Source organism: Lepidochelys olivacea (assembly GCF_965140295.1).
Source record: "Lepidochelys olivacea isolate rLepOli2 genome assembly, chromosome: 7".
Classification (NCBI taxonomy): domain Eukaryota; kingdom Metazoa; phylum Chordata; order Testudines; family Cheloniidae; genus Lepidochelys; species Lepidochelys olivacea.
This window is the reverse complement of record NC_140417.1, coordinates 42100707-42208623: the sequence shown is the minus strand read 5'-3', so window position 1 is coordinate 42208623 and position 107917 is coordinate 42100707. Positions and strand designations below refer to the sequence as shown.

At 42.6% G+C, this 107917-nt stretch overlaps 2 protein-coding genes across 3 annotated transcripts; one reads left to right on the top strand and one right to left on the bottom strand.

Moving 5' to 3' along the window:
• Positions 1–7835: 7835 nt before the first annotated feature.
• LOC311523644 (uncharacterized protein) lies at positions 7836–48606 on the bottom strand. The gene is made up of 7 exons (XM_084633840.1): positions 48531–48606; positions 24886–25069; positions 22614–22656; positions 21537–21687; positions 20590–20972; positions 10062–10164; positions 7836–8018 (listed from the first exon to the last, which is right to left on the bottom strand). Coding segments are annotated over exons 1-7 (909 nt in total). The 5' UTR covers positions 48532–48606; the 3' UTR covers positions 7836–7974.
• Positions 48607–53479: 4873 nt separating this feature from the next.
• Positions 53480–98517, top strand: SHISA5 (shisa family member 5). 2 transcript variants are annotated; one of them, XM_084634053.1, is made up of 6 exons: positions 53480–53883; positions 60383–60551; positions 64078–64152; positions 90711–90826; positions 91686–91904; positions 95145–98517. In XM_084634053.1, exons 1-6 carry the CDS (start codon positions 53823–53825, stop codon positions 95222–95224), a joined length of 720 nt encoding a protein of 239 aa, XP_084490179.1. In that variant the 5' UTR covers positions 53480–53822; the 3' UTR covers positions 95225–98517. The 2 variants fall into 2 exon arrangements, with proteins under 2 accessions (XP_084490179.1, XP_084490180.1); XM_084634054.1 differs by lacking the exons at positions 53480–53883; positions 60383–60551; positions 64078–64152 and adding an exon at positions 71352–71486.
• Positions 98518–107917: the final 9400 nt, after the last annotated feature.

The following is a 107917-nucleotide window of genomic DNA, read 5'->3' as shown; positions in this document are numbered from 1 at the left end:
CTAATCATCTAGACCATTCCTGACAGGTGTTTATCTAACCTTCTCTTAAAAATCTCCAATGATGGAGATTCTCTCTCTCTCTCTCTCTCTCTATATATATATATATATACACACACACACAGAGAGAGAGAGAAAACAGTATGTTCTTAAAGCTTTATAGTTAAAGGCAGGTTCCACCATATAGGAGGGCCATTGTGTCTTACAGTGGAAGTTTATATGCACTGATTTGATTAGCAACAATGTTAATGAGATTGTGGGGAGCTCAGGAAAAGAAATTAACTGGAAGAGGTGAAGAGCAGAAGAGGGAATCCTATGTACAGGTGAAGAACAAAGGACTGGTCTAAAATAGCTAAGGGTGTAGAAAGACACTCTGCATCCTGTGAAGACAAACTGCCAGCAGGCTTGGTCTCATGAAAGGAGGGTTCCAGCCTAAGTTCTCTCTAGGCTGAGTGGCCGCCCTGCCACGCAGCAGGCTATAAAGGGCTGCACAGGCATGCAGCCACAGGGGCTTGGAGAGGAGAAAGGTAGGGGATGGGAGCAAGTTGGGGCATGCAGGGCTGCTGGCGGGGAGAGGCGCCTCTCCCCCAGAGCTGCTGCCAGTGGGGAGAGGCGCCTCTTCCTGTGGCCCCAGCCCCAGGCTGCTGCAGTGAGAGAGGGCTGGGAGGAGTCCTCCTCTCTGGAGCCCTGGGGCAGCCTGCACCCCAAACCCCTCATCCCTGGCCCCACCCCAGAGCCCTTACCCCCAGGCAAAACCCTCACCCCCCCACACCAACCCTCTACCCCAGTCCTGAGCCCCCTCTTGTACCCCTCATCTCCAGCCCCACCCCAGAGCCCTCACCCCCAGCCAGACCCCTCATCTCCGCACCCCAGCCCTGAGCCCTCTCCCACACTCCAAACCCCTCAGCCCCACCCCCATATTGGTGCATATAACAAAATTAATTCTGCACCTGGATGTAAAAAATTAGAGGGAACATTGGTCTCATCCATTCTGGTTGAAAAATGCTGTGAGAAGGACTTTGAGTAAGCTACTAGTACCTTATTTAACAAGAGGGCATCATGTTAGTTACCTTTACGATATTGAGTGTGTTTTATTTGTAACCATTTGTTTCCATTAATCCTACTTGCGTCTTCACAAATTTCCATTCTTTGTTAAATAAACTGAAGAACATAAGAATGGCCATATTGGGTGAGACCAGCGGTCCATCTAGACCAGTATCTTGTTTTCGGATAGTGGCCAGTGTCAGATATTTCAGAGGAAATGAACAGAACAGAGCAATTTTGAGCTATCTATCCCTTGTAGTTCACTCCCAGGTTCTGGCAGCTAGAAGTCTGGGGACACCCAGGGCATGAGGTTGAATCTCTGACCATCTTGGCTAAGTGCCATTGATGGACCTATCCTCCATGAACTTATCTAATTTTTTTTTTAAACCCAGTTATGCTTTTGACATTCACAACTTCTAGCAACAAGGTCCTTCCTAATGTTTGTTTTAAACCTGTTGCCTATTAAATTCAATGGGTGATTACTTATTCTTGTGTATGTGAAGGAAGTAAATTATATTTCCCTATTCACTTTCTCCACACCATTCATTATTTTATAGACCTCTATCACATCTTCCTTTAGATGTTTCTTTTCTTAGCTGAAAGTATATAAATGAGACTTTCCAGCACATAGTAGAGTGGTGCCATCCCCAGTTTGGCTGCCTCTGTGCTGTTGAGGAGAATGAAAGTCTCAGGGAAGAACAACAAATTGGAGCAGAGGGAAAAGATCCCATAGTTGGGATCTTCTTCTAGATGATGTCACAGTATCCTCTTGCACTGAGGATACCTCTCCAGCGGAGGGAACCCCAGTTATTAGGAAGAGACAGGAAATAGTAATGGGGGATTCAGTTATTAGCAATAGAGAAAGCGGAGTTTGTGATGACCAGGAGAACTGCATAGTGAATTACCTATCAGGTGCAAACGTTACAGATCTCTCAAGACAGGCTTATGTGCAGTGCTGGGGAACAGTCACTGGTTGTGGTACACATAGGTACCAATGACATAGAGAAAGGCAGGAGACAGGCACTGGAGGCCAAATTTAGGCTGTTAAGTAAAAGACTGAAGTCCAGGTAGCATTCTCTGAAATACTTCCAATTCCACATTCAGGGCCACTTAGACAGGCAGAGCTTCGGAGTCTCAATGCATGGAGCAGGCAATGGTGTAGGGAGGAGGAGTTTAGGATTATTAGGAAGTAGGGAACCTTTTAGGAAAAGAAGAGGCTATACAGGAAAGATGGGCTCCACCTAAACCAAAGTGGAACTGGATTGCTGGAATGTAAAATTTAAAAAGTTGTAGGGGAGTTTTTAAACTAACAGCTGGGGGAAAGCCAACAGGTGCAGAAGAGGACACAGTTCAGACAGACATCCCTTAGGAGAGGATCTATTAACAGGGATTCCCTTTATCCTAGGGCTTGTCTATACTTACAGCATTTCAGCTGCTTTGCTGTAGTGATTAGTGAAGATACTACCTACGCTGCTGGAGAGCTTGCAGCCTTGAGACGCAGTAGCTATGTTGATGGGAGAAGTTGATTTTCCATACTCCTGAAGACTGTAGATATACCATCATAAGTTTGTAGCATAGACCAGGACCAAGTAAAGAGGAGAGGACAGAAGCTGATAAAGTAAAGGTAAGAACTGAAGAGAAAAAGTCATCTGAAGACTCGCATTCAATTACATCATATAATGGCAGACATTTAAAAAGTGACAAATTTTATAAGTGTTTGTGTACAAAGGCTAGAAGTCTAAATACTAAGATGGGTAAACTTGAGTGCCTGGTATTAAATGTGGCTATTGCCATAATAGGCATCACAGAAACTTGGTGGAATGATAATCAATGGGACACAATACAAGGTACAAAATATACAGGAATGACAGAGTAGGTCACGGTGGTGGGAGAGTGGCACTATATATGAAAGCAAGCATAGAGTCAAATATAGTCAAAATCTTAAAATCGTAAAAATCACTGTACCACAGAATCTCTATAGATAGAAATTCCAAGTGTGAATAATAATAATAATATAGTAGTAGGAATATACTACCAACCAGCTGACAAGGATGGTGATTGTGAAACGCTTCAGGAAATTGAAGGGGCTATAAAAATAGAAAACTCAAAACTAAGGGAGATTTCAACTATCACCTCAGGATGGGCTGCAGAAATAGTGTTTATAGACACCATAAATGACTGCTTCTTGGAGCAGTTAGTCCTGGAACCGGGGAGAGGCAATTCTTGATTTAGTCTTAAGTGGAGCATAAGGTGTGCTCCAAACGGTGAATATAGCTGAACATCTCAGTAATAGTGACCATAATAAAATTAAATTTAACATCCCTGGGGGCAGGGAGAAATACCAAAGAAGCCCACCACAGTAGTAATTAATTTCAGAAAAAGGAAGTACACAAAAATGAAGAAGCTACTTAAATGGAAATTAAAAAGGTACAGTGACAAAAGGGAAATGCCTACAAACTTCATGGAAGCTTTTAAAAAACACCATAACAGAGGCTCAAATTAGATGTATACCCCATATTAAAAAAAACGATAGTAAGTGGACCAAAAAATAGCCACTACAGCTAAACAAAGTCAAAAGAAGCAATTAGAGGCAAAAAGGCATCCTTTAAAAATTGGAAGTTAAATCCTACTGAAGAAAATAGAAAGGAGCATAATCTCTGGCAAATCAGGTGTAAAAGTATAATTAGGCAGGCCAAAAAAGAATTTGAAGAGCAACTCGCAAAAGAGTGAATTTTTTTTTTTTTAAGTATATCAGAAGCAGGAAACCTGCCAAACAATTAATCAGGTGACTGGATGATCAAGGTGCTAAAGGAGCACTCAAGGAAGGTAATGTTATTGAAGAGAAGCTTAATGAATTATTTGCATCAATCTTCCCTGCAGAGGATGTGAGGGAGATTCCCACACTTGAGCCGTTCTTTTTCGGTGACAAATCTGAGGAAATGTCCCACACTGAACACAAAAATGGCCATACTGCATCACAACAATGGTCCATGTAGGCCAGCATCTCATCTTCTGACAGTGGTGTACGCCAGATGCTTTGGAAGGAATGAACAGAACAGGGCAATTTTAAATGATCTATCCTCTGTAGTCCACTATCAGCTTCTGGTGAAGCTGGTAGTGGACTACCAGCTTCACCAGAAGAATACCCAATCCTCTACCTCAGCAGGAAGAACACCCAATCCTCTACCTCAGCAGGAAACTCCTCCCGAGAGAGCAGAAGTATGCAGTGGTTGAGAGAGTGCCTTGCTGTGAAATGGGCCATTGAAAAACTTTGTTATTACCTACTGGGATGACTGTTTACCCTTGTGACTGATCATGCACCCCTCCAGTGGATGCAGCGAAATAAAGAGAAGAATGCAAGGGTGACCAGATGGTTCCTGTCTTTACAACCTTTTCAATTCACCATACAACACTGGGCCGGAAGCCACCATGGCAACACAGACTGCTTATCATGAGTACACTGCCTGACATCCCAAGTTGCCCAGCCCTGTGGTGTTGAGCAGAGGGGGTGGGATATGTGACAGGGTCAGGCCAGATGGCTACAAAAGAGTGGTCAACGGTAGATACATTAGTTCCAGGTTAAGCAGGTTCCTTTTCCCTGGGTAAAATAACAGGGACTATTCCAGAACACTCAGGAACTTTCTCGAATTAAGGCAGGCAGACTAATTAGGACACCTGTAGCCAATTGGGAAGCTGCTAGAATTAATTAAGGCTAATCAGGACACCTGGTTTAAAAAAGCCCTCACTCCAGTTAGTGAGAAGCTCGCAAGGAGCTGAGAGTGAGAGGGTATGCTGCTGGAAGACTGAGGAGTACAAACACTATGGCATCAGGAGGAAGGTCCTGTGATAAGGATATAGAAGGTGTTGGGAGGAGGCCATGGGGAAGTAGCCCAGGGAGTTGTAGCTGTTACACATGTGTTCCACAAAATACTATAGACAGCTGTGATCCACAGGGCCCTGGGCAGGAACCCAGAGTTAGTGTTTGAATACCAAAATGTGAAGGAAAAAACAGTGATAGCTTACCACTACAATGAAAAAAATGAACTGTTCATTCCAATAAAGAGCAATGAGATTATTTGGTTGGGGTGGGAGAGAAGGAAGAGATCAACCTGATTCTCTCATTATGGAGAAAGCAAGTCATGTAAATTAACTTCACCAAAGCAATTCCTTCCAGAATAGTAAGATCCCACCTAAAAGATGATTGAGAATCAACTGCCAACAGCCATGAAGGCAACATGGGATATGAAAGGAATATTTTGTAAATGCACCGCCTAAAAAAGTGTACTAATCATCTCTCTTATTTAATACACATGCACTTTAGTCTGAAGCTCCAATTGTACCAATAGGGAGGCATGCTTGGTTAAGAGCATCTCAGGCAGCAGCATCTACTAAGTTAGAAGATAGTATGGTGACAGGCATGTTAGAAGTATCTAGATAAGCATTTATGTCAACAGAAGGTAGGCCAAGCAAAGTGTGCTTCTGTGGAGTTAAACAAGGAGCTATCACATAAGGTTCTAATAGACCTAAAGGGAAGACACTGTGTGAGATACACACCAAAGAGGAAGTGTGGTGTGATATGTCTTGCCAGCTTGATACTGGGATATACTATAAAACCCAACTGGCAAAGCTTTAAGAGATACAAGTCTTCCTAAAACTGTCATTTAACATTTTGGAATACTAGGTCACCCTGAACTATCGTTCAATAAAGAATTTTACAAATGCTTTAAGGATTAATTTAGCTATTCCTCAATATGCCATACAAGATACCTACCACAGAGTCCATACGCACCAGGGTCGGAAGAGAATGTCTAAAAGTGGCTTCAGGAAGCCACTCTATACTTATGCAGTCATGACTGAAGTACATCATCTGCACACCTTCCAGAGAAAGAAGTGTAATGTAAGTGTATCAGAGTGGTAATCTCACCTCCCATTTCTAGCTCTGCAAAAACACTACACAAGACGGAAGCAGTGACACTTGTTTGTAGAATTGCTGTCATTTGTCCTTAAATGTATCTTGCCTTTCTTGGCTCTTTAGAAGGTGTGGCTTGGGAGAAATTCTCCATTTAAGAAGTGGCAACATATAGGGTGTTTGTTTTGTTTAAGAGTGGTAGTTGTTTGAAGCTATTCAGAGTTTAAGAACAGTAGAATAAATCCCAGGGCCATAGATAAGTGAGCATAAAGCAGCTAAAGTGGACACTGGTTAATGAAATTGATCACCAGCTCTGCAGTTTCATGTTGCTATCACTTCTACAGATGGAGTGCATATAAGAAGAACTTGGAAAAGTGTTCATCTGTGTTACTCTACCCTACTAAAGCCCATCCCCTGAATTTTAAAGAACAGTCTCTGTATTTTAATGTTAAAGTTAAGAAGTTGTACTAAGCTTCTTTTAGCACTTATTGGATCCTGGGGCATCTTTTCCTAATCTTTTCCCACCCTTTCTTTCTCCTCCCCTTTTCTAAACTCCAGTAAACGGGCCTAACTCATGCTGGCAAGTGTTTACAGAATCAGGGCATAGCTTGTGGTATCACAAGCAAAATCCTGAGCTTCAAGGCAACAGAGCCATGTCTTAGCCAATAGTCCACAGAGCCTTTTTGCAGGGTACTTCAAATTTTTTTTTGGAAACCCATATGAATCTGGCTAATGCTGATTCACCTTTGTAAAGTGCTTAAGTTTCCCCAGGTGAAAGGGCAGTGTTGAAGTGCTCAACATTAGCCCCCCATAACATATGGGGAAAACTAAGGCATAAAGGTTTAGTAAGATGACTAAGGGCTACTGTGACCTAAAGGATTGGAAACTGCCCGTGGAAAGAGACCTACTGATAGATTCTTCTTGTGGTAAGTACTGAATTTGTTATTGCATATTCACATGCAGCTCCTTAATAAAGGGATAATCCTGTTCAATAGTAATTACATACTACTACTGGACCAGGTTTTCAACAACCCTTTAAATTAAGAGTTACCCATTTTGCTGACGTTCTCTGCTGCAATTTACCACAGCAACTTTCAAAGTAAAATTATGCAATTTTAAGTGACCTGTTGTACTGCCCATTACTAAACTTAGTTTTTGCTACATGAGGCAGTATAAACCATTAAGTTGCACGTGACCAATGCCCTAAGGTTCATTGGGAGAATCTGTTTGTAGAGGACATAGAAACCTAACTATTTCACTGCTTTTTGTCACTAGCCCCCATAGCACTTTCCACAGCTAAATTTTGCCAACTATAAAGCCTCCAGTGGTTAGTTTATATAGTAATTTTTCCCCCTTCCTGCTCAACTGTTGAGTTGCATTTTCAGGTTTGGGCAATGTGTTAGCTGGAGGACGGTCTTTAGTATTCAAGATCCCAGGTATTTTAAGTTTAGTGTTCATCAACAGCTCGCCAAATACTTTACTCTTATTTAGGGCTAAATTCTACACTCATTGAAGACAGCAGAATGCATCCACTTACTTCAATGGAAGCAGAAAATAGCCCTTAGAAGTTTAAGTGAAGAGTTTGTTTTTTTTCTCCCCTCCTTTTTTACAGAACCATTACCTGGATGTTCATCATATCTAATTTTATGAACCTACCTAAGGTATCTATTTTGAAGTATAAATATTTGAAGTAAATAATTTAAGGGTTAGTTTTCTGTACTATATTTTAATTATGTAGTAAAAAGCAGGTCTTCATTTGCAAGTGGTCAAAAATGTAATGAAGTAGTGATTCCTAATAAGTGCTAACTTTTTTTAAAAAAAAGTTTATTTTATACATCCCATACTCACACATTTGAAAGTTGGTGGTTTAAAATCCATCTACATTTTGAGATTTTAGTAGGTAGTATTTACACTAAAGCAACTGGAGAGTTCAACTTTTTCCTACGGGGGCAGGGATGGGGAAGAAAGGGGGAGTACCCAAGTTTGCTTGTAATTTTTCTTATACCTCAAGGATAAAGAGCCTTTTAGTCTTTCCATTCTTCTTCGTTCTCTGATCTAGTCTCCTCACCTGCAAAATGAGGTTTAGAGTATATTAGTGTCCCATACTAGGCAAAAGATTAAGAACTTCCCGATCATAGATTCACTAAAAGTGTTAGCTGATTTGTATTGTAACTAAGCTAGACAGGCATATGTTTTGTTATTGCTGTTTCCTAAGACTTAAATTACAATACATGTAATCCTCATCTAGTAACTGCATATACAAATTATTGATGAGTGTGATGTAGGGCCTTCAGGACTACAAGGGATTCACGTTTATCTCCAGGATTCTTCCTGTAAATCAGTCAGCCTAAAAGTTACCGAGTCAGATCACAGAGCACAGTGGTAGTTCGTGGAATTAAAAGTAATACATGAGTAATTTTACAAGATAACTCAGCATCAAAATTACCAATCCAAAAAAGTCAGGAGGGAGGGATGGTAAGAAAGCATGAATTGGGATACTAACTTATAGAGGCCTTTCTACAAGTAGTCTATTTTTAGGTCAGAGGCAGTAGTTCTCAATTACTTGCACCAGCGTTTTTGATTCAAAATGCATGTTTCCCTCTATAGCAGGGGTGGCCAACCTGTGGCTCCAGAGCCACATGCGGCTCTTCAGAAGTTAATATGCGGCTCCTTGTCTAGGCACCGACTCAGGGGCTGGAGCTACAGGTGCCAACTTTCCAATGTGCCAGAGGGTGCTCACTGCTCAACCCTTGGCCCTGCCCCCACTCCACCCCTTCCAGCACCCTCCCTTGAGTCTGCAGTGTCCTCGCTCCTCCCCCTCCACCCCAAGCCTCCTACATGCCACAAAACAGCTGATCAGGAGGTGTGGGGAGAGGGGGAGGTGCTGGTTGGTGGGGCTGCCGGTGGCCAGGAGGCGCTGGGAGTCAGTGAGGGGGAGCTGATGGGGGGGCTGCTGACGCATTACTGTGGTTCTTTGGCAAAGCACATTGGTAAACTCTGGCTTCTTCTTAGGCTCAGGTTGGCCACCCCTGCTCTATAGGTCAGAATACTTGCGACCTCTGCATTCTCAAATTAAAAAATTAAAAAAAAAAAAAAAAAAAAAAAAAAAAACACACACCTACGACACTATAAAGGACCTAGGTGGAGGAGGAGGAGAGATTATCAATCTGAGTAACCCCATTATACATAGGCACTGGATCTAGGGGTGCAGGGGAGCTGCAGCACCCCCTGGCTTGAAGTGGATTCCATTATATATAGGGTTTGCAGTTTGGTTCAATGGCTGTTTAGTGATGCTTTAGTGTTGCATCCCTTCCTTCTCCTTTGCCTATACTTGGTTTTGATCATTTTCCTTATAAACATGTAAGCCAGCAGTTCTCAGACTGAGTCAGGACCCCAAAGTGGGTCACAATCCTGTTCTATGGGGTCGTCAGATTGGCTTAGACTTGCTGGGGCCTGGGCCAAAGCCTGAGCCCCATTGCCCGAGCCCCACTGCCCAGGGCTGAAGCCCAAGGGTGTCAGGGCTCAGATTACAGGCCCCATGTCTGGGGCTCAAGCCCTTGGGCTTCGGCTTGCTCCCCACTGGGATAGTGGGGCTTGCCCCCCCCCCCCAACATAAGGCAGCAGGGCTCGGGTGGGCTCAGATTTTGCTCCACTCTCCTGGGGTCTTGTAGCTATTTGTTGTCATAAGGAGGTCAAGGTGCAATGAAGTTTGAGAACCCCTGATGTAAGCTATCATACCTCAAGAATGCCATTCCAGCAACAAGTAGTTCAGAACAAAACCAAATGTATTTTTTGCAGTTACTTAGTAGGTATTCCTCACCAGTTCATGAAGTAGCCTCTGTAATAGATACTGAACTACTATTTTAAGTTTTGTTTTAACTCTTGTCTACAGGTAATTCCCCAAATCCATGCCCACCTCTGTCAGAAATCCAGAATAAATGGAGACAGTGAACCTTTTAAAACCAAGCTGAAAGGGTTCTAAACAAGTTAGACTGAGCGCAGTAGTGTTCCTCCAACTACTACACCAATAGACACTGGTAAAATTTCCTATTTTAACAGAAAAGCACAATACTAAAGTTCTCTAAGCAAAGAAAAGATTTTATAAGCCTACCTGAAGAGTCAAGGGCCTTATATCTCTTCTGAATAACATCCTTAAGAGCAGCTACTATTCCTCCATCGTTGGGGGACTGTGGTGATGTTGGAGTTAGAGTCACCTGTTTAAATAGATTAATAGGTGTGATCATTTAGACTTGTATAATGGAGCTATTAAGACCAGAAATATGGAGTTAGGTTTAAGTTACTATTTATGAAGTTGGGCAAGAATGTATTTAGTAAAGATTCAACACATTCTTTAAGTGTACTATATGATGATTAATTGGTTGGCCGAAATAAGATCCGTTTTAGTTCAATAACTCTGCCTTAACTTTGGTCCAGTTTATAAATTATTTGGGAGAGTTACAGCTAGAAACCATATACCCTATTTCAAGCCAGTCTGATAGCTGCACCATGAAGCTACTTGTCTTTGATTGGATGGTGGAGGTGAAAGCAAGATGTTGGTGTTCTTGCCATGGGCAGGGGACACAGAATTAATTATTCCTTACTTTGACTTTGTTCCAGGTCAGCAGCCAGGCAGAACTAGTTCTTACCCAATATAGCTGATCTGTTCCCAGATTCCAGTACAGCTTCAGATGTGTGCATCCTTAGAAGGGAGCCTAGGATTGAATATATCCTGAATAGCCACTCTGGGACAGGAGGAAGCAAACTAAGCTTAGCTGGAGAGTGCCTGGAGCAACTGCAGCTCTGAGATAAAAGGTTGTCTCAGATGCTCCAAGCCTCATCTTCACTGGTTTTGAACATTAACAGTTCACAAGACTAGGTAATTTCCCATAAAGGTTTTACCTCCTGGGAGGAGTTATTCCTTCCCTACAAAAGGCTTTGTAATACACAGAGGGTTGATAACTTCACTATAAATGCAAATACACCAAGCCTATCTGCCCTCCCACTGCCTGTGCTGTGGTAAGAGGGCTTAAGTCTGACACCTTACATGGAGCAGAGACTTCACTCAGAGCTACACAGTTTAGGAGATTTGCAAATCAGCTATCCACCATAAAGATCTGGAATCACGTCACATCATGGACATTGGATGAAGAGCCTGGACACTGATGAGATACAATATTCCAGGTTAGGACCTGGCAAGACTGCACTTTCCATCCACGGTACCATGTGGTGTTCACATTCCAGTTTCCATTTTACAGACTCCCCTTGATACTGTCACTGAACAAGACAAATTAAACAGAAGCCACTGCAACTCCTAGCTTTTTGTTGTCCTTTCTGACCTATCATAATACATGCTACTAACAGGGATCATGAAAGATGTTCATTTTATGAGGCAGTGACTACATAGACATGAACAAATGCTTTATACCAAGGGCTTTTAAGGCCTTGAAACAATTATTTGTAAAAAAGTTTCCAAATTAGATTAGCAGAGTTCTGCCAAAAATACCTCTCAGGATTAGATCAATAAACTAGCGCTGAGGATTATGGCTATTAGACTCTGTTACTTAACTAGGAATTACGATTAACAATCTGTTAAATTAAGTTTTCTTCAGGGAAGAGTTTTGCTTCAACATTAGAAAGTCCACTCCAGATGTGAGGTGGGTATATTACTATTAAAGTTATTTTTAGAAAGTGTAATTATGCTATCCAATATTTACTTTAAAATATTACCAGAATGAAAAACCTGACCAAAAATCATCAATAATGATGCATGTATGAGCATTTGGAATCACTGTTTGTTTAGTTTTAGGCTAAACAACTCATGAGAAATGAATTAATTTGGAAGAGATGTTTTAAGTAAAGCTCCAGTCAGTTCACAAGACCCAACCCTGATCTTTTCAGATTAGGGTTGAAACTTCCACTCAGTTATTAGGATAAGACCAGTTTGTCCAATTTTAACCTCAGGATGGAAAATAGCTAGTACACACACTTTTCCCAGATTTGAGTAGTAGACTCATACTTTGCCTTTAACAATTTGTGAATTGCCTCAAATAGAGATTCAAATATTTCCTAAACACAAGGAAATACTGCAGATAGAGGTAATAAGAGTGACACTTCTGCTTTCAGATAGGCTTGGTGTACTTCTATTTATAGTGAAGTTATCAACCCTCCCTGTATTACAAAGCCTTTTGTAGGGAAGGAACTCCTCCTCCCAGGAGGAAAGACGTTTAGGAGAAACCACCTAATTTTGTAGACTTTTAATGTTCAAAACTAGTGAAGATGATGAGGCATGGAGCATAAGAGACCACCTTTTATCTCGGAAAAAGCTGCAGTTGCAATGCCCCCTCTCATATAGGGATTGCCCTCACAATGTTCACTATGCTACCTTTTTGTAGCTGGAGCCTAAATCAGTGAGTTCCTGCCTTGGGCACCTGTCACAAGGAGGCACCACCCCACTTTGCACAGGCTACCTAGAAGTTTGGCCGACCTCACACAGAGATCATCCAGGAACAAATCAGTACCTATATCAGAGGTGCATTCAATCCCCTTGATAAATCTCAGCTGCACTCTAACCTGATACCTCAGCTACCTTGGGACTCCAGCCATGTTGATTCTTTCAAACTGGCTTTCCTCTGGGCCCTATCCACCTTTTTTGTGGGTGAACAGCAGTCCACCAAACCCTGTGGGCCAGAATGTCCAACCATATTATCCTCACACCAGGAAACAAGTCAACCAATAGTCCAATAGGATAGCTTAGTGGTTTGAGCATTGGCCCACTAAACCCAGGTTTGTGAGTTCAATCCTTGAGGGGGCCATTTAGGGATCTGGGGCAAAAATTGGGGATTGGCCCTGCTTTGAGCAGGGGGTTGGACTAGATCTCCTGAGGTCCCTTCCAACCCTGATATTCTATGATTCTATGAATAACCCACTTAGCCTCCCAGATCAGTTGGAGCCCATGGCACATTCCCAGGTCATCCTAGGTGGATAACAAGGAGCACCAGGCTATTCAAGAGAGCTATGGGCTGGTCCCACTGCATGCCTATCTGCTGTGCCAAAACACAACTCCATCCAGCCCAAGACCCAGCTGCAAGTCCCTTGCTGAATTACATGGTTTCTTGTAAACCCAGTGCACAATGCTGTGCCCCCAAATCCATATCCCCAGCAGTAGGCATCCCCAGATACATTCTGTATGATAGACATGGGGAAGGAAGCAGACACTGAAAGCCTGTGGTGATTATGGCCCATCAACTGCATCGGCTTCCCCTCAGGCAACCGCACAAAGAACTTGGAGCCTAAATCATCTGTGCCCTATAGCCTGGACCTCTGATGCACCCAGGTCCAACTGGGTAGCTGCTGTTGAGGCCCCTGTATGGAAGAAGTGGGAGCCATAATCTCCCAGTGGCAAGCTTAAGAATGACAGCACCTTCCTACACACTCCCACAAACTGGAATTTGAGCAGGGGACCCTCACCAGATGGCCATTGAGCCACATATGCCTTCAATGCCCATATAGGCCACAGGTCACCCTCACCAACCCCAATTTGATCAGTTTGTGATCTGTGCACCTTGAGCTGTACAAAGTCACCTCTCCACTGCATATCCTGTAGTTTGAGAGCCTGCCCCAAAGAGTCTTTGGCACAAGAGAAATAACTTACTGACCGAGAAGGCCCTGAAGAAAGCCAACAGAAAGGTTGCTTTAAACAGTACAGCCTCACCCCCCTAAATAGCAAACCCAAGGAAGAAACTGAATTGCCTAAGGATCTACAAGGTCACTGGCTTCCTGACATTGCTGTGCATCCCTGCTGCCTGGGTTCAGCTCTCCTACATCCTGTGACTTATGAATCCCCAGATGGGGGTCCGGATGATCTGCAGTGAGACCACCACAGATAACCAGTTACCTAAAGCAAGACCATGAACGACCCAATTTGGGGATTCTGGTATAGGCAAGTCCCTAGCAGACCTTCAGCCCTCACCCAAAAAAAAAAAAAAATTAAAAAAATAAATCCACACATATCAAATGCCATTTTGTAAGCTAAAAAGGTGCATGTGTACCATGCTCCCTTGGCTGTGGATACAGTTTCTAGCAACCAAGATTCCACAGAGCTGCCCACCTCTGTTCTGGCACTTCCTTGGCTTCTAGTGCTAGTGCTCTGAATCTGCTGCCTGCAACTGAGAGAGCATTAGCTATACTGCTGTTAAGCTCAGGCACATGCTTGGCAGTGAAATGAATATTGCCTACAGATTTCTGTTTGCTTGTGTTAATTGTTAAACATCTCTAGATAAAAAACGTGTTTTGAGAACCTTAGTCACATAAAGGATTCCATGCAGACTGAGTCACTCCTTCTCCTCCCTGTGAAGGGCTACTGCGCTCCAAGAGAAGGGAAATGGTCTTTTCCATAGGGCTGTGGGTGAGACAACAAAATATGTCCTGCCCTTAAGTGCATTCCAGTTCCTGTCAGGCAAGACAGAGGAGACAGACAAGCCTCTCTGTTCAGAGCACAATCCACACATTTCAAAAACATGGACCATTTGAGGCAAGTAGGACTCCATCCCAAAGATGACTCTGCTCATCTCAGAACCTGATCTGCACTCCCTTTGCCACCTGAGGCCACACAAGGAGAGATATAGACGAAATTCCAGAGCTGAACCATTTCCCCCCCAAGTTTCAGGAAACTGGTAGAGAGAGTGTTCAGTTCATCCAGCAACTGATTGGTGTACCCACACGGTAGCCAGTTTGTGGGTTCATGAAACACCCAGCTGACTGGAAGAATTCTGGCACTGACACTGACTGACATGCTTGAGCAGGACTGCTATGCAAGGACAGAGACAAACACTCAAAGCCATTCAAGCCATAGTTTAATAATCCAGACATTGGCTGGGAATGGGGGTTAAGATCCCACCTACACTAACACCTGGTCTTCTGACCCCAGTTAAAACATGGGCTCAGGGGAGCTGCATTCAGATTCTCCTGTTTAACAGCCCAGACTGCAGCCCTGCAAAGCTGAAGGCTGCACCATCCTTTGGGGACCTGGTTCAGTCTCATGAGCCCTGAGAGACAGAGGTACATCAGGGGCTACCATGTTTGTCCATATCTCCAATATGGCAGAGATTCTAGCATAGAGATGGCTTCTAACTCAAGAAGAGTCACTTTAGCTTAATAAGCAAGGGTTCATTGGAGAGGAATATCACTGCTGAAAGATTACACCAGACAAAATAAGCTAACAATCATATCAGTTCTCTACAGCCTTTCATACAAGTGCCTTCCCTTAGTCCATACCACTGTCTGCTCAATGTATGGTTATCACAGGCACCTTCCATTAGAGGACCTATTCATACCCCCATTGTCTTGGCTTCCCTTGGGAAAGGCAGGGCTCAGGAAGGTGTGGGAGTAGTCATTTGCCTTCCAACTGCAGAGGATTGTCCTCCCTAAGCTTGTATTTTACATTAGAATTTAAAAGACTGCATTATCATGGACAAAGTTTCTAGAGCCCAGGATGGAGTGGTGGTGAGGCACCTTTTATAACTTCTATTCTGTAAATGTTGTAGGGACAGCGGGGTTTATGGGCACTGACAGTGAAGTTCACCAGAACTCAGTGGAAAATTCTAACACAGTATGCTTAGAAGTGGAAATTTCTCATTGTTGGGGTAGGACAGATGATACAGTCTCTGCAGTCAACATTAAGGAAGTTTGTCTTAAGTGTGCAAACCCCTAACTGAAATGCTTTAACCCACTAAACTGCTGTAGAAAAAGACCTTAAGTCTGGAAAAGGACACTCCTCAATAGGTGTCTGATTAGATCAGTCTTGTTGACCACATCTCACAGGAACAAAGTCACCAGTAGCAACACCAGATATACAGTCTATTGCTAGTGACTGAGTTTCCCTTTCTGCTTCCAAAAATGCCAGTTTCTATGTTGTGCATAGCTTTAGGCTGCAAGCATGACTAGTCCACAGGAGATTAGGGAGAGACAAGCATAAAGGAATGCTCAAATAGAATGGGTCTCTGCACCAGGAACAAGAACCAAGCCAGGAAGCATCAGACCTAGTCCCAGATCAGAGCCATCAACCCAGCCACCACACTACCCATCTGAATTAGATGGGCCCCGGGTAAGAACCAACTAGATTAGCAAAGCAAGGCACAGTTACCAGGTAAACTCCACCTCATGTGTGGGTGGGGGGCAGAGGGGCCTCATTCAAGTGACAAAAGGCAGCAAGCAGCTCTTCATAGGCATATCCCACAGCCAGAGGCAGCCAGGATTCCTCACTAGGATTCTGCCCAGGCTATGGGGCTCAGCCCTGGCCCCTTTCCTCCCTATGAATTCTTAACTCCCACTGCCCTAGCACCTTGAGCCCTGCAGGGCCCACAGGGGAAGTGAGGCAGCCCTTATGTTGGCCCAGCACCTGGCCCATGAGCAGCGCCACATGGGGCACCATGAAAGTGAATCGCTCTGAAGTAAAGCCATCTGGGCATGGTCTCACCACCTTGCACAGCTGCTGGCCCACCTGCAGCAGCAGCATGAGGCAAAGCCTAAGGAAGCTGCCCTGCTCTGGCCCTATCCAGGTGGGCAAAGGAGTGAGATTGGGTTAACTACTGGAAACCAGGAAGTAACTCTAACCATATGGCTGTTATGGCTCCAAATCATGTGTCAAATCCTACAAGACCTCAAGCCTACCCCAAATGTCCTGTGAGATTTCCAGTCTTTACAGGACCCAGTTTGTCTTGTCCTTTCTGCCTTCTCCCATTGCAGGGGGCAGCAACACATACCCCTTGTGAGACTCAGGGTCCTCTTCAGGTTGGAGAGTTACACTCAAGCTACTTAATTGTTCGGAACGTTTTTTCATGCCTCCCTGTTAGAGAGTATTTCTTTTATAATCATCCAGCACCGTGAGTGATTTCTCTGCTATCAGATTTCATAGGCTCTCAGATTTTTGTCTATGGAAGCCACTCTTCTCTGTGGTTAACTACCCCAACTAAAAGACTTCTGATAACATTTTAATTGTACCCAAAGTGTCTTCTTCCATGACAGCTGTAAAGGAAAGCTGTTATAAATAGCTTCCTAAGCCCATCCTAGAGAGTACCAGCATTATTTTATCATTGAAACCTATGCTCAAAATAAAATGGGTCCCTTCTACTTATTTTGATGCTGTACTCCCTCAGATCTAGGCCATTATATGACACATGGCTGTGGGATAAACTCAGTTTCCCATATATCAAGAGCTTCATAAGCAAATACAAACCTATGGAGCAGGTATTACAGACACTTGTTGGGTCTATTTCACATTGCCAGCACTAGTATCTGCATTACATTTACAACTGAAGTCCAACCTTCAAGTTATTCCATCTGCAATTAACCAGATTCAGTTAGATTGTTATGATAGAACATATTCATGTTTATATGTGATAGGATAAAGAACTGCACGAGGCAGTGCTCAGCTATTGTAGGTTGATGAGGGATATGTTACAATAATGATCAGCATCTGGAGAACCCATGCTGTTGAGAAAATGCAGTTATGTCCCTTAACCTCCCCCCAGAGACTCTTGAAACAGATACGAAGCAAATGAGAATGTTTTGAGACCCATCTGATAGCTTCTAGCACAGAAAGCTGCAGGAAAGAGGCTGATAAATAGCACACTATACTAAATACTATTCTTAGTACAGCTGGGCTGACTGATTACAGTACCTATAGATCAGGGGTGGGCAAACTACGGCCCACGGGCTGGGTCCAGCCCCTCGGGGCTTTGGATCCGGCCCGCGGGACTGCCACTGCCTTGGGCTCTATGCCACTCTGGGAAGTGGCCACACCATGTCCCTGCAGCCCCTGGGGATGCGGGGGGGGGGGGGGGGAAGAAGAGAGCTCCGCATGCTGCTCTTGCCTGTGGGTACCTCCCCCAAACCTCCCATGGGCTGCAGTACCCCATTCCTGGGGAATGGGAGCTTTTTTTTGGTGGAGGGGGCAGGGGGAGGTACCCACAGGCAAAGGAAACATGTGGAGCTCTCTGCGCCCCCACCCCCAGGGACATAGTGCCAGCCGCTTCCCAGAGCGGTGTAGGGGTGGGGCCGGGGCCGGAGCCGGGGCAGGCAGGGAACCTGCTCTGGCACTGGTGCGTGCCGCTGCCACCCTGGAGCCGCTCTAAGTAAGCGGTGCCAGGCCGGAGCCTGAACCCCTCCTGCACCCTGCCCCACAACTCCCTGCCCTAAGCCCCCTGCCGCACCCCTCCTGCACCTCAACTCCCCATCCTGAGCCCCCTGCTGCACCCCACACCCCTCCTATACCTTAACCCCCTTCCCTGAGCCCCCTCATACACCTTGCACCTTCCTCTGCCCCAACCCCTTGCCCTGAGCCCCTTCCTGCACACTGCACCCCTTCCCACACCCCACACTCCACCCCCTGCCCTGGCCCTGTAAGCAATTTCCCAACCCAGATGTGGCCCTCGGGCCAAAAAGCTTGCCCACCCCTGCTATAGATGGTGCAGACAAGTTTGTCTGATGCACCAGCAGTTCCAAAACTCAACCTCTTGATTTCTCATGTTATTTTTCAACTTTAACTACGTTAGCAGTTCCAAATAAAATTCTGTTGTTCACTGTACTTATGTGTAGGTTTTCTAAGCACAGAGCTCCAGTTGGTCTTTTTATCCAGACATCAGGATGCCTAGAATTTCCCAAAGAGGGTTGTATTTTGTGGTTTACAACAACCATTCATGTGATTTCACAGGATCTAAGAACTCAGGCTATGTCTACACGACCACTTATGTCAGTATAAGTTTTGTCTCTCAGGAGTACGACTATGCCACCCCCGAGTGATATAAATGACACCAACCTAAGTGCTGGAGAGCTTTTCCCACTGACATAGCTACCGCCACTCATTGGCAGGGAGGATTAATTAAGTTGATGGGAGAGGTCACTCCGATCGGCTTTGAATGGCTACACTAGAGAGCCTACAGCACTGCTGTAAGCTCTCTAGTATAGCCAGAGCCTCAGACTTCCTTTTTTTGGCAGTTTGGGGTACAGGTCATGAGTACGGAATAAAACTCCACCAGAAGCACCAGCAGAAAGCTTAGTTTTGCAAGATTTCCACTCCAACAGCTTTGGAAATTCATCTCAACTTTATATCAAAGCAGAATAGGAATTTGGACTCCTTTATTCTACTTAGTTCTGCCTCACCATGTACCTTTACAAGTCAGCCTACCTACCTAACATTTAAGTCAGGGGTCTCAAACACGCGGCCGGCCCGTGGAGTTATTTCCTGCAGCCCACCATAGGTGCCAACTCCACTGGCAGCCAAGCTCCCCTCCTCCCCCCCCCACAGTGGGTCGCATCCCTGCTCCTCCGCCTACCTCCCAGCGCTTCCCGCCTCCAAACAGCAGTTTGGTGGCACTTAGGACTTTCCAGGAGAGAGTGGGAATGTGGCGTGCTCAGGGGAGGAGGCAGAGAAGAGGTGGGGTCTCATGGAAGAGGTGGAGTGGGGAGGCTTAACCAAAGTAATTCTATAAGTAAATGTGTGTTTTGTCATTTGATAGAAGTGCATTACTGAGTGTTTATATTTCATTAAAACCTCTCTTAGCATTATAGTAGTTTTTTTTTAAAAAAGTTAATACATTGACTTTTAATAGCATACTATATTACTCTTCATTTTTTTCCATTTTTGACTATATTTTTGTATAGTTGTATGAAAGGGTTTCAGTGATGTGGTCCCTGGGCCAATGTACTCGTCCTCATGTGGCCCTCGTGGTGATTTGAGTTTGAGATCCCTGATTTAAGTGATTGGGGATTCTTCCATTGACTGATGGCACATAAGTCCACATACTAGTAATCTATGCATTTAGCAGAGAAAAGGCAAGTCTCAAGTCTTGCTATTAGTTTTAAGCCATATTTGGGAAAGATTCCTTTCCAGGCTATTTTACAGGCAATTTTACAAGAGGAGGTTTAATGTGCTCATCCAGACTGGCTATTATGAACCTTGTTTGATCTTTTTGGTCAATTTGAGTGTTACTTTTAGTAGCAGAACTCTACAGATGAAGTGACAGTTCACTACTTAACTACCCTGACTGTTCTCTAATAAGAGACTGTGTCCCACTGAGCATCAAGCAGTTCTTTGATAATACATTGATTTATTTATAAAGTGAAAATGGAGTTATTTGAAAGAAACATATTAGTTGTTTAAAAGGTATCTTAGAAATAGAAAGTTAAACACATTAATTTATTGCTTATTTGCCATTGCATTAACTCATGTTTTGGAGAGTCACTGCTTTCTTTACTCTAAGGTAAGTTACAGCACCTTGGATGCAAGTTCCACTTAGATGCAAAGTTTGGGGAAGTGACCCATCCAAGCTTAGGGTGGCATTTTACTTTGAAGAAGTTGTTTATTCTCAGTTTTCACATTCTTGTTGTCTATATCTTGACAATAAGATGACTTTTTTAAAAAGGGTTTCTAGAGTTACATTTACATTGTACCGTAGTCAGCTTCTTAGCTGCAGCACAACTGTGCTATAGGAACACAGGCCTACACCAAGTCTTAAATTGCACCCTTAGATTCCACACTCTCCTTTGCTCCAGTTGTGATGTATTGGTATTAGTTACACTTAGCTTTTCTTATATGCTCACTAGTATCAATTAATAGTGGTTAAAAAAAATATAATACTTGCCGATTTCAGCTGGATTCCCTTTCTGATCTGACCCATTAAATCATTTGGATGCAAAGTAGTTGGGGTCTTTTCAGTCTTTATTTTATGCAGCTGTTGTCCTCTCAGTCTGAGGGTCTGTTTATGTAGACCCGTTGGTGATGCCCTTTTAGAAGGGGACCGAGGAGATGGCATTGGAGGTGCTGGTGCAATGACAACTGAAGGGACATTCCATGGAGGTAACAGCACTTTTGACGTAGAGGGAGGGGCTAGTAGAATTGCTTTGAGTCCATCATCTGCTCTCAGAATTGGGGAGTTTAGTTCAATACTAGGACTGATGGTTGAACTTCGCTCTGAAGATGATGTAGAATGAAGTAGAGGAGGAGAACTGGATCTTGAAGATGTGGCTGTAGAAAAATGAAGTTATACATTAAACCCAAGAGCGTATCGGTCTCAGATTTGATTTCCTACCCAATCAACCTCAGCAACCCTTTGTTAGGCACAGGTTTTCGCTCATCAGAAATCTTAAAGAAGCAGAATTCCGAGGCACTTATCCCATATTATGTTGTACGATACAAGGGGGTAGGGATGAGGCAGTATACAGCCCTAGAGAAAGGGTCAGATATCTAGCTGTTAATACTCTTAATATAGCTAGCCTACTAAGTGTGCCCAGAGCAAAACCTCAAGATGTGAACACCCCTGTATTTTAGGAAAGCTCAAATCCAATCTTTGAGGCTTGCATTGCCCTTACCCCCTGCACACTATCAATATGCCTCTAAACAGATTCTCTATTAAATATGGAAGGAACCTTCAGTTACATCAGCCTTATCTATGAAGTCATGTTTTACTTGCTTTTGTAACAAGGCAAGCTTGTAGAGTCTACTTCAATCCAGTGTATTACTGTAATGAGGTGAATGCTAAAATACCGGGCAAAGTGGTATCTTACTTAATTTGCACTAATGAATTAGTACCTCTCATCTGGACCTCTTTCCGTACAGCTTCTATTCCTCCTTTCCTCTCAATTGTTTTAAAGATCTTTTCAGAGGTTCTCTTGTTTTTTAGATGATCCTCTGTTACACCAACCTGAATAGCTACCTTCTTCAGATCTGAATCCAAGATAGTCTACAAGATGATCAGTAAGAGTACAAGATGATCAGTAAGAGTCAAGTTTAGTTCTCTGCTGTCACATGACTAGCTTATCCCAGATCTTTTCCCACCCATTGACCTTAAACAGTGCAAGACTAATGCATTTGTGTTTCCTTTCCTGAGGTTGCATGGGAAGGAGGATAATGAGAAGATTTCAGCAACACTAATGGAGACAAGCTATCAGTTTCTTTAGATTCCAGAAGATTTCTTAAAATTTAAGCCAATTAAGAAAAAAAGTTGGGGAACTAACCAGTAAAAAAACCTAGCTTTTCGAACAGAGTATTCCCATTAGTCTCCAGATTACACAATGCAATACAAGTTTGTGAAAGCCTTCACTAAATGAAATCTGTTTACATTCCACTATCTTACTTTAAGATGATTAATAAGTGTAGCTCTATGCTGAAGTGACTTCGTGTTTCTTGTTAGCTCCTTGGAGGGAGTTCAACTACTTTATCCTATAAAAAGTTCAAGTGACTATTCAGTCTTGGAGAGACCTTAAATAAAAACCATGAGAAATAAACTTTTTGAAGTGTTATTTATTAGATCTACTGTTTCCTCTACTCTTAGGATATGTTGCTAAGAAGAGTCTTAAGTTTAAAGCTCTTATCTACCCAATTTTAAGTGGATTGGCTTTCTTTAACAATATACCCTCATTATTCCATTTTGGCCACTCTTCAGCAAGACAGAAGAGGCCTTTCCTTTTCATTTTCCCCCACGCCTTTCCTTACAGGTGTTGAAGAAAGTTTCATACAAGTTTTAACTCAAGGAATGCCAAGTTGTAATCCAGTGCAATTTTTAGCTCATGATCACAATATTGAACAGAAGTTAGAGATTCTAAAATTGTTCCACACAAGCAGAAGCATTATCAGTTTAGTTTGATAGTTGTATTGGTAAATACTTACAGTAAATCCAGTTAGTGGATTCCATCCCACATGGCCCAAGTGCCTAGGGAGAAAATATTTGTTCATTTGAACACCACACACTGCAGACATAGGATTCAGGATTAGTAACAGTTGTAAGTAAATCAATCGAGTCACCACTGTATACCTTATGAGACATATTGAAAATATACTAGAAGTCAGTTTCACTCAAATTCTAGAATGTCAAGGGTAATAGTTGTATATGAAGTGATCATGGAAACTCCACCACATGGCCCATGCATAGAAAATAAGAGCCCTTATCATAGGATTACATATGTGGTCTCAGGAATAACCGAAGCAGCAGTTTAGATTGTGTGTGTGTATATATCCCCATTCTGTCTACTATACTTTTAGTATCAACATTTGTTTCAGAGTCTAGCAAGTCTTTTTTTTTTATTATTAAAGTAAGTGGATTCATTTTAACATTATGGAGGGACTTGCAGAGTAACATTCACAAGTGATGATACATTACAATTGTCCTAGAAAGAGCCACAGAATATTAAGTCCTTCTGTGCTAACTATAGAAGCTGCCACAGCTAACAGTCTCTTTATTAAACTCCTTCCATCTTTACAAGAGAAATCAAGACGAAGATGACTAATCTATGAAAATGGCAGATTTCTAGTCTTTCCCCCCCCCCCCCAAGTCTCTAAACATAGTGTCAGGCAACAAAGAACAATTCAGATGTGTTAGAAGCTTTTGGGTCTCTTTAGTTGCGTCTCTTTATTTGACTAGCTGTAACTAAGAAATGTCCTCTTTAATCATCTGGCCAAGAGAAAACTGACACTACTCACTTTGTTCTCTTTCCTCATGCTTTCCATTGTAGAAGCCTTCTACAGCATGATTCATCCAAAATCCTTGGACAAACAGCCTAGTCCTTCATGTGCCATGGTATTTGCTCATTCTGGTATTCAATACTATGCAAAGCCAGTACTTCCAAACTGTTGCAACTTTAGAGACAGCACATATACCACCAATAATGATTCAAAACAGCCACAGTAACTTCAGCCCTGTTCTCCCTCTCAGACCAAGGTGGGGTTTAACAGCAGTTATCTAGGACCTATGAAATCTAGCTCAAGTAAGTAATTCTCCTTTAGAAGAAACAGATGCTCAGTATCTCCCAAGTCAGTACTGGCCCTATAGGGGTTCTCTTTAGTAAGCCAGGGAAGGACTTAAAGGGCTCAAGAACTCTACAGTAACACAACTGTATCACTTCTTAACTGGTATTTAGGGAATTATCTGACAAATCAGAAGTAAATAGAAACAGACATGTTATTTGCTATCCACCATTTGAAGTAAAGCCAACAAAAGTTTGAGGATGAAAGAAAGACTGATGTATGGCTGTTGAAATTATGGTAATTTATTTTCTACAGGTGGCAAGACAAGCTTGACCAAATTCATATATCCCTGTAACTTTGGCTTCTCCCCTACCTAATACATCTGTAGCTTCAGACATGTACAAGAAGAAAAAAGGTTAACAAGGGTTTAAGCATATTCCCTAAGAGTAAGAGCTTTGTATTATAGGCTACATTTGATCTTCCAGTTAACTGTCCCACTTTGCCTTCTATTGAGAAAATGATATTACTTCAAGTCCGATCAGAACTAATTCTGAGTGAAAATTTTCAAGAGCAACTATAGATTTTGGATGCCCAACCTGATAAGCCATAAAGGGGCCCAATTCTCAGATGGTCCACCTCTTGGAAAATTGTGACCCAGGAGTCCTAAATTCTATTCCCACCTCTGCCACACTCATTGTGTGTCTTTACATCGTGACTCCATGCAGCAATTTGCCATCTGTACAATGTGTACATTATTTACTTAACAGCGCTTTCATAAACACCCATAACAACAGTCTGAGGCACTCTGTAAGGGCCAAGTATTTTACCTGAAAAGCTGTTGTTCACTGTTATGCAGAGATTGCTTGTGTTTCAGTTGACGTAGACATTGGGTGTTAGTAAGTACAATGCCCACTTATATACTGGCAGCCAGCTTAAAGTACCTGAAAATTTGGAAGTCAAGTTCCTAGATCTTCCCTAGGATACAATAAGGCTAGTACTGAGTAAAAAAAAGCAATTTTGGATATTTATTAACAATGCAGAAAACGTTGCAAAACAACTGCTAGACTTGTTAAATAACTTTTTGATGCCTAAACAATTTGCAAGTTAGATACATATTTTTGTCACACTGGATACTACACTGACCAACATAAGCAAACTTAGTATTTCATCTACAAATAAGAGATCTTTCCTCACTTACTTGAAGTTGCTTGGATAACTAATGTCATCTTTATTTATTTTGTTTCTTTTGGGTTTTCCTTTCCATTTAATCCTCTCTTTTGTTGTTTGAGAAACACAAGATGGAGGCGGTGAAATTCCAGGATCAGGAGAAGTTAGACTTGTCTGAGGCACAGGTAATGGTGAAGGCATCTCGAACACAGGCACTGAAACAATGGAAGAAAAGTTAGTGGATGTGTTTGTATAGAATAAGTATTTGCCTCTTGTAATTTCAAGAGGACTTTTTATTAATTTTAAAAATCCCTGCTAAATCTGTTTAAGGAATGATTATATCCGTGACACATTGTGAGCATATTACCCAGTGTAGGCTTACTAATATTAATTAGCAGGTTAAAGACTACTTCCAAGTTTGAAATAACAGGATTATCTGTGTTGAATTTTCAACTTTTCCCTTCTACATACTCCTTGAGGTATAAGTTTGAGAAGTATAATCATTAATACAATTAATTCTCAGTTGCCCAGTTCAAGGCAGGGACACCACCTTCATTTTGATGGTGGCAAAGGTCTCCTTTCAACAGAATTACACAATTTTCAGTATTTGAAAAGTTTAAAAAAACCTCAAGATTAACCAGTTACTAATAATAATAATAGCCAACTATATTTTTGATTTATAGTAGTTTACTATACATCTAATAATAGAAGAGAATTCACACATACAAGAAGTCTAGTACTGTTCCCCTCCCTGTTAAAGGTTTTGTTTTTATAGAGCACCTCCCCTTTCTTAACATAAACTCAGTTTAAATACAACACAGTTGTTAGAGACAGCAACTAACTACTCAACAAAAAAAAGACTGCTAGTAGTTCTTAACCATATGTTTCTCTCTACAGCACAAAATAAAGTATTGACTGTAGACTCAGTAATGAATACTAGTTTCAAAATATATGTTCTCCTTATTATTAATTATCATAGTTAAGAACACAGAATGAGCAATTATGTTTTTTAATTACCCAAAAAAGCAACAGTTCTTAAAAATGCCATGTTCACAAAACCAAATCCACACTAATAGTCTCTAAAACCCTTATTTTCCTTATTATTACTTTTCTATATGACTAACATACTTTATTATCCAATTTTCATTATATAGAAAAATCTAAACAAGATAATCTGTCAATTTCCTGTAATAACCAATTTCTGTCCATTGTTAAGCAATTTTGCAATCACTTACACATGTACTTAACTTTAAGATGTGAAGAGTTCACAGAAGTCAAAGGGATTACTCACATGCTTAAAGTTGAGCATCTGCATAAGTGTTTGCAGGACTGAAGCCGTAGTGTATCCCATACTGGAGTGAAGAATAAAAAACACCTTTGAAATGAGGTTAACTAATATGCGCAGTTGGTGCAAACTACATATGCACAAGTGGTTTCCATTTAGAGAATCAGTAAATTAGTGTGCCAGAAAGTATTAGAACAAAATATTTGTTCTCTGGGACTTACGACATAATAACCAGTATACTCTGACTTTCAATCACACTTTTAGAACCTAATCTAAAAGTACTATAGTATTCTACTGTAAGGGTCTATGCTTAACTTTACGGATATAAATAGGCCTATTGACATGCATAAATATTATAGAGATGTGCTGGATATCACACATATCTCCAAGTATGTAGATGTCAACTAGTGGCAGGTATGGTGAGTATGCCAGGGCTCACCAGATGATATATCGACTGGTTCAGATTGCAAGTAGTGTCTGAAGCTTCATATCAGTTACATATGGATCACATGTTTGCCTTCTTAGCAATTATTGTTATTATTTATTTTACAGAGGGCCATTTCCATGTACCATGGCACATTAGAACAAGAACATTCAAAAACCACCCTGAACAACCCAAACTAAGACACAGTCCTGAAAACTCTTCCAAGAGTAATCCCAATGAAGTCAATGGAAGGACACACACATGCATAAATGTTTGGAAGATCAGGGCCCAAATGTTCAAAAAAGGACACTGATTTTGTGATCCTCAGTTTATGGGTGCCCAACATGAGACAGATTGTGCCTGAGAACCTGTAGCTTCCTTTGACTTCAATATATAAATGTCTAATCACATATACATTTGTATGTGGCTGAGTGGCTGCAGGAAGCATTTACAACAGTTCAGAGATCAAAGTAAAGACAAGATCTAAACTGTGAAAGTACTCAAATAAGTAGTTTAGTAAATAATTAAAACAATAGAGAGAAAAAGATCTCTTTATTTGTATAGGAGGAATACAAAACAAGTAAGTTCCTGATTCTACAAACACTTAAATACAAACACAGGATTAACTTTAAGCATGAGACCAAGTTCTTTGTGCAAATAAATTACAAAAAATCCAGTATCTTTATTTACAACTTCTCATACAAAAAGCCATTGAGTATGATGGATAACATGGTTCTTTTTGTTTTAACCCTTTGTGATGACCCTGTAGCAGAGTGTATATACTCTGTACCTAACAAGGAGAAGAAAAAGTTACAGTGCTTTTCTAGAAAAACCTTTGTTAACACTGCAAAGGGAGTGTGGGAACTGTCAGGCATAGAATGAGAGGCTCACAGCTGGGCCTCATTAGGAAATAAAGCCTTATAAAAGGAAGTGTTTAAGCCCTTTGAATCTTTTGGCTTCAACAAGGTCTTAAGTTCTATTTGCTAAAACTATTGTTATATAGAAAACTTATAACTGATTTTTGTAACAGGTAAGAAACTCTGTATTTGCTCTACATTAATAACTTAATATGTTTGCTTTGTATTCATTTTTCTATATAATCCAGTATAAATTCCTATTTTAAATTTCTCTGTTTTGAGAGGTTTCAGAGTAGCAGCCATGTTATTCTGTATCTGGAAAAGGAGGACTTGTGGCACCTTAGAGACTAACAAATTTATTTGAGCATAAGCTTTTGTGAGCTACAGCTCACTTCATCGAATAAATTTGTTAGTCTCTAAGGTGCCACAAGTCCTCCTTTTCTGTTTTGAGAGAACCTTGAAATTGCCCCTCTCCCACCCCCAATGCCTGCTAAGATTTTTATGAGCCTCAGTATGTCATGGCTGTCCAGGTGTGTATAGAAGATCAAAGGGACTTGTTTCTAACAGTATACAGAAAGATAGGTCTTCAAACAGCACTTTAGCACTACTATGAAATAACAGCATTGTATGTTATGCCTGAGAATCCAAAGGGTATGTTGCAAACTCCACCCTATAAATGATTCTGTTTCAGCGCTGTTGGTTGTGTATAATTTATGAAATGCTATATCTTTTAAAAGTACTTAAAATGTATGCAGTACATAATTTAGACCAGGTGTGGGCAAACTTTTTGGCCCGAGGGCCACATCTGGGTTGGGAAATTACTTGTAGGGCTGGGGCAGGGGGCAGGGTGTGTGTGTGGGGGGGTGCGGTGTGCAGGAAGGGGCTCAGGGCAAGGGGTTGGGGCAAAGGAGGGATGCGGGGTATATGAGGGGGCTCAGGGAAGTAGGTTAGGGTGCAGGAGTGGTGCAGGATGGGGCTTAGGGCAGGGGGTTGAGGTGCAGGAGGGGTGTGGGATGCAGGAGGGGTGTGGGATGGGGAGTTGGGGTGCAGCGTGGGGCAGGGGGCTAAGGGGGTTGGGGTGCATGGGGGTACGGGGTGCAGCAGGGGGCTCAGGGCAGTGGGTTGGGGGGCAGGAGTGGTGCGAGGTACAGGCAGGGGGTTTAGGGCAGGGAGTTGTGGGCTGGGGTGCAGGAGGGGTTCATGTTCTGGCCCAGCGCCGCTTACCTACAGTAGCTCCAGGGTGACAGCAGCACGCACCGGGGCCAGGGCAAGCTCCCTGCCAGCCCCGGGCCGAGCTGGGAAGCGGCTGGCACCATATTCCTGCGGCCCCTGGGGGTGCGGGCTGCAGAGGGCTCCATGTGTTTCCCTTGCTTGTGGGTACCCCCCCCCCAAAGCTCCCATTGGCCGCTGTACCCCGTTCCTGGCCAATGGGAGCTTTGGGGGAGATACCCACAAGCAAGAGCAGTGTGTGGCGCTCTCTGCTCCCACACCCCAAGGGGCTACAGGGACATGGTGTGGCTGCTGCGCAGAGCCTGCAGCGGTGGCAATCCCACGGGCCGGATCCAAAGCCCCGAGTGGCCGGATCCAGCCTGCGGGCCGTAGTTTGCCCTCCCCTGATTTAGACTAAGGTATTCTAATGCACTAATCTATCAAGGATCTAGTTGTAATGTAAACAAATGTATGAAGTATGAATATTGCTTCCAAAGACCACATTCTTTATCTTCAGGCTTTAACTGTTTTCTTTAGTGGTAAGTTCTCACTCTGTTTCCTTGATGCTTGCTGTTGAAAATTATGAAACCGTTTATGGAAGTCTTGTGTAATGGCTTATATGTTGTACTACATTTTCCCAGTGCTAAGATTCATGCTACAGCTGATCATCTTTAACAGAGATGTTGTGGTTTCTCTTAGGACAGAGGCTTCTATCAGTCTCCTGGACTGACAGTAAAAGAATGTGGAAAACAATCTTTCAGTATTAATCTGCATATTAGTAGGTTGGCTTAATAGAATCTCTCAATCATCTCATGTGATGTATATTGGAGAGAGCAAAAATTAATGTACCTTTATATTCCAATGTACTACACTTAACAGGTAACATATTATCCCATGTCTCTATTCTGTATATCATGTATAATTCCTTAAGTCTATTAACTATGTAAACTGTGTAGTGATACATGTATATGAAAAAAGCTTAAAGTTTATTCTCAGAATGTTTTGTCTTCAAGATGTAACGAAAATTGCTGTGAAATAAATACACATAGACTAATCTTCCAGATAGGGAAACTGAGGCAGAGAAGTGAGTGGTTTATCCATGGCCAAAGAGACTCATCTAAACCAAGATGAAAATGCAGGATTTCTGGACTAATTCTAGTGGACAGACAATTGCTTCACATCTAGATTACTATTACTATTGCAAGATTTAATTCTTTGTTCGTGATTTTTCTTAGCCTCAGCAATGTTTGTGACTAATTTAAAATAGTTCATCACACTGACTTGGGATATGAAAAATCCTGTATTAAGTAAGTTTGAAAATGTCAACACCACGCTAGTTTGTTTTGAGATCAGACAGTACAAAAGTGAATGAAAAGAAAATTATGTAGATAATCTAAGCACAAAACATTAGCCTTGTCTCAGTGTTTTACATACAAATAAATTGGTTAGTCTCTAAGGTGCCACAAGTACTCCTTTTCTTTTTGCGAATACAAACTAACACGGCTGTTACTCTGAAACCTGTTTTACATACAGTTGTCTCAACAATTTCTCTGTCAGAAGTATATCTGATCAATCTCCTAATATTGGAGAAATGAATAATTTTGAGTCCTAAATAGACACTGTCTGGTCAGCATGCCTAAAATTGTCTTAGTATGACATAGATTCTATCAAAGCTTTACCTTGAAAAGTTCTTCATTTAGTAGCTCATAAAGAGGAAACATTGTTCACTCAAAAAAAAAAAATCTGAGAACCATATGACTGTCAGACAATGCATATGCCCTAGTTTTTTATTATATTTCACAGTAAGTCAAAATCTCTGGGGTTTGGGGTTTAATTTTGTTTTTCTGAGCAGCAACATCTGTTTTTTTGTTCTGTCCCCCCTCCCCTCCCCAAAAAATAATACATGAATCTGTACATCCATATGGGATTACTGTCAAGGAAGGTCAATTCTTGGGCCTACCATCCTTGACCGAGTCTACATGGAAATCCTGCTTCTCCCCAGTTGATAGAAACTTATAGCCCTCATTTGGATAGTATTAAGGTCTGCACATCCCAGGGCTGATAGATACACATTAGCCCATCCCTCATGTGATTGTATGTCAAGTATAGCTTTTAGCGACTGTAAGGGTCACATTCTGCTCATTAGCCTATGCAATCCCATTGACCCCAGTGAGGGCTGAAGATATACTATCAAAAAGGGTTATGATAAAGGGTTGTGATTCTAGATTGATTTAATGTGAATTTTTCTTTTTACATTAACCCGAGAAGATTTTCTAGAGTGGCACATAATCTTAAATCTGTATTGGTATAATGATGTGGTGCTTACAGTAATCTTGAAGGAGTCAAAGTGAGACTACTGCATGAATGACTGACACTATCTTTATTTAATCTATGGTATCATGTAACAATGACTGACTTGGGTACTAGAATTTGTCTGAATTTCTTATTCTAACAGTCAGCAGAGTACATCTTAAAGCTAGCATTCACCTGGGAGTATTAGCAAAATAGGTGTATGGCTACATTTCACTACTTGAAATGCATGTTTGTTTTTTAAACTGACCTAAAATACAGCAGTACAAAACCACCATGAATATTGGAAAACTGGCCATGGTAATCCCATTTCTAACTGTTGTGACTGGAAATCCATTTGTGACAGGTTCAGTCACAGAGACCCCCTTGGGACTGTCACCTGATGTGTTGGAATAACAGTTTTCCCTTCCAGCTTGGGACTCCAGAAACCTGCCTGGTTGAGCCAGATCCGCTAGGCTGCTGCAACACAGACCCAGGTCTGGTCCATGGCCCCAAAACTGAAGACTTTAACCAAAAACTGCTCAACAGGTCACCTATCTCCAGCACCCAGACACCCCGCTCCCAGTGGGATCCAACCCCCATATAAGTCCATTTTACTCTGCATAAAGCTTATACAGGAGAAACTCCTAAATTGTTCAACCTCTATATCACTGATAAAAAGAGAGATGCACAGCTGTTTACTCCCCCAACTATTAATCACTTACTCTAGGTTCATTAATAAGTGATTTTATTAAGAATAAAAAGTAAGATTTAAGTGGTTTCAAGTAAGAACAAACACAATAAATCACCAAGCAAAATAAAGGAAGAACACTTAAGTCTAAGCCTAATACATTAAGAAACTGATTACAGGTAACATCTCTCCCTCAGATGTTCCAATAAGCTTCTTTCACAAACTAAACTCAGTCTTAGTCTGGGCCCAATCCTTTCCCATGGTTCAGTCCTTGTTAGCAGATATCTTAGGAGGGTTTTTCTCATGACTGGCAGCCCATGAGTGGTAGACCACTTTGTTCTGTTCCACTCCCTTTTATAGCTTTGGCCCAAACCGGGCATCTTTTGTGTCTCTGGGTCCCCACCCTGCCTTCTAAATGGAAAAGTACCAGATTTAAAATGGATTCCAGTATCATGTGACATGGTCACATGGCCTGTGAGACCCCAGCCTCCATTCTTCCTGGGCTGGCTCACACATACATAGGAAGGCTTGCAGGCAAATAAACCATTTACAACCAATTGTCCTAGTCAATAGGAGCCATCAAGATTCTAAACCACCATTAATGGCCCACACTTTGCATAGTTACAATAAGACCTCAGAGTTATACTTCATATTTCTAGCTTCAGACACAAGAATGATACATGCATACAAATAGGATGAACACAGTCGATTATAAGCTTTGTAATGATACCTTACAAGAGACCTTTTGAATAAAGCATATTCCAGTTACATTATATTCACATTCAAAGCATATTTTCATAAAGCATATGGAGTACATCACACCATTTTACACAAAAAATGGCAGTTTGAATCAGTGAAAGTCTTTGCTGCACAGATGGAGAGTTAAACCTAAAATGAAGGTTAGAGAAACTACTTTTTTATGAGGATAGAATTCCAACATCTTGATTTTGAGAAATTTCTTGTATCTAGGAGGAGAAATGTCAAACTCTGCTTCTTCAGGTAAAGAAAGTTTCATTAATGTGTTTACACATCCCAAAACTGATAGCTTTGTAAAGATATTAAAGGCCATCTTGGTGTTTTTTTTATTCATCAGAATCCAGGTTAAATTTACTTAGCTCACAAGTCTGGCAATTAGCAAAATCTTTAGTTATGAAAAGTCCTCTTGGGATGTGTGAAAAATGAAGAGCCCAGTCCTGCTCCAAATGTAGTAAATGACAATGCTCTTAATGACTTTAATGGCCGTAAGATCAAACCCCTAGTAATATGCTTTGCCCCGGTGCAGTAAAGTACAATTTACATCATCTATTTAGCCCAAGCCTGCAAAATTCTGAGTGCCCTTTGTGAAATGCCAAGGAACCCTAACTATAATGGTGAAGTCATGGAAGTTCAGGGGTCTAGGCACCTCACGGGATCAGGCTCTTATTTTGGACAGCAGATATCAATTATATGCCCAGAAAGATGTTTGACAATGTTTGGTATTTTTCCTTGATAGTCTTAAGTGGTTTCTGATAATCTAAACAGATGTTATGACTGTGTATTTTGGAAAGTGAAGTGGTAAGTGCTTGTCACACTCTTACATAGCTGTTCTGAGTTTTGTTTTTTCACACAGTCCACCTCAATCTTAATCCTCAATTCTGCATTTATCTGCCTGAATACTTCACTGTAGTGAAGGAGTCTATTCTGGTCGTTTGGAGCAGGGATATGTAGCAGCCTAGCTGGATTTGTTTTTTCCAGTTATTTAATGTTTTTTTTGTTGATCTCCCATTTTTTACCATTTTTCTATCTGGGTGGGGTTGTTTCTTTCACTGATCGGAAGTCTAATGTTGAGTCCCAGGAATTACATGAAATGAAAACATAATCCACTGTTTGGATTTTTTTGGTTTTGTTTGTTTGTTTTTTAGTCTCCAGTGTGTTGCAGTACAGAGAAAATTTGGTTGTGATGTTACCGGAAGTCCAGTGCTCACTTCTACATTGATTATAAGGGGAACTGACCCAGTTGTGCTCTGCATACCCTATTGCAGGACTTCATGTGCACATCTGTTAGCAGAGCTGTAAATAAAGGGAGTGACATAGATAAAGCTTGTACATAATATGAATATTGAGAGCAATTTTATGAACTCTGTAGGTGACTGGGTCAGGGTAAGTTACTGTATACAAAATTTCCCAAGTGACTGTATTAATATTTACATTGGGAGTAGTGGAATGTTTACTACATGTCTAATGCTTGATTTCAATGAGGGCTGTGCATAAATGTTATTGACTGACTTCCCAAATAAGAACACTCAAACACACTTGGAAGACAATGGGGCAGGCTGTTGCCTTCAAGGCTCCTGCCTCCAACCTGTGGCAAACCTTGTTCTGCTAAAGGTAGGAATTAGTAAATCAAAGGTCTGCAAACCATTTAAAAAGTGGTTTGATTATAGCAAAGGGGGTTGAGTTGCCAGGAGCTGATAGGGAGACAAGCTGACATAGCTCTGCAGAACAGACCTACCAGAGTTCCCAAGTAGAGGATAGTTACATACTTGGTAAGCTAGACATGCATATAGTCTGTTTTTTTTTAAAAATATGGCTTCTCTGAAAATGCTTTTGCAGTAAATAAATATTTGCTTTCATGAGGCTATTTGGTAACTGATTATCACTGTCATTGCCTCATAGGGAACAGAAGTGAGACCTGCTGAGGTAAATCACAGTTGATACATAGCATATTGTGAGCCAGGGCCTCATGAGAGATGATGGCTAGAGGCCTGAGACCTAGAGAGGGTGTGTTCATACTGAGAGGTTTCAGAGTAGCAGCTGTGTTAGTCTGTATCCGCAAAAAGAACAGGAGTACTTGTGGCACCTTAGAGACTAACAAATTTATTTGAGCATAAGCTTTCATGGGTTACAGCCGACTTCATCAGATGCATAGAATGGAACCTATAATAAGAAGATAGATAGATATGCATACAGAGAACATGAAAAGGTGGAAGTAGCCATACCAACTGTAAGAGACTAATTAAGCTGAGCTATTGTCAACAGGAGAAAAAAACTTTTGTAGTGATAATCAAGATGGCCCATTTAGACAGTTGACTAGAAGGTGTGAGGATACTTAACATGGGGAAATAGATTCAATAGTGTAATGACCCATACTTATACTGAGAGGGATCAGAAGTGCATTTAGCCTGGTAGCTGACACAGGGTTTCTGTGACGGTTTTGTCCTAACAGGTGTAACAGTAGAATGAGTAGGATTACACTGTAAAAGGGTTTAATGGAGTGTTGAGTGGTTTCTTCATGGTATAGAGGCCCACATGCTTGGAGTGCTTTTCTAATTTTGAACAACCCTATATCTCTTATGAGGCCCAGGTATGTATAACCGAGAATGTATTTGATTTCCATGTCTCAGGCATTCATTTAGTCTGGTGAGTTTTGTCTTTTCTTTCAAATACTGAGACTTTTGTTTGCTAGAGGGGAAAAAAAATCAATGAGCATTTAATTGTCAAGTGCAAATCCGAGGTTCGGGGCTGGTTCCAATACGGCAGGTTAACCACTGTTGATTGTGTTGAAAAAAGTTAGCTGGCCTTCCTTTCTTTCCCCTCTATTTGCATATTTATTTCTATCCTACATTTGACAGATTAGTATATGGATTTCATGTCCTGTTTTTTCCACCAATACTATTTTCTAATCATTGTAAGACTTAATACTAGGTGCCAGACTGAGTTAAATGATTCTTTGGGGTGTGAGTGAGTGGGACGGGACTACAAAGCAGGCAAATGCTACCTTGTTCAGTTTCTTCTCTGAGTATCTGTAGGATAAAGATGTTGTTTATATCTTTAAGAGGAGTCCAGTCTGACTTTAAGGGACAACTTTGTTGATCAAGCCATGTATTTTAAAAGATATTACAAAAGAATTTGCAGTTACTGTAGTTAACATAGATATCTATTAGTGTGGGTTGAGGGCTTCCGTTTTTCAGTGTGACTACCTCACAAAGTATCTGAGTTGATTTTAAAATAGGCCTTCCTAAAAGCAGTCATTGCTGTTTCAGGATTTTGTTTGATATAATATCTGGGCCACATTATTTCTTGACTTTGAGGACAGTGGTGGCCTCATGTGGGGAAAACGTGCAATGCAAAGAAATAGAAAAACTGCAGCCAGTATATGCAGACGTTTTCCGAACAAGCTCAGGGTCATGAATAGCTCAAATAAAGGGTTTCAGAGTAACAGCCGTGTTAGTGTATTCGCAAAAAGAAAAGAAGTACTTGTGGCACCTTAGAGACTAACCAATTTATTTGAGCATGAGCTTTCGTGAGCTACAGCTCACTTCATTGGATGCATGCCATGGAAACTGCAGCAGACTTTATTTATACACAGAGAATATGAAAAAATACCTCCTCCCACCCCACTGTCCTGCTGGTAATAGCTTATCTAAAGTGATCATCAGGTGGGCCATTTCCAGCACAAATCCAGGTTTTCTCACCCTCCACCCCCCCACACAAATTCACTCTCCTGCTGGTGATAGCCCATCCAAAGTGACAACTCTTTACACAATGTGCATGATAATAAAGTTGGGCCATTTCCTGCACAAATCCAGGTTCTCTCACCCCCTCACCCCCCTCCCAAAAACCACACACACAAACTCACTATCCTGCTGGTAATAGCTCATCCAAAGTGACCATTCTCCCTACAATGTGCATAATTAAGGTGGGCCATTTCCAGCACAAATCCAGGTTTTCTCACATCCCCCCCACCCCCATACACACACAAACTCACTCTCCTGCTGGTAATAGCTCATCCAAACTGACCACTCTCCAAGTTTAAATCCAAGTTAAACCAGAACATCGGGGGGGGGGGGGTAGGAAAAAACAAGAGGAAATAGGCTACCTTGCATAATGACTTAGCCACTCCCAGTCTCTATTTAAGCCTAAATTAATAGTATCCAATTTGCAAATGAATTCCAATTCAGCAGTTTCTCGCTGGAGTCTGGATTTGAAGTTTTTTTGTTTTAAGATAGCGACCTTCATGTCTGTGATTGCGTGACCAGAGAGATTGAAGTGTTCTCCGACTGGTTTATGAATGTTATAATTCTTGACATCTGATTTGTGTCCATTTATTCTTTTACGTAGAGACTGTCCAGTTTGACCAATGTACATGGCAGAGGGGCATTGCTGGCACATGATGGCATATATCACATTGGTGGATGTGCAGGTATACGAGCCTCTGATAGTGTGGCGGCTGTTATTAGGCCCTGTGATGGTTTCCCCTGAATAGATATGTGGGCACAATTGGCAACGGGCTTTGTTGCAAGGATAAGTTCCTGGGTTAGTGGTTCTGTTGTGTGGTATGTGGTTGTTGGTGAGTATTTGCTTCAGGTTGCGGGGCTGTCTGTAGGCAAGGACTGGCCTGTCTCCCAAGATTTGTGAGAGTGTTGGGTCATCCTTTAGGATAGGTTGTAGATCCTTAATAATGCATTGGAGGGGTTTTAGTTGGGGGCTGAAGGTGACGGCTAGTGGTGTTCTGTTATTTTCTTTGTTAGGCTTTCACCCTGACCACACCACACGATCCATCGTCTACAGCCAAGCTCTGCGATACAACCGCATTTGCTCCAACCCCTCAGACAGAGACAAACACCTACAAGATCTCTGTCAAGCTTCCTTACAACTACAATACCCACCTGCTGAAGTAAAGAAACAGATTGATAGAGCCAGAAGAGTTCCCAGAAGTTACCTACTACAGGACAGGCCTAACAAAGAAAATAACAGAACACCACTAGCCGTCACCTTCAGCCCCCAACTAAAACCCCTCCAACGCATTATTAAGGATCTACAACCTATTTGTGCAGGAAATGGCCCAACTTTATTATCATGCACATTGTGTAAAGAGTTGTCACTTTGGATGGGCTATCACCAGCAGGAGAGTGAATTTGTGTGGGGGGGTGGAGGGTGAGAAAACCTGGATTTGTGCTGGAAATGGCCCACCTGATGATCACTTTAGATAAGCTATTACCAGCAGGACAGTGGGGTGGGAGGAGGTATTTTTTCATATTCTCTGTGTATAAATAAAGTCTGCTGCAGTTTCCACGGCATGCATCCGATGAAGTGAGCTGTAGCTCATGAAAGCTCATGCTCAAATAAATTGGTTAGTCTCTAAGGTGCCACAAGTACTCCTTTTCAAATAAAGGGGACTCTAATGCTCAACAAAGGGGAAGGGAACTTATGGAAATGGCTGTCAGTTGTCAAGTTCAATGAATAATACACACTCTCCCCAAATCTTTCATGATTTCAAAAATCCAGGCATATAAACTTCTCCTTGTGACCTGTTAAACTTTTAACCTTACCTCTGGCCTTACTCATTGCTGTGCATCACTGAGCACTAAACAATTATCAACAGTGAAGTGAAACATAGCCCTGGTCTACACTACAAGTTTAGGTCGACTTCAGCAGCATTAGATCAATTTAACCCTGCACCCATCCACACGACGAAGCCATTTTTGTCGACTTAAAGGGCTCTTAAAATCGATTTCTGTACTCTTCCCCAGCGAGGGGAGTAGCATTAAAATTGACCTCGCTGTGTCGAATTTGGGGTAGTGTGGATGCAATTCGATGGTATTGGCCTCCAGGAGCTATCCCAGAGTGCTCCATTGTGACTGCTCGGGACAGCACTTTCAACTTAGATGCACTAGCCAGGTACACAGGAAAAGCACTGGGAACTTTTGAATTTCGTTTCCTGTTTGGCCAGCGTGGCAAGCTCATCAGCAGAGGTGACCATGCAGTCCCAGAATTGCAAAAGAGCTCCAGCATGGACTGAATGGGAGACACTGGATCTGATCGCTGTATGGGGAGATGAATCCGTGCTATCAGAACTCCGTTCCAATAGATGAAATGCCAAAATATTTGAAAAAGTCTCCAAGGGCATAATGGACAGAGGCTATAACAGGGACCTGCAGCAGTGTTGCATGAAAATTAAGGAGCTCAGGGAAGCCTACCAAAGAGGCAAACAGCCACTCTGGGTCAGAGCCCCAGACATGCCGCTTCTATGATGAGCTGCATACAATTCTAGGGGGTGACCCTACCACTACCCCACCCCTGTCCGTGGACACCTGCAAGGGGGGAGTCTCACGCAACAGGGATGAGGATTTTGGGAACGAGGAAGATGAGGAGGAGGAGGATAGTGCACAACAGGCAAGCAGAGAAACTGTTCTCCCCGACAGCCAGGAACTGTATCACCCTGGAGCCAATACTCTCTCAAGGTGGGCTCCCGGACCATGAAGCCGGAGATGGCATCTCTGGTGAGTGTACCTTTGTAAATATAATACACGGTTTAAAAGCAAGCATGTTTAATGATTGATTTTCCCTGAAGACTTGGGATGCATTTGCAGCCACTACAGCTACTGGAAAAGTCTGTTAACGCATCTGGGGATGGAGCGGAAATCCTCCAGGGACATCTCATTGAAGCTCTCCTGGAGGTATTCCCAAAGCCTTTGCAAAAGGTTTCTGGGGAGGGCAGCCTTATTCCATTCTCCATGGCAGGACACTTTACCATGCCAGGCCAGTAGCACGTAGTCTGGAGTCCTTGCATAACAAAGAATGGCAGCATATGGTCCTGGTGTTTGCTGGCATTCAAGCAACATTTGTTCTTTATCTCTCTGTGTTATCCTCAGGAGAGTGATTTCATTCATGGCCACCTGGTTGAAATAGGGGACTTTTATTAAGGGGACATTCAGAGGTGGCCGTCCCTGCTGGGCTGTTTGCCTGTGGCTGAACAGAAATCTTCCCTGCTATTAGCCACGCGGTGGGGGGAAGGGGTGAAGCGATCATCCCAGAGAATTGGGTGTGTGTGTGTGTATGGGGGGGGAGGGAAGGGTTAGTTGGGTTTGTGCTGCACATTAACCCGAAAACCGCAGCCCCTCCTTTTAAATTGCCAACCCATTTTAAAGGCCCAACCCAATGGCTGTTTGGTATGGGAAATGAGGGCGCTGCTGTTTGAAACCATTCCCACATGTTATGAAGGTTAAAGAAGCCAAAAGACTGTGGCTTACCATTGCTGTTTGCAAGTCAAATTCTGTTGCCCGCTGGCCCTACGTGTGTGATCTCTCACCAAACCGGCAGACCCTCAATGTAAGAGGCAAAATGCAACCTTGTACCGAATGCACATGTGCTATGTAATGGTAACAGCAAGATTCACCCTGAAAGTCTACCCATTGTTCTCTAAAATGTGTCTTTTTAACTACTACTCTCCCTTTTTTTTCCTCCCGCAGCTGCAAATGTTTCAACGCTCACACTATAATCTCCTTACCAGAGGCTAGCGAAGATTAGAAAGCGAAAAAAACGCACTCGCAATGAAATGTTCTCTGAGCTCATGCAGTCCTCCCACACTGAAAGCCCAGCAGAATGTGTGGAGGAAGACCATGTTAGAGTCCAGGAAAGCACAATATGAACACGAGGACAGGTGGCAGGTTGAAGATGATAGGTGGCGTCAGCTTGCTGACAGAAGGCAGGAGTCAATGCTGAGGCTACTGGAGGATCAAATTGATATGCTACGGCGTATGGTAGAGGTGCAGGAAAGGCAGCGGGAGCACGGACCGTCGCTACAGCCCCTGTGTAACCAACCGCCCTCCTCCCCAAGTTCCATAGTCTCCTCACCCAGACGCCCAACAACACAGTCCTCTGGGCACCCAAGCACTCCACCCCAGAGGACTGCCCAAGCCACAGAAAGCTGGCATTCAATAAATTTTGAAATGCAGTGTGGCCTTGTCCTTCCCTCCTCCTCCACTCCTCCTGGGCTACCTTGGCAGTTATCCCCCTATTTGTGTGATGAATTAATAAAGAATGCATGAATTTGAAGCAACAATTACTTTATTGCCTCTGCAAGCGGCGATCAAAGGGGGGAGGGGAAGGTGGTTAGCTTACAGGGAAGTAGAGTGAACCAAGGGGCAGGGGTTTTCATCAAGGAGAAACAAACAGAACTTTCACGCCGTAGTCTAGCCAGTCATAAAACTGGTTTTCAAAGCTTCTTATGCGCACCTTACCCTCCTGTACTTTTCTAACCACCCTGGTGTCTGGCTGTGCGTAATCAGCGGCCAGACGATTTGCCTCAACCTTCCACCCCACCATAAACGTCTCCCCCTTACTCTCACAGATATTGTGGAGCGCACAGCAAGCAGTAATAACAATGGGAATATTGGTTTCGCTGAGGTCTAAACGACTCAGTAAACTGCGCCAGCGTGCTTTTAAACATCCAAATGCACATTCTGCACTTGCTCAGCCTGTAGTTGAACAGCTCCTGACTACTGTCCAGGCTGCCTGTGTATGGCTTCATGAGCCAGGGCATTATGGGGTAGGCTGGGTCCCCAAGGATAACTATAGGCATTTCAGCATCCCCAATGGTTATTTTCTGTTCTGGGAAGAAAGTCCCTTCCTGCAGCTGTTGAAACAGACTAGAGTTCCTGAAGATGTGAGTGTCATGTACCTTTCCCAGCCATCCCCCATTGATGTTGGTGAAACGTCCCTTGTGATCCACCAGTGCTTGCAGCACCATTGAAAAGTACCCCTTTCAGTTTATGTACTCGGTGCTCCGGTGCCAAGATAGGGATATGGGTTCCGTCTATTGCCCCACCACAGTTAGGGAATCCCATTGCAGCAAAGTCATCCACTATGACCTGCACATTTCCCAGACTCACTACCCTTGATAACAGCATCTCAGTGATTGAGTTGGCTACTTGGATCACAGCAGCCCCCACAGTAGATTTGCCCACTCCAAACTGATTCCCAACTGACTAGTACCTGTCTGGCGTTGCAAGCTTCCACAGGGCTATCACCACTCGTGAACTGTGAGGGCTGCTCTCATCTTGGTAATCTGGTGCTTCAGGGCAGGGGAAAGCAAGTCACAAAGTTCCATGAAAAGTGCCCTTACGCATGCAAAAGTTTCGCAGCCATTGGGAATTGTCCCAGACCCACAACACTATGTGGTCCCACCAGTCTGTGCTTGTTTCCCAGGCCCAGAGTTGGTGTTCCATGGCATGAACCTGCCCCTTTACCACATTCATGTCCACACAGCTGGGGCCTGTACTTTGAGAGAAGTCTGTGTCCATGTCCTCATCACTCTCCTCACCACGCTGCCATTGCCTACTCGCCCGCTTTTGCAGTTTCTGGTTCTGCACATACTGCTGGATAATGCATGTGGTGTTTAGAATGGTCATAACTGCCGCGGTAATCTGAGCGGGCTCCATGCTTGCCATGGTATGGCGTCTGCAGGAGAGCAGTGTGGCAGCGGAAGCGGCAGGTGGATGACGATGCTGAGAGCAATATGGCACCCGCATGGAAAAAGGCACAAAACGATTGTTGGCTGTTGCTTTCATGGAGGGAGGAGAGCAGCCTGAGGCAGAATGGCCCCCTCAAGGATTGAACTCATAACCCTGGGTTTAGCAGGCCAGTGCTCAAATCACTGAGCTATCCCTCTGCCAATATTCCAGGCAGGACTGAATCTCCATTAGACAAAACTTAAAGAAGAGAATGACCTGAGTCACTCCATTTATGTCCAGGCGCCCCAACAGACCTCACCAAGATCTGCCAGGAGCACCCAAGTCTGCCCAGGAGCCCCAACCGACCTCACCGAGGCCAGCCAAGAGCACCCAGGAGACGACGAGGACGGCTACCAGTCATAATGCACCATCTGCTGCCACAAGGCAATGAGCTGCTGCTGTGTAGCAATGTAGTCCCGCATCTGCCAGCACCCAGGAGACGTACAGTGACGGTGAGCTGAGCAGGCTCCATGCTTGCTGTGGTATGGCATCTGCACGTGTAACCCAGGAAAAAAGGCATGAAACTATTGTCTGCCATTGCTTTCATGGAGGGAGGGGGGGCCTGATGACATGTACCCAGAACCATCCGCAACAATGTTTTTTGCCCCATCAGGCATTGGGATCTCAACCCAGAATTCCAATTGGTGGCGGAGACTGCGGGAACTGTGGGATAGTTACCCACAGTGCAACACTCCGGAAGTTGATGCTAGCCTCGGTACTGTGGACGCACTCTGCCGACTTAATGGTCTTAAGTGGAGACACACACAATTGACTGTATAAAATCAATTTCTAAAAAATCTACTTCTATAAATTTGACCTAATTTTGTAGTGTAGACATAGCCTCAGATTCACGCTGCTCAGGTGTAAATGAATTCATAAGGCACAAGGCAGTGGAGAATAAGGTCCTCCAGGACCAAACTCCACCCTGATTTACACCGTAAACAGGCCTAATTAAATTAATGGAGTTCCATAGGCTAAATTAGAGTTGTCTTTGGCTATATATTTTAAAACTAAACCAATGAAGTTCTTGCGGGCTAGAAAGTATACCAATTCCTGGAAGATTAATTATTGTTTATCTGGCTACTCTATTACTTGTATTTTACCATAACTTTCTAGAGTGAATTTTCAACCCCCATTAGTAAAAGCTGTACAATGTTTTACATCTGCAAACATCAGCCCATGCATTTTGATTCTCCTGTGACATACCCTCACTCAGCACATGCAGAGAATGACTTGGCAGCTTGGTAAGTACATAAGAATGGCCATATTGGATAAGACCAATGGTCCACCTAGCTCAGTATCCTGCCTTCGTACAGGGGCCAGTGCAGAGCCTTCAGAGGGAATGAAGAGAACAGGGCAACCATTGAGTGATCTGTCCCCTGTCATCCTGTCCAGAATCTGCCAGTCAGAAGTATAAGGACACCCAGAGCACAGGGTTGCATCCTGGACCATCTTGGCTAATGGCCTCTATGAGCTTCTTTCTTTCTTTCTTTCTTTTCTTTCTTTCTTTTCTTTTTTTTTTTAAACCCATTTATACTTCTGGCCTTCACAACACCCCCTGGCAACAAGTTAAACAATCTGATGGTGCATTGTGTGAAGAAGTACTTCTTTTGATTTATTTTGAACCTGCTGCCTATTAATTTCATTGGGTGAGCCCTGGTTCTTGTTATGTGAAGGGATATAACACTTTCTTATTCACTTTTTCCACACCATTCATCATTTTGCAGACCTCTATTTTATTCCCCCCACACTTGTAAACCTCTTTTCTAAAATGAACAGTCCCAGTCTTTTTAATCTCTTATCAAATGAAAGATATTCCATACCTTAATCATTTTTGTTGCCCTTCTTGGTAACTTTTCCAATTTTAATATCTTTTTTGAGATTAAGCAACCTGAACTGCACATAGTATTCAAGGTGTGGGCATACGCTTGTATGCTTTTCCTCTGAAATTCCCACTGATTAGCACTGGTTCAGCTCCACTAGCGGTAGCAATGATTGGAGCACTAGTGCAGATGAGGCTCCAGGAGTCCTCCAAAATTCTAATGACCTTAGTCCCTTATACCACTCAGGTCTAGAGGTCATTTTGATAAAAATGTCACTGTCCTGTCCATGCCAGCTCTCCCACGAGTGGAGCTGCACAGATGAGCTCAACAGGGAAGATGCCCCAAAAAGGCTAATCAGAAGTAGCAGTGAGGGATAATACAGATAGTAACAACCAAAGGTTAAGTAGCTTTATTGAAGCCATTACTCTAGGCAGAGGAGCAACTAACCCTGATGAAACTAGTAAATGAAGCTGCTTACTTTCTATTCATTGCAGGCTATACAGTGCAAAAACATCTAATGGTTAGAAGAAAGGACTGGGAATCACAAATTGAGTTAAACGCTCTCCATTCTACCAACGAATTGCTGTGACTAGAGCAAATTGCTTAACTGTGCCTCACTTTCCTCTTCTATAAAGTGGAGTAACATTCCTCCTGAGGGTGCTGAGGATTAGATATTTTATATCCCCAGCTGAAAGATGCTATACCTGTGCAGAGCACTTGTAGAAATGCTGTATTACTGTCAGGGTCAGATTAACTTTTCTTGGGCCCGGTGTCAAACATATTTGTGGGCCCCCATGGGGCAAGGTGCAGGGAGGTGGGATGGTCAGTCTCCATAGTGAAGGGAAGGCTGGAGGTAATGAGGCACAGCACAGCAGGAGCAGCCCCGCTCCACGCAGCCCAGCAGAAGGGTACTGTTTATAAACCTGCAGCTGCCAGACACACACTGGCCTTCCCAGCCCTGAGCCGTCAGCATACCCCTTCCCCTTGAGGGCGGGCCTGCACAACACCACCCCCTGCCCAGTGCCCCACCCTTATGCCCAGTGCCCCCTCTCCCAGAAACCTCCACCACAGATCTCTATGCCTAGCCCTCCCCCCTCCCTGAGACCTCCCCCACTGGCCTCCCACCACAACTGCACAGCACCCTGCACACCACACTGCTCGCCATCACCCCCTGCCCATAGACCTCCACACTGCCCACCACCTTCCTCACAGTTCCACCATCACAGCTGCACAGCACCCCATATTCCTCATGGGATTCTAAACAAAAAAATTAAAAATTCTGCACATAATATTTTAGAATTCTGCACATTTTGTTTGTCAATAAATAAATGTGGAGGCTCCAATATGGCAGTGGAGAGCACAGGCCTCTGGTTGCATAGAGTTGGGAGATTACCCTGCAGCCTCCCCGACCCTACCTCTCGGCAGGGACTCCCCGACCCTACCTCACCAACACAGTGCAAGGGCCAGGCCTACCCCAGAAATACCCTGAGACCCTGCCCCCCTGTGCCAGCTGTACAGGCTCAGCCCAGCAGCAGGATCCAAGTGCAGAGGACTTAGTGTGGGGGGATCCAGGTGGGGGTAAGAGAGTTCTCTGTGGCGCAATCTGGATGCGGGTGGCTCAGTGGGAGATCTGGATACACAGAAGCTCATTCGGGGGTTTCAGGTGCAGGAGCTCTGCAGGGGATCCAGGTTAACGGGCTCAGCCAGGGTGGGGGGAGTCTAGGAGCAGGGGAGGTGGGGTTCATTTGGGTGGGGGTCCAGGTGGTTGGGGCTCAGTGGAGAGGGTATCTGGAGGGGCTCATCGGGGTGGTACAGATGCAGGGGAGGTGGGGCTTGTCAGGGTGAGAGTTCGATGGGCCTGCTTAACAGGGGACCCCAGCTTCTGCCAAGGGGATGCCGCATGCTGGGCTCCACCTTCCCTCCTACCCCTGCTTCCTTCATCCCCTTCTCTTCCCCATCCCAGGCCCCTTCCCCACTGCCTCATCTTCTCCCCATCCCACCCCTTTTGTCCCCGCTGCCTCTTTCCCCCAGGCCCCACCTCCCTCTGCCCCCGCTTCCCCTGCCCCCTTCTCTTCCCTATCCCATGCCCCCTCCCCACCGCTCCATCTCCTCCCGACCCCCTTCTTCCCCAATGCCTCTTTCCCCCTAGCCCCAGCCTGCCCCTGCCCTTTCCCACCATAGGCACTCACTGTTGTACAGAAAACAGGATGGCTCCCAGCACACAGAAGGGGAGCTCAACCAGCACTAGGACTCAGAAAGTGGCATCTTCTGAGCAGCACCCTCTTTTTTCAGTTGGGCAGCTCTGCGCTTGCAGAAAGCGGGGGAGGCAGTGGCGTGTGACTCCGTGTGCCCCCATGCCTCGCCTCTGTTTGCGGGCACTGCCCCCCAAACTAAACCCATGGGTATGCTCAGCTGCCACTCCCCTCACTTTGCTTTTCGGTCACTTTTGAAAGGAAAGAAAAGAAATCTGCAGGGGATCTGTTTTCACTCCCCCAGGAGTACCCCACACAGATCCTCCAGAGACCCACTCTCCCACGCCCTTCCTGCCCCCAGCCACACTCACCGGCCTGCTGGCGCCATGGTAAACCCGGTACTGATTAGTGTTAAAGTACTCCAGGAAGAATATTTATTTGTCTAGTGCTCTGCTGTGGATGAAACCTTACAGATAGTAAGATACTGTCACTAACCTGAGGGGCTTATAATCAAGAAGATTACAAAAATATTCCATAGGGTTCGGAGTATATCAGTGGTAGGGATAATTATACTCTGGGAGTGTAATTTTCTGGGGTAGAGAGGACAAGGTTTTTTTTCTGTACATTCATTTGAAAATCAGTTACACTTGCTGGAATCCTGCACCACTGCAGAGACAGGTTTTAATTATTCAGTTGCACTCCTTATGAGACAAGTGGCACAGCTCCTGTTTCACTGTTAAGTTCAGAGGCTAGCTTGTCTGAAGGTTGGCACGTACTCTATCCCTGTCTCTGAGCAGAACTCCCAGTGATATCCGGGAAATTCTGCAGAAATACTGAATGGAGAATAAGGGCCACTAGTGCCAAATCTTGCAAAGAACTGAGTACCCTCAGCCCTGCTGGCGTCAGTGGGAGTTGGATATTGAGGCCCAAATCAGGCCCATAATCCACTCCCTGAGGGTAGTAGTGGAGTGGATATTGAGTCTGAAACCCAAGAATGATAGTTACTTTGAGATCTGCTGGGTTTCATGAATGCCATAAGTGTCCGTACTGATTTTTTGTATGGTTCCCTCTTGCTCCCAACTGTATTTAGCAATGCTATATGTGTAGCCTGACCCAAAGTTGGGAATATATCATTGTAAACTTGAGGATTAACAGGTTCTTGTCCCAAGATCAGGCCCAGTAAGATTATTGCAAAATCATCATATAATTTGGGAACCCCGATGTGAACAGGTGCAACACTCACACCATAGGAACTCTCTCTCTCTCGATAGATATAGATAGATAGATAGATACAAATATGATTTCTTAATAATTTAGCAAAGTTATACACACACTTAAACTCAACAAGGCAGATAGAGATAATACAGAAAGTACATTTGGGCATCCATACTTACACCCTTATCTTTCTTAACCTACTTAACCATTATCTTACATACTTAACCCTTATCTTTCTCTTCACCATCCTTGTCCTCATCTTCCCCGGTGGCCATCATTCTGGGCCATACCAAGGTCTACATCTCTCCACCCTTCTGCTGTCCCTGGGACGTTACTTTTATAGTAGGTTACACTGATGCTGCCTTGTCCAATGCATATTCAATAGAGGTCCTTATTTGTATTTCCACCCCCTAAGGTGTCCGTTTGCTATAGGTTAGTATATGTATGATGTTCCATATTAGCATACACGTCAATTTGTTGTCATGTTAGCTTTGCGGTCGGACATTCTGTCTGGAACTTTCTGTATGTTGGTGTGGGTGGCTGATGTCGGTATTCTGGACAAAATTCCCCCTCTTGCATGCTACTTTCAGTTTCCTATAACTTATGAGTTACTTAAATTTATCTATACCAAAGGTTATAGGCCTCAAGCCTCATGCTATCTACTAAAGCCAAATCTTACAGAATAAAAGCCTGTAGGTTCCTTGCATTACTACTAAATATAATAAAGCAGAATAACAAAACAATGAATATTAATACAGGTAAGCTGGCCCACTGGGCTACATATGGTAACAAGGGCGGCCAATGAAATTCTATGTTCTCTAGTACACCAGACTTTTGGCATAGACAAAGCCTAAATCATTTTTTATTAATCCTCTACTGTGCCTGTAACGTTGTCCTCAATGGTGCTTTGGCCACCACTGTGATGGCACATGCTCTGAGACTAACCATGTTTGTCCATCACTACATCAATATGTTCCAGTGGACTAACAGTGTTGATAGGAAGAACTAGTATAGCAGCTATGTTGGTTCAACTAGTCCTCCCAGTGGAATCCCACAAAACTCTTAGCTACCCTTCAGGCACTACTTTATAACTTAAAAATGCTTGGTTACCTGTCAAGTTGGCTGCATACAGGCCTGAGACAATTGTGGCTGCTCAGCTCTGCCTCCTCCTAACACTGTTCATGATGAATCTAATCTGAGTGCTGCCCAAGTATCAGGCTGAAGTCAGCTGCCCTGTGCAGCTGTCTCATCCTTCCGTGACACCTCAACCCAAAAATCAATAAAACAAATAAGCATAAATAAAACACAGCTTGGACATCTACCTTTTAAAAAACATTAAAAATCTCTTCTCCTTTGAGAGTGCACCAGAAAAAGCCAGGACACAAATCAATGGCTGATAAGTAAAGAAGACACTCACTTCATGCACTCACTTCACTGGGGATTGCTGTAGCTGTCTAGGTCCACTGCCCCAGCAGTGTCTCATTTCTGAAATCTGAAAGAGAACACAACAACATTGTCATCAAACCTGGCATAAAGTAACTTAAATTTACCCTGCCTTCCCACTTTCCTCCTGAGAAGCGGTACATCCCCTGCTGCTCTACTGCATTATGTGGTGAAGGAGACAGCGACACTCCACTAGTTGATGGAGCAATATCACCTGGAATCAGAGTATTCCAGTCTTTTTCCTAAAGAGAAACATTGGAGAAAGAAACCACTAGTATAGCAACAAAATAAAACACAACCTTCTCCACAAATAAAATAAAACTCAATTATTTTGGTGGAAAGAAATGAATTAAATCAAGCACTACACTTCAAAAACCAAGACCAAAAGTTGTCAGTGCTTACAGTGATATACACTGGACCTCATGGCCCACAGGCAATCTAGCAAGTGGTCCAGAGGGAGCTGATGAGTCTTTTCCATGGCATCTACTCTGCTGCATGCTTGTGCTTGCATAGTCGCTGATCCTGGTGACACACATGTACTGTTGTTGATTTTTTTCAGGAAAGAACTGACACATTCAGTGTAACAAACAATGGTCAAGAAGTCTAAATAGACAGTGGATATAATGTACTTGTTCAAAGGAGCTGTGCTGGGCTAAGACACAACAACCTATACACCCAACTGTGCTTCCATATGTGGATGTGGTGCACTGTGCATCTGGAACAAAATGGCTAGTGTGGATGCTCTACATAACTGCTGTTTGCAGTGGTTCAGTTAGTGTAGATGCCTGTTCCAGATACACTCTAGTGTTACCTTTCTGATTCACATGCATAATGGTGGTGGTGAAGAGTTTGCTCATGTTGTGGTAGTTTAGATTTTGTGCCCTTTTTTTTTTTCTTGACTTGTGTAACTTTCCCCTTAGTCTCACTTTGTGAAAAACTCCTGGAGGGCTAGAGCAGGTGGATCCTAGGTGTTATGACTCAGACTCCTGGCTTCCTTGAACAGTATTATGCTTTTATCTCAACAAAATGTGTTTTATCCTTGGCTTAGTGGCTGGGTTGTAGTAATTTGCACACCGTTATCTTGATGCAATGAATTATTTTAATTAGAATACTTCCTTTAACACAATTTTATGCATGGGAGGTGCACTTGTCCTGAGATGCAAATACCTTTTATATACTACCTGGGAAGGGGGTGTGGAAGAAAAAATAATCATGCTGACTTGTAGTAAATAAACTTGTTACCCCAAATACTGCTGGCAAGTGTAAATTCCACTTCCTGACCCAGCGGCGATGCGCTCCTAAAGGAAGATCAGGTATTTTTGCCATCACACCCCTTAGGGATAGTGCTATGGCAACAGTCCTGAAGTGTGGTTGGAACATTGCAGGTGGAGGCTGCCTAGGCCATTACCCAAGCCAAGGTTGTTAAAAGCCCTCTGTTGGATGGGTGGGTTGCAGGTGCATTGTCATTACAACCTCCCTTCCAAAGGAGGACATTCTACCACAAAAGGCCCTGGATCATGTTGGCAGAAACTGGTGAAAACTAAACTGAATCTAGCCCATTATGTGAAATTTTGGCCCTTGTACTTTTGCCCCAGTTCCAAAATCCTGTAGACATGCTTTTTGTGTATAGGCACCATTATTTTAGCACCTTTTAAAGGAAAACTGTTAGAAAATGTACGTGCAATACTGCAATGCATGCAAGCTAAAGAATAACTTTACTTTTTGCTTCCTCTTCTATTCCCTTCCCCTTGTCTATCCAGGATCTACTGGAAACATGAACCTTCTTAAGTGCTATGCCAACCAAATCACTGCTTCCATAGTTGGTGTTCCTCACTTTTGGGATGGCCTACGAATTCAACCGCAGGCTCAAATGTGTGTGGGTGGTTGTGGGGGGGGACTGGATTCCACTCCACATCAACTTTTCATTTATGAGCTTGGAAATTGATTTGGAATCTAGGTTACATGGACTTATTCTCTGCTTATTTTATTTCAGTAGATTTTAACTCACTATTGTTAAAATTATATCTAATTTTCTTTGAGTTAGGCACCTGTGTCATCAGTGTGGTTATGTAAATTCTGTTGTTTTGATTCAGCTAATCATGGTAATACTGTGTTTTAAAAATACACTTAGAGGAAAGGGGCCTGTTATCACTTCACTTAATGATACCACATTGGTATTATTCTTTCTAACCTTCTAATTAATCAGGATATTCTACTTTGTTGTAGTTTGAGATTATTATTATGGTTTGATATCTAAAACGTCACTGCTTTGTGGGTACAGCATCCAAAAATCCCCATTTTAAAGCCAACTTTTAAATATGAGGGTTTCTTTCCCTATTTTTATGTAGCAATGTAAACTACAATATCCTGGGTAAAGGAAGTCTGTATTTTAAGTAACTCAGTTATCTTCCCTGCTCCAATATGGCAGGGTATAAATAGAGCAATAGCTGACATTACATCATTGTTGCCTTCTGCACAGATGGCTAGGGACCTGAGAGTTCAAGAAAAGGGCAGCCGGAATTGAAACCTCCCAAACCACAAAACTACAGTAAGGTTCAGACATGGAATACAGATCTTTCTTTTTAGAAATACAACTACAAAAAGGAAAGAGCATTTAAAGCTGCTGCCACACTTTTCTCTCCTAAAGACAGGGTAAAAAAAGGAAGTGAAACAGACTGGGTTGGGGGAGGGAAGAGTCTTCTCTGCCCACTTCATTTACAAGGTTTGCAACGACTGTAACTCTTCAAAAATTTGTCTTGAAACCACATCGCCCTACACCAAAGTCACTGCAACCTGGTAAATGGTATACACTATCTTTGTAGAAACAAAGCAATTAATGTCCATTCAGTATTATGGAAATGACTTACTGAAATGAATCTACAAAAAAGGCATTTATTTGATAAAATCAATGTACATTTGAAAAATACTAAAATAAGCAAATCATTGCATGAAAATCTTTGCAGCTGTAAAGAACACCAATAGAACTGTTGGACCACCTGCCATATAGAAGCAGGCAGTGCAGATACCCATAGCAAAGTGAATTAGAAATGGGGGATTTGAGGTTAGCTCAAAGGCTGCTGTTGTGCTCCACAGAAAGGTCACAGGTGGCCTTCAAAATCTTAAATTAGCCTTTGCTATCAACATTGTCGCATTGCATAGAATAATCAAGCTTTCGTGTACGTGCAAACAAGTGTTTGGCAACTCATGCAATTTTACTGCAAGTCTTGCAATATTTGGTATGGGTATTTTTCCCAACCGTCCAGGTCCCAGAAGGCTGTGTCACTAAATGTGATTCTAAGCTTGCATTTAGAATGAAGTAAGTTTATAGTCCTTGTGGTTGTAGAGATGCTTGAAAATGCAAACGCTAAAAGCTCAAAATAAAGGCTGTCACGCAATTAAAAAAATTAAGCGGGTAATTAAAAAATAATAGAATACTACTTATTTAAAATATTTTCAGATGTTTTCCACATTTTCAAATATACCGAGTTCAATTACAACACAGAATACAAAGTGTACAATGCTCTCTATCATGAAAGTTGAACTTACAAATGTAGAATTATGCACAAAAAATAACTACATTCAAAAACAAAACAATGTAAAACTTTAGAGTCTGCAAGCCCACTCAGTCCTACATCTTGTTCAACCAATCACTCAAACAAATTTGTTTACATGGGCAGGAGATAATGCTGCCCACTTCTTGTTTATAGTGTCACTTGAAGCGTTCGCATGGCACTGTTGCAGCCGGCATTGCAAGATATTTACGTGCAGATGCGCTAAAGATTCAAATGTCTTTTCATTCTTCAACCATCTATCCAGAGGACATACATCCATGCTGATCATGGGTTCTGCTCAATAACAATCCAAAGCAGTGTGGACCGACACATGTTCATATTCATCATCTGAGTCAGATGCCTCCAGCAGAAGGTTGATTTTCTTTTTTGGTGGTTTGGATTCTGTAGTTTCTACATCAGAGTGTTGCTCTTTTAAGACTTCTGAAAGCATGTGCCACCCCTCGTTCCTCTCAGAGGAAGGCACTTCAGATTCTTAAATCTTGGGTCGAGTCCTGTAACTATCTTTAGAAATCTCACATTGGTACTTTCTTTGCGTTTTGTCAAATCTACATACAGTGAAAGTGTCCTTAAAACGAACAACATGCTGGGTCATCATCCGAGACTGCTATAACATGAAATATATGGCAGAAAGTGGGTAAAACAGAGCAGGAGAGGTACAGTTCTCCCCCAAGGAGTTCAATCACATTGAATTAACAATTTCTTTTTTTAACAAGCACCATCAGCATGAAAGCATGTCCTCCAGAATAGTGACCAAAGCATGAAGGGGAATACAAATATTTACATATCTGGCACGCAAATAGCTTTCAATGCAGGTTACAAAAGTGCCATGGGAATGCCTGTTCTCACTTTCTGGTGACATTGTAAATAAGAAGCAGCACTTGTGTGAACTTAGTCTGCAACTGCAAATATTTATTATTTGAAGGATTGACCCATGTTTACTTGATTCCTATACTAAACTCCATGATAAACAATAAAACCACCCTAGGACTGATACTTATTCCGGCACCAGGGGAAACTAAAAAGAAAAGTGCCCACACTGGAACCCTGCATCTAAAGCTCTTTGAATTCTGGGGCTGGGATGCGCGAAGAGCCAGCTCTCTCTGAGGTCCCTTCTAATCCTATGAGGGGAATTTGACGGAGGGGAGTGTTACGATCCCGCTCTCCTCATGTTTTAAACACTGCCAGCGTGCACCCTCCAGCTCAAAAGGGCACAGGACCAAAGGGACCGGTTCTATAATTTGCCTCAATCCGCAGCTAAAGTTGCAGCCTGGATCTCCCAGCTTCCTCGAGAGGAAGGATTGCCTTGGCGAAGGTCCCAAGGCACGGAGGGCTCTGTGGCGCGGGGGGGGGGGGGAATGAACCCAGGCATCCCGGTGCCCAGTTCAGTTCTCCCCCCGCCCCGCCTTGTCCAGCTCAGGTCAAGTGGGTCGGGGCAGGGCTTCTGCTACCGCCCGCGGCGCCTCAGGCTACAGGCGGGCGTGCATGGACCGCCCCCACAAGGGAAGGAGAAGGGGGCGTTGAGCTGGTAGGCCGGCAGGCAGACGCTCGTTACTCCTCCCCTCAGCCAGGCAAGGGGCGTCTCTGGCGAACGGAGGCCGGGGCTCTGGGGCGCTCCCCCACCTCGCTTGAAAAACAATCACACACCGACCCACCACCGAGCAGCGGCTGCCGTCTGTCCCCCGGAGGCAGGATCCATGGTTCCCGCAAGCGGTTGTAGCCTCCTGGCCTTCAGCTTCCTGCTCCTGCAGGCCGGCGGTGAGTGCCGAGCGGGGGTCGGCCGGGCTGAGCAGAGTCCGCTCGCCAGAGCTTGGGGTGGCCCCGTGAGGGCTGCTCCTGGTGAACCGGAGTGTGGGGCGCGGAGGTGCTGCTCCCCGAGGCGCTTGGCAGGGGCACCTTGTTGGGAACCCTCCTTTCAAACTCCGCCGTCCCAGCTAGGGAGCCCCCCCTCGCGCCTGGCTGGGGCGGGAGGAGCTAATTTCAGTGCCGTCGGGGGCTTGGTCTTGTTGTCTTCAAATGTCCCCGTCAGGGCGACACTCGCTCTTCAGCCTCCCATAAATACAGGAGGGGCAGTAAAGGCAAGGCTCGCCGCCCCAGCTACTGGTACCGCTGTAATAGGGACTTGCGGGAGGCAAGGCGGGAGAATAGTAAATACTCAGTATTTACTCGGCAGCAAGGACTAAATAAACTTTGTCTAGATACTGGGAAACACTTTCTCGACAGTGAGATCCATTAGATCATGGAATAGACTCCATAGGAGATCAATGAACACCGTAATAGCCGAGTCATTTAAAACTAGATGAAGCTTTGGAGAGTATCATAGGAAACAATCTTGCCTTGGCCTAGGCACTGAGAAGGGGTGACTAGATGACTTCACAGGAATTGTAATGAACATATTCATTCCTGATCGATTTCTTAACAATATTGAATATTACATCTTTTCATTCTGAATATAAATGTTGTGGCATGTTTGGTCCCAAACATTTAGGTATTAACATTAGGTAGGATTCCACCCCTCCCCACAAACAGCTGCTAATGTAAAAACCCTCTCCTGTGCATCCAGTCCAGTTTCCTGTTTGTCCTAATACATGGGAAGCTCAAATAGACCAGAAGCATATTTGCAAGTGGCCCTGGGGCTCTTCAGAAAATATACTGGCTGCCGTTGAGCAGGGGTACCTGGTCAAGATGTCTTAAGGCCCCTTTACCACAAGAATTAGAAAAACAAAAATGTTCAGAACATCAAACAACTCTCTTTTTCAAAACAAAAAAGAAACTGCGGTAGAAGGCTATGGTTCCCCAAGAGAATGTTTTAGTAACATCAGTGATCTTGGGGAGTAATGGTTTAACATGTGAAAACTAAGATGCGCTTTACCTTGTGCTACCTTGTTGCAGTGTTTTTTGGTTTGGGGATTTATTTTTCTCTTTTATTTTTTTACAGTGGTAACATGTTCTGAGTAAACTACTGAGCAAAAAAGTCACAAGGCTGTTAATGTCATATCATGATATTAATTTGGAAGAACTACAGTCACAAATAACACTGGTGACTAACACTAATCTAGTTAAGATTTTCAAACATGACTAGTGATTTATGGGACCTCATTTTTATTTATTATTTTTTTGCTAGTACTAGAAATCTTTAAAGGGACCCATTTCTTTAAAGAAGGGGGGTGCTTAGTACTTATGGAAATTGAGCATTTTCAAGGTAACTAAGATTGGGCATCCAAAAAAATCAACACATAAATGTCAAGGTTTACAAAATTGGTTTTAAATTTTTCATACAGCTCTAATAATCTATTTCATGCAAAGAAAACTTTTGATCTGGCATCAGGCATAAATGGAAAATATCTACAGGAAAGGAGCTTAATTAGGAAGACTAGCTGGCTTGGAGCTCAGGAAAAAGTCAAAGTTAAAGGAGCCTCAGCTTTTCCTTTACATCAAGGTCATCACTCTCAGTGCAAGTTAGTTCAATTCATTTGGGGGGGGAGGGAGAGAGAGGAATATTCACAGATATGTTTTTAAGCTTATTAATCAAGTTAGCTATGAATTGTGTCCAAATTGACTTACTGACAGTATAATAAAAAACATCTGTTAGGAGTGGTCCTGAAGGAGTTATGGTAACAACTATGAATACTATACTGACATGAATCTGTTCTTGAACAGTAGTAATTGGTGATTGGATAAACTCTTTATCAGGGAATTGTCCCATCAAATAACTCAGCTAAATTAGATGATTTTTAGGTAAGAACATCTGGGGATAGTTGATGCAATTCAAAAAAGGAGAACTACCAATAGGCTTCTTAGCAGACATGCCAAACTCATGAAAAAAACACAGAAATTGGGCTTGTTTTAAGCTTAATTGGCTTGTGAATTGCGTGTTGGCTAGTTTTTGGCTTGTAGCTTATTGCTTCTTTTTTTTTTTTATCGGCTCCGGCAAGCAGGGGTAAGGGGGGGAAGAGTCAGGGTCGCACAGCGGGCCCTCCACAGTCCCAGACTGCACACTGGGGGGATCTAGCCACATAGAGTGTTGGGGTTCTTAGGGATTGGCTTGTTTTGCAATGGGATTAGCTTGATTTTTGGCTTATTGTGAAAGTCAGGGTGTTTATTTACCATGTGAAAGTTGGCAACTGTGCTTCCTAGCTGTTACGTTGACCACTCTGTTATATCCCTTCCCTCCCATCCCCACCTGATTTTAAGCTCTTCAGAGCAGGAACTGTCTTATATTTTAAAGAACACCTAGCACAATCTAGACTGTGGGCGTTAATGTGGTCGAAATAATTAGTAATGAAGCTGAGGACGTTATCATTGACAGCTTAGTTTATTTAAACTCATTTGTCAATGAAATTAATAGGGCCTTGGGAATAACAGGGAGTTGAAAATAACTGAGGATCATATGTAGTTTATTATACCTTGCAGTTAAATTAAACAATAAATTTACATTGTTATAGTAGTCCTTCCTGCAAATGTGTTTCTTGTCTATTTTAATTTAGTATAGATTAGAATGTACCTCTTCTGCCTTTATTTTAACACTCTACAATTTGTTTGCCTCTGTACTCAGGCCTGTGGTAATCCTGGATAAACCCTTTTGTTTTTGTCTTTACGCAACACAGAAGTAATATATGTGGAAGTATCTTAATTGCTTTGCAATTCCTTATTTTAGACAGAGGAAGGAGAACAGTTTATGATTTTGCTTCCTACACAAACATATTTCTTCATTCAATAAGAAAACCATTATACCAGAAGTGAGATCATATGGGCACAATTTGCAGAAGTCTTTAGAAGGCATTAATAAACCAGAATTTCCTGTTACCTTTTGAATATATCTGAGTCTTCATATCTGGGTGGTGGTTTTGGTTTTTGTGTTGTTAGTTATTTCTCAGAATTAGAGATGGATAAAATATTCAGATGAAGATTAGTATTGGAGAACCATGTAATGAGGGAAACAGAGAGAGGAGAGATTATTTAAATTACAGCAGAATCCGTTTAAAATACAACAGTAATAACTTCTTAATCTCTTAATAAAATATGTTAATTTAATATTTTAATGTACAATAACTCAACATCCTTATTCAGAAGATACAGACTGTCAGAGGAACAATAACAACTGAAATAATTTGAGATCCTCAGATAAAAAGGTGCTTTAAGGGCAAATTTTTCTACCATCATTTGTTAATTCACAATATGATATTACCCTTGGTTTGCAGATGGTAAACTGAGACACATAATTTGTAACGTTCACATGGTTAAACAGTGAGTCAACACAAATATCAAGCAGGGAATAGAAACCAGGAAATATTGTTCTCAGTTCCATGTTGCAACAACGAATCTGGTTACTCTCTTCTCAGAGGTAAGGTAATCTCTAAATCCTGGATCCAATCAAAAGGAGACAAACCTAAAACCATAAAAGTCCAATAACGGGATAGTCCCTACCATCTCATTTATTGCCATATTAAGTTGGGTGAAATGGGGTTGCCACAGTTTCAATCTTTCAGTAATACTGTTCTCATAGGTTTTTTGTTTTTAACTAAATTTATTTTAAATAATAGGTCCTGACATGTGGTTATACTGGATGCTTTAAAATATGGCTAAAGAAAGTGTCAAAACCGTATAGACTATTAACAGAAATATATCTTGAAACAACAAAAATAGTTCAGTATCAAGGAGTTCTCTCCTCTGCCCACAAAATGTACATCCCTGGTCTTCACACTAATACTTAACTCTAAAGTATGTTGTGGAACCTGATAAATTGTAAAGCTTCTTGAAATCCTCAGATGCAAGGAGTGAAGTATTATCAGCCTCCAGAATGTGAGCTGCCAAAATATTAAAGATGACCTTAAAATGGGAAGGATGAACTGAACTGTCTTTTAGGTATAAAAATATGTAAACTGTATGCAACGTTGTTGTTGTTGTTGTTTGTTGTTTTTTAACAGTAGGTATGCAGGTCTCTTCTATCATGTGAGACTCTGTACTCTAACTGTGAAATTGACTTCACAAGAGACCAGACTTAAAATCCCTTGCCTTCTCAACTACTTTGACTTTAAGTTGGATCATATAAATTGCCTACCTAGCGCCAATGCATAATAAAAATTGGAGAGAAGTGATGGCTTGGTTAAAGCTGAATCACCCCATACCTTCAGTTAAGCTAGGGGTGGCCAACCTGTGGCTCCAGAGCCACTTGTGGCTCTTCAGAAGTTAATATGCGGCTCCTTGTATAGGCACCGACTCAGGGGCTGGAGCTCCAGGCACCAACTTTCCAGTGTGCCAGGGGGTGCTCACTGCTCAACCCTTGGCTCTGCCACAGGCCCTGCCCCCACGCCACCCCTTCCCACGCCCTCCTCTGAGTCTGCAGTGCCCTTGCTCCTTCTCCTCCCCCCCAGAGCCTCCTGAAGGCCACAAAACAGCTGATTGGGAGGTGCAGGGGAAGTGCTGATCGGTGGGGATGCCGGTGGGCAGGAGGCACTGGGAGCCGAGGGGGAAGCTGATGCGGGGGGCTGCTAACGTATTACTGTGGTTCTTTGGCAATGCACATTGGTAAATTCTGGCTGCTTCTCAGGCTTAGGTTGGCCACCCCTGAGTTAAGCTGTGAAAGCTCAGAGAACACCTCTGAAACCCCCTAGCCAAAGGAGAGACCAGATGATGTCTTTATTATATTTCTAAAGTTAACGTGCAGGAAAAACCATAAAATAAACCTTTCATTCTTTATACATGATAGATAGAAAAAGGAACAACATCGAACAAAACAAAACATAACATAAAATTCTTGCAGATCACCTTGAAAACTGGGGGGACCAGTCAATGAAAGATTTTTGTCATTGAATTCTGTAGGATTGGGATTTGCCCCACAGCTTTTTAAAAGATACAGATCCATGTGGGCATCTGAATCTATAGTACATGTTACTCTGATGCATCTTGTGCATCAAATCAAATACCTGGAAAGATTTTATTAAAAGTTTTTCTTTTAACACTGATTTTGGTACTCATGCAGCATTTTTAGAAGAGCCCTGATTGGCTGATAAAGTTGGTACCATGATCCTTGAAAGTCATTGCTGTATTTGCTAGCCGCCATTGTGATGAAAATAACACTACAAGGAATGTCTATAATTTTATTTTCAAACAGTTTTCTCCTTTATGTGCCTGGGAGAACACTTGGAGAGAGCTAACCTATCTTGGTTGGAGAGAGCATATTATAAATGGAAAGACTGAAGGCTAAGAACTCACCTTAGCTCTGATGGAAATCATTAATTTAGAAGACACAACTGAAGTAGTATTTATTACATTCTGATATGATGTTGCGGATGACAATAAGGTGGGGGGAGAGGTAGATACACTGGGTAAGGATGGAGTTCAGAGTGACCTAGACAAATTGGAGGCTTGGGCCAAAAGAAATCTGATGAGGTTCAACAAGGACAAGTGCAGAATGCTGCACTTAAGAAGGAAGAATCCCATGCACTGCTACAGGCTGGGGACTGACTGTCTAAGCAGCAATTCTGCAGAAAAGGATCTGGGGATTATAGTGGATGAGAAACTGGATATGAGTCAGCAGTGTGCCCTTGTTGCCAAGAAGACTAACGGCATATTGGGCTGCATTAGTAGGAGCATTGCCAGCAGATTGAGGGAAGTGATTATTCCCCTCTATTCAGCACCGATGAGGCCACATCTGGAGTATTGCGTCCAGTTTTGGGCCCCCCACTATAGAAAGGATGTGGACAAAATGGGTGAGAGTCCAGCGGAGGGCAACGAATATGATCGGGGGCTGTGGCACATGACTTACGAGGAGAGGCTGAGGGAACTGGGCTTGTTTAGTCTACGGAAGAGAAAAGTGAGGGGGGATTTGATAGCAGCTTTCAACTACCTGAAGTGGGGTTCCAAAGAGGATGGAGCTCGGCTGGTCTCAGTGGTGGCAGATGACAGAACAAGGAGCAATAGTCGCAGTGCAGAAGGTCTAGGTTGGATATTAGGAAACACTATTTCACTAGGAGGGTGGTGAAGCACTGGAATGAGTTACCTAGGGAGGTGGTGGAATCTCCGTCCTTAGAAGTTTTTAAGGCCCGGCTTGACAAAGCCCTGGCTGGAATGATTTAGTTGGGGTTAGCCCTGCTTTGAGCAGGGGGTTGGACTCGATGATCTCCTGAGGTCTATTCCAACCCTAATTTTCTATGATTCTATGATATGATACTAGATGAGCTGACAGCTAATGTAGATACATCCAAACATGTTTGATTTTTAAATGTCTGACTGTTGGTTATTTCCTTATTTTCAGCTTTGGGTGAATATTGTAGGGAATACACAGATTCTGATGGACGCACATATTCTGAAAAATCCTGCCCACAGTTCTGCTGTGGAAACTGCATCAGCCGATATTGCTGCTTGGATAGGTCATATAAATTTGGAGAAGATGAACAATTTATGTGTAATGTGCTGGACGACAGGTATGTGACAAACTCAAGTGTGTGAGCTAGTACATTTTTTTTTCTGCATACCAAAAGATGATAGATAAGGGTATATGATTTTATAGTTAGAACAAAGAATTTGAACTAGGTCCCAGAGCTGTAACTAAGCATTTTAGCGCCCCGGACAAGCAAGCATATTTGCACCCTCTACTGTTTTTCTACCCCATTTTTCCGCCCTTGTAGCTTTGCGCCCTGGCCAGCTGCCCCACTCGCCCTGTACTGGTTACGGCCATGGTAGGTCCTTCAGGTTTTAGCCATGTGTAGTGGGGTAGACACTCACTCCTGCCCTGAAGGGCTGAAAAGCCAGCCCTTGGAGAGGGCTGGGGCTGTGGGCTAGAAGCTGGGCTGATTGGGGAAGTAGCTGCAGCTGGGCCATACCCCAGTCAGGCCACAGCTGGCCTGTATAAGAAGGCCAGGGCAGCCAGGAGTAGTCAGTCTCTCTCTGCCTTTAGAGGGAGAAGGGCCTGGCTGCTGGGGAGCTTGAGAGAGTACCTGGGGTGGAGCAGGGCTGGGGGAAGGCCAGAGGGGCTGGGGAGCGGCCAGAGGGGCTGGGGAGCTCCGGCCTGGAAACCCCCAAAGCTGTTGGCCTAGAGTAAGGCCAAATAGGTACTGGGCTTGCAGGGGGAAGCCCATGGGTAGGCAGAGGCAGCAGGTCCAAACCCATCGCCTGTGATGAGTGGCTGATACACTGCAGTCTGCCCAGGGAGCGGGGCTAAGTGAGGACTGGCAGTAGCCAAGACTGAGGTGAAGTGGGGATAGTGGGTAGGGGGGGGTTTCCCTGGGTGGGGAGACCCTGAGCCTGAGGGGCAGCACCCCAGACAAAACGGCACCGGGTCCGGGAGGGGCACGGGGGCTAGTGACAGGCGGATTACCAGACGGCAGAGGGTGTTCCAGAGGCTGGTGAGCTAATTCCCAAGGATGACCAGCAGGAGCAGCTGCTGGGTGCATCTGTGCCCGGTTACACCATGTCACTGAATCATGGACTTCAGTAAGCCTTATTTCCTTAACAGCATTTGACTGGTGGGTAAACTGAGGCTTAAACTCTTGCCTACCTGACAGGATTGTAGAATTTGTTGAATGTTTGTTTGCAACACTTATTGGAAACCTCAGATGAAAGCAGTGGAGAATTAGTCCTTTTGCAGTATAAAGCAGTTGCATAATACTTCTCAAACATGGAGAAACTAGGTGCTTAAATTTTAAATTGTGACCTAGTGTATAGTGTTTGTTAATATGATAGCATAAAACAAAAAAAGAGAAATAAGACATCGCTTTGCAAAGATCATTTTTAGGGCTTTTCAGCGATAAAGTTAATCACAATTAATTGTGCAGTTAAAAAATTCATCGTGCGATTAATTGCGCTGTTAAACAATAATAGAATACCATTTATGTAAATATTTTTGGATGTTTGCCACATTTTCAAATATATTGATTTCAATTACAACACAGAATACAAAGTGTATTATAAACAGTTGCATTGTAGAAATAAAATAGTATTTTTCAATTCACCTAATACAAGTACTGTAGTGTAATCTTTTTATCATGAAAGTTGAAATTACAAATGTAGAATTATGCACAAAAAATAACTGCATTCAAAAACAAAACAAAGTAAAACTTTAGAACCTACAAGTCCACTCAGTCCTACTTCTTGTTCAGCCAGTCACTCAGACAAACAATTTTGTTTACATTTGCAGGAGATAATGCTGCCCGCTTCTTGTTTACAGTGTCACCTGAAAGTGAGAACAAGCGTTAACATGCCACTGTTGTAGCTGGTATTGCAAGATATTTACGTGCCAGATATGCTAAATATTCATATGTCTTTTTATGCTTCAACCACCATTGCAGACGACATGCGTCCATGCTGATGATGGGTTCTGTTCCATAACTATCCAAACAGTGCAGATCGAGGCATGTTTATTTTCATCATCCAAGTCAGATGTCACCAGCAGAAGGTTGATTTTATTTTTTGGCGATTCAGATTCTGTAATTTCCACGTTGGAATTTTGCTCCTTTAAGACTTCTGAAAGCATGTGCCACACACTTCAGATTCTTAAATATTGGGTCGAGTGCTGTAGCTATCTTTAGAAATCTCACATTGGTACCTTCTTTGTGTTTTGTCAAATCTGCTGTGAAAGCGTTCTTAAAACGAACATGTGCTGGGTCATCATCCGAGACTGCTATAACATGAAATATATGGCAGAATGTGGGTAAAACACAGAGCAGGAGCCCTACAATTCTCCCCACAAGGAGTTCAGTCACAAATTTAATTAATGTATTATTTTTTTAACGACCGACATCAGCATGGAAGCATGTCCTCTGGAATGGTGGCCAAAGCATGAAGGGGCATATGAATGTTTAGCATATCTAGCATGTAAATACCTTGCAATACTGGCTACAAAAGTGCCATGCAAATGTCTGTTCTCACTTTCAGGTGACATAAATAAAAAGTGGGCAGCATTATCTCGCATAAATGCAAACAAACTTGTTTGTCTCAGTGGGTGGCTGAACAAGAAGTAGGACTGAGTGGACTTGTAGGCTCTAAAGTTTTACGTTGTTTTGTTTTTGAGTGCAGTTATGGAACAAAAAGAAATCTACTTTTGTAAGTTGCGCTTTCACGATTAAGAGATTGCACTATGGTACTTGTATGAAGTGAATTGAAAAATACAATTTATTTTGTTGTTTTTATAGTGCAAATATTTGTAATAAAAATAATGTAAAGTGAGCACTGTACACTTTGTATTCCGTGTTGTAACTGAAATCAATATATTTGAAAATGTAGAAAAACATCCAAAATATGTAATAGATTTCAATTGGTATTCTATTGTTTAACAGTTTGATTCAAACTGTGATTAATCGCAATTAATTTTTTTGAGTTAATCGTGTGAGTTAACTGCGATTAATCGACCACCCTAATCATTTTGTTACTCTGTGCCAGTGTTTACTGTATGTGGGGGACTGCAAAAGATTAAGAATTAAAATAAGTAGACTTTTAATGACGTGGCAAGGATGAAGATGGGTGCTATTGGTTTCATTTCCCTTACTCAGTTTTCAAAAGTTTGGGGAACAACTGCTTGGGACTGTCCTGATTAATATGCACATCACTGTGGCTTTTCACCATCAAAAGGATGATGCCTTTGAGAACAAGAATGCAATACTTTGTATCTGTCTGGCATTACTTTAAAGTAACCTCTATTTCTGTTAACCAAGCCAGATCAAAATGATCTTGAAAATGAAAATGAACTGGATTTCATCTGGCTTTATATATTTTTCCTATTCGTGAGCTCAAGAGACTATCTTGAGCTATCGTACTCATGGGAGTAGGCATATGGTTTCTCATGTGCACTAGGAATCCCAAAGATAATACACTGACTTCTGAAGAGTGGAAACAAGTCCAGTTTTGGTTGGATTGGCCTTTCCCCTGTGCATGAAATGTCATTGCGAAGGCATGGAGTACTTGGTAAAAAGAACTTAAATTCCACTTTTGAGATGTGTATCTGTCTTATTACAGGACATATCAACCCCTCAAGGAAGAAACGTTGAAGTTGCGTTCACACTTTGATGATGACTGGGGACCCGGACCCAGGTAAATAACTTAAGGCTTACATCTGTTTTTATCAAAGATACTTTATTAATGTGGTGTATACAACACATGCAAAATGAAAATACTGATAAGTCACGCCACAGTGTTCTCAAGATTACTGTATATTTTAGTTTATATGAAGAAGTAGGGACTTGGAGATAAACATTGCATAATGTTAGTTTAGGCCATAATCTCAATAGTATGTAATTTTCCATCTTGTTTAGTGAATGGGAGTTTTTCTAAACCATTGTTGTTCTTTTACTATATTTAAACATTGGCAGACTTTTTTAGCATCTAGTGGCTAAATTTTAAAATGCTTCTTTCATTTTAAGAGTCTAAATATTTCTGGCATTCTCTCTATATAGAATAGAGAACACTGATAAAACTGGTAATACTTCTCAAACTGGTAAAAACTTGAAGTATGCCTGCCTTACTACTAGTAGCGTGGTTTGGTTGGTTGGGTTGTTTTGCTTTAAGTTTGTTTATTACAGTGCCCATAAGAGTGTTAGTCTTTTATTTGTACCATTCAATACCTATCTTCTTGCACTGAACCAATTAAAACTTAATTTTGGGTGTGATGACTAAAGGAGGTAGAGGAAGAACAAGGGTTACGCTAATTTAGTGATGAGGACTGTGATGTCTGTCTTATACAGCTATATCCTGTGGTTTTCTAGCTTAAATATGCGCACACCTTCATGGCTCCACTTAGTTTATCTAATACTACTTAAAATTGACTCTCTGCTTATGAGCATCATGAAAGAAGAAGGGATTTGAATGAGTTAGGGTCAGTGATGAGGCGGCCAACAATAAACTAGAAAGACCAGAATTGGGAGGGCATTCCATGTATATGGAAGTGTGAAAAATGGCACAAAAATGATTCTGGGAAGAGTAGGCAAATGTACAAGAAAGCTGATATAGTTGGTGGGAGGGGACAACCGTAATAAGAAACCGCTGGATATGTAGGCAGAGGTGGAGTTAAAGGTCTTGAAGATGAGGATGAAGATTACATTTGATGTGATAGTGAAAGGCAAGCTAAAAAGGTGATGACATGGTGTGTTGGTTTAGAGAATCTGTCTGTATTTAACTTACAAATTCTGTTTGATATTGGGGACTCAGTTTGTCAGTCTCGGGCTGCAAATTCCATTCTGAATGTGGGGCTAGTTGTGGTCCCTGTCTTTTTAGTTCTGTGTTGGTTTGCAAGTCCTAGGGGTGGTGACACAAGAAGGGCAAAAAGAAAAGGAGTACTTGTGGCACCCTAGAGACTAACCAATTTATTAGAGCATAAGCTTTCGTGAGCTACAGCTCACTTCCTCAGATGCATATCGTGGAAACTGCAGCAGGCTTTATATATACATAGAGAATATGAAACAACACCTACTCCCACCCCACTGTCCTGCTGGTAATAGCTTCTATTACCAGCAGGACAGTGGGGTGGGAGTAGGTGTTGTTTCATATTCTCTGTGTATATATATAAAGCCTGCTGCAGTTTCCACGATATGCATCTGAGGAAGTGAGCTGTAGCTCACGAAAGCTTATGCTCTAATAAATTGGTTAGTCTCTAGGGTGCCACAAGTACTCCTTTTCTTTTTGCGAATACAGACTAACACGGCTGTTACTGTGAAACCTGTCATCAAGGAAGGGCAGTCTACAAGTCCGTCTTTTGAAAGGGTCAACCCTGGCCCAGACAGAGCAATGGGATAGCTGAAGTCTAGGGGGAAACCAGTTGTCTCCAGCTTCTCAGTTCGGACTAGGGTTTGGAGAATGGAAAATCCCCAGCCACAGGACAAAGTAACTAGGTGTTGGCGGTAGAACTTACAAACTCATGGAGCAGAGGAGGGGGGGGGCATGCTTTTGTAGCAGTGGGGGTCCTGTTTAACCATTAGATCTTCTATACTAAATAGCTCTGCTGCCCTATTGTACTAGTTTTTCTCTATTGCACCAAGTATTCAGTGCTCCTTAAAAACCCACTCATGTGACTGTAAGACTGCTATAGAGTTGTGGAGTATATTTTGAGTGATATAATAAGTATACACAAATAATTGATACTCAACTCTATTAGTATTGAAAAAGAACTGGTTAGTGTGTTCTTCCATTACCCATGTTATTAATATAAACATTTATGCTTTCATGGTACAAATAAATCCTTAATTCATCCCATAGGGTTTCTTAAATTCTGAATCATGGGCTTTTTGGAAAGGGAGGTGGAGATGGAGAAAGAGGGCCATGTTTTGTTTATATATCTTACCTTGCTTTTGCTATCAATATTTTCTTAAAGGATCCTGTTTAGTAGGGAATAAAGCTAATATATTAACTTTACAAAATATTAGTGAAGTATTTATAATTCTAATGCCTTCAGAACAACTTCCTACCTGAACATTATTAGGAAAAAAATATATAACACTGATTTTAAAATATGGCTTTGATGGAAGTTGGGTGCCATCTTACCTACAGAGAGGCTATTGAATCTCCGTAATGATGCTTAGGTTTTCTACAGTGTTCAGACATTGAATAAAACAATCTTTTTAAAGGTCTACTGTATATTTTTTTCTGTCACTATATGCTAAGATTCGTGAAACTAGTGTTAGTTACTCTGTGCAAGCCTCCTATTTTCAACAAAAGAAAGTAAATAACTTGGAGGAAGTGTGCACAAAGCAGAAGCTAAAGCATTGTGGTTTGTTTTGAGCAGCTGCTGTATTGAAAAAAGCAACAGTAAACTGAACAGCAAGATTAATGACCAAATGAGATGGCATATTCATAATTTCAGGGAAGCACTTTATATATTTCTTGCATCTAAGGAGTGAATAGTGCTTTTGCTTCAAAAGATAAAATAGAAGATGTTAACAGGATATTCAAAGGTTATTTTTTTTCTCTTCTGTTTGTGATTTGTGTTGCAGTTAAAATTGAGTGATACTCATCCTGTGGCTTTGAGTGAGCTGTATCTAACGAGTAGGTGTGCTATATAGACTTCTGTTCTGTTTGACTTTGTGTTCTTATATTCACAGTTCAGCTTTACAGTCTGTTTTCTAAGTTTGACCAATGAGCTAACTGAAATGAAGAAATTAGCTAGGGCTGATAACATTTTGTATACTTAACTCTGAGCGGTACTTGCACAAGGTGGGTATGTTGGTGTGATGGTAACGGGAATGAAAATGACAAATGCCATACTCCAACATCTAGACTCCACTGCCTAGCACAGCTAGCAACTGTTTCAGAAGATCCTTAAAGCAGGAGGAAGTGTGCAGTGCATGAGCAGTATGAATGCTGTTAATCTGTGTTTAAAGGAACAACAAAAAAGTTCACCGGAAATACTGCAAAGTTAAGTGGGGAAAGGAAGGCCAGGGACTTTGCACGTTTGTTTTCTCTCCATGGAAGCTTTAAGGGTAAGATCTCTCTCCCATTAAAATAAATGGCAACACCCCCACTGGCTCAAAGTTCAGCATTTTGCCTTTCCTCACCTCAATTACTCCAAGATGATAGGTGAAGGGATGAACTCTGGTTGTTTGCTATTCCATCTGGGCTTCTCTGAGCTTGATTTGTGGCTGGCTTGTAGACTAGGAGGAAGTCCATTACAAGTTTAACCAACTCTCACTGACATGGAAAAGGTTTAAGGTATTGGAATGGATTCCAGAGTTTGAAAACTGGAAGAAACAACTTTTTTGCCTAATAAAATTTTCTGTGGATTTAATTTACATGATTCCTCTTTAAATTGGGAGAGATCTACCTATTCATTTTGGATGTAACTTTTGACAATTGCTAACAGCCACATATGGCTATCACAGGGGTGGGCAAACTTTTGGCCCGAGGGCCACTTCGGGGTTGCGAAATGGTATGGAGGGCTGGGTAGTGGAAGGCTGTGCCTCCGCAAACAGCCTGGCCCCTGCCCCCTATCCGCCCCCTCCCAATTCCCACCCCCTGACTACCCCCCTTAAAATCCCTGACCCATCCAATCCCCCCACCCGTTCCCTGACTACCCCGATGCCTATCCACCCCCGCACTCTTTGTCCCCTGATTGCCCCCTCCCGGGACCCCTATCCAACCCCCCCTACTACTGTAATGGCATAAGGAAAAAATGATTCATGTTCTAGTGCTCACACACAGGTTACTCCAGTTCACCATTTTGTGCAATCATCTCCTCTCTTTCCTCAAAATTCTACTAGGTAAATTCTAAAAATTGAAGCATGTTTTCTGAAGATTTCCAGTTCCTTCTGAAGAATAGAATCTTAAACTTTTGGGATTCCTGAATCCATTACTCCAAATACCAAAGCTAAATGCCAGTAATCTCTCTCTTCACAATTATTATTCTACTTTGTTATAAATTTGCCAGTGACTTGTTTTCTATTACAACTTCAATTCTTAAAGGATAACGTCTCCATGACTGTCATTCTTGGGTCTCAAGCCTCCAGTATAAAATTGGCAAAAACTCCCAAAGCTGAAGAGTTTTGGAGGATGACACCTTTCACACCCATATATGACTAGGTGGAACACTCTGATCCTGCTGTGTGAAAGGTGTATCCCAACAGTGCCCTTACTTGTCAGTTCCACAGTCACAGAAGTGGGGATGCACACAGTGTTTCTGGCTATGTATACCCCAAATTAAAAAACATAGTAAGAAAACCAAAAAAAGAGCCACCATGGCTAAACAACAAAATAAAAGAAGCAGTGAGAGGCAAAAAGGCATCCTTTAAAACATGGACGTTTAAATCCTAATGAGGAAAATAGAAAGGAGCATAAACACTGGCAAATGAATGTAAAATACAATTAGGAAGGCCAAAAAAGAATTTGAGGAACAGTTAGCCAAAGACTCAAAGTAATAGCAAAAAATTAAGTACATCAGAAGCAGGAAGCCTGCTAAACAACCAGTGGGGCCACTGGATGATAGAGGTGCTAAAGAAGCACTCAAGGACGATAAGGCCATTGCGGAAAAACTAAATGAATTCTTTGCATCGGTCTTCGTGGCTGAGGATGTGGGGGAGATTCCCAAACCTGAGCCATTCTTTTTAGGTGACAGATCTGAGGAACTGTCCCAGATAGAGGTATCATTAGAGGAGGTTTTGGAACAAATTGATAAATTAAACAGCAGTAAGTCACCAGGACCAGATAATATTCATCAAGAGTTCTGAAGGAACTCAAATGTGAAATTGCAGGACTACTAACTGTAGTCTGTAACATATCATTTAAATCAGCTTCTATACCAGACTTCAGTACTGGGCAAACTGGTTGAAACCATAATAAAGAACAATATTGTCGGACATAGAGATGAACATAATTTGTTTTTAGTAAAGGGAAATCATGCTTCACCAATCTACTAGAATTTTTTGAGGGGGGTCAACAAGCATGTGGACCAAGGGGATCCAGTGGATGTAGCGTACTTAGATTTTCAGAAAGCCTTTGACAGGTCCCTCACCAAAGGCTCTTACACAAAGTAAGCTGCCATGGGATAAGAGGGAAGGTCCTCTCATGGATTAGTAACTAGCTAAAAGATAGGAAACAAAGGGTAGGTATAAATGGTCAGTTTTCAGAATGGAGAGAGGTAAATAGTGGTGTCCCACAGGGGTCTGGTCTGGGACCAGTCCTATTCAACATATTCATAAATAATTTGGAAAAAGGGGTAAACTGCGAGATGGCAAAATTTGCAGATGATGCAAAATTACTAAAGATAGTTAAGACCCAGGCAGACTGTGAAGAGCTACAAAAGGATCTCTCAAAACTGGGTGACTGGGCAACAAAATGGCAGACGAAATTTAATGTTGATAAATGCCAAATAATGCACATTGGAAAGCAGAATCCCAACTATACACATAAAATGATGGGGTCTAAATTAGCTGTTACCACTCAAGAAAAAGATCTTGGAGTCATTGAGTGGATATTTTCAGAGAACTATCCACAATGTGCAGTGGCAGTGAAAAAAGCAAACAGAATGCTGGGAATAATTAAGAAACTGATAGAGAATAGGACAGAAAATATCATATTGCCTCTATATAAATCCATGGCGTGCCCACATCTTGAATACTGTGTGCAGATGTGGTCGCCCCATCTCAAAAAAGATATATTGGAATTGGAAAAGGCTCAGAAAAGGGCTACAAAAATGATTAAGGGTATGGAACGGCTTCCATATGAGGTGCAATCAATAAGACTGGGACTTTTCAGCTTGGAAAAGAGACGGCTAACGGGAGATATGATTGGTGTAGAGAAAGTAGATTAGGAAGTGTTGTTTACTACTTTCATACCACAAGAAGTAGGGGTCACCAAATGAAATTAATAGGCAGCAGGTTTAAAACAAAGTTTTGTTTTTTTTTTTTTTTTCACACAATGCACCGTCACCCTGTGGAACTCTTTGCCAGAGGATGTTGTGAAGGCCAAGACCATACAGGGTTCAAAAAAGAACTAGTTAAATTCATGGAGGATAGGTCCATCAATGGCTTTTAGCTAGGATGGGCAGGAATGATGTCCATAGCCTCTGTTTGCCAGAAGCTGGGAATAAGCGACAGGGGATGGATCACTTGATGATTACCTGTTCTGTTCATTCCCTCTGGGGCATCTGGCATTGGCCACTGTCGGAAGACAGGATACTGGGCTAAATGGACCTTTGGTCTGACCCAGTAGGGCCGTTCTTATGCTTTCAGTTAGAACAGGTTCAGCTGTATGTATTTCTGATACTTTTTGATGGCAACTGATGGCTTCTGTGGACAGAGCTCATGCCCACAGAAGCCAGCTCCTCTCCGAGACTCCATACGGACAAGAGTGTGCCTAACCCCTTTTATTAAGCCCTGTCCAGGTATGGTTACTGTGATCAGCCTTGATGGTGCTAATTGAGCAGTAAGTACCTTTCTCAAGCCCTTTCCATGGTGAGTTGCATTCACAGTACTTAATTTTTTAACATGAATTACTTTTACACTTTTGGTATGCTTTAAATCTTTTGCTTTTTGACATCAGGTGCTTTTAATATGTAGGTTAGCAGGTTAAATGTGAATGTCTGTGTGAATTTGCAATTGTTTTAATATCATCCACACTACATGGGTTAACAGACTGAGATGTAATTATTGGAAAACAGTGGACAAATTGGAAGGGTCGTGTTGTCTTTGATGTGTGTGCATAAATAGAGTTACCCCCGAACTAAGAGAGGCACTATGCCTTTAAGAAGGCTTTTCTGAGCATTGAGTGAGGTGTGTCTTTCTGCTGATGTCACTGAACAAAATCTGGCCTTCAATACCGGAGGCATTTCAAGAAATGCAGTTCAGTTTCATTTCTCAGTGAGAGGGAGAGAACCTGAAGACTGCAAAGGAAGAATTTCAGGGAAAGACTTCGGATCAGAAGCTCTTAATTTAAATTAAAATGGGGTAAGCTTGAATCTTCCTGTGCGCAGACATTATATGAAATGAGCCCTGTGGATTTGCTTTGTAACAACTGAGAAAGCAATCATACAGAGTAGTGTCCTCATAGCTAACCCATTACTTCAAAATTTCCAGCTGAAATTGATTCAACAAAAACAAAGTAAGGTCCACGTATAAACATCAAACTTTTAACTTTTAAAATGGAAATATTTTTGAAGTGGGTTACTTAAGGATTCTTGAACAACGACATGGAGATTTTAACCCTTGTATAATGTTTAGGTTTAATGTAGATAAGATTTCTTAAACAGTAACTTGTTTCCTGTCTACAGTAAATAGCACAAGTGCTCACCAATACGACACACATGGGGGATTTATTTTCCTGTACTATCCCTATATATTTGGCATCTCTAAATAGCTTAAACTGAAAAATACAGAGTACGAAGTTCTAATCTGTATGTACAACAGCTATGATAATTCAAGTATTGAGCTCATAGAAATGAAGTTTGTGTTAAGAATAAACTGTTCTGAATTTGGAGATTCAAATAATTACCTATTCTTGCCAATAATTACATTTACTGTGGGATATAATGTTTGAGTAGTCCCATTGAAATAAGAAATGTTCAAAGGTTGAAGTCAATGGGACTGGCATTAAGTGTTACAACCCACAGTAAATATTTTCAGGATTGGTCCATAATTTGAATTTGTTGCCAAGAAAATTGCCCCAAATTATTTACCGATGGCAGATCTTGTATGTCAAAGATTTTTTTTGTCCTGTTTTTGTCCCTATATACAACAAACAGAAATATTGTCTAACAATTTTAAGGTGTGACATACCATACAGCGGATAACCTTTGGGAAAAAGTAAATGTTTTGTTACTATTAACTCTGTTTTTCATTGCTTTGAGTCTGACTTTGCAGACTGATTAGGGCCACACCCATTAGTATAAATTAAAAAGGAGCTTCTGGGGGAAAAAAGTCCACTAAAGACACTCAGGGATAATGTAAACACAAGACATATCAGAGTCGGGTGTATACTGGGATGATAACTGCCTTGAGTCCCTTACTTCCATGGACCCAGGAATCCTATCTGCCTGTCACCAGATTTAAAAAAAAAAAAAATAGTATGGGATATGCAACAGGTAAATGGAAGTAGGTCTTCCTGTGCCCCACTTTGCAGTTATGGCTAGTGCATCCATGGTCCTGATAAATCAGGATGCCATGAGCACTATTGCTATGGGGCATTTGTCTTGCAGTCAGAGTTATTACTTGATGGATACTCTTGGCTCAGAGTTGACAAACTGATCTGTGGAATACTGTTTGTCTGCAATGCCCTTACTCTTGCTGGCAGCTGTAAGAGAACCGGCTGGTTACAAAATATTGATGCTCTTTCCAGCTGCTAAATTGGAATAAGACACACAAAAATAAACTTGCTTAATAGCACCTCTCCAAGGAAGCAAGTAGCTGTAATTGCGAGAGGGAAGCTAGGGGGTGGGAGAGGGACAGTGTCCAAGACCACCTCTGTATTGAAAATATGGCCTGCCCTATGAAATTCAGAACCCCTTTCACAGTATTGAGGTAGAATTATCAGTGGCTATTAAGTAAATTAGAGAAAAGAGTAGGTTAACTGATCTGATCCCACTTTTCTCAGTTGTTGTGTGGTTTTGTGTTTTTGGTTTTTTTTTTTTTCTTTCCTCCAAGGCTTTTTTCCCCCCTCCTCTGCCTTAGGAAAATGAATTACTAGTGACTCTCCCACTCTCTTTTCTTCTGTGTCATAATTGTTCTAAAATTTGACTCGTGTCCAAATGATTTAGTGTTTGTATCAAGCTGTTGTCCTGTTGAGTGTCTTTAATGGTGCTGATGCCATCACAATTCCCAGAAATTATTTTTCATTTAATAAACATTACAGAAGCCTAAATTAGGCTCTGGATGCTCTGCCATCAATTAAAACTATATACCAAGATTTTCAGAAATTACTAGTGAATTTTGGGTGCCTGATTTGAGACTTCTTAAAGGGCCTGACTATCAGAGGATGGGTGTATCACGCTGTCTGGAGTGGCTCACGATGGTGAGTGCCAAACTCATGGCAGCCTATCAAAAGGCAGGGCAGAAATCCCAAACTGATTGTATGTTCTATAATTAGATTTCACCAACACTTTAAGTATGAACTCCCAAAGCCCTATAACAGCCTTGCCATGCAGTCACAAGATAGTCCCCTAGGGCATTCAGTCTGTCTTGCCACCCTGGAAAGTTGGACTTAATAATGATCCCTTACACCCAAAATCAGAATAATGTTCAGGTTCTCAGTCCCAAAGGATCAATCATTTACCCCAGGTCAACTGGACTCCGATCTCAAACCAAACACAATGCTTGTAGCCAGTCCTTTTAATAAACTAGGAAAAAGATTATTATTATTATTAACTAGGAAAAAGAAGAGTTATTTACAAACATACATACATACATACACACAAATGAGTTAGTCTTAGATTTGAAAAGGTAATAAGCTTTTATAATAAGCAGATGTATATATCCATTAGAGCTGACCCATGCCAAGCAATCTGGGTATCTGTTGCTTATGTTTTGGAATCTTTGCCCCTCAGAGTCCAGACAGCATAAAGAGCCCAGTTTCTCCTTGTCAGAGATTTTTATCTCCCGCTCCGTCCAGGATCCAAGCTGATGGGATAAATTCATGCATAGGCCTTCCCTTCCTGGAGGGAGGAAGGAATGCAATCAACAAGGTCCTTTGATGCTACACAATGCTTCATTTGCCTTCATTGGGCCATCTTGTATGCAGTTGTGAGTATTTTACTTTAATGAATCCTCCTTTTCCTGTTTGAGTTACACAATTGCAGAGACCTACAATGTAAACACTCAATATAACTATACAGATATAAGTAGGATTAATACATGCAGCATCCTACAAGCATCCATAAAGTCTAAACACATTCTTACAACACTAATATCTATTTTAACTATTACTAACGCACGGTGAGTCAGACTGGTTTCCAACTATGCATTTGTCAGTGTTCAGTGAGGCCCTGGGCTTGGTATGAGCTGGCAAGTGGTCTGCCAACATCATAGGGTGCCCAGAACTTCTTGAACATTAGGCCCTTTTAAAGTGTCAAGTTGGCCACCCAAAAGCACAAGTCGTAACAACTAAATTGAATCAAGATTTTCAAAAAAGCCACAAAATGTACCTGCACAAAACCATGAGTCAGGAAAACAAAGTGTATTACACTCTCCACCCCTTTAGCCTAACACAGATGTGTGTGAAAGGTAGGCTTTGCAGTGTGCTCTGATAGTTTATATATAATATATAAAAAGCATTTTGTGCAGGGAGAGGGAGGTTTGACATTAGTTTAGGCATTCAGGTTGGAACTTCTTTTTGTACTGAACAGGCTTCTGCCCGAGTGTATATGCTGATCTTAATTTCAGTAGTTTAGCATTGGGGGAAGATGTGTCAAAAGCCAGTTTTCACACAGCTTAAACTAGCCCCTTTTACAAAACTCAGACTAGAAAAGAGCCTCTCCCTGCACCCCCCCCCCCCCATCCCATAGATGTGTCATGCTAGCCCTATCACGCACTTTGGAAGGTTGGCCTCACTGCCAACCCTCCCAAGGGCATCTGGCACCGCTTATACTTTTCCTAGGTGCGTTTCCCAGTCAGGGCTATGGATGACTGTCATCTAAATAGGCAGCAGCATACTTGGCATGGAGTCGCAGCAATTTATCCATAAGTCGTTGGAATGTTGCAGGGGCCCCATGGAGTCCGAAAGGGCCTGTTCCAATACACTGTCCTCCATCAGGTGTAGAGAAGGCAGTCTTCTCCTTGGCATCCTTGGCCAGGGGAATTTGCCAATATCCTTTAGTCAGGTCCTTGCCTAACTGATCAACTAGCTCGTCGATGCATGATATTGGATAGGCATCAAATTGGGATACTTCATTCAACTTCCAGAAGTCGTTGCAAAACCTCAGGGTGCCGTCAGGCTTGGGGACTAGGACAATAGGGCTGGACCACTGGCTGTGGGATTCTTCAATAACCCAGAGTTCCGGCTTCAGCTTCACTTTTGTCCTAATTTCTTCCCTTTTAGCTTCCGGTATTCGGTATGGTCTTATCGTCACCCTTACTCCAGGACTAGTGACTAAATGCTGTTGGACCAGTGTTGTACGGACTGGCTGTGTACAGAACACGTCTTGGTTCCGTTGGATCGTATCAATGACCTCTGTTCGTTGTTCTGGGGTTAATTCAGGGGATATCCTCACCTGCCCCTGTGGGTCATCTGTCTGGAGTGGAGCTCCCTGAATGACCAGGCATGTCTCTCGGTCACGCCAGGGCTTCAGTAAGTTGACGTGGTAGATCTGTTCTGGCCTTTGGTGGTCTGGTTGTCTGACTTTATAGTCTACCTCCCCCGTGGCTTCCACTATCTCATATGGCCCATGGCAGCTGGCCAGGAGTTTGCTTTCTGCTGTCGGCATTAGCACCATCACCCATTCTCCCGGCTGAAATCTCCGTACTTTCGCCTAGTGGTTGTAATATGTCCAATGGGCCTCTTGTGCTTCTTCCAAATGTTCTCATACTATAGGGGTTACTCGAGCTATTCGCTCTCTCATCTGTGTCACATGCTCAATGACATTCTTTCCTGTGTTGGGTTGTTCTTCCCAATCTTCCTTGAAGATATCTAATGATTCTACAAGGGTGGCTCAAAGGGAGAGAAACCAGTGGACGCCTGGGGGACTTCCCATATTGCAAGCATCAGATATGGTAGAAGGGTATCCCAGTCTTTTCTGTCCTGTGCTACCACCTTCTGGATCATACTTCTAAGGGTACAGTTAAACCGCCCAACCAGGCCATCTGTTTGTGTATGGTAGACTGAGGTCCATAGAGCCTGGATGCGGAGCAGGGTACATAAGTCCTTCATTAATTTTGACGTGAAGGGGGTTCCTTGGTCAGTCAGGATCTCCTGAGGGATGCCCACTTTGGCAAAAACCTGGAGTAGTTCTTTTGCTATTGCCTTGGAAGTGGGGTTTCTTAAATGGCTTCTGGATACTGTGTGGCATAGTCAAGGATGACTAGTACGTTTTGGTGGCCCTGTGCCAATCTTTCTAGAGGGCCCACTAGGTCCATGGCTATCTTCTCAAAAGGGACTTCAGTAATAGGCAAAGGTACCAATGGGGCCCACAAGTGAGGTTGGGGGCTATGCAAATGGCGTTCTGGGCAGGAGGCACAATAGTGTTGGACCTCCGCATGTATTCCTGGCCAGTGAAACCTTATTAGGACTCTATCCAGTGTCTTGTCTACTCCTAGATGTTCCCCAAATAAATGACTGTGAGCTAACTCTAGTACTGCCCTTGTGTGTTTCTGTGGGACTAAGCTGTTCTACTTCTTCCCCTCGTATTTGCGCTATCCGGTACATCAGATCGCGTCTGAACACAGAATATGGCCTTGGGTCTTTGGTCTTTCCCTCTATGGGTACGCCATTTACTTCCACTGCCTCCTCCCTCACACTCACATATAGCAGGTCATTGGCTCATGTGCGGTACCAATCTGACCTAATTCCAGGGGACCTATTTCAACTCCACCCCTGGGGTTGCCCCTGCTTGGGCTAGGAAACACCTGCCAAGTCCTCACTGGCCTGAATTGTCTCCTGGCCTTTTGAACGGGTTCGACAAGTCCTTGTGCCTGTGCGCATTTCCTCAATGAGCCATTAACATTGTTTGGCCTTTTTATTTTGTACCTGAAAGGCTGCTTGTATGTGTTTTTCAGCATCACAACATGTTTCAGTAACATACAGAGCCAAACTTCATAATTTCACATACGACAATAGCACTTACAATCCAATGAGATATTAATGTCTAGCTGATCAAGACTTTTAGAATGATACCTCACAAGGCATACTTTGTACAAAACACATCCTAATTACATGACAGTGGTGAATTTTGGGGTGCCAGGATATCAGTCCTTTTCTTGTTTACCCTTTCCCCAGACTTGTTTGGTAATCATAATTTCATCTTATGTTAATCATTTTACAAATGTTGCTACACATATTACACCATCATATTATTGACCAGTGAGTTGTTAGTTTTCAAATGATACCTCAAAGCCTATTTTGTGAAAGATTATTCTGATTAGTGTGTGAATACAGAGATGCATTCGGTAACACTGAGTAATTGTGTTTAACTTGAACTTTAGCCTGTGCCACTGATGGACCAGCCGACTGAGTTAAAAGCACCATTATACTTGAGTGTGAGTTTTGTGTTTAGGGATTGGACTCATATTGGGGGTTATACTCAACCTGAGTTAGCTTTGCAGTAAAGACAAGCCCAGAGATGGGCAAATCCAGTAAAACAATATGTTCTACTGTATTGCATGTTGTAGCATGATTTAAAAATTACTCAAGTATACACACCCTAATTTTCTTCCAGTAATGATTCTTTAGAGCAATTCCCAAAAACACTGATCAGAATACTTAAAAGTTAAAGACTGTGTGTCAAATCTACCACTTGTTTTGCCAATTGTTTCCTGCTGCTGCAGTGATGAACCTTGAAATACACTTTTCTAAATTGCAGTGAAAAATTGGGGAACCTTGAAATTTACAGCAGATGAATTAAGATAGAAGTTTTACTCTTGTATAAATACCAAACTACTATCTATGTGGTACCTGGAAATGTGACTCCGTTCAATTTTGAATCCCCCTGCCCCCAAAATAGTATTTAACTACTGTGAAGCACATTACTCTAAAACAGCAAAATCCGATGCTCCATCTGAAAGATCCTGGCTTGCAAGCAGTCCAAAAATCATATTTTATCCAAAAATTCGTCTAAATTGCTCCAGTTCAGTTTCCCAGTGGGTATTGAGACCATGTTTATTTATCTGAATCCTGCAAGTCCATTTGTACACTATTCTCTAGGTATAATCTTGAGAAACTGGACAAATTTATATCCAAACTTATTTCATTTTGCTCTTTGTTTTTAGCGCCCATACCTTCTTCTGGGCAAAATTAAATGTGAAAGTAGTAACCACCAAACTCCAAATAACATGTCACATCAGCCAACATCCTGGATGCCTCACAATGAGGTTTCAGACCAGGGCACAGCAGAGACTGCTCTACTAACACTAAAAGACTGCATCTTCATTGCCATGGATAAGGGTAAGATCTCCATGCTCATACTACAGGATCACTTGAGTTTTTGGCACAGTGTGACCACAAGATACTACTAACATGCCTACATGACATTGCAGTGCTGGGCCACTGATTTCTGCTGTGGGTTCAGTCGTTCTTCTCCAGCAGAACTCAGAGGTGATAACTGTTCTTTTCCCCTCTAAAGGGCCTAACCTCCAGTGTCCCACAGAGATCCAGACTATCCCCTCTTTTCTTCAACGTCTCCATGAAACCACTGGGAAAGAGTGAGAGACTTCATGGGCTTTGACACTCAACTGATGTAACCACCACCACTAAAATGTCAGAATGCCCATAACAACTTGGATGAAGAGCAGTTGGCTCAAACTGAACGCAGCCAAGACCGAAGTGATATTGATCAGAAAATAGAAATGCTTTAAAGTGTTGGCCAAGATTTTGTATGCCCAGTAGAAAGTGTTGACAGCCCCTTTTGTCAAAGTGGTGCAAAGCCTTGGGGTCCTGTGACTCCTTGCCTCGCTTGGATAATGAGGTAGCATCTATTTCCAAAAAAGCTTTTTCACCTCCAGCTTGCTCAAACTTTGTCTTCATCCTAGAGGACAAACATGCCACATTAATCAATGCATTTGCCACCTCCAGGATGGATTACTGTAATCCATGCTACCTGAAGGTGAATATGAAGATGTTGCAGAGGCACCAGCTGGTTCAGAGTACGGTTGCAAAGCTTCTCCATGTTTCATGCTGTTTTGAGTGCAGAAGGCCTGCATTCAAGTTCCTCCACTGGCTTCCAGTTATCTTCTGACATCTGCTTAAGGCCTTGTTCCTAATGTTCAAAGCCACTGATGGCTCAAGCCCCAGCTACCTCCACAGACAGTATTTTGATATATGAATCCTTGTGACCGCTGCACTCCTCTGGGACCATGCAATTCACAAAGCCTGGTGTAGAGGGGTGAGGCTCCTTTTCCCCCAACCCAGTAGGGACAGTCCCATCTCAAGTGTCCCTGCCACCCACAGGCATAACAAGTCCAGCATTCAGCCCCAGGCGTCCTGGCCTTGGCACTTGGCTTTCCATCATGCTCTCTGCGGTTCCTCAGAAACTCCTTCTGGAGGAGCTTTGCCAGGGCCTGCTGCTCCTCCGCCAGCTGCTCCAACTGTTTGTGGAGGGACGACTGCACCTCCCACAGTCCCTCTTGGGTCTCCCGGATCCCCTGCAGGTCATCCGCCCCTTCCGTCGGGGCGCTGACACCAGGGCCCAACCAGGGATGGTACCTGAGGTTTCCGCCAGTGTAGCCAGGATCCATTGTCCCCTTTCTCCAGGCAATAGTCCCTCAGTCCTTGCCCAGCCCCTTGTATCAGGGGTGGACCACCTATGCCCGCATTCTCCACCCCATGTAGCGAAGCAATGACTCACCGGTGCGGCGCCTCCTGCTGGTCATCTTGGGAATTAGCTCTGCAGCATATGGAGCACCTCCTGCTGGCCGGTGTCTCGCCTGCCACTGGCCCCCGTGTCCCTTCCGGACTTCAGTGCCCCTTTTTCCTCCGGGTTCTCCCCCCAGCAGTAACCCACAGTCTGGGTCTCCCCTCCCAGGGGAACCCCCAAACCTCTATCCTCACCTTGCTTCAGTGGCTACTGCCAGTCACCTCTAGCCCCCGCTCACTGGGGCAGACTGCAGTCTATAAACCACTCATCACTGGCAAGGGGGTTTGAAGCAGCTGCCTCTGCGTAACCCTGGACTGTACCTCTGCAGCCCCAGTACCTTCTTTGGCCTTTAGCAAGGCCCGCAGGCTGGAGCTTCCCAGCTCCTCTTGCCTTTCCCCAGCATTCTTCTCTCTCCAGGGCTAGAGAGAGACTGACTCAGCTCCTGGCTCACAGCCCTTTTATAGGGCCAGCTGTGGCCTGACTGGCGCATGGCCCCAGCTGTAGCTGCTTTCCCAATCAGCCTAGCCTTTCACAGGAGCGGGGCAACTGCCCTGCTACAGCAGAAAGAAGCGTGTGAAAACTGGGACAAAGCATTCTCTGTCAAGGGGATCTAGCTATGGACAATCTTCCAGAGGAGAAGAGGCAAATCTAGTGTGTGACCATCTTTAGGACATATTGTAAAACCTTCCTCTTTGAGAGAGTCTTTCCACCGTAAGTGACCTTCACAAATCCAAGCCTGTACTGTCTCCCCCTCTTCCTCCCCCCCCACCCCCCCAAAAAAAAAACTTACCCCAGAATTCTGTTCCTGTAAAGGGGAGAGAGCCAGAGACTCCATGAATTCCATTTGGGACTCTGCTATTGATTTTTACGAGGCAGGTGATCAGCCTATGGTGCTGGGCTGCAACATAAAACACTAAAATTGATAACAGCAAAATAATGTTGCTCAGAAACTCCCTACTATTGAGAAAGCTGAGTGGATCATTACTATACTGTTCTTGTATTTGTTTTACTGACTTACTGATGAGGGAGGGGACGTCCAAACACTTCTGGGTCACTCTCTTCATGCTATTAAATGTGAATATTCATGAAGCACCTTGCTAAGGGACATTGTCAACACATTCCTTACAAAATAGAACAGATCCCAGAATAGTTCAAAACAACTTTTAGAAATTAATAGTCTTGTTAAACTGATTTTTGCTGAAGAACTGTTTTTGTTTCCCCCCCCCCCCTTTTTAAGGGCCAACTTGCAGTGTACACTATTGCAAATAAACTCCCCATGTGCATGATGGAGAAAATCAGTATACGCAGTTAGCTTTTATAGAAGGGGCTATAATAAGCCAGTAAAAAAGATGGAAAAGTCATTGATGGAATCCTCAAAGGTAAGATCTGCCATATGGAAAACTTTGTAAACTGCCTGATGAAGTTCAATAAGGATAAGTGCAGGGTCCTGCACTTAGGACAGAAGAATCCAATGCACCGCTACAGACTAGGGGCCGAATGGCTAGGCAGCAGTTCTGCGGAAAAGGACCTAGGGGTGACAGTGGATGAGAAGCTGGATATGAGTCAGCAGTGTGCCCTTGTTGCCAAGAAGGCCAATGGCATTTTGGGATGTATAAGTAGGGGCATAGCGAGCAGATCGAGGGACGTGATCATTCCCCTCTATTCAACATTGGTGAGGCCTCATCTGGAGTACTGTGTCCAGTTTTGGGCCCCACACTACAAGAAGGATAACTTGGAGAGAGTCCAGCGAAGGGCAACAAAAATGATTAGGGGTCTAGAACACATGACTTATGAGGAGAGGCTGAGGGAGCTGGGATTGTTTAGTCTGCAGAAGAGAAGAATGAGGGGGGATTTGATAGCTGCTTTCAACTACCTGAAAGGGGGTTCCAAAGAGGATGGCTCTAGACTGTTCTCAATGGTAGCAGATGACAGAACGAGGAGTAATGGTCTCAAGTTGCAGTGGGGGAGGTTTAGATTGGATATTAGGAAAAACTTTTTCATTAGGAGGGTGGTGAAACACTGGAATGCGTTACCTAGGGAGCTGGTAGAATCTCCTTCCTTAGAGGTGTTTAAGGTCAGGCTTGACAAAGCCCTGGCTGGGATGATTTAACTGGGAATTGGTCCTTCTTCGAGCAGGGGGTTGGACTAGATGACCTTCTGGGGTCCCTTCCAACCCTGATATTCTATGATTCTATCAAATTTTAAAATGCCTAACAATTTTGACTTTTTTTTTCTTTTTTTTTCTTTTTTTTTAAACATGCCCATTTTCTTATCTTCAGTATTGAGACTGGTGTAACAGGCTCTAATTCATAATTTGTCGTTTAAATAAATTCCTACACACATTTTTAATTTAATTTAATATTTATTAAGGTAAACAGATTTTTTTATTCAAACTACAACTATATATTTTAAGCTTGCCATATGTATAATGTTAGCCTGGAGAGACCCACAGGGAACACCAGTATTTCATATTTATTTTTCCTTGCTTGGTGCTATTGATCAGATTCTCCCATTGCCTCAGTAAAAGTGGCTATTGGTTTGTGTTCTGGTTTTAATTTTCCTCACTGGCAACTGAGCACTTGTTTCTTGTCTGAAGGGAAAGAAACAGGAAATGGCAATGAATGAGCTCAAGCTATTCATAACAGTGTGAGGTTAATTTTTACCCTTGAGCATGTGTTGCAAGAGGCCATACATTAGTGTTTTAACTGAAAGGTGGTTTAACTTACTCTGGTCGTAAGTACTGGCCACCCTGGATTTATGAGTCAGAAGTCTTAGTTCTGTGAGTTCTCCAAACAAAGTTTTTACTTGGCTAACCTTGCTGTGGAAATAACCTTAGTTAAGATAAAAACATTGACATTTGGCTTTACTCCCTATCCATAAAGCAGTTTAAAGAAACTCTGGATGGAAATTCTATTTAATGGAGACCTCTCCCTCCCCCCACCTATCATCATAATTCAAGAGGTGGAAACTGGACCTGAGCAAAACAGTGGCTTTAGTTTTCAGAGGCTTGAAGACTTCTGTATTTTTTTGGTCATGTGAATTATAATCGTTAGCATTTCAGGTTTTAAACAAACTCGGAAATTTGAGAGAAAACTCAGCCAAAACATGCCAAGTTTGGTTTTGGGTAGAAACATTGTGAAGCCACTAGCTGTTTCATGGTTTTTGCTAAAACCCTAAATTGATCTAGATCCACTCAGAGATTTGCAGATTTTGCCAAAAACAGTTTGAAATGTCCCATGTTTCAGGTTAATCAAGTAAGTTGCTCACTGTAATGGTAAAAATTCCTGTTCCCTAAAAAAAAAAAATAGTGTGTTTGGAAAATTATTTTAAACTACAATTTCCACTTTTAGCCTTTAAGTTGGAACTGGCCAATTTGCTAACAAGTTGCATGATTTGTGAATGTGGGGGGAAGAAAGATGGTCTTTTAAGACATTTGACTAGTAAATGCAAGAGCTGTTTTGATCTTGCTCTGATCATGCTTTCCGGGTGATTTACCACAAGTTACGTGACTTCTTTGGTTTCCCCCATCTCACAGGAGGGTAGTGAAACTTAATTCTTGAATATTTATAAAGCTATTTGAGATGCTCAAATGGAAGTAGCTATATATATATATTTTTAAAGTGCATTTAGGCCCCTACAGTTGGTGAGACTTCTTTAAGTTAAGATGTATTAAAAACTAAAAACTCTTCTGACAAAGCAAATAGATACTCAGGTAAAGCATCTCTGAAATATTTTAGCTTGGGACACCCATTCTGATAACATTGGGAATAGTTGGCCACTACAAGTAATAAACTCTGAAATACAGTACTTAACTTTCTAAAACTGTTAGCATATTGAGCTAAGAAAGTGGCGCTTTTTTTTTTTTTTACTGTTAATTGAACACAACAATACATTTAATTAACTAGAAAGATTTTGGGGAATGGTAAATCCAGCTAAGTGTTTCTGACCCCAATTGATATCTTTTTTTATGTCGTGTGGAAAACCATTCTTAAAAGCTATTCCTGACTACTGTCATGCCAGGGGTCCGGACGGGCCATAAATTTTGGTAGGTTGTTTTTTTTTTTTTTTTTTTTTTTTTTAAACTTGACCTTAGGTGATTGCAAGGATGGATTTAAAAAATCAGCTTCTGCAGTTATGCCACATACATACTATCAAAACAGTGTGAGGTTTATCATAAATTACTTTTAGTATTGACGTACTGGGTTTATGCCAAATATTTAACAGCCATTTGAGGTTAAAGGTGAGTGCATGGAGAGCACCAATGTGAGTTTGGGATTCATAAGGGACTGAACACAAGTAACAGAAAAATAATTCTGGCACTGGATTAAGATGGCCAGGCTGTGCTGCAATTCTTTGTACTAAACCAGTACAAAAATAGTAAAGGAAGGCAACCAGAACTCTAGGGATTCGAATAATTACTCTGAAAGCTTAGCAAAAAATGGTGCATGAGTTATTTGAAAAAGAAAACTAGAGAGATGTTCAGAGTTATACAAGTCCCTGATAACAGCCAGAGGCTGAATGCAAGAGGGGGTTCCAGGCAGGGGCAGAGTGTTGGGGGTACAGGAGAGGGGTGAGGTCTCTGGGAGGGAATTTGGTGCAGGAGAGGTTTCTGACCGGGGCAGGGGGTTGGGCTGCAGGAGGGGGTGTGAGGTGCAGCTTTCAACCGGGAGGCCCAGCAAGACTCAGGTAGGCTGCCTGCCTTCATGCCATGGCCCCACACTGCTCCTGGAAGGGGCTGGCTACTGGCATGTCTCTGCGTAGCCCACACCCTCAAGTGCCGCCCCCGCATCTCCTTTTGGCTGGTTCCCAACCAATGGGAGCTGTGAGGACAGTGCTGGGAGCAGGGGCAGCACACAGAGCCTCCTCTCCCTTCCCTCCCCCCACCGCCCCGACCAGGGGTTGCAGAGACGTGCCAGCAACCGGCAAGGGGGTCTCTGTGACCAAACCCATGACAGAGGCCTTCGTTGCTTTTCCTGCAGAACATGGTTTCCTTTGCAATGTACCATTGCTGAAGTTCACACCGTTTGGTGGGCAATAGATGTGTAAAAAATGCTAGCTTCCCCTCTGAGTCTCTTCTCTTCCTTTGCCACATGGCAAACCTCTTCCAGCGTCAGTAAATGATTTTGTTTGTGCTTCTGCTTCTTTACTGAGAACACTCTCTGGGAGGATTCATCAGGAACATGAGTTGCTGTTCCTGACAGTGCAGGAATTCCAGAATAGTAAAAATAGTTACTACTTGCCGTCCGTAGATAACAAAGTGCTTTATAATGGGAATTAACCCAGCTCTGTGCGTAAGGAAACTGGCAAGTAACTTAATCTCTCTGCCTATGTCATGTACCAGGTTGGTGGCAGAGCCTTGGGTCTCCCCTAACTCCCATTTCAGTATCTTACCTGTTGGAGAGAGAGTATGTGGTGCACACAAAGAATAGAGATGGGAGTGGGTGAGAAACACAGGATTCCCCCAATGAATTTAGAATCTCTAATGCGAGTAAATTAATTGCTTTTGTGATTTGAAATAACAAAAATGCTTGACTGGCAGATAAGTCACACTCAGGCATTAAACTGAATGAGAAAGTTGGCATAAATTCTACATGTACCCCTTAAGAAACAAACTTCACATGTAACTTATATATGCCATCTGTCAAAGATTTTGCAGTATAGGGCATATCAGAGCAATTTTATATGCAGAGGAAAAACATCCACATCATTCTTCATCCGAGTGAATCAGTTCTTTTTTAAAAAAAAAGTCTCTATCTGAAGCACCATAATACAGCACTAACACTCGGGCACTAACATTCAGGCTGGTATCTCTGCATTGTTGGTTGAAAGATATTAGAAAAATATAATACTCAGCAATGTTGGAAAAGATTGAATGTGTGAGTGCCACAAGAGAATATTTGTAAGGACATGTTTATATTGTGAGATTAGAATATAGCTGTTGCTATATGTTTGCTAATATCTTTGTAACTACTTTTTTGGGAATTTAGGGAGACAAGATGGGTGAGGCAACTTCTGTTGGTGAAAAAGACAAGCTTTCTAGCTTGCACAGAACTCTTCTTCAGGTCTGGGAAAGCTATTCAGTGTCACAGCTAAATACAGGGTGGAACAGATTGTTTAGCTTAAGGAGGTAACACATATTGCAAGAGATGTTTTAAGGGGACGTAGGCAGTTAACACCTCTGCAGTCATAGGACAAAGGAGGGTTAGTGGGTTATAGATTGTTGTAATGAATCCTAAATCCATTGTCTTTGTGTCCATGATTTGTAGTGTCTAGTAAAGTCATGAATTTAAGCTCCCAGACTCGACTTTCGAAGGCATTGTGCAGGTTTCCATTGAGGATGAGGACTGAGAGGTCAGAAAGAGGGATCACTTTGTGAAAAGTGTTTGCCTGCAGGTGATATGGTTGTTGTTGTCTTTCATCGTTTTTCTGTAAAAGCTCATTTGAGAGTGTAATGGGTGTATTGTATTCCTCCACATAGTTGTTAGTGAGGCATTTAGTGCACTAGATGAAGTATACCACATGTTGTGATAGGCATGTATAGGACCAATGGATCTTGTGAGATGTATTGATTTATCATAGCAGTGGAGAGATGTCTGCAGGTTTTGCATCTGATGTTTTGGCAGGATCTGGTGCCACTTTGATTTGGTGGGTCCTGAATTGTGGGGAGCTTGCTTCTGATGATGATGAGCATAGCAAGATTGGGGGGTTGTTCAAAAGCCAGTGGAGGGGGTACGGGAAAGATTTCTTTCAGGGTGTGGTCCCCATTGAGTATGGGTCGTAATTGTTTAATGATACCCCATATGAGATGCAAAGTGAGGTGGTAGGTGACAACATGGGATGTGTGATCAGAGGGTTTTTTCTGTATTGAAGCATGTTCACTCAGAGTATTTGGGTGTTCTGTTCCAGGATGCGATCTCTATTCTGGTGGAGTGTCCTCCTTTTGGTGAAGGCAGTTTTAAATGTATTATGGTGTATATCTGGAGTTTCTTTTCGAGCATATCCTGTGGTACCTGAGTGCCTGACTATAGATAAGATTTCTTTGTGTGTCTGGAGTTATTGCTGGATTTGTGAAGGTACATGTGGTAATCCGAGGGTTTCTTGTATATAGTTGTCTGTAGGGTTCCATTATTGAAGCTGATTGTGGTGTCCAGGAAGTTGATGCTAGTGTAGCAGTGTTCTAGAGACAATTTAATGGATGAGTGGTGGTTGTTGAAGTTGTAGTGGAAATCTGTTAAGGAGTTTAGGTTGTCTGTCCAGAGGATGAAAATATCATCAACATATCTCAGGTATGACATTGGTTTTGTGGTGCATTTTTGTCCAATAGTTATTCCTAGGGATGTATGAAGAGGCTGGCATACTGGGGAGCCGTTCTAGTGCTGGAGGCTTTTCCCAGGGTTTGGACAAAGTGTTTGCTTGTTGAATGTAAAATTTTGGGTGAGGATGAATTGGATGAGTTTGGCAATGTATTTTGGGTGGATAACTGAGTGTTGTCCATTGTCTTGTTGATATTTAAGGCTGGCAGTGATGCTGTCATTGTGAAGGATGTTGGTATATAGGGAGGTGACCGCCACAGTGGCAAGGCTGTTACTCCGAGGGTGGTTGTTGATGTTGCAGAATGTCTGGAAGAAGTTTGTTGTGTTTTTGAGGAAACTGTCCCCTTGTGTGGGTAATGGTTTGAAGATGGTTTCTAGGAGTCCCAAAATGTTTGAATACATAATTTTTTTATTTTTTTTTAGTATTTTCTACGCATGACTTCTGTCTAGAATGTCTATCAAAGGCTTGGTAACATAGAGAAAAGTGATTCTACTTAATATGGGGGAAAGAGTTGTTCCCAACAAAACACTTTGACAGAAATAGCTTAAGTCCTGTGGTGTGGTTTGGCTGATTATTATTAGCACACCTTCTCTGTTACGCAGTTACCTAAATGACCAGGATGCTATAGCTAGCACTCTGTCAAAAAATTGGACAAAATGTTTATTACCTAGTAGTTTGGCAATAGAATGTTGTGAACTAGCTAGTTGATCAAGTAAGGAAACTATCTTCAACTTAGTCTCCACAAACAGTGGCACATAGCAAACCAGCGTTTTATAAAAACAAATGTAATTTCCTTTTACAGTTAAAAGAAGCAACCATACATGAGTTTGTCACTTTTTTTTCCTCCTTGGATTGGTCTGAGATACTACAATGTTAAGTTCAGTACAAGAATAGGCATATAAAAAGGAATCAAGCTGTCAGGGGCAGTCACAGGCAGGCTGCAACTTAGGCCTTGTCTTCACCACTAAAAAGGTGTGTGTGTTCATGTGTGTTTTTTTTTTTTTTTTTTTAAACTTCATGGTAACCAACACAGATGAGCTGTCCTGAGGTAAAAACACTATGAAGACCTGGCCACTTCAGTTTTACCATGAGGTAAACTTGCTGAGATCAACCTATGGAGGAAATATGGAGCTGTTTACCTTACAATAAAACTGAAGTGTCAGGTCTTTACTGTGTTTTTTACCTCTGGATTGCTCATTCATGTTAGTTACCCTGAGGTAAAAAACACACACCTTTTTTAGCAGTGAAGACAAGACCTTAGTTTAAGTACTATAATATGAAGGTTTGGTGGGCAATGCAGTTGAACTGTGAGTTATATCTATATCACAATGCTGGTAAGAAAGGCCATTGTAAGTCACATAAGCAAAGAGGACAACTAGACACCAGGGCATAATTTTGTCAGTGAAGTCAATCTGTGAAATAAGAGCCAGAAATGTCTTTATTTTAAAATAAGTTAGTTTCTTAAAAACACATAAAACATGTAGCAAGACCATATGTGAAGTACTTAAATCTTCTTGTGCTGGGATTTGTGTGACTATTTCTGTATGTTTACAAACAAAATTATTCTCATATATGAATCTTTGTGCACTTGACTCCTTTCCCTCTTGTTCCTTTTGAGTATGTGCTTAAAGTATCTTGTAATGGGTCTTTGTGGCCAGTCTTAATTTGCACTAGCCATTCACTTAATAAATAACAGTACAGAGCCTTTACTTCTAATTTCACTAGTGTTTATTGGCTGCCAGCCTATTAGGCTACTGGAAAACCGAGACATGAGGCCTCAGGAATTGGTAATAGGAGCTCAGAGCCTCTCAAATTGAGGTCAGTTATTCAATTTGCCTGGGTTGTCAGTAGTGAAAACTAATCACCATCTGATAGCTATTCAGTTGCCAATGTGAAAATGGTTGTAGGCATACATATGTTTTATTTAAACTGTGATAGGAAACAAGACAGGAAGAAGGCTAGGAAATACTTTAGGCAGAAGCTCAGCAATGAAGCAGAGGGCAGGATAATTCTAAACATAATCTTGTGTTTCTTATTAAAGTTCATTGTTAAAAGAAAGTGATTTCCTGTGATTGTTTTTTACCATTGTTGGATGATGATGTGCCAGAACTTAATTCATTTTGAACTAGCATAAAGAAGAAATATAAATGCCAAATTTAACTGTCCACAAGATTTTCAATCTAAGTCCACACAAAATAGCCTGAATGGATGAAGCGCTTCATTAGATTTCAAATCACAGAAAACAATAGCAGATTGTCTAAATGCATACATTTGAGCTACTTTATAATTAAAGCATAAAAGGCCTTTGCTTGAACCTAGGCATTGTGATTTATGTATCAGTAAAGAAGACTACATAGGAAGTCAGCTATAGTTGGGCTTCTAAACAATGATTTTTCAGAAAAGCTTGAGGACCAGGCACAGCAGTAAAAAGGTCTGCAGAAAATGGGAGACTTCCACTGAGTATCTAACTCTCTAGACTGAAAAGGTTAATCGGGGTAATCATTAAAAAAAAAAAAAATTCTGAGACCCTAACACCCTGTACTGTCTCCTTAGTTTGGTACTACTGAAAGAAAAGAAAAAAAAATGCCAAAGCAATCCTTGGCTTGCCTATGTTGAGACTGCCAACAAGGGTGCTATCTGTGATGAGTATTCCTGTCTCTCTAATGCAAACGACTAGATAGTCATTGGATAGTGTAATCAATTCTGGTTGCATCCAAACTGCACAAGATCCAGATCTGAAAAGACCTGCAAAACACAGGGTCTAAGACCATTGTCTGCAATCACCAAGAGGTCTGTGAAGACTTTGGAGTGGGAGACGGCTTGGAAAAAACAAACAGAACACCTGCATTCTGACTGATTCAAGCATTCCATGTTTAATGGGTGATCCACAATTTTATTAATGAAAAAAAGTTGTGTTGGGCTTCTGAAAGTTTGAGAACCACTGTCCAAAAATCCAAAATGTGACTAAAATGAGTTTGAAGCTTTATATCTCTGGTCTTGAAAGTACAAATACACACAACCACATCACAATAGAAAATATTAAACTATCCATGTTAGGGTTCAATCATGCAAAACATTTAATGCTCCCTAGGAGGTGCTGAGTGGCTTCCTGCTTGCATTGTCTTTCAGTAGATTTGAGTTCACTCAGGACCGGACCCTTAAACAGCTGTTTTACTGTTCAAATATGTGATAGTGAACAATAAATGGTAACAAAAATAGAGCTGGAATGGCACACAGACTCCTAAGTGTTTTTGCATAGCTGAAGAATGTTACTGTCAGTCTTTGTTAGTCTCTAAGGTGCCACAAGTACTCCTGCTCTTTTTACAAAAACCAGTGTGACTTTCTAGTGCCTCTTCTTTTTCAGTTTTGGGACCTTTGTGGCTATAGGGGTCACCATCTTCGTGGTGTTCGTAGTCACTGTCATTCTGTGCTTCACCTGTTCATGCTGCTGCTTGTATAAAATGTGTCGGAGGCAACAGCGTGAGTATTTGTTTATATTTTTGTTAACTTTTATCTCTCTTCAATGAAGTTTTTTGTTTTTAGTAAATAGCATCATTGTCAAACTAGCACAACTCCTCCTCTCCCCGCCCCTTCCACACACCATCACACAGAATACCAAAAGTAAGCATTTTGAGACACTTCAAACTCTGATGTAGTTATAGGAATCGCTGAATATTTTTGACATAATTGTCTTTCCCTGTTTTCAAATGTTTTTTCTTTAGTGAGCAAATGTTGGAATAATTGATTCCTTTAAACATTCTTCCCTATGGCAGTCTCTGCAAGAGAGGGGCCATGGTAAATATATCAAGGTCCAAACAGAGCAAAAGTAACTGTGGTTGCAATTACTGAAAGGTCATTAGTGCCAGGAGATTAAACAAACCTTTTGAGAATGAGAACTACTTCCTCTCCATCTCATGCTACGTTAAAACAAGGAATCTTGATGATCTGTCTTTTGGATTATCACTGAGGAACAGATTATCTAAATCATTTCCTGAGCTAGCCATATTATGTCAATTAAAATAGGAAATTTTTGTTAATGGACAAGCTGTGTTGACTATGACTCAAAGCATCCTGTACCACGTTGTAAGGCTTAACTCCTAATTTTCTACTCTAGACATCCCACTAACTTAAACATGAGGGCCGGAGGTACCAGTCTCTGAATATGTTGGAGAAATCTGAACTGGGGTTTCTCCCTGGTGTTTACAAAGACAAATCAAACAGTGATTTCCCTTTTGGGAATAGGAAAGAATGTTCAAAATATTCCATATCTTCATTACTTCTTCTGGATGTCTGCTTGACACATCAGTAGTAAATGCTTCTTACTTTTGTATGTTTATAGCTGTAGTGACCACCACAACTTCCACCACAGTGGTCCATGCACCATATCCCCAGCAACCTGGGATACCACCTGGTTACCCAGGGGCACCCTATCAAGGATATCATCCTGTACCGGTCCAGCCACAACATGGAATGCCAGCAGCACCCTACCCAACACAGTATCCTCCACCTTATCCAACGCAACCTTCAGGACCACCAGCCTACTGTGAGACAGTGGCAGGTAAGGCCATAGCAAGAAGAGCAAAACACAACTGAAGAAGAGAAACTTCATGTTTCTTCTTTCTTCACTAGGCTCACTAGGAAGACAAATGCATTGGTAACAAATCAATGTTAATTCTACACATGAGCACCACCAGTCTGTTTGTCGGGGCACCCTTTCTTAATTAACATGCTTGGCTTTCATAGACTAACACTAATACTTCACTTCACAAAGGTGATCCGTTCTTTGTATTTATCCAAAATGGGATTTTTAGGTAAAATAGATTAAAAATGTACCATTTGATTCCATTCTAAGGGCATGTCTACACAACAAAATTAAGTCCACCTAATTTGCGGCGGCATATAGCTGCTGCAGTAAGTATATCGCTTCTGTGTGTCTATACTTTGCTCCTTGTGTCAGCGGTGCGCTTCCTCACCAGGAGCGCTTGCACAGACTGACCTGTCGGTGTGGGGCATTGAGGGATGGCTTCTGAAAGCCAGCAACCGTCGACGTAAGCAACGCTGTGTCTACACTGACCCCTCATCAACCTAACTACATCGACATTGACTCAGCATTTCTCATGGAGGTGGAGTTAAGTCGGTGTAGTGGGCAAGTTATGTCAGTGGGAGCAAAATTTTAGTGTAGACCAGGGCTATAGCTCCATGTACTATATGCGTCTCTTGCCAGTCATCACTGTTAGGATCACGTACAAATGGAAAATAACAATTTTTCTATGGAAGAAGGTTCACAGATGGCTTACAAAGGCAGCTTCAGCTTGCTTGTAGTTTAGAGGACAGGTGCTCATCTTTCAAAGTGCAATTAGACTGAAAATTCACTATAAAATATCTGTGGACCTTCCAACTAGACGAAAAGACACTTTATGTAAGTATGGATATATTTTCCTATCCTGAATAGCATGGAAAACAAGCCCACTTAGTAGCTCTTTCAAAGTACAATATTTTTAATTCCGGATGCTCAGTAAATAAAATAATTTAAAGAAAAACAGCAGAAACAAAAACATCAGGAAGTGTAGACAAAGGAAAAGAGAACTTGTGCTGGAATTCAGAATTGATTGGGCAGCACTCTACAGAAAAGATGTTTCAGATGATAGAATCAGCAAAAAGTGGATTCCTCTGTACCATTCACGATGAAATCAAGAGAGGAGGCCAGTGCTTAAGCAGAGGGAGCAAGGAGGAGAAGAGAAGTTTTGAGAACTAGAATTAGAATCTAGAGAGGGTCTTGAAAACAAGGAAGGCAGCCTTGAACTGGATTGTAAAATACAAGTCCTTCCAGTGGAGATGAAAGACTGAGATACTATGGTTGTGCTGCTTTGTACATAAGAGGAACTAGGCAGCAACACTGAGCACAAGTTGGGACTTGAGGAAGCTGTAACAAAGGAATTATGATGATCATAGCAAGGGGAGATTACCTGAAAGATCATGTCATGCTCTGTGATCATCATATCTCACAACAGCTATGTTTCCCTGGAACAATTAAACTGTTTATATCAAGGGTGAGTCTGAGTGCTGGAGACAGCTTACTCAGCAACTACCCCATTACTGTGGAAGCTGTTCCTGGAAGACATCAGAATTGCCATGAACCTCAGCACCTTCAGATAAAACAGAATGTCCACGTTGACATAACTTTATATAACACCAGCCAAAAAAGTTCCTGCTGACTGGGGGATGTGGGGGGGGGGAAAACATGTGAGCTTAAATTAATTTGAAAAGTGCTCAGCTAAAACAGTCATAAACTCAAAGGAGATTGGATTAGACTGTAGAGACAAATGAAAGGTCTGATTTGACGCTCATTTTTTTTGTTTTTGTCCAAGAAAAGAACTGGTTTTTGAGATGTCTGGTGAAGGAAGTTGAATACACTTGCTGAAAATGTTATGCAATGAGAAAAATCAATATTTGGGGGGGAAAAATAAATAACGTAAAATGCTGATATTTTTGTCTTGGGTAGAAAGTTGATAGGGTTTTTTATTTTTTAAAAAAAAAAGAATTTTTAAGTAACTCCTAGTTGATGCTATTAACAATGTGAGCATCTCCCCAGGAGGATATTCTGTTTCTCCACCATCTGAGGAATATCTTTCAGTCCTTTATCTTCTCATCCAGTGGCTTATTTTCACTTACCTACATGACATTAACTTTTGCCTGTCTCAGTATGTGCACTGTTGCCCTCTAACCAATGGAGTGTTGGATCTTCTTACTGGTATTTGACAAGCTACTCCCTAATGAGCTGCAGCCTACAGCGGAGGAGGATTTATTATTTAGGTCCCAAAAACGTGCTTGATCCTACAAAGGAAAATGCACATAGCCCGCTGCAAAGAGCTTCCAGGCTCAGTTGTTTAAGTGTGAATATTTCTCAAGTTATCGCTAGTAAATTATTCTCCAACACAACTAAAATGCAACTTAAGCTGAATCTTTGACTTATTCAATAGGAACTAGAGCAAGGGTAGGCAAACTATGGGCCGGATCCAGCCCTTCAGGGCTTTGGATCTGGCCTACGGGATTGCCCCCCATGGTGCTGCAGGCCCCGTGCCGCTCTCAGAAGTGGCCAGCACTACGTCCCTGGGGGCGGGCAGAGGGCTCCATGCGTTGCCCTTGCCTCCAGGCACCGCCCCCTGCAGCTCCCATTGGCCGGGAACAGGGAACCGTGGCCAATGGAAGCTTCGGGGGAGGTACCTGGAGGCATGGCAAGGGCAGTGTTCTGGAGCCCTGTGTCCCCTCTCCCTCCCAGGGGCTGGGCAGGGAATGTGGTTCTGGCCGCTTCCTGGAGCGGCACGGCGTGGGGCCAGGGCAGGCATGTAGGGAGCCTGCCCTGGCCCCAGTGCGCGCCACTGCCACCCCGGAGATGCTTTAGGTAAGCAGCGCAGGGACGGAGCCCAAACCCCTCCTGCACCCCGCCCCCCAACTCCCTGCCCTAAGCCCCCTGCCTGTACCTCGCACCCCTCCTGCACCCCAACTCCCTGTCCAGAGCTCCCTGCCACACCCTGAACCCCAACCCCCTGCCCTGAGCTCCCTCCTGCAGTCTTCACCCCTCCTCTGCCCCAATCCCTTGCCCTGATCCCATTCCTGCACACCGCACCCCTCCTGCACGCCAACCCCCTGCCCCGGCCCTGCATACAATTTCCCCACCCAGATGTGACCCTCGGCCCAAAAAGTTTGCTCACCCCTGAATTAGAGCTATCATTGAAAAGTAAGTATAGAATGAGAACACTAATATGAGATACCTGTGTTGTGTGTTGGTTTTTTGCAGTTGGTGCTGGAGCGCCCTACCCAGTCAATCAACCCCCATACAATCCTGCTTACATGGACCCTCAGAAGCCCACCTATTGAATGGATTTTCTATTATGCCTCTGTGCAAAACTTTTTTGTAAAGTATAACGTGTGCTGTTTAAACCATACAGCTGTAGCACATTTTCGTAAAACGCAGCAGTCCCTCATCCCTCTGTAAAGAGAGAAATCTAAATCAGTAGCTTTTTAAAATACACTGAGCTCAGCAAGAAAAAGAATTATCACTTGAAGTTCACTCCATACCTCAAGCAAATACAACAGGAGAAACTTGCTCAAATTCCAGTGACAAAAGGGTGAAAAGGGAATAGTTCAGATATAAGAAGCATGGTAATGTGTATTGTGCAATAATTTGAAGGGTGGGTTCACAAAGAATGATCAGAAATAAGTTAAACAGTCGTCGTAAGCACCCAAAGCTGTAGCACTCATCTGCGTATTATTAAAATATAAGAACCTAACTGTCAGAAAACTTTAGTAAAATTTGATCTTCCTGTTTTCAAGTTAACATGATGAATTAAGCTACACTTAACTTAGTGATTTTAAAAGGGAAATTTCCTTTGCTGGAATAGAATTGCCTTCAGAAAGGGATAGTGGAACATGTTCTTATAGCTTTTTTTCCACACTGGTTGCATTTATTTTGTGCCCATCAGGCATGCGCTTGATCTATTCCTTTCCAATTTTAAAACTCAAAACATGTCAAGTCATTAGGTGTCTTTTCACTTCCTTTGTTTAATTCTCTGATATCCCTGGCAAAAAACAAACAAACAAACCAACCCTCCATTGGTCAATTAAATAAACATGTCAAAAAGCTGAGAACCTAAGAACGCTGCATGAGAATTTTTGCTTCATTATTGCAAGTTTTGACTACGTTTTGATGATGGAAAAAAATTTCACCTTGATGGAACCAAGCATTGTCCCTGTGATGAAAACACTGCTTCTCAAACTTGCAGAAGAACAGTCTGGCCCAGTGCTAAATCCTGCTCACTTAAGAGAAAGGGAGATGTACCTCATGTGCCTGCCAGCAAGATCAAGCCCGGGACATCTTGAGTGTGGTTTTTTTACACTAAGATAGGAACTTTATAAGGAAGACACCTCTTCCAATAAAATTAAATCTGGACTTAAAAAATACTGGGAAAAAAAAATCTCAACATGCTGTACATCAAAGATCAAATCCTGCTATCCTCCCAATTTCCACGGAGTGTAATGGGAGTTTAGACTAAGTAAAGATGGCAGGATTTGGCCCTAGAGATGCAAAGGAGCTTACTTCAGGGAAAATTGCACATGTACAGGGAGAAAAATTGTCTATCATAAGTGTCTTGTTAAAATGTTGACTTTTATAACCCATCGTGATTGTGACCAGTCACAGCATTACTTTCAATTTTAGAATTTATTTACCCAACCAGTCACAATTTTAGACACACTGCACAATCTGATTTTTTTAAAAAGCCCTCCACAACTCTTCTCTAAAATTGAAATAGGCTTTTATTGTCCAGTGGTGAAGCTAATCAATTAACTGTTACTTCAGTGGAGCTGAACTGATGGAATATTATGACATTACTCTCATTCTGGTTTCATTTGTTTAGAGATGTTTACAAGCTGCTTGTTTTGGGGTCCTGTACTTGTCATAGGTTAAATATAAATATATATCAAGTTTGTTTGTACAGACATGATCTTGTCACTGATAGCGTTGTTTATCTTGCCTCTAACTGCAGAATGGCTGTGACTGAAACTAACTTTCAAAAACAGCTTTGACTATACTTCAACTTAGTATCAGACGGTAGGAATAGAAATTAAAAGGCAGTCTATACCTGGATTTTTCAACCTTCGTTTGAGATGGTCTCCAGGGAATTTCACAAACTTTCAGCAAGTGTCCAGCATTCCAATAGGAGACTCTGTGTCTGCCTTGTTACATAGCACCAAGGGGAGCACTTGTGCTAATAACATTAAATGGGGCCATGAAACAGGCACAACGAGGGAGTTGAGTTATACAGTGCATGGTGCATTTTCTTCCCTGCTTCGCAACCAGAAGATGGGGTAGCACCTCACTGTAAATACTGCACTTTTGGAGCTGTGTGGGAACAGCTGGAGAGGAGCGGGGAGACCAGCTGAGAAGTTTCTGCTGTGGTATGTTCCCCTAGAAATCCTGTATGTCTTATGCCAGAAAACACTTCAGAAAATAATTCCTTTTCTGTAGCTTCTACCAGTGTGAGTGGCTGGACGATTAGGAGTGCAGAGGTGCAGTAGAGGGGACCAAGATCATCACAGAAACCAGATTAGACAGCTGCCAGGGTAGAGGCTGAACAGAAAGGGGCAGCTATTCAGCACAGATGACCTGAGGCCCTCAGAGTTGGGGCTGGGATTTTCCATAGTAGTTTGGTTCTTTGATTACAAAGCTGGGGCCTCTGCATTTTTGACCTTTCTTCTGCTTAAAGTGGTAACTCCAGTGAGGTGTGGTACAATTTTGGACATAACTATTCCTCTTGGGCTTTCCCATTTAAGGGAAGAGCATGGCACAAGGTGAACTTTGTGTGTAGGCATATATCCTGCCTATGTGACTTACAATCCCCTAGCCCCGAGAAAATAGTCCATGTACAGAGGATCCATAGTAGAGATATTGTAAACCAGATACTGTACAATGGACAGTCAGGATAATTTCAGGATGGTGAGAGAGACATGCTATCTGAGGATAGGAGAATATCATGTGATTAGGGGTAGGATAAGAACTGCATGTGTGGTATCCTTTCCTCACTATGTATATGTTAATGGCAGCTGTATGTTAGTAATGAAGAATTGCTTAATGAATTAATTACTCCTGGAGCTGGACAGGGTGAAGGAGGAGGAAATGGGTGCAGATTTATACATTTTCCTGTTTCATAGTGGAAGTACTTAACTCAATTTCTCATTCTTAGTGTATAGTGAATATTAATCATAGCTAAAAGATGGACATTGGACCAAAATCTGTTGTTTCCATGTAACCCAGTGAATTCTGTTTCTATTTAACTCATGTAGTTATGTTAATAGTGGGTGTAATTAAGAGCAGAAAGTCTTATTTTATGCATTGATAACACGTTAGTCAAAAGTAGCTTATATATTGCAAATGTAAAACTGATAGTGTTAAGGGAGAGGGGGAATGGAATTCAAACTTTACATGTTTCAAAAGTTAAGTGTTTTTATAAACTCTGTAAGTGCCTTTATTTCAAAAAGTAGTGAATTAAATACAGTAGAATATTCTGTTGTACTAATATACCATATAATTTAGGGTTTTTTCTCAATTATAACCTTGCTTTGTAAGTAGATTGTAGTTATATGTGAGAAGTATTCAGAAGAACTGGCATAAAGTCTGTACATCTATTTATAATAAATGCAAATGTCTGAAGTATATAGTGTCCATTTTGTTTACATATTACTTTGAAAGCTGTCACATTTAAAAGTGTGCCTGTTTAGCTACGTGTTACTCCAGTGTGTTTGACAGTTCTAACGTTAGTATTTCTAGTCATCTTGTATGGTGAATATATTGCTCATGGTTGCTGCCACTTCAGACTTAAGTCTTTTCAACAAAAATGGGCATGGCAGGGGCAAGACAAACTTCTCTGTGATATATGCCATCATGTGCCAGCAATGCCCCTCTGCCATGTACATTGGTCAAACTGGATAGTCTCTACGCAAAAGAATAAATGGACACAAATCAGATGTCAAGAATTATAACATTCATACACATTGTAAGGAGAGTGATCACTTTAGATAAGCTATTACCAGCAGGAGAATGGGGTGGGAGGAGGTATTGTTTCATGGTCTCTGTGTATATGTCTTCTGCAGTTTCCACAGTATGCATCCGATGAAGTGAGCTGTAGCTCACGAAAGCTTATGCTCAAATAAATTGGTTAGTCTCTAAGGTGCCACAAGTCCTCCTTTTCTTTTTGCGAATACAGACTAACACAGCTGTTACTCTGAAACCATTCATAAACCAGTCAGAGAACACTTCAATCTCTCTGGTCACGCAATTACAGACATGAAGGTTGCTATCTTACAACAAAAAAACTTCAGCGAGAAACTGCTGAATTGGAATTCATTTGCAAATTGGATACTATTAATTTAGACTTAAATAGAGACTGGGAGTGGCTATTTCCCCTTGTTTTTTCCTAGCCCCCCCCGCCCCCCCCAGACATTCTGGTTAAACTTGGATTTATGCTGGAAATGGCCCACCTTGATTATCATACACATTGTAAGGAGAGTGGTCAGTTTGGATGAGCTATTGCCAGCAGGAGAGTGAATTTGTGTGTAGCGGGGGGTGAGAACCTGGATTTGTGCTGGAAATGGCCCACCTTGATTATCATGCACATTGTAAGGAGAGTGGTCACTTTGGATAAGCTATTACCAGCAGGAGAGTGAGTTTGTGTGTGTGCGTTTTGGAGGGGGTGGGGGGTGAGAAAACCTGGATTTGTGCTGGAAATGGCCCACCTTGATTTTCATACACATTGTAAGGAGAGTGGTCACTTTGGATGGGCTATTACCAGCAGGAGAGTGGGGTGGGAAGAGGTACTGTTTCATGGTCTCTGTGTATATAATGTCTTCTGCAGTTTCTACAGTCTGCATCCGATGAAGTGAGCTGTAGCTCACGAAAGCTTATGCTCAAATAAATTGGTTAGTCTCTAAGGTGCCATAAGTACTCCTTTTCTTTCTCTGTTACCTTGGCAATATTGTTCAAACCTAATCTAAAAGGATCATTTGTAAAGCATTATCTGGATTAGGATTAAAGGCGTGATATTAGAATGCATTAGCCAACACATTCCAACACTATGGGAAAGTCTAGTGTAGACAATGGAGTACAGACTTAAACACACATTAAACTGATTGATTAAAGCTGATGCACCCCCGTGCTTCAACTTGACCAATGTAGCATGTGTTAAGAGCGGTGTGCTACGTCTTCCATGTTAAAACATTTGAGCTAACACATTCTAACAACCTTTTACTCTAGTGTAAACAAGGTGTATGAGTAAGCTTTTCTGATTCTGCCTAAAAGAGCATATCTGTCCAAAATGAGGTGGTGATTTTGTAATATGGATACTGTGTACTAGAAATTGAATTTAGACTTCCCACTCATTTCATATAGGTCACTGAGAAGTCTTGAGTTAAACAATTGAAGGGTTCTGTGTCCCTTTATTAGAGTATTGAACTATCAGGCTCCCTATAATCTTCAATTGTAAAAAATTTGCTTTTAGGTTGGCATTTATTTACCTTGGAATAATCAAGAGTATTACATGGATCTCATTCCACCTGGATTGTAGCAATGTTTCGTATATAATTTGATGATTAGTGTACAGGTGAAGTGTAGAAACTTTATTTCACACTGTCCTCAACTAAATTGCTCTTGACATATTAGACAGTCAGCAGATACATACAGTCCAATCCCAAAATTAATCAGACTGCAGGTAGCTAGTGTCATTCTTGTTTTGTAAACTGTTTAGGCTGGAAACTGTATCTGGGTCTACTGAGATTGTAATAAATCAATAAATTTAACCAGTTTTCTGTCAGCCACTTACCTACCAAGTCATATCTGATGCTTTTCTTCATAACTTCTTCCCTTCATCTATTTTTTCCATGATTTTACAGTAGTTTTTCTTTTGCTACATGACCAAAATTTGAAACGAACAGGATCTGCTCAGATGGCCTCCAGGCCTGGAACTAGGAAGGAGGACCTGGTCCTTGGTTTATAAATCCTCACTGTCTTCCCTGGCAGCAGCTCATTGTTTCAAAGAACCTTGACCTTTTAAAATGGATAAGCAGAATATTGTATAAAGGAGGAACACCTTGCTTCCAAATACAATTAGTTAGCCTCAAATATTGAAAGAAAAAGGTAAGGCATATTGCATCTTTCACCATGGTGAAAGAGAAAGGTGAGGCTCTCATAATTTTAAGCAACTGTTCCTTATGTTACACTCTGCATTTATTTTCCCATGAAAGAAGTTGGCACAAATCTCAAAATCCATGGACGGGGAGGATGGGACACTGAGGTGAAGAATCAAAGTTATGCCAAACAAGCAATTCTCTCCTAGTTTCCCCAATGTGGAAACTTAGTATGTAAAATAACTTGTCAGTTTAAATTAGGCTGTGAACTAGAGTCTGTTCTTCTCAAATCACGTCTGTTCAGTAGGGATATACCCTACTCACAAAGTCTTACGGTTTTAAACAGTTTGAGTTCCTTGGGAAAAAGACACCAAAATTAAGCACACTGGAAACCAGCTAATACAGATAACAGGAGTAAAGGTCTGTGACACTGCCCCCATATTATATGATATGAGAATTATGATGCATCTGGTACAAGATGCATCTTGTGAGGTGTCACTGAAAAAATTGATTGATTACCCTATTTGTGTGCATGTATCATTTTTGTATCTGAAGTTATGAATATTGACTATATCTGTATTTCCAATGTAGTTACATGTGGGTAACACCCACTAGACAAGATGCTTCCACTCTAAACAGCTGGTTGTGAAGGGTCTATTCAAGGTAATGGGCCATTAGGGGAAACAATAGGCATTAGGAGAAGCTTGTCCCCCACCTGGTGAGCCTTCCTGAGAAGGCTCCAGACAGCCAGAGAGTAATGGTTGCTGTGATTCAGCAAGTGCATGTGACCAGACCACATGACACTGAACTCCATTTTGATACCTCTACTTTTCTACAAGCTGAACTAGGAATGGAGTTTGGAACAAAGAGTTCCCGCCCTATGGAAAAGCTATATAAGGTGGATTGTGACATCATCTCTAGGACTCACTCTCCCTGCAAGAGAACTCCTGGAAACACCTGAGGAACAACAACTGAACTGGGGAAGTGCTGGTTCTCAGATAAAGGGATTTCTAACCTGTGTACGGAAACTTGGTGGACTGCTTGTATCATCAGTCAGGGTGAGAAATTGCTAATTCAGATCCTAGCCATCTAGTACGCTAGATTTAGTTTGCATTTTTGCTTAGTTGCTAGGTAATCTGCTTTGATCTTGTTACCGGCACCCAGTGCCGAGAGGCTGAACAACGGCTTGAGTGGTTCGTTACCCGGTGTGCTACACCCAATAATCACAACGGGGTGGAGAAGCAGAAAAGTTTATTTGAAGCTTCAAATAGGTACAGGGAGATTTGAATTTCAAATCCTGTACACAGAGCAGGAAATTACACAGGCTTTTATACATCCTTTTTTTCAGCATACTTATCCAATAGCAACCTGCCCCAAGTATCCATATAGCCAGCCAATCCAGTTCCCAGCTAGTTCCCTGTATCATTTATTAAACTATACATAAAGCTGCTTTATTCAGCATTGTTCTTTCATATCTGCCCTGTGTGGCCTTGCTTAGTTTCAGGCAGTCTGACTCTGCAACATATTGTTGCAGATTCTCAGCATAACTGCTGTGTGTGTCTCCAGGTGGGGGGGGCCAAGGACACTCAGGCCTAGTACGCAGAGCTGCTGTGAGTGCCTCCAGGCGGGGGGGGGGGGGCAAGGACACCTGGGCCTAGTGCGAGGGGGCTTCATCGACACTCGTGGTCTTCCATCCCCTCGAGTTACCTAGTGGCCATGCCCCAGTGTCCCCAACAACTCCCCCCTTTGAGAACACTCAACAACCTTGGCTCTGAGTTTTTTTACTTGGGCTACTTATTTTTTTACAATAGGACTTTGCATAAGCACTTTGTGATAGCCCTGAAGAGAATGACTTATTAACTTTTGCAAAAGGGCCCTAACACATGATACTGCACAGCATAATACAAGCAATACAGGAAAGAGAAGTTTTAATAGCAGGCTAAATAAACCACCAAGCCAAGACGACAAACCCCAGCCTGAAAACAAGGTTTGCAACTAATCGTTCTCTGGGGCAGTATAGGCAACCTGTGCTCTGGCTCGGGCATGAGCCTTAGCCTGTACCACCTTTTTATAGATTTTATAACTGCTATTATTTACATATACACAACATTGGGGTCCGATGAGGGCACAAACCCCTCCTTGGGATGCCAAGAGATAGTCCAAAGCCAGTCTGTTTTGGAGGGAAAACGTTCTGAGCTGCTGTATCTTTTTATTTAATGTTTTTACTGCTGACCCTAAATTACTAACCGAGTCCTCTAACTCTAAGGCCACCTTCTCAAGTACCATTTGCAGCCTTATAGTATAGTGGCCTATGCATGCCATGGCTGGCCCAGTAAACAGTGGCACTATTCCCAGTACAGAGCACGCTACAAGCTTTTTGGTTGTGAGGGGTTTCTTCATATTGCCCTTCAATGCCATAGTCAGTCACTGCAGGGTCTTTTTTCGTGACTCAACAGAGGTGTTTTGGGCATTTCTAATTTTTCCTTTGGGCAGTGTGGCAGTTATTGACAGATGAGGAACTCCATGAGCTATATAACAGCTACCTGTCCAGTTGGCTGACAGCACCTTGTAAGCCTTTCAGCCACATACAAAATAGTGACCCTGTATGGCCCAGTAAGGACTGTTTCTTAAGGGGATTTCTGGGATATTTAAGGCTGCTTTGGCTGCTTTTTTAAATAATTTATATGCCCCTAAGGGGGCATTTTATTTTTTTGATTAAATATGAGTGGGGGCGTTTTTAATTGTGCCGTTCAAATTACACTTGCCATAGGGACCATTACAAACCAACCATTGGCTTGCTACATTGGAGATATTAACTGGACGGCAAGTTACATTTCCAAACCTTTTTTTTTTGTGGTAAGAGTAATTTGTAAGAGTTTTTCTAAAAGGGGAGGAATCATTACACCCATACTGTTGGCCTCCCCTTTTGGTCTTTATTTAATACCCATTAACCCACTGTGTAATAACACAAGAGCTTTTTTCCACAGGATGCCCATAGTGATTAGATTAGTTTAGTTTCAGGTAAAACATAACACTTCCTCAGTGAGTACTGCAACTGAATACTCCTGGTCCTGATAGGTGGCTTGCTGTAAAGAGGTCTTATTCCAGAATGGCGAGTCCGTTCTTTCCTGCTCTTTGGTGGTGGCTAATTCTGCTCGGGTCAAGGGCAGCATGTCAACAGGCATTCCCATTTTGGGGGGACAGTGGAGTTGGAGCACATACACAGCAATCAGTATGGTTTAAATTAGCAACATGGTGCGCAAGCAAAACAAAGGAGTTATGCTCCCGCTATGCACAGTTTGGAAATACCAATACAGAGAACAACAACGTTACCCAATTAATTATCACCAGAGTTTTTCCAGCCCAGGGTCTCCAGTACCTGGGTGGGCCCATTTTAGCATTAAGGTGCCTGCTATTTGTGTCTTTTAAACAGTAGCTTTAGCCCGAGATCATCACTAGATGAGGAGTCAGCAGGTTGGATGGTCCACTGTTCTGCTGACGAGGGGGTGGGTACTGTCTTCAGACGAGAGTAATGGATCCAGTTCTTGTGTCCCTCGATTTTTGCCGCTGTATGGGAGATCAGCAGGACGGTATAGGGTCCTTTCCACTTTTCCTGGAGAGGCTCGTCTTTCCAGGTGCAAACAAGCACAGAGTCACCAGGCTGTAAGGAGTGGACGGGAGAGTCCAAGGGGAGAGGCTGGGAATCCTTGGTATACCTGTGAAGAGACAAGAGAACAGCAGACAGGCAACACATATACTGTGACAAAAAAACATTACCCAACTCCCATTCCCCTGACAGAACCGGGGTGCCATTCATAGGCCATGCCCTTCCAAACATCATTTCAAAGGGACTGAGCCCTAATCTACCCTTTGGGAGAACGCGGATACGGAGTAGGAAGAGGGGCAAAGCATCAGGCCATCACAGTGAGGCTTTTTGGCACACTTTTGAGAGATGCTGTTTAAGGGTCTGATTGGTACGCTCCACTACACCACTGGCTTGCGGTCTCCAGGGCGTATGGAGTTTCTAGGGGATCTGTAAGGCATGTGAGATGCTTTGAATGATTTTTGATGTGAAGTGTGTCCCGTTGTCAAATTCCATCCACAGGGGGAGTCCAAAGCGAGGACTGATCTCCTTAACAAACTTGAAGGCCACTGTTCTGGCAGTGCAGTTACGGCATGGGAAGGCTTCTGGCCATCCGCTGAACCGACCCACTATAACAAGGAGATATTTGAACCCTTGGGTCCGGGGAAACTCAGTAAAGTCTATTTGCCACACTTGTCTAGGGCCCGGAGTGGGTTCTAGGGCAGCTGGTGGCACAGGATGTCCCGGTCAGGGGTTATTCTTTTGGCAGACTAAGCAGTCCGCTTGTACCTGGGCAGCCAGGGGTCGGAGTCCGGAAGTGATAAAATATTTTCCCATTAGTTGGATAAGTGCTTCCCTGCCAGCATGAGTGGTTTGATGTAGTTTCTGCAGCACTGGCCGGATTAGGCCCTTTGGTAAGAGGACCTTCCCTTCTGGGGAATGGAGCCATCCCTCCTTTACCCGGAGACTGAGTTTGTCAGTTAGCTGTCTCTCCTCCCCAGAGTACTGAGGGGTTGGAAGCTCCCCTACTGATGGGATAAGGGCATGCATATGGGCGTTCTCAGTCTGAGGGGATGGCAGGGTGGCAGCATGCTTAGCCTCTCTATCTGCCCGGGCGTTACCTCTGGCCACATCTTGATCCTCCCTTTGATGGGCTTTACAGTGTACCACCGCCACTTCCGAGGGGAGTTGTACAGCTTTTAGGAGCCGGAGGATTTGGGGCCCATACTTGACTGGGGAGCCTTGGGCTGTCAGCGTTCCCCTTTGCTTCCATGGGCCAGCATGAGCATGCAGCACACCAAAAGCATACTTTGAATTAGTAAAAATGTTGACCCGCTTTCCTTTTGACAGTTCAAGTGCACGGGTCAGGGCGATTAGTTCGGCAAGCTGGGCAGAGGTCCCAGCAGGCAAACCTTCAGTTTCCACAGTGTCATGGAGCGTCACAACAGCATAACCCGCCCTCCTTTGCCCATCTATTACAGTACTGCTACCATCAGTGTACCACTCATAATCTGCATTTGGGAGAGGTACATCCTTTAAATCCGGACGGCTGGAGTACTGGGCATGTATGATTTTTAAACAGTCATGTTTCTGTTCCTTTGTTTTTGACAAGAGAGTGGCTGGGTTAAGGGAGGGGCAAGGCTGTAAGGTGACTTTAGAGTTCTCTAACAGCTTAGCCTGGTACCGGGCAATCCGAGCCTGGGTGAACCAAAGCCCTCCCTTTGCATCCAATAAGGCTCGGACCATATGGGGAGTATAGATTTCCATAACCCCTCCCAATGTTAGCTTCTCCGCTTACTCAAGCACTAGGGCAGTAGCTGTGACCACCCGTAAACATGCCAGCCAACCCTTTGCAACCTGATCCAATTGCTTAGAAAAATAAGCCACGGGATGTCTCCATGCTCCTAACTGCTGTGTGAGCACTCCTAGGGCCACCCCCCTTCGTTCATGTACATACAACTGAAAACGGCTTAGAGAGATCCGGCAGGTCCAGAGCTGGGGCTTCCATCAGTTTTCTTTTCAGGATTTTAAATGCCCTGTCAGCCTCTAGGGTCCAATAGAAGGGGTCATGATCTGCTCCTTTTACAGTAGTACAGGGGTTTAGGCCACAGTCCAAACTCTGGGATCCTGCAAAAGCTTGCCATACCCCGAAATGCCCTGAGCCGCTTACAATTATTTGGAGAGGAACTTGACAGACAGCTTCCTTTCTTTTTTTTTTTTTTTTGCTTGAATGCTGACGCTTCCCTTGCCTTAGCTGTAACCTGATCCCTCTCCACCTCAGACAACAGGGTTTTCAGGAGGATATTACAGTCGTCTCAATCCAGCTTGTGACTACTGAGGCACCCCTTAAAGACTGAAATAAACCTGCTTGGGTTCGTTGAGAATTCCCCAGCCTGTGTTTTAAAAGCTGCTAAGTCTATTGGATTGAATGGCACACTAAACTTGCATAGTGGTAGCCTGACGTCCATTTGCCCCGGGCAAGCCATAATAGTCTCGGTAAGCAAAGGATAGAGTACCACCAAAGGGGCAATCTCTGTAACCTGAGGCATCCTACCCTTATAAGGTGGAGGTGTGGGGGCTGAAGGGGACACCCGCTCTGCCATTACAGTGGGGGTGGGGGTCTGGGGACTAACATTAGCTACTACCGAATCAGTTGGAGTCAAATTACAACTTTGCAGAATTACAGCTTTGTTCTATTTTTTAAAGCCATAAACGCTTGTGCGTACAAATATTTATTCCATTTATTTATTTATTTGACAAAACAAAACTAATTGGAGGATCGTGTTGCAATTAATTGACCTTCCTGGTGGCCACCACTCCTGGTCCTCTAGTTGATATTGAGGCCAGTTAACTGTACAGAATTGTTTTAATTGGCTCTTAGTCATTGGATTCGCACCAAATACCTTCTAGTTTGCTAGAATGCACTCTAGGGGCGTACACCGTGCCCTAACCCCTGAGCTCTGTCCCTGTCCCATACCTACAGGGTAACTCTGGGCGTCCCTAGGTTCCAACAGAGCATACAATCCGGATTTTAAAAGGTTCCTACCTTATTCAAGGGACCGGTTCTTCACCGTGGCCTGCAGCTGCTCCTCCCCCATGTCTAAAGGGACCGGTTGTTCACCGCCGTCCACAACTGCTTCTCCACTATATGAGTGCGTTGCACCGTTGTGCCCTCCGGGTCGATCAAATCGCGTCTCCTCAGAGGCCCCCGATGAACTCACCAGTGCGCGCTGGGCGTCGGTACTCGCCGCAATCCTCGACCTCCAGGAAGGGTCCGGGCAAGGCTAAATTGCAGCCTCGTCGCCCACCCA

What these genes read in the sequence shown, in the direction of transcription:
- LOC311523644 (XM_084633840.1), bottom strand. An exon ending in AGTTATCCAAGCAACTTCAA is followed by an intron (nt 22,657 to 24,885) that starts GTAAGTGAGGAA and finishes TTTTCTCCCTAG; the next exon opens with GCACTTGGGCCATGTGGGAT. An exon ending in ATCCACTAACTGGATTTACT is followed by an intron (nt 21,688 to 22,613) that starts GTAAGTATTTAC and finishes ATCATCTTGTAG; the next exon opens with ACTATCTTGGATTCAGATCT.
- SHISA5 (XM_084634053.1), top strand. Translation starts at nt 53,823, where the DNA reads ATGGTTCCCGCAAGCGGTTGTAGCCTCCTGGCCTTCAGCTTCCTGCTC. An exon ending in TGTAATGTGCTGGACGACAG is followed by an intron (nt 60,552 to 64,077) that starts GTATGTGACAAA and finishes GTCTTATTACAG; the next exon opens with GACATATCAACCCCTCAAGG. An exon ending in GACTGGGGACCCGGACCCAG is followed by an intron (nt 64,153 to 90,710) that starts GTAAATAACTTA and finishes CTTCTTTTTCAG; the next exon opens with TTTTGGGACCTTTGTGGCTA.